Source organism: Microtus oregoni, unplaced genomic scaffold (genome assembly GCF_018167655.1).
Source record: "Microtus oregoni isolate MIOR12 unplaced genomic scaffold, Mior012 000067F_001, whole genome shotgun sequence".
NCBI classification, from domain to species: domain Eukaryota; kingdom Metazoa; phylum Chordata; class Mammalia; order Rodentia; family Cricetidae; genus Microtus; species Microtus oregoni.
The window spans coordinates 702,409-840,953 of record NW_024543954.1 but is presented as its reverse complement, the minus strand read 5'-3'; the positions used below and the strand labels follow the sequence as shown (position 1 = coordinate 840,953).

Below are 138,545 nucleotides of genomic sequence, written 5' to 3'. Positions count from 1 at the left end.
GCTGGGATTACAGGTTTGCAGGATCATTCTGGATTTCTATGCTTACTTTGCACTGAACATGCTGTATCATGCCCTACACCACCAATTCATGATGCCTAAAATATGGATACTATGATTCAAAACTACTGAATGTCATAAACTGCATTGTTTTTACTGTACATACAAGTTTTCTGCTCTTATAGACACACAATAATTTAATTACAAAAAAGACTGAATATTTTCCTACCATTATTATTCAGCATGTAAGTATAAAATTATTTTATCTATGGATTATATTTTGTTAGAATATTTCATATTGTTTGGTTTTTCAACAGTGTCTCATTATGTAGTCATGACTGGTTGGAAACTCAAATGTAAACCAGGCTGGCCTCAAGCTCATACATATTTCCCTGCCTCTGCCTCCAGAGTGCTGGGATTAGACTGTTAGGATTAAAGGCATGTGCCATAATGCCTGGAAAAATATTTGATATTTTTTATTTTTATTTATTTTTTTGAGACAGGTTCTCTCTATTATGTAGCTCTGTCTGTCCTGGAACTCACTATGTAGACCACCAGAATGCCTTCAAACTCACAGAACTGCCTGCCTCTGCCTCCTAAATTCTGGGATTAAAGGTGTACACTACCATGCCTGGCTATGTTTGATTGTTTTTAATTGCTGCTTGAGTTGCTGAATTGAGTTTCAAAACATGGTCAATGAATTTTTCCTTGACATTAAGATGGAATTTCCAACAATTTCTGAAATGGCTCTGAACATACTTTTGCCTTTTAGTACTAAGTATTTATGAGAGGAAGAATTCTCAGCATTGACAATTATAAAAATATCAGCTGGTTGTGCTGGCGCACACCTTTAATCCCAGCACTTGGGAGGCAGATGGATTTCTGTGAGTTCAAGGCCAGCCTGGTCTACAGAGTGAGTTCCAAGGCAGCCAGACATGTTACACAGAGAAACCCTGTCTTGAAACACCAAAAATAAAAAAAGATAAAAATGTCAACTCTGAAAAACGTTGCAACATCAGATGTGGACAAGATTTCGTTTTACATTTTTTGAAGATTTATTTTAAACTATGTGTATGAATATTTTGTCTGCATGCATGTATGTACACCATATCTGTGCCTAGAGTTATGGATGGTTGTGAACCAATATGTAGTCGCTAGGAACTGAACCTAGGGGTCCTCTGCAAGAGCAACAAGTGCTCTTAACCACTAAGCCAACTCTCCATCCACATCCTCTCCCTGTATTGAGATAGGGTCTCAATATGTTCTCAATATGTTCTTTTTTTGAGATAGCATCTCAATATGTTTGCGTATACCCAAATAATTGTTTTAGAATAAATTTATTATTTATTATCAGTAAATGTTTGTGTGCCACACACACACAATTTTATATAAAAATGTCTTCCATCAGAAGGGTTCATGGATGGAAAATTCTGTTGTTGTTTTGGTTTATTCCAGGCAGGGTTTCTCTGTGCAATCCTGGCCATCCTGAAACTCACTCTAGACAAGTCTGGCCTTGAACTCAGAGACCTGACTGTCTCTACCTCTTGAGTGCTATGATTTAAAGTGTGTGCCACTAACATTCTGCCATGAGCAGAAAAGGTTTAAGAAGCCTTGGTTTAAAGTGTTTGGAGCCTTTAAGCTAGCACTGTTAATTGAACAAAGTTATTTCTGAAGCAGGCTCCACTTGCAGCCTGCAACAATATAATCATTGGGCCCATATCCTGAAAGATAGACAGAGGTGGGCTAAGGCACTGCATCTGGAACCTTTGCTGGCATTTCCAAAGGGTTCTTCACATGTGGGTTTGGTTACGATTCAGCAGCAAACTCCCACTCGAGATGTGCCCAGCCAGGACAGAACATACGGTCTAGGTACCCAGGAACTAACGCATCTCAGAGATCACAGCATTGGTCACATGCCAAACCATGGTGATCAGGCCTTGGGGCACTAAGTGGGTGCCTCTGGGCACGCTGGCCAAACAGGCCATTTAGCACGGACAAGGTGTCTTTTCTCCTTTGTCATCTCCTTTGATCTGTTTACTTATCCATTTGATTTGTGCAGGATAGGCCTGCATTTTTGTCTACCAGTGAATAAGAAATATTTAGACAATAGTTGAGGAGAGATTATGAAGTAAATTAGTAGGCAACATTAACTTTCTTCAAAAATCCCCTTTATAGCTCATGAGTTGTGACACACATACCTGTAATCCTAGCAGTCAGAAAACTGAAGCAATCTGTTTTTGTTTGTTTGCTTGCTTTATTGTTTTTTGAGACAGGGTTTCTCTGTGTAACAGCCCTGGTTGTCCTGGAACTTGTTCTATAGAACAGGCTGACCTCAAGCTCAGAGATCCACCTGCCTCTGGCTCCCAAGTGCTGGGATCAAAGGTGTGCACCACCACTGCTCAGCAGGACTGTGAATCTGAAGCCCACCTGTGCTACACAGTGAGACCTTGTCACAAAGTTCCCATTACAGGGCTGGTGAGATTGCTAACTGCAGCAACCTGAGTTCACTCCCTAGGTCCCACATGATCACATAGCAAGAGAGAATTGACTCCTACAAATTGTCCTCTGACCTCCATGCATGACATGACAAACACATAAAAATGTGTGATTTTTAAAGACAGTCTCCAATATAGACTAGATATGTTTTAGGTGAAATAGACAGAAAGAGAAAAATGATATGCAGACCAAAGGCAGACTCCTCAACACCTTCTGAATCCCAGTTGTACCCAAGTGAGTACCCTGATTCATACCAGACAGTCTGACTACTTAGCTAGTAGGTTCAAAACTATCATCTGGAGAGGATTATAACCTTCTTAATGGGTAAGAACAAAATCACTGTAATTTCCAAGGTGCCTTCTTCCAAAAGGTTAAGTATCTTAACAAGAAATATTTGAATAATCATCTATGTGATTGGTTATGCATGGTCTTTAATAACAAAGAGAGTCACAACTGATGACATTTCCACATTAACCTGGAGGAAGAGGAGTCAAACTCTCGTTGATCTGGAATATTCTTAGTAATTCATGAATAAAACTTAAAACGAACAACAACAGCAACAAAATTTCTGACACTTGCATACTCTAGGTCTCTCCAATGGTGACAGACTCATGACCCTTAGGTGGCCTAAGCCTTTAAGGACATTAAACCAAACCTGAGGGTAGATAATGACATGGGGACTTAGTATTAATTATGAAAGCTCGCTTTTAGCTTAGGCTTGTTTCACTAGTTCTTATAACTTAAATTAACCCATTTATACGAATCTACATTCTGCTGTATGCTGTTATCTCATCTCCATACTGCCCATTCTGCTTCCTCTGTGTCTAGCTGGCAACTCTGCTGCCTTCTTCCCAGAGGTCTCTCTCTGCCCAGAAGTCCTGCGTATACCTCTGTTGTGAATAATCCTTCTATACACTGTATGAATATGTGCAGCTATGATTGGTTTAATAAACAAGCTGACTGGCCAATAGCTGAACAGGATAAAGCTAGGTGGGAAAGTCACTGAGTAAACAGGACATGTAGAAAAAGAGATAACAAACCATGAATAATGTGGCAAAGCATAAATAGAAATATGGGTTAATTTAAGTTTAAGAGTTAGCTAGTAACAAGCTTGAGCTATCAACCAATCATAATTCATATTCAGCCTCTGAATCAGTTATTTGGGACCGGGCAGTTGGAACAGAAAGCTTCTGATTACATACCTCCTGCCTAGCTATTGTCTGTTCAGATTTTGTGTGTGTGTGTGTGTGTGTGTGTGTGTGTGGTTTTTCGAGACAGGGTTTCTCTGTAGCTTTGGAGCCTGTCCTGGAACTAGCTCTTGTAGACCAGGCTGACCTCAAACTCACTGAGATCCACCTGCCTCTGCCTCCCGAGTGCTGGGATTAAAGGTGTGCACCACCACTGGACTCCACTCAGCTTTTTATTACACCAATCACAGAAACACATCTTCACACAGTGTACAACACAACATTTTGTAAGGTATGGTGGCACATGCCTTTAATACCAGCATATAGAGAGCCCCTGTTTCCAAAAATGCATTTTAACATTTTCATGTACACCTATGCTGTCTCAGAAAAAAAGTATTTCCAATGGGTGACTTCCAGTCTGGCCTGAAACTTGTGGTGATCCTCCTGCCTCTACTTCCCAAGTGCTGAGATAGCAGGCATGGGTCACCAAGCCTAATTTATTTTGTTTTGTTTTTTTAAGATTGAGCCCCATGGAGCCCAGGCTGGCCCTGAATTCATGCTCTTCCTACATCCATCCCCAAAATGGTTGTATTACAGGTGTGTCATGCTTAACCTCTGGACATACTGGATGGCTGCCAACAGGCTATACCTTTAACCGACACCCAGAAGATACTTCAGACAAATAGTCTCTCTAACCTAGAATGCATTGGAGTTTCTGGAGTCATTTCTCCTACTGTTTTATTTCTGAAATATTTCAAACTACAGAAGAGTTAGTAGACCAGTCTGACGAACCCACTTACTTTGTTCTAGGATCTTTGCATCATGTCTTTAAGTAAACTGCAGAGAGGACAGTCATTAATTAACCTTTAAGTTTTGACACCTGGAACCAATCTGAGGCCCAGCCAGCTTCTTATGGAGTCCTCATATAAGGCACAATCAGAGCAACCAACCCTGATGGAGAATTGTATTTCAGAGTCCATTTGCATGGCAATACTCATCCGTTAGGCATGGTCTACTCACACTTTAGCACATTTTCTTCTTTAGACGTGGTCATGGGCAAGTGTTTGCATTTGTCAGAAACAAAAATGCAAAGTGGAACTAGAGAACATCATAGACCTTAGACCAGAAGTGGCCTGTGAGGCGCAGAAACAGATGCCATTATAAAAGCTGATGGCCCCACAGTTTAAGGACTACAAAGAGCCAGGCATGACAGCAGGCCCAGAGCTAAGTAGGTGGCTATGGAGATACTACTGAACTGCCTATGGGGGCAAAGGACCTCTCCAACAGCTGCTACCACATGAGCACCCAATGCCATCTCAAACCTCTATGGACAAAGAACAAGGTTGTAACTTGACAAGGACTGACATTCAAAACAGAGCAACAACCAGGGCATCCAACCTCTGTATAGGGAAAAGAACAACACCATTAGCCATGTGAAAATGGGCAAAGTGAGGGGCAAGCATGACAGTGAGGTACATTTGGGTCCAGACCCACAGCCTCTGAACAGGGCCATAGATCAGGACCATGCTGGCAAAGACATCCTTCAGGTAATGAGCTCTCTGCAGCTCTATGGGGTATCTAGTGGTGCTGGCATTTCTTTGTGGCCAGTACACTCCCAGGAGCAGGTAAGCTATGTTAATGATTGAGCTGAAGGGCATGGGCTAGGAAGGTCGACAAGCTGGCCACTAGTGCTTCACCATAGTGTTCATAGCCCACTTTTATAAAGACACTGTTGAAAAATGCCAGTGTAAGTATTAGCTACACAGAGGCAGCTGGCCATAACCATGTATAAAAGGGCTTCCTTCCACTTTGGTTCCATCTTTGACAAGAGCAGAGAAAAGATTGGCAGTGTTCCATTTATTCAGAATTCAGAAAAAGACCCTTGAAAAGTACACATCAGCCTTCCTGGCTGCGCATTCAAGAAGTCTCTGTGATTTCTGTAGATGCAAGACTTCTCCTGATTGGCTGGCATGAGAAGGCCTAGTGTGCCCTTTTCTTCTGTGGTTACAAAAAGAATGTGGTTTTAAAAAATGTTAAAAAAAAAAAAAAAAAAAACAGAAAACCTCCAGCTCTCCAGCTTCCCAATTCTTAGCCTCAAGTTTCACCAACAATTTTCACCAAAAAAAAAGTAAATAAAAGTGAAACAGTATCCACAGTGTCTTCACCTTCTAGTTCATAGCCTCTAAAAGGCTCTGGAAGTTTTTATTTCCTGAGGACTTTGGATTTCTCTCTCTTGGTGCCTAAGCTGTTATTTTTCTTCTATATACTATAAAAATCCTGCTTATTGTCCTAGATGCTTTAAATGCATGGAGCAACATTTCCCAGATCTTTATTACAAATTAGAACAACCTTCCCCTTTGGTGGGATTTCACATGTAGGATTTTCCAGGCTAACTTGTCTCAAGGCCTTTTAAAACCAAATACCATCAGGTAAAGTCTGAGTTTGGGAATCTAGACCAAATTAAAGGAAGACAATGAGGATTTCCCTACCCAAAGGGTGGAGCCCCAAATAACCTTCTACTTCCTGTAGTCACACAGTCACAAAACCAGAGGCAAGTGTGTGTGTGTGTGTGTGTGTGTGTGTGTGTGTGTGTGTGTTTTAAATATCTACATTGGTTTTTTTTTCTCAGAGACAGTATCTCACTATGTACCTCTGGCTGTCCTGGAACAGACTGACCTTCAATTCATAGTGATCCACCTGCCTCTACCTCCATAGTGCTGTGATTAAAGACATGCTTTTTTCCCTTTGGTTTTTCAAGACAGGGTTTCTCTGTGTAACAACTCTGGCTGTACTAGGACTCCCTTTGTAGACCAGGCTAGGCCGGCCTCGAACTCACAGAGATATGTCTACCTCTGCCCTCCAAATGCTGGAATTAAAGGCATGTGCCGCCACCACCCAGGACAATGTGTTGTGAAATATTATTTTAAGGTGATTTACATTTATTTATACTGTGGAACCATTTGTTTAATGATGCAAAGATATGCTGCATTCTTTTATATTGCTTGTGTTTAACTCTGTGAAGCTGTAATTTTGCCTATCTAAAACAAATGATTGGCCTAATGAAGAGCTGAATGGCCAATAACTTGGCAGAAGAGAATAATAGGTAGGACTGACAGGCAGAGAGAATAAATAGAAGGAGAAAAAGAGGGATCAGGAAGCAAGAAAGATCAAGAAACAAGAAAAGGAGGAAAGGAGGATACTAGGGACCAGCCAACCAGTCACACAGCCAGACATGAAATAAAAAGTAAAGAAAAGATATACAGAAATAGAGAAAGGTTATAAAAAAAAGCCCAGAGGCAAAAGGTAGCTGGGATAATTTAAGAAAAGCTGGCTAGAAACAAGCCAAGCTAAGGCTGGACCTTCATAAGAAATAATAAGTCTCTGTGTGATTATTTGGGAGCTGGGTGGCGGGCCCTCAAAAGCGTAAGATAAAAAAACCACCACCAACAATGGGGCCTTTTAATAGACCCTAAAACAGAGAACCCTCACACTGTCAATGTATTTCCCCTGAGAAAATACAGCAAGTGAACTGGAGCAGAGGAGGAGAAACTGGGTGGTAATTAGAAACTCTAGTTTATAGACAAGCAAAGATGTTAGAGCAATTGAATGTCACAGTTTCTGAGCCAGAGCCCTTTCCAGATGATAGACTCCAAACCAGGAAGAGCACTGACAAAAGTGGGTAAAGGACCAGTTAGGCCTAGGCAGCCGCCAAGGCAGGAGATCAGAGCCTCTAGCAATGACACCAGAGCAGCCTGTCCCTCCTGCCTGAAAGTAGTAGAACAGGATTCATAAAGAAATGAAGCACTCTATTTCAGTATACCTTTCTTTACTTCTTACCCTGTGGCTTGCTGTGTAGCTGGGTGGCTGGTCCCTGGAGTCCTTCGCTCCTTTTCCTTTTGCTTCCCAATCTTCTCTTCCCAGATTTTTCTTCCTATTTATTCTTTCTACCTTCCAGCCCCACCTATCCTTTCTCCTGCCTAGCTATTGGCGGTTCAGATCTTTATTAGACCAATCAGGTGTTTTAGGCAGGCAAAGTAACACAGCTTCACAGTTAAACAAATGCAACATAAGAGAATGCAACTCATTTTTGCATCATTAAACAAATGTTTCACAGCATAAACAGATGTAACACATCTTAAAATAGTATTCCACAACTAGTGCTTTTACTTCCTAATCATAAATCATCTCATGAGTCATTTTTTTTACACAAGATCTCACTGTGTATCCCTGATTGGCTTGAAACTAGCTATGTAGATCAGACTTTCCTCAAGGTCACAGAAGTCCACCTGCCTTTGCTTCAGAGATCTGAAATTAAAGAGGTGCACTCTCATACCCTGCTAGGTCCTTGTTTGTAAATAGATGTTTCCTATATCCATCGTCCAGTCACAAAAAAAAAAAAAAAACTGATTCAGAGGCTGAACATGAATTACAAATATTTGACCGATAGCTCAGGTTTGTTACTAACTTACACTTAAATTAACCCATATTTATATTTATGCTTTGCCGCGTGGCTCATGGCTTGTTACCTCATTTTTTATACATTTATGCAGCTGGCTGGCATCTCTCTCCTGACTCTGTGCTCCTTCTTCCCATCATTCTCAGTTTGACTTTTTTCCTAACTTCCTGCCCAGTTACCAGCCTATCAGCTTTTTATTAACCAATGAAAGTAATACATTTTCATAGTGTAGAAAAAGATTGTTCCACAGTACTTGTTTTTTGTCTTTAATCATTTATGATTCTTCAACACTTTTAATACATGTATACAGTATATCTACATCAATCAAATCCATAGGTCCTTCCTTTGTTTTTTGGGGGGGGAGGGGGGGAGGGTGTCTCACATTATAGCCCAGGCTTACTTAATAAACTTACTCCTGCCTCTACCTGTCAAGTGTTGGGGTTAGTTGCATGTTCCAGCACTCCCAGTGAGAAATGTATTAGTTAGCATTGAAGGGAGACTAGGCTCAGCTCAATGCTCTGAAAATGACACACAGCCAGTCATAGTCAAGAGGAGGTAGAGATGAGGGAAAGGAGAACACAGAGACCTTAAGCTCTCTGTACTCTAATACCAAGCTATGCACCTACCAGCTGTGACTTTTCCTCAGCAGTGTGACCTTGGACCAGAACCAATTTACATACCCATAAAATGTGGAAATTGGCAGCGCTCTCTCTCTCTCTCTCTCTCTCTCTCTCTCTCTCTCTCTCTCTCTCTCTATCTCTCTCTTTTATTGGCTGGAGAGACAGTCATAGGTGCTGGTAACCGAACCCATATATTTTTGGTTGTGAGCCTTGCCTTTAATGGCTGAGCCATCTCTCCAGCCCTGGCAGTTCTTTCTTGAAGCCTGCATCCATGTTTCTGGTGCATAATAGTCTCTTTTGCCCTTGAAACAGGGTTTCTCTCTATAGTCCAGGCTGTTACTATAACTCAATTTATAATCCAAACTGGTCTTAAACAGGTGATAATCTGCCTGCCTCATCTTCTGGCCTCCTGAGATTACAGGTATGAACTACCTCACCCAGGTTTTGTATTTTTAAAAAAATACACATTTATTTTAAAATATTTATTTTCTTTGAGACAGAATGTCACTGCATAGCCCAGGTTGCTGGCTTCAAACTCACAGCAGTCCTCCTCTCTCAGCTACCTGGGTGCTGGAATTAACATATGCTATACTCAGTTTATTACTGTCCTTTTCCTAACAGTCACAAGTGTTACCTCCTCTACTCTGGCTCTCAACTCTGCAACTCAGGACTATCTCTTATCTATTTAACAAACTCTCAACTTGAAGTAAAGAGATGGCTCAGCAGTTAAGAGCATTGGCTACTCTTCTGGAGGATCAGATTTTGAGTCTCAGCACCCAGAAGGCAGCTTACAACCAGCCCAGTTCCAGGGGATTTGATGCCCTATTCTGGCCAGACACTACATTTGCACCATTCACAGGCATACATGCAGGTTAAACAGCCATACACATAAATTAAAAATAAATAATATTAGCCAGGTGGTGGTGGTGCACACTTTCAATCCCAGCACTCAGGAAGCAGAGACAGATGGATCTCTGTGAGTTCAAGGCCAACATGGTCTATAGAGCAAGTTCTGGGACAGGTGCCAAAGCTATAGAGAAATCCTGTCTCAAAAAACAATAAACAAATAAATAAATATTTAAAAACAAACAAAACTCTAAACTTAAAAAAATATTGTAGAATATTACTTTAACCTTTAAAGATGTGTTACACTTGTTAATGTTGTGGGATATTACTTTAACTATGTAAAGCTATGTTGCATTTGTTTAACTATGTAGAGATGTGTTTATGTTGTGTAATGTTGTTCTTAATTCCCGTTTGTCCTATGGGGTAAAGACGATTACGCAGGGAAAAGACACAGACACGCGGCGGTACCACGTGGTACACTTTTTAATGGGAGGGGAAAACACACTAGGAAAAGTGAAAGGAAGGGACAAAGGGAAGGGTTAAAGAAGGGGAGGGAAGGGGCGAACTCGTGGCTTGTCCTTGCTTTTAACAGAGGATGCAAAGGCTTCTGGGAAATGTGTCCCGCGCTTGCCGTCCAGAGGGATGTTGGGAGTTGTAGTGTTGCAAGGGAACAACATTTCACCCTTTTGGTTTGATTAAAAAAAAAATTGGGGGACCTTAAAGGGTAGGGAATGGGGGCGTAGTCCAGTCTCTCATGGCTGCTTCCTGCTGACTTTGGGCGTTGAGGGGTCCAGGGAATGTCCGATTATCTTGGCAATGTCCCACTGGCGTTTGCGGTCGCTGGTGCAGTTGGTCACTGATGTCCATGTCCAGGGTTGCTGGCTGGTGTAGTCGGTCGCTGATGTTTGAAGTCCTGGCTGTCGTCTGAGGCGGCTGATTGAAGAAATCTGTGTGGCTTTTCCTGAGTAGCTGGGTCATCATTAAGATGCTGGAAGGCAAAAGTTGTATTAGTAAAAGAAAAAATTAAAAGAGGGGGGGGATTTTTGGAGAGCTGGGGTGAAGAGGGGGGGGGAGAGGGTCTTAGGATGTCCGGGGTTAAGAAATGATAAAAAAATTAAGTGATACTTATTCCTTTGTGTTTGATCCGTTGGGCTGGCATCCCGGAGCTTAAGGAAACTGTCTTAAAAGAAATAGATTCTAACCATACATCTCTTAACATTTTAGGGGGCCGCTGCTGCAGTCAGCAGCTGACCTGTTACGTAAGAGCTTTGTAGAGGAGAATCTGCTTACCACTTGTCTTCGTATTTGTTGGGGGTACCTGTAACGACAGCTAGACGGTTATTTATGAATTTAAAGAAGGGAGGTTGTGTTAACACAGCGACGGATCGGGACCATTGTTGTCCTTAGACTGTAGTAGGGGGGCTGAATCCGGCGTCCTTTGGAACTTAAGAGTGCAGGGTCCAGTTTGAGTCACCGTGTATGAAGGATTATCTTGAGCTCATCCCCTATTTTAACTGGCGGCGGACATGTATTAGCACATGGTCGAGGTAGTGAGTGATCTGTGAAGTCCCATAGTAGTGAGCGTAAGTGGAACAGGAGGGGAGTGAGCAGGTGGTCAGGAAGGGGGGAAGTCTCCGATGAGAAGCCGGGGGTTGATGGCCTAGAACTCCCAGGGCATAGCCCTCTTTTTCTGCTACGTAAAGAGAAAAGGGGCGGGTTAAATCCGGAAGATGGAGAGCTGGGGCCTGGGTAAGGGCCTGTTGGAGTCTCCGGAAAGGTTTGGTGATGGGGTGAAGCAGGGGCTCATGCATAGAGCCGAGGGCTGCTTCGTATAGGGGGCGGGCGAGGAGAGAGAATGAGGGAATCCAGGATCGCAGGAAACCGGCCACTCCCAGGAATGACAGAACCTCTTCTTTGGTGGAGGGAACTGCAAGAGATTGAATTAGTCTCTTTCTGTCTAAGGTGATAGCCTTTTGTGTTGGGGTTATAGTTAACCCCAAATACGTTACCTGAGTGGTGGACAATTGAGCCTTCGAAGGCGAGACTCTGTAGCCCTTTTTGGATAAAAAGTTTAATAAGGTGGCGGTGTCAGTCCTGCTAGTCTCCAAAGAGGGGCTACATAGTAGGATGTCATCGACATAGAGTACCAGTTTTGATTTAAGGAGGGACAGTGAGAGCAGATCAGAGGCCAGAGCCTGGCCAAAGAGGTGTGGGCTGTCCCGATATCCCTGAGGGAGGACGGTCCAGGTTAGTTGTGTGGAGAAATTAGTATCAGGATCTGTCCAGGTGAAGGCAAAGATGTTCTGAGACTGAGGGCTGAGAGGAATAGAGAAAAAGGCATCCTTTAGGTCTAAGACTGAGAAGTGGGAGGTCCCTGAAGGAATGTTAGACAGAAGTGTGAGAGGATTGGGTACCACTGGGTGTAAGGGAACGACAGCAGAATTAATGAGCCGGAGGTCCTGAACCAAACGATAAGTTCCATTAGATTTTTTCACAGCCAGTATAGGAGTGTTAAAGGGGGATGAGGTGGGGCGGAGCAGCCCCTTCCTCAAGAGATCAGAGATTATAGATTTTAGTCCTTTGAGGCTTTGGGAAGGAAGCGGGTACTGGGCTTGGGTGATATACCCAGTAGGGTTCTTTAACTGAATAACGACGGGGGGGTGGTGTTTAGCGACAGCTGGGTTTTGGATGTCCCACACGAGAGGGTCCACCTGGGAAGCTGGGAGGGGAAAAGACATGTTAGTATCAGAGGGTCGCGGAGCCAGGAGAAGCAGCAGCTGTGTCACCGACGGATCTGAAACGAAACGGGTGGGGGGCGCAAAAGAAATGGAAGCTCCCAGCTTGGTCAGAAGATCCCTTCCCAAGAGTGGGACTGGACAGGTTGGTAGAACTAGAAATGAATGAGTGAGAAAGATACCTTTAAATATGCAATTGAGAGGTGGAGTTTGGAGAGGTAGATAAGGCTGTCCCCCTACCCCGACAATAGGGGAACGTGAGGGGGAGGTTGGCCCCCAAAATTCCCTTAGAACCGAATATGTTGCTCCGGTGTCCAAGAGAAAGGAGATGAGGCGTCCCGACACTGTAAGAAGTACCCGCGGCTCCTGGTTGCAGATGGGCATAGCAGTCGGGTTGTCAGTGGAGGAGCCCGGGAACCTTCAGTCTTCCAGAGCCAGACCCAATAGGTCAACCTGGGGGTCCTCTGGGGCGGCTGCCCCAGCGTCACCGAACGCACGAGGGCAGTCTGTGGACCAATGACCCTCCCTGTGACACCTTGGGCAGGGGCCCCTCGGGTTGCGATGGGGATTGGGGCACGCCTTTGACCAGTGACCTGTCTTACCACACTTGAAGCATGGGCCGGGGGGCGGGGAAGCCGCGCGCGGAGGGCGGGCGGTGGAGTCCATCACCTCGGCTGGCCTGGCGGGTGCGGTGATCACGTGGCAATGATTTCTGGCCTTGTCATTCCTTGAGTGGTAGATCTTGAAGGCCATCTCCAGGATCTGTGCCTGTGGAGTTAAGGGACCCTTCTCCAAACGTCTGAGTTTCGCCTTGATGTCTGAGTAGGACTGGTTGACAAAGTGGGACATCAGGAGCTGTCTGCCCTCGTTGGATTCTGGGTCCATGTTTGTGAACTGTAGCATAGCTTTGGTGAGACGGTCAAGAAATGCGGAAGGATTCTCGTTTGTATCCTGAAATATTTCTGCAAGTTTAGAATAATTGACTGGTTTGAGAGCCGCCTTTCTTAATCCCACCAGAAGGCAGGTTAAGAATCGGTCTCTGGACAGAATGCCCCCGGGGGAGTTGTAATCCCAGTGGGGTTCCTGTTCGGGCACTGCCTCTGCACCAGGTGGGTGAGAAGGCTGAGTCTGGTGTACTTCGTCAGCATGCAGTCTCGCCTGCTCCCAGACCCGTCGGCGTTCCTCAGGAAGCAAGTTGTTAAAGAGAATCATATAAATATCATGATAAGTTAGGCTGTAAGATTGGGTTAAATATTGAAACTCTTTTGTGAAATTAGTGGGGTTAGCCGTATATGACCCTAGTAGCTTAGAAATATGTGAAAGTTCCGATAAGGCGAAGGGGACGTGTACCCGAAGTGGGCCCTCGACCCCAGCTACCTCTCGTAAGGGCAGAACGGTAGCTGGTTTGGGTTGATCAGGGGAGGGGTGAAATTAGGCGCAAGGTGGCGGGTGGGGTTAGCGCCTGAGGGGGTCTTGGAAGACCGAGGCAGAGGGGTGGGGCGGGGAGGTGAGACGGAAGAATCCGGAAGAATCCGAAGTCGATTCGGCCCGCCTATTGCGCCTCCTGTGCTGGGAAGAAATTGTTAATTGTCTTCGCAGTCGAGTCCTGCTGCGAGAGAAGTTAGGTGAAGCTGGATCGGAAAGGCTGGGATATATGAGACGGGGGGAATGAGATTTTTTGGGGGATTCAGAGGAACAGGAAGGCGACCCAGAAGGATGTTTACGCGGAACTCCTGGAGACCTAGGAATGGAGCGTTTAGAGGCGTGGGGAGAAGGTGTAGGCGACTCCTTTTTGTACCTAAAAGAAACTTTTGAAGGAGGGGGGATAGAGGAGGTGGCCCCCGATTGGGCAGGGCGGGAAGGAGTGGTGTCACGAGGTCGGGGAGGCGGGGGATCGTCATCGGGGTCCATGGTCGGAGCGGAGGGTTCCTGGAGGGAGGGTAGAGCCAATAACATGTGAGCCGGTGAACAGTGTGACGAGGTAGATGGGTCAGTTTTTAGAGCCATATAAAAGAAGGCCATCACGTACATTAATTCCTTCCATTTAGCTGACCGGTGACAAAAATTTGCCAGCTCCCGCAGAGTGTCAGGGTCAAATGATCCCTGAGAAGGCCAGCGAATAGAGCCCTGTAAATTGTATTTAGGCCAAGTCTTGGAACAAAGCCGTATTAACTTGGAGAGTTTTATGGAGGGAATGAGGGCGTGGGGTTGGAGAGCTTCCAGAAGCTGTCCGAGCGGGGAAGATGGGGGGACCGGTTTAGAATTTTTTGAGCCCATGGCCGAAGTGCAGCCCAGCCGCAAAAGGTACCAACAGAGTACCGCGAACACGGCAAGCCAAAAACGCAGGCGTCCGTGCGAATTTGGGGCGTGTTAACACTTAACTGCCCCGAGCCCAGCAACCGTACAGGAGAGAAAGTCCCGGCTGGGAGGAGGCGATTAAGCTCTTTAGGGCACAGGGCCCGGAGGTGCCACAAAAAGTGGCCCGAAAGTGGACAGGAAAAAGTTAGAAAAAAAGGAAGAAAGAAGGAGAAAAAAAGCCCGGAGCACCGAACTCCGGGTGCGCGGACTGAGCGTTTCGGCCAAGGGCAAAAAAAAAACGGGGGAGGCGGGTTAGCAACCTAGCCCTAGACCGAGGTGTGCAAAGAAAGCCGGCCGGACAGTCTTTGAACGCCCCAGGGGGAAGGAAGCCAACTCAGGGTAACTCACGGATCAGGATGAAGCTGTTGAAATGGCCGTGGAAACAGGTGGTGGTGAGCGAAGGCTGTCGGTTCTTTGGACCTTGTCGGTGAAGCCCAGAGGCAAAGCCTCGGGCACCGGACGGAGAGGTCTCCGAGTCGATGCGGCGGCACCAAAATGTTGTTCTTAATTCCCGTTTGTCCTATGGGGTAAAGACGATTACGCAGGGAAAAGACACAGACACGCGGCGGTACCACGTGGTACACTTTTTAATGGGAGGGGAAAACACACTAGGAAAAGTGAAAGGAAGGGACAAAGGGAAGGGTTAAAGAAGGAGAGGGAAGGGGCGAACTCGTGGCTTGTCCTTGCTTTTAACAGAGGATGCAAAGGCTTCTGGGAAATGTGTCCCGCGCTTGCCGTCCAGAGGGATGTTGGGAGTTGTAGTGTTGCAAGGGAACAACATGTAATATTAACTATATAAAAATGTGTTGCATTTATTTAATTATGTAAAGATGTTTTACCTTGCCCGCCTAAGGTACCTGATTAGTCTAATAAAAAAATGGAATGTCCAATAGCTAGGTAGGCAAGGGATAGGCAAGGCTGGCGAACAGAGAGAGTAAGAGGAGGAATATAGGGGACAAGGAGGAAGATGCCACGGGTCAGCCAGTCAGGCATCTGCCAGACAGACAGACATTGAAGAAACAGGAAAGTAGAACATACAGAATGAAAGAAAGGTAAAAAAACCCTAAGACAAAATATAGGTGAAGAGAAATAGGAAAATTTAAAAAGCTAGCTAGAAACAAGCTAAGCTAAGACCGAGTATTCATAACTAATAATAAGCCTCTGTGTCATGATTTGGGGGCTGGTGGACTGAGAAATCCTGTTATGAAAAAATATGTGGCCTCATGTCTGATATCTGTAATTCCAGCTGATAGGGAAGCTGAAGCAGGAGGATTGAAAATTTAAGGGAAGACTGCTTGAATGAACCCCTGACTCAAAAAGTTAAAAATGGCTGAAGATATAGCTTAGTGGTTGGATGCTTGCAACGTATATTTTGTTTGTTTCTAAGACAAAATCTTCTACTGTTGTCCAGTCTGTCTTACTTATTATTCCCATCCTCTTGCCTCAACTGCCTAAGTCCTGGAATTACAGGCATGAGCAAGTATTGTTTAGTTTAAGGGCAAAAGTCCAACTTCTTTCCTGATGTTTAGTGTAGGACAATTGGCTTCTACTCCCTTCCCTTACCCTCTTACCAGACCCATTTCCTCTTTGTCTTCTTAGATATGCCCTGGAGTTTCCTGGATTCTGGGCTGCTCGGCTTAATATGAGGCTTGCTTGCCTTGAGTATCTTTTGCTAAGAAGGACCACCATATCTAGAATATGTGGGTTCCACTGCTCTCTCAAACGCATTACCCCTACCAGGGAACTGAAGATTTTATCTTTAATTTGTCTCCACATTTGGAGGCCACCTCTGCTCTGGGATTCTCATCGTCAAGTCTGGGTTAACATGAAAACAGGAGTATTACATTGTTTTATAGTGTGAGATGGTAATATGCATTCCTTATTGGTAACAAATTGCAAGATCTACTTACTGGCAGGCTCAATACAGTAACATCACAGTTAAAATTATTCAGACTACAGGTAGAGCTTGTAATTTAATTTTTAGATCTGTACAAAGCTGCTGCTACAGGACCTGTAATGATCTGTACACGTCCTTCGATGACAAAGTCACAGGTGTGTCTGAACATGGGTTCTGCTTCCTATATTTGTAATCATGGGAAATGCCAAATTTCCACCAGAAGTTTATTAAAATAAGGATAAAATAAGTAGAGGCTAACGTGGAGAAACAATCAGCTCTTGGTCTAGGCTCTGGGACATCATCTTAGGAACCCTATGCTAAAACCTGACTTTGACAGTGATGACACTGCAATGCCTAACCGGTCTCCTGGAAGACTTGAAACATAGAAATGAAGAGCGTAATGCTCCCCTTTCAAGGTTGTTTTGTGTATTTACAATATTGGCGCGAAAGGGCCAGCGCTCACCATCCGGGTATTTTGCTTCTCTCGCTTTGCTAGGGAAAATTCAAACCTCGAAAAAGGGCGGACCCGTAAAGCTGCCATACGCCTGCGCAAGGGCGGGGCGGATGACGCGAGGTGATGCGAGTGGCGCAGGCTGCTCCCGCGCTGGCTTGACTCCCGTGCTGTCAGCCTTGTTGGGCCGCTGGAGAGGGTGGCCTGGCGCGCCTCGAATCGGAGCGCGCACCCGGACCCGTTCGGGCGGAGCGGGCGGTGGCAGCGAAGCCCAGGGCTGGTGCGGACGGGCCTGGGAGCGGGCGGAAGCTCCGCCCCCGCGCGTTCATGACGTCACCTTTGTCGCTCCGCCTCCAGCTCGCCCCTGTGGCGGGGTTTTGGCTGGCTGTTGAGTGTTCAGGGCGGGAAAGGAGCTGCTTCCCAGCCAGACATGCAATGGCGTCTCCTCTCTGCTACCGTTAAACACTATGTACCCTATCTCCACAGCTAGTTAAAGGCTATTTCTCGGGGTTGTGTCCCTTCAGCGACCCGGGAGACTGTTCGGGGGGGGGGGGTCAAGCCAGCCTAGGGGGAGTTACATCTTCATCCGGGCATTCCCAGATGCTGTGGCCATCTTTGTTTTGTGCTGAAAGTCGTTATTGACGCCTGCAGAGGACCCAGTGTGGGGAAGTGGCAAGATGGCGGCTCCCAGGGAGGAGGCGTGGGTGGAGCGCTGGGGTGGGGGGGCACGCAGGGCGGGGCACTACTGCACCTGACCCGAGCTCAGCTCGTGCTCTAGCCTACTGCGCAGCAGCGCCTGCTCACCCGCAACCAGCACACTGCACTTTTAAGAAGCTTGAATATTTTATGAGCCTTGGGTCCTTTAAGACGCCTAAGCACAGAGGCGAGGACGTGTGAGTGCAAGGGAGCGATGACGTCTCCTGACTCCGCCCCCTCGCCCGACCGCCGCCATGTTTAGTTGTTACTTCTTCACACAAGATGGCGGCTCCCAGGGAGGAGGCATGAGCGCCCTGCCGTTACCGCTGCTTCTGCCGTACAGTTGTCACTTCGGGGCCTAACTCGTGCTCTTTCGAGCGGCTCCTGTGGGAAGGAGTCATAAGAAGGGAAGCAAGGATTGGACGCTACCTTGTGTTTGGTTTGCTGTGAAAGAACTGTCTAGGAAGAAGAGAATAGGGGGAAGGGGAAGCTAGTCTCAAGATGGCGGCTCCCAGGGCGGCAGGCATAGCCTGAACAGCAGAGGCGGACTCAAGGGAGAGGTGCGAAACCTCAGGAGCCGTACGGCGACGCGGGGTCCCCGAGACTTCGAGCCGCTTCTTCCAGCTTCTGACGCTCCTTTTTTAGGAACGTTGGGGTTGTTCTGAGATTGGCAGCTCTACTAAGTGCTGGGCGGGGAAGCAAGACGGTCTCAAGATGGCGGCTTCCACAATTGTGGTCTGACTACTGGCGGGGTTGAGACAACCGCGGCATTTGTGGCTCTTTTCCACCCGCCCCGGAAGCCAGCCAGTGCTGGGGCCTGGGGGGTGTGGGAACCGGGCCGGGGCTCCGCCATTTCCGGCGGGGGAGGGCTACGACTGAGGAAGGGAGGAGAGAGAGGCGTCTCAAGATGGCGGCTCCCAGAGCATCCTGCCCGAGCTTCTAAGTGGGAGCGCCCGGGCAAATAGTTAGAGCGGCGGCGCTCAGTGGCCTCCCGCTTTTCGGGAGTAGATGCTCTACCGTTTCGAGAAGCTTTAAAGGAGGCGAGCCGAGTGAGAAGGGGGGGAAGAGCCAAAGGGAAGGAGGATAGTTAAGATGGCGGCCTCCATGGAGTCGTCTACCGCCGTGTAAGGAGCCGCTTCTCCGTGAGAGCTGCCTTAGAGGAAAGGGGGTGTGTGAAGAATTAAGGGTCTCCCTCCCGATCAGTGACTTCTTCCCACTGCATCCTTAACCTGAACTATGGCTTCGGCTGTGTCCCCTGCCAACTTGCCGGCGGTGCTTCTGCAGCCCCGCTGGAAGCGAGTGGTGGGTTGGTCGGGTCCAGTGCCCCGACCCCGCCACGGCCACCGTGCCGTGGCCATCAAGGAGCTCATAGTGGTGTTTGGCGGCGGCAATGAAGGGATAGTGGACGAACTGCACGTGTACAACACTGGTGAGTGTAAGCCCGCTGGGTTCCCAAAGCCCTCCACCGCTCACTCTTCCTCACTCTTCACAGTCTTCTCCCGTCCTTCCATCTCGCTCTCACACTGCCCTGCTGTGCTTCCCTCCTCTCTTTGCTCTGCTTGCCATCTCCGCTTCTCCCTGCTTATTCAACCCCCGTTCTACACCCCCGGACTCTCCTGTGTTTAAAGGTTGCGTTTGGTACTTAGAGAAACCCTCTAGTCTGACTGGTGAGGGGGAGGGGATGTCGCCGCCGATGGTGACTTCAGACGTACACCGTTACCCGGCTGGCTGGGGCTGGCGCGGCAGCGGATGTGTTCTTTTGGCGCAGGCGGAATCCTCCCCCCCCCTCCTGCGCTCGTCCTCATCTCCAGCGTCCTTGCTCGTTCGTGAGAAAATAGGATTTCTGTTATCACAGATCCATTCTGTACACCCAGAAAAATAGGGGAGCACTCTTAAGGAGCAGGCTTTTAACAGCCTAATGCGACCCTCGTGTCAAGTGCCGATGGCACGATGGCTATGCTGCCCACACACACAGTTGGGGGTGTTTACTTGTACAAGTTGGGGGTTGTTTTTTTTTTTTCAAATTGTTTCTTAATGTGATGCCTTAACAGCTGAGATTCTCCCCCACCCTCCCCGCCATAGCAGACCGGAGAGCTGTGAGATTGAAGGGGTTAACCAGTCCCTTCTAATGCCTTCCTCCCCAAACCCTTGCTAATTGGGAGGAGCCTCTCTGTCTACAGGTATGATCTGTAGGCTGCTCTCTGTCCCCCTCCCTTTTGGGAGCCACATGTTCCTTGCTTGGTTCCCTTGCTCTGCCTCTAGGGTAGTAACCTTTCTCGCATCCTTCCCCTGTGATATCACTTTCTGCACATCTAGTACAGGGGATTGACCTGAGTTGCGGTTGACTGCCCAAAGGCCTCCAAGACCTTTGCCTTGCCCTAAGGGAGAGTGCTGGGGCTTGCAAAGACTGGAAATACGTGCGATTGTGTCCAGGTGAGAACCTGGAATACTAGTGTAGCCAGACAATGTCGGCCTCCTTGCTTGTGGTAGACTGGAAACTTCCCTCTATTGCAGGAGGTGTAGCCTGCAGTGTTCCCTCGCTTGTCAGCTCCTTAGCCTCTTACATATGCTTTCATCCTTTCTGGGCCCCTGCTGTCCCTGGCACCTTCTCTTGATAAGAAGGCAGGACCAAGTGTGCAGCGAGGCCATCCTATTCTCTCACACACACACAACACACACGTCTCCTTGGTCTAGTAAGGTAGGAAGCAGACAGGAGATTATGGTCTGGGGTAGTTCATGGAGTGAGGGTTGGAGCCAGAACCTTCTGGCAGCTCCCCAGCACTTCTCCCTTCAGAGTTGATGGGTGGGTTGTTCATGACCCTCCAAACTCCTTGTCTCTCTGCACCGGTTGCCTCTGAGGAGCAGGGCTTTTCTCGGGGCCCCGCAGAAAGGGGGGGTGGGTTGGTGATGCTTGTGCCAGCCCAGACAGCTGTGGCAAGAATTAGCCCAGAAAGGTAAGGGCAGGGGTGCAACTTGTGGAGTGGTAGAGATGTTTATAGAGGTGCCCTCCATGGGGACAGCAACACTTTCTCCCTTCCCTGGAACACCTTTCTTCTACTAAAGCCTGGATGGAGCAGACTTTCTGGCAGGGAAATACAATTTTAGAAAGTAGGGCAGGGGCCTAATTACAGTCAGCTCCAAAGTCCATTGCAGGCCTCTGTCTTGGTTTTCTGGAATCTTTACATACTCATTAGTTTATTGAAACCAATTGACTACTTTGGTATTAATTTATTACTAATTTATTTCGCAAAGAGGTTGTGTGTTAGGAGGTAACCAGCCTTCTAAAAGTCGGCTCACAGCAAAAGCCTGGAATCTTCCAAAAGTAATAGTTTTCAAATTGTCCTGATCATTTTTGGGTGACTTGAGAAAGCAACTAGCCAACCCTGCTACTCTGTTCTTCACCTTAAAAGATGTACCCCTTGTTTTGATGAGCTTGGGATGTGTCTTGTATTTGACAGGCTTCAAGTTCTAACAGTCTGCCCTGGCCACCCATCCTTCTCAACAGCTGCCTCTTCTGCTTAGCGGGGTTTTGTTTCCAAAGAGGCCTGAATTCATAATCTGTTCATCCCTTTGCTTTTGTGGAATTGGTCTTTACCCCTTTATAGAGTGGGCTGGTCTAGAAACATTCCACTTTGAGAAGAGAAAAATGATCCGTGGTGTATGTGCACTTGACTGTCTTGGTCAACTCTTCAGTTTGTAGGGGATGGAGTATAATTCACCCAGGGATTACCCAGTGGAATAACTGGATTTGTGTGTGCTAGAGACTGCTTGCTAGAGAGTGCATGCATACATGGCTTTGCCCCTTTAGTGGCAATCACCACGGGCTTAGAGACCCTATACTGTCTTTTGGTAGATCTTATAGTTGCAATTGTCCATGGAGGAATTTTATTTCCATGAGGCAATTCAGATTACTCAAGAGGCCTTAAGATCAAGGATCCAGAGTCTGGGGTAGACTGTGTTGTGTTGAAGCTGGATGTGTGTGGTTATTCCCTCTCCCAGTCTGGGTTTTTTTTTTTTTTTTCCTTTGGTTTTTCGAGACAGGGTTTCTCTGTGGTTTTGGAGCCTGTCCTGGAACTCGCTCTTGTAGACCAGGCTGGTCTCGAACTCACAGAGATCCGCCTGCCTCTGCCTCCCAAGTGCTGGGATTAAAGGCGTGCGCCACCAACGCCCGGCCCAGTCTGGGTTTTTGTTTGTTTGTTTTTTGCCTCAGTGGATGTTGGATGTCATCAACTCCCCACCCCTCCCCCGGGGCTGGGGTGTGGAACAGAGCCTTAAGCAAGTGCTGTGCCACTGAGCCACATCTACAGTCCTACCATAGACTCTTGAGGTTTGGGGGGGGATCTAAATCTAAAGGGACTTCGTACATGTAAGGAAACTGGAGCCCAAGAGGGGGAAATGACAAGTCCAGGGGCACTGCACTAGCTAGTGGTAGAAGTGAACCTTTATGAGGACTGCTGTACTACTTGTTTCTTTGTGTGTATGTATGTTGTTCAGGACAGGGTTTCTCTGTGTAACTAACTGCTCTAGTTGTACTAGAACTTGATCTGTAGACCAGACTGTCTTTGTACTCACAGAGATCCAGCTGCCTCTGCCTCCTGAGTGCTGGAATTGAAGGCTTGTGTCACCACTTGAAACCACCATTTTAGAAACATCCTTTTTCCTTTTCCCTGTACCTAAATTTCACTAAGTTAGATGGGAATCATTTTTGTTCCCCCATCTATTTCAGGCCCTCCTTACTTTTTAGCTGGCTCACTTCCTTATTGGCCTGTTAGTTTTGTTGATTAGGAAATAGCCTGTTTACTTTTCAAAGCTCTGGCTTAAATGTTTTTTACCCAGAGAAACCTTTAGTTATGTCCTTCATCATTCTTCCTCTGCTCCCAAGGGTTGGGCATGGTCCCAAGCTCTTCCTGGGTTTCTTCCCATCACTGGAGGGATGCACAGCCTACCTACTGGATGGGAAATAGGAGGCTGGGGCTCCTCTGTGCCTTCCAGCATGGGGCCTGCCATTGAAGTGATTGTTTTGGTGTAACCAGGTAAACTGAAAGGAAGTTATTTCCTTGAACACCAATGTGTTCTCTGCTGTATGGGTATCAGTCTAGGTGGTGATAGGGAAGCAGAAGTTATAAATGGAGTAGGGCTGAAGAAAGGGAAGGTAAAAGTATCTTAGTCAGGAGTATGCAAACAGGTGGCCTCCTTTCCTCAAATTTCCCTCTTTGGTGAGGGTTAGGCTTGAGGGCCAGGGGCATGCCAGGGCATATCAAGAATGAGGGACCCAGGGATTAAGTTACATGATACCCCACTGTGTGTTTGAGGGTAAAAGGAGAGCAGCTGTTGTATTTGTAAGATGGAGAGAAGAATTCACATACTTGAACACTAAAACCGGGATTCATAGAAGAGATGAGAGGTGGTGTTAATCTTCATACCAGGAACTTTACTCCCTGACAAACTACTGATGGAGGTTAGGAATGGCTTCTGCCTTGCCAGAAGAAATATTATAGAACCAGATTAGTACCTCTTAGGTCTCATAGGAGAAACTGGTGATCTCGGAGGCCAGGGACATCTTAGCTAACATCTGCCTGACCAATCTGGGTCAGTGAATCAGCATGATGGGAAAAGCTGTAGGCCAATCCCATTTGCCATTTATCTTTCACCCAATCCTTGCCTCATGACTCACTACCTGTATGCCTTTAATACAAGGGTTCTTAGCTAAGTGAGGGGCTACCCATACATGAGACAGATGCTGAATCAAGTTCATGTCCCTGTTGGGTTTTACACTGACTTCAATTGAGTTTCCTTTCCTGGGCTCTGGAGTCTTTTGTTTGTGTTTTTGTTTTGAGACAAGGTCTTTTATAGCACAGGCTAACCCAGAACTGATCCTCCTGTTTCCATCTTTGAAGTACTGGGATTACAGGCATGCTCTGGACTCTTATTGACTGAGAGCTGGATTGGGGCTTCCTCAGAGGTTCCTGTTGGCTTTACCTTTGTAACTTGAAGGAAAAACTCCTTCCACAGATTAAGACCACCTCCCCCAACTTGTATAAGGTTGATTTGCCTCAGTACTGAAAACCCCTACATTTCTTGGTTCATGTTTGCACTGGGAATGAGAAAAGAGGTCAAGAACCAGCACTTGGGTGTGTGGGCACATGAATGCATGTACACAAGCGGTTCATTGCTCCAGCAGGAAAATGCCTGAGAGGATGGGGACTAAGCAGCCTATTTCAGTGACTCAGCTAAACTTTTGAGGAGTCTAATAGCTGTGCTGTGTGCACCTAGGAAGATTCTCCTCCCTAAGACAAGGTGCAGTTGTTGCTTATAGAGCCTTTGGAGTTGTGAACATGGGAATTTATAAATGGGGGGAGCGAGGGAGCGTTTCCCAAATGCATCTGAATGGGGGGCACAAAACAAGCATTTCTCCTCTTTTTCTCAGTACGTTGGTCTCCAAATCAAACATCCATTTCTTAATTTCCAGAAGTATACCCACCTCCCTGTGTGGACAGTATGGCCGAGAAGCAGATAAAAAACCTAGACTAGTCCACAAATGTCTGTGTCACCTCCTCCAAAACATAACCTGACCTCCCATTAGCTCCCAGGAGAGGGTCTGGTCTTGACTTTGAAACTCTTCCCCACTGCAGCTTCAACCTCCCTACCCTGGAGTCAGGACTTGAAATCCTTCCTACAGCCCTCTCAGATCTTACCTGACTGACTTGTGTAGGGATAAGTCCCGCCCCTTATGGGGCGTGTTCGCCTCGGGCTAATGTCTGCCTATAAATTTGGCGAGCAAGCTCCGAGCTCTCTCTCGCTTCTGCTTTCCTGGTCTCCGCGGGAACGGTGGTTCTGTAAGTCTATTTCTACATTAAAGCTATATATATATATATATATATATATATATATATATATATATTTACACTCTGTCTGCATTCGTTTACGCCGCTACATTTTGGCGTCCAACGTCGGGCTATTTTGCCCCCGACTCAAGCGGGTAGCCCGCTAGCTAACACAGCACCCTCCCGGGTGCTGTTTTTCAGTTCGTGACTCCGGCCCCAGTGCCGAGTCCGAGACACACTCGGCGACACAGGCCCATTCTGCCTGCCTTGGCTAAGTTTTGCAGCGGAACCCCACTGCCTGAATTAGCAGAAGCTCAAGTACTTGCGGTTTTGCAACAAAAGCTGCCACAGTGTCAGATTTGGTCTGTTACAAAGTGACTTGGCCGGTTGTGGTGGCCCACGCCGGTAGGATTTGCTGAAGGAGGCAGAGGCAGGAGGATCACAAGTTTGAGGCCGGCCAGGCAGTGGTAGAGCACGCCTTTAATCCCAGCACTTGGGAAGCAGAGGCAGGCAGATCTCTGTGAGTTTGAGGCCTGCCAGGCCTTGGTAGTGCACGCCTTCAATCCCAGCACTTGGGAGGCAGAGACAGGCGGATCTCTGTGAGTTCAAGGCCAGCCTGGTCTACGAGAGCTAGTTCTAGGACAGGCTCCAAAAACACAGAGACCACCACTGGCAGGAACCGATCATTGCAGGTAAAAAAATTTTCTTTTATAAATAAAATGTCTGAACACATTACTGTTCAAGAATTTAATGATTTTTTTAATTGTACCATGTGGGAGATTTTACAAGAGGTGTCTATCACCCCACATATATGGATCCTTCTGGGATTCGTAGTTTTCATTGGCACCAAATGGTTTGATAATAGAAATATGATAAAGTCTTTATGAGACGAATCCAGGATTCTTAAGGTAGAGATTGAACGCTTAAAAACAATTGAGAATGACAACAATCTTCTCAAGAATCAGTTTGAAGTTCTCCAGGCTGATAACAATCTTCTCAAGAATCAGGTTGAAGTTCTTCAGGCTAATGTTAAGGAGAAATTCATTAGTATGGAAGAGGGAACAGCTGATCTGGACCATAAGATTCAGTCCCTTTCTGTTGGAAATGAAACATTAACTGAGAGAATCAAAACTGCTGAATGTGACAATCGGATTTTGTCTAAAGCTTATGACAGATTGACGGAAAGATTGTCAATACAAGAAGGCACGGTTTATGCCATAAAAATTATGTCCAAAGATGAGATGTTATCTCTAACGGACAAACTTCATACATTAGAATCCTCAATGAAGGCTTTGGAACATAATTCTGGACAGGAGATTCAGACATTGCAGAAGGCAATGGTGAATAGAATTGAAAAGATTGAGGAATTTCTAAATTCTGATGAAGAAGAGCAAAGGGTAGAAAGGCAAATTTTAACTACATCTGTGGGTAAGTCTCTCCGGGACAATTTCCACAAAGCTCTACCTACAGCTCTACCTGCCTTTCCAGTAATAACAACAGAGAAGGTGATTGGTTCCAAAAACCCTAGGGTCATCAAGGAGGATACATGGGAGCCTGTCCGTATGAATGATCTCAAGGAAATAAAACAGGCTGTCATGACTTTTGGGATGCAAGCCTCTTTTGTTAAAGAGATGCTAAAATCTTGGGCCACGACAAGCAGAGCAACCCCCTCGGACTGGCTCCAGCTGAGCTCTGTGGTACTCGAGAGTGGACCGCAATTGAAATGGAAATGCTTATTCAGGCAAGAGGCTAGACTCTTAGAACAGCAGGAAAAAGCGAAGGGAATTGACATTTCCCTAGATCAAATTCTAGGTGAAGGGCCCTTTTCCGATCCTCAGGAACAAGCTAATTTGGATGAAAACACACTCTCCATGTGTACTACAGCAGCCTTAAGGGCTTGGGACAGGGTACAAGACCCAGGACAGAGAATGGAATCATTTGTCAGAGTTAAACAGGGTCAGAGAGAACCCTTTAGTGACTTTTTACAAAGACTAACTAAAGATGTACAAATAGGGATATCTGACCCAGAAGCAAGACGTATAATGATTGAGTCTTTGGCTTATGAAAATGCAAATGTGGAATGCAAAAGGATTTTGGGTCCTTTAAAGCTCAGATCAGCGCCGTTGGAAGAATGGGTCTTGCATACACTCAATGTTGATACATTTGATTATGGAACTGAAGCATGGGTAGAAGAAGCAATTTCCAATGGTAAAAGGAGACACCAGAATACCAAATGTTTTAATTGTGGAAAAATGGGTCATATGAAAAGGAATTGTAGACAACGGATTTTCAGAAATAATAATAATAATAATAATAATGCGTCTTTCAGAAATAATAATAATAATGCATCTTCTAGAAATAACAGAAATAGGAGGACTCAGCCTTCAGGTTTATGTAGAAGATGTGGAAAGGGCAGACATTGGACGAATGAATGCAGGTCTACAAGAGATAGACAAGGCAACCTGATACAGTCGGGAAACGTGAGAGGGGGGGCCTCACAGGCCCCCATGGCAAACATGGTTCAGTCATATCCAGTTTCTGCAGAGAACGTGCCTCATCAGGTCAATTAGGAAGCCCCATGCCTACTGTTACAAGCAATAATGATCAGAAAGATAAGTTACGTGTGTTTTGGCAAACTTCTATAAATGATCAAAGACCTAAACTGAGAGTGTGTGTAAATGGCATTTTTATTACTGGCCTGCTGGACACAGGTGCTGATGTAAGTATCATTACCCCAGAATCTTGGCATCCGTGTTGGCCTCTTCAAAATGTAAATGTTCAGCTCCTGGGAATTGGAACCCTATCTCGAGTAAGGCAGAGCACGAGATGGGTTGAATGTATAGGGCCAGAGGGACAAATAGGAAAATTAAAGCCATATGTAGCCAATATCGCAATGAATTTATGGGGTCGTGACCTATTACAACAATGGAATACCGAAATTAACATTCCTGCTAAATCTAGAGCCTATATTTCTGAGAATAATATTAAAAGATATTACAAACTGAGAAAACCGGCCATTCGGGCTGTAAAAGAACAAGCAATTGATGTCCCTTCAGAGATACCAACAGCCTTGCCTCTAAAATGGTTGACTGAGAAACCAATATGGACAAAGCAATGGCCTTTAGCTGAGGAAAAGTTACAGGCTTTAGAACAGCTGGTACAAGAACAATTAGATGCTGGACATATAGAAGAATCTACCAGCCCTTGGAATTCTCCTGTATTTGTGGTTAAGAAAAAAATCAGGTAAATGGAGAATGGTGACAGATCTCAGGGCCATCAACAAGGTTATTCAACCTATGGGCCCTCTGCAATCTGGAATTCCTTTGCCCTCTTTATTACCAAAAGGATGGCCTCTCATAGTTATTGATTTAAAGGATTGTTTTTTCACTATACCTTTGCAAAAAGAAGATAGAGAAAAATTTGCCTTCACAGTGCCTACTTAAAACAATTCTCAACCTTCGAGGAGGTACCACTGGACCGTTCTCCCCCAGGGTATGTTAAATAGCCCCTCCCTGTGCCAATATTTTGTGAACCAACCATTGCAAATAATACGCAAGAAATTTCCCAAATCTATAGTATACCATTACATGGACGACATCTTGTTATCCGATTCAAACATGGATACCTTGAACAGACTGTTTGAAGAAATAAAGATACTTTTACCTAAATGGGGATTGCAAATAGCTCCTGAAAAGATTCAGAAGGGAGATTCTGTTAATTATTTAGGTTATAAAATAGGTTTGCAAAAAATTAAGACACAAAAAGCACAAATTAGGAGAGATCGCCTACGGACTCTTAATGACTTTCAAAGACTGTTAGGAGACATTTCCAGTCTACGACCAGCTATTGGAATAACACCTGATCTAATAATTCATTTGAACAAAACCTTGGATGGTGATAAGGATTTAAACAGTCCCAGAGAATTAACAGCTGAAGCAGAAAAGGAACTGACAATGATTGAGGAAAAATTACAACAGGCACATGTGGACAGGGTGAATCCAGAGCTCGATTGTATTCTCGTCATACTACCATCAAAAATTTCTCCTACAGGAATTTTAATGCAGAGAGATGATATTATTTTGGAATGGATCTTTTTACCACATAAACCAAGTAAGAAACTGAAAACTTATGTGGAAAAAGTCTCTGAGTTAATTATAAAAGGCAAGCTGAGACTTCGTCAACTAGCAGGCATAGACCCAGCAGAAATTATAGTGCCTTTCACTGCTGATGAACTAAAGAAATTATGGGAAGATAATGAACCATGGCAAAGAGCTTGTGCTAATTTTTTGGGAGACATTAATAACAACTATCCAAAAAGCAAGCGGCTTAACTTCATAAAGAGAACTTCTTGGATTCTTCCTCGAATCGTCCGTGATGCTCCAATAACTGGAGCCCGTACATTCTATACTGATGCCAATAAATCAGGGAAGGCAGGTTACAAATCAGAAGACTTGGATAAGGTGGAACAAAGTCCATATACTTCTGTCCAGAAGGCGGAATTATATGCCATTCTTATGGTGCTAAGGGATTTTAAAGAACCTATTAATATAGTTACAGATTCACAATACGCAGAAAGAGTTATTTTACATATTGAAACTGCTGAATTTATACCTGATGATACTGAACTAACCTCATTGTTCCTCCAGGTTCAAGATTTGATCAGGAACAGGCTTTGCCCTATGTACATAACACACATCCGATCCCATACGGGTCTGCCAGGTCCTCTAGCACAAGGTAATGCAGAAATTGATCAATTATTGATTGGTAGTGTGCTACAAGCCTCTGAATTTCATAAAAAACATCATGTTAATAGCAAAGGTTTGAAGAAAGAGTTTTCAATTACATGGCAACAAGCTAAGGAGATTGTAAAGAAATGCCCTACTTGCTCTTTCTATAACCAAACGCCACTGCCTGCAGGGGCTAATCCAAAGGGCACCCAAAGGAATGAAATCTGGCAGATGGATGTGTTCCACTTTGCAGAATTTGGCAAATTAAAATATGTACACCACACCATAGACACATATTCAGGTTTTCAATGGGCTACTGCCCTGAGCTCAGAAAAGGCTGATTCAGTAATCACACATTTATTGGAAGTTATGGCCATCATGGGTATACCTGCGCAAATAAAGACAGATAATGGTCCAGCATATGTATCTAAGAAAATGAAACGCTTTTTTGATTATTATAATATAAAACACATTACAGGTATACCAAATAATCCTACAGGTCAGGCAGTTATAGAAAGATCAAATCGTACTATAAAGGATATGCTGAACAAACAGAAAGGGACTGAAAATACCCCCAGAAATAGATTACATAATGCTTTATTAACCTTGAATTTTCTTAACGCTAATGAGAAAGGAACGACAGCAGCAGAAAGACATTGGATAATGGAAAAGTCTGCTGAACTAAATCAACCGATTTATTTCAAAGATGTGCTGACCTCTCAGTGGAAGCCAGGAGATGTGCTACGTCGGGGAAGGGGTTTTGCTCTTGTTTCCACAGGAGAAGAAAAATTGTGGATACCATCAAAATTAATAAAGTTTCGATTTGAAGAGGAGAAACCTCTTGGAAAGGAGAAATGACAACTCATCCACAACGATGATATTCATACAGGTGGTAAGAAAAACATATAAAATGGGGGCAGGGTTCTGTTCTTATCTCCACAGGAAAACACTCATCTTTGAGAAATTCAAGGGACCCTGGATGTTTGGATACTGACAGATGGAAAAATACCTGCCCAATAGGAAATATCAAGACAACTGAATGGGTTGTGTAAGTAATATTAAACCATATTTCTAAATTTATAAAGCTGGTTTTGAAGTTGGACTCTGGCTCAGTCCCTCTCCAATTCCAAGCCTGTTAGTAAGAGAAAAACCCAGAGTTTCTGGAGTTTCTGTCTCATGTCAAGAGCCATGATATGGGACAGAAAGAAATATGAGTTTAGAAAACATCTTTGCTTTTCTTCATATCTATCATACTTTTCATTGAATATATCTATCATGTCTTTCATTGAATATATATATATATATGTCTATATATGTCTATATGATTAATGTTTAAGTTTTTCATAATGAACAATGAGTTTTTCCTGAAGTGACATTTGAAGTTTCCAGGAAGAAGATGGGGCCCCATAACAACAACTCCACCTGGTTGATATGACGTCATGATACTGATAGCGCTACTACATGACCTGCTTTGGGTCCCAGCTGCACAAGACAGTTCCAACTTGGTTAGCTGAAATGGTGCACATCTTATACAACATTTTGGCCAGACCTGCACGAAAATACTCAGAGACTATTTGCAATTTTAAAAGACATTATCTTGAAATTTAACCATCATTTTACTTTCACAGGATCCCCCAGAAAGAACGTCGCCCCTATGACAGCTGGAAGTAATTCTAGAGAACGACGTCCCCTCTCCCAGTAAAGTTTGCCCTTGGGTTTAGGGACATCATTTAGGGGTGGATTATAATTAGTATATGATTGAGGGTTGGGGAGGAATTTTATAAGCTCAGGGATCATTTTGAAAAAAAAAAAGAGGGATGATGGGATAATAGACAAATATATTGGTATAGATTGACTATTGTACGCATGCATGTTTCTACCTCTGTTTAAAACATTTTTATGTATTCACATATATTGTATTTATATATATTGTATATATTTACCATATTGCAGTGTACATTTCTACCTCTGATTAAGATACTTATATAATATTTGTGTATTGGTATATATTTACCTACTGCAATGTATATTTGTACATTGTTTATATTTGGAGGTCATTGTCCTCATTTGTTTCACAGTCGTTTATTGTCTTAGTCTTTAAGTTAGATAGATATTGAGAATTATATAGACTAATTGTCATCTAAGTTTGTCATTTATAATTAGACTAATCAGGTTCTTTAGATATATAGAGATTATACTCAGTATAGATAGATAATCTTCAACCTCTTCAAAGAGCTGTAGAAAATGGCCTTTAATCTAACTCAGAGTTTCGTGATAGTGAGACACAATTGCTCCTGGCAACACCGCTCTATTCCCGAGAGAATGTTGAGCACCAAAAACACTCCATCTGGAGCCTTTCTATTTGGCAGAACTGGCCTTTGGGCAAAGAAATGCCCATACCTCAACCACTGACAGAGATACAGAGCGTGCATCAATGGATAAAACAGGACTGTCATATCCTGCCAAGACAGGGTAAGATAGTTTTGAAAAGTTCCTTGCCTTTAATAATGGTATGTCAGTTATGTTAGGCCTTAGCCAAAATTGGTTGACTCAACGTTGCAAACGAGACTTTGGGTGATTGCCCAGGTAGTCAGTTGTCTCTGTCAATTGTTGCACATTTTGGATATATCTCGTTTGTTGAGTAGTGTTTATTCCCTTCTCAGATCTTTGACTGAGTTGAAGATTATATAATTGTAGTTACTCTTTACATTATTTGGACTTCTTGAGATAGAATGTTTAGCAAAGCTTTTGTTCTCAATATTGTTTGTTGTATTTATTATTTGTTGTTATTGTATGTAGTTGTATTTGGTTTAGTTCTGTCTTATTTAGACAAAAAGGGGAGATGTAGGGATAAGTCCCGCCCCTTATGGGGCGTGTTCGCCTCGGGCTAATGTCTGCCTATAAATTTGGCGAGCAAGCTCCGAGCTCTCGCTTCTGCTTTCCTGGTCTCCGCGGGAACGGTGGTTCTGTAAGTCTATTTCTACATTAAAGCTATATATATATATATATTTACACTCTGTCTGCATTCGTTTACGCCGCTACAGACTTGTACATGTGGCAGGTCTGCCTCTGGGCCCCCGTCTGGGAGACTTTGGAGAGAAAGTGGCTTATCCTTTGAATATATGACATGGCAGAAGAACATGCTTGCCTGTAACAATTCTAGAATCCTTGCCGCTACAGATGTGAAGGACATGGGAGCCTAGGTGAAAGAGCAAACTGCCAGACACGCTAGGGAAGGGCTTTGTCCCAGTGAAGGTTTGGCCACCATCTTGTATCATCCTAAGGGAATCAGGAGGTGCCTGAGTTGTGATATGTCCTTTCTTGGCGACTTCCCCACCTCACCCCCAGCTAGAAGTGTGAGGGGCTCCTGAAAGTTTCTATCACAAAAGCTCTGCTGCAGTTGCCACCTCAGGCTTGAGAATATTCTGGTCTTAGGTGGGTGTGATGGGGGTGGCTACTGCCATAAAGCCTATGGACTATCACTTAGGACACAAACCAGTAGAGAAGTCAAAAGCAGAGTTTATGTTTTATGTATATAAGTGCTCTCTACTTGCATGTATGCCTGCATGACAGAAGAGGGCATCAGATCCCATTATAGGTGGTTGTTGGGAATTGAACTCAGTACCTCTGGAAGAACAGCCAGTGCTCTTTTTTTTCTTCTTTTAAGATTTATTTATTTATTTATTATGTATACAGCATCCTGTATGCCAGAAGAGGGCACCAGATGGTTGCTGGGAATCGAACCGATGATCTCTGGAAGAATAGTTAGTGCTCTTAACCTCTGAGCCATCTCTCCAGCCCCCGAAGGCTCTAGCTGTCTTAACTGGTACAGGGAGAGAATCATGGGCTCTGAAGAGGAGGAACATAAGCCCTAGAGGGCATTTGGGGTATAGAAGTTTGTGATGATCATGTGAACAGCAGGGGAGACTACTAGATTCCCAGAGACTGGTGAATTATTTTGCTTGGTGTCTTACTGCCTTCTGAGATGACCTTGATGAGGAGCATGCAGTTGTGCAGTATTTTGAAAAGCTAGGGCTCTGCAGATGGCTTGACTAGAATGACTAAAGATTTGGGGTGATAGTGCTCTTTAAGGGACAGTATGCCAAATTAGCCTCTCCTCTTTTGGCTACATTTGAAGACAAGGAGTTGGAGAGTACAAGATTTAAGGAATAAGAAGAAGAGGGCACAGGGGCTCAGGTTCTAGAAGCTTTTGGATATTTTGACTTCTGTTTCCTTTTTTCTTCAGCAACCAACCAGTGGTTCATCCCAGCTGTGAGAGGGGATATCCCTCCAGGATGTGCAGCCTATGGCTTTGTGTGTGATGGTACTCGCCTACTGGTGTTTGGTGGAATGGTGGAGTATGGAAAATACAGCAATGACCTCTATGAACTCCAGGTAATAACATAGAGCCCCTTTGGACCTGGGTTCCTGCACTGCCCCAGCCCTCACGGGACTCTCCATAGTGTTCCTTATAATGGTGTGAGGGTTACAACAGGAGAGGCAGTGGAAGGGATCAGTTAAGAGTCTACCAAGACTGTTTTCACCTTGAACAGTGTCAGAGGAGAGGAGAGGACCAATTCCTTAGGACTTGCGTGTTCCATCAATATGCTTCCTCATTCCTGACCGTATTCTTATGCCACAAATTGCTCTAGGCCCCCTACCAGTGGCCTTTTCATCTCTTTGCTCATTCTGTTAAGTTTTGATTTTTCAGGCTAGTCGCTGGGAATGGAAGAGACTGAAAGCAAAGACGCCCAAAAATGGGCCTCCTCCATGTCCTCGGCTTGGACACAGCTTCTCCCTTGTGGGCAACAAATGCTATCTATTTGGGGGTCTAGCCAATGATAGTGAGGACCCCAAGAACAACATTCCGAGGTGAGATTTTGTCCTTTTTCTGAGAACATCACTAGGGTGTCTACTTACCCCAGGTACAGAGCCATGTTTCTCTCCTTGGCTGGGTTGTCAATGGGAGAATACATTCACTGCCCTTCCAAGAAGTTCCCAGCTTTGAAATCTGAACCCCTGGTGGTCTTGTAGGAGAAAGCTAGGCAAGAAGTAGAAGCCTGCTTTATCTTGACCTGGTCCCTATACCTCAGACCGAAATTAGATCTGGGTGCTTCCTTTGCAGCTTCTGCTGCTTACACATTTCCTGATGGGTATTTTTTAAGTTCTGTGGCAAAAGGCCTTACTATCTGGAGGTAGTTCCAAGCTTGACATCCCCTTGCTCTAGAGAGGCTCAGGTATAATATCTGGCATTGTATGCATCCTGAAGGGACCTGCCACTGAATGTGAACTGAGGCTGCCATCATAGTTTCACACATATACCCGTTCCTTGCTCCAACTGTACTCGCCTAGTAAACTCCTGGCAGTCAGTCCTCTCTTTCAAGGGCAAGGGTTCTATGGTCTTTGCTCTTTTTTTCTTCTTTGGTTTTTCAAAACAATTTCTCTGTGTAACAGCTTTGGGTGTCCTGATACTCACTTTGTAGACCAGTCTGGCCTCAAACTCAGCAAAGATCCACCTGCCTCTACTTCCCAAGCGCTGGGATTAAAGGCGTTCACCACCATGCCTGTTCCTGGCCTTTCCTCTTTTATGTTCTAACAAATCTACTGCTCACTGAGATACCCAGTAAAGCCTATGGTGCCTGTGCTCAAGATGTGCTCAAGGCTTGCTATAAAAATGATCTTCCTCAGGTACCTGAATGACTTATATATACTAGAACTACGACCAGGCTCTGGAGTGGTAGCTTGGGACATCCCCATCACTTACGGAGTCCTGCCTCCACCTCGGGAGTCACATACTGCCGTGGTCTACACTGAAAAAGATAACAAGAAATCAAAGCTGGTGATCTATGGAGGGATGAGTGGCTGCAGGCTAGGGGACCTTTGGACTCTGGATATCGGTAAGAAGCTGCTACTGTTTCAGTTGCTTCAGAACAAAGCCAGTTTTCTGGGTAGCTGGCTTTGAGTGACTGATGAGGTGAGGCTCATGGGGAACTAGTGTCCTCCTTCCCCCTTAACCTTGTCAGTGGATAGGAAACAGTAAGCCTCAGTTGATATGGAGAATAGGGAGAGAGTACAATCTTTTTAGAATAGAATTTTCTCAATTTGGGTAGAGTTCTTACTAACTCCTCAGTGAACAGTCTGTATGTGTGGATTGGTGTATTCTGATGTGAGTAGCACAGTAAAATTGGTTATTCATAGACCAATTATATCTTTTACTTTGGCTGTAAAGTGGGTACTGGGTTGGGTGTGGGTAGATCTTGGTTATATTGCCCTTTGGATCAGAACATTTGAACATAAGCAAAACTTGAGTAGCAATGTTTCCTAAAGTGTAGATTGTCTAGTGCTAAGGTGGCACAGGAGTTAATGTGTTCTACAGGGAGTAGAAGTGTAAAGGAGAAGCAGGGATGAACTTGACACCCTTATGTCATCCCTGAGAACAGTACTGCCTTATAGCAGGTGCCCAATACATTTGGGAAGAAACCTTGCCTGGATCATACAACCAGCTTTGGAAATGCTGAAACCTAGCTGTTAGGGCAATAAATTGGAGGGCCCCTGAGGGATTTTTGTTGACAGGAATGCAGTTCTTAAGTTGGTTTAGTGCCCCTTTGGTCCAAGTCCTGGAATTAAATGGTATTTGATCCAACATAGGTAATCTCCTCTCCTTCTCTGCAGAGACACTGACATGGAATAAACCCAGCCTTAGTGGGGTGGCACCCCTTCCTCGAAGCCTTCACTCTGCAACCACCATAGGAAACAAGTGAGTGTTTGCTGTTCTCCTCCCTGGCCTGAGCTGCCCCTGATATCTGAAGGGTTCTCAAGTCAGTTTTGTCAACTGTCCCTCAATCCAAGGAGACTTCTTTTTGTCAGGGCTGTCATTTCAGCTGTCCCATACCCACCTTAATATAACATAGAGAAGGCAAATTTAGAATGGAAAGGACTGCATGTAACTCAACCTGAGACCCTTCCTTGTCCAGTAAGACTGTTGTAGCTCCTCACACAAACAGCATTCATTCTTTGTGAAAGCCAAGGTCTGGAGTTCATGGAGATTCAGGTACACCTTAGATGAGTCAAACAATGTTCTACCATACAAATGACAGTTCTTTGTAGTATTAGTTGAACCATCCAGTAGAAAGTGTCTTATTAAACAGCTTCATGACTCTTGAGGGACTCTTAGGGCCTTCTACAGAACTGAGCATATTCAAAACTTTCTGGTTAGAAGAGGTACCCCCTAGCTTGGTACTTCCTCTTCAGTCCTCTCTTGCTTTTCCTTCACCCTCCCAGAATGTATGTATTTGGTGGCTGGGTGCCTCTTGTCATGGACGATGTCAAAGTGGCCACACACGAGAAGGAGTGGAAGTGTACCAACACGCTGGCTTGTCTCAACCTGGGTATGGCTTCCTCAGGCTTAGAGTGGCCAAGGGTGGGGTGGGGTGGGGGTGGCCCTGGGAGATTTTATGGTGTACAGGAGCAAACCTGGGCTCATGGATCTTTCTAGAATTCACCAGAAGTATTCAGTAAGTAGAGAACTCCTCAGGCAGCGCTCTTTTTAGTTTGAATAGGTTCTTTATATGTGCCTGACATCCACAAGTGCAAAAGCACATATGGTGAAGAGGAGATGCTTCTTGTAACCCTTTGCAGGGATTCTCAATAGCTCTAGGACCTTAGCCTGCCATACACAGGGCCAAATGGCCCTTTCCCTTTCTATATCTTGGAGATCGTTTCATACCCCTGCACAATGAGTATCTCATTCTTTACTATGGTGTATGGCTTTAATCCGAGCACTTAAGAGGCAGAGGCAAGTGGATCTCTTAAGTTCAAGACCAGTGAGGTCTTCATAGTGAAGCCCCCATCTCACAAACAAAAAAAAAAAAATTTGCGTTGCTCTTATTTTGACTGAAGATGTATACATTTTTTTAATATTTACTTATTTATTATGTATACAATATTTTATCTGTGTGTATGCCTGCCAGCCAGAAGAGGACACCAGACCCCATTACAGATGGTTGTGAGCCACCACGTGGTTACTGGGAATTGAACTCAGGACCTTTGGAAGAGCAGGCAATGCTCTTAACCTCTGAGCCATCTCTCCAGCCCAGATGTACACATTTTAATAAGATTTTTTATTTGTTTTTTTCATATATTGTATTTCTCTTTCCATATCTCTTTAGGATTGTATTTTATATGCAAGGAGTTAGACCTTTGGTCATATCTTCCAAATATTTGCCCAATTTATGGCTTAGTTTTCTTTTTTCTTTCTTTCCCCTGAAGATAGGGTTTCTCTATGTAGCCCTGGCTGTTCTGAGACTCCCTCTATAGACCAGACTGGTCTTGCCCACAGAGATCCACCTGCCTCTGCCTCCCAAGTTAATTTTCCACCATAATTTTTATGGTGTTTTTGCTTACTTTTAATTTGATACTCCAGTAACTTTTCTATCACCAACAATGAAAGAATAGAGAACAACTTGGGAGTTAGCAGAGCAGGTGTTTTTTTTTTTTTGTTTGTTTGTTTTGTTGTTGTTTTTGTCTTGTGTAACCTCCAGCACTTGTACACCTAGATACCATGGCCTGGGAAACTATCCTGATGGATACACTGGAAGACAACATTCCTCGAGCTCGAGCTGGTCACTGTGCTGTTGCCATCAATACTCGCTTATACATTTGGAGTGGCCGTGATGGCTACCGCAAGGCCTGGAACAACCAGGTCTGTTGCAAGGACCTGTGGTATTTGGAGACAGGTAAGTGTTGGGCCACTGCCATTCCCATTGCAGAAGCCTTTCCAATCCCTGTCTTAACAGTTGTGTTGTTGTATTACAGAAAAGCCACCACCCCCAGCCCGAGTACAACTAGTACGAGCCAACACCAACTCACTGGAGGTTAGCTGGGGTGCAGTAGCAACAGCCGACAGTTACCTTCTGCAGCTCCAGAAATACGACATTCCTGCCACGGCTGCTACGGCCACCTCCCCCACTCCCAATCCAGTTCCATCTGTGCCTGCCAACCCTCCCAAGAGCCCTGCACCAGCTGCAGCTGCACCTGCTGTACAGCCACTGACCCAAGTCGGCATCACACTTGTGCCCCAGGCTGCCACTGCACCCCCAAGCACTACCACCATCCAAGTCTTGCCAACAGTACCAGGCAGCTCCATTTCTGTGCCCACTGCAGCCAGGACTCAAGGTAAGCCACAAATGCTAAAGGCATTTGGATTAGGGCATAGTCACTGGAGACATTCATTGCTTGAGTAGTGGCTGCTGCTTTGTTCATTGGTGGATTTTAGCTTGAGCCTTGTTGGGGACTAGGGGATAAGAGTGCTCTGTCTTGCTGGCAGGGACTGTGTTGAGGACATAGAAGAGCCACACATAAAGAATAGGCAGGTCAAGGAGTAGCTCAAGCCTACCTTAAACTTGGCAGGGTGGCAGGATAATGTGTGGAAGAGGACCTCCTGATGATCAACCTTCTTTTCTTTTATCAGGTGTCCCTACTGTTCTCAAAGTGACTGGTCCTCAGGCTACAACAGGAACCCCACTGGTTACCATGAGACCTGCCAGCCAGACTGGAAAAGCCCCTGTCACTGTGACCTCCCTGCCTGCTAGTGTGCGAATGGTTGTGCCCACACAGAGTGCCCAGGGGACGGTGAGGATCTGTTACTGAGTGGGGTTTTCTGGTAACCCAGGAGCATAAACAGTTCTCATGTGATCTTTTTAAATATATATATATTTAACTCCTCTGGAACTGGGGATGTAACTTAGTTGATAAGACTATTTGCCTAGCATACATGAAGCCCACCAACTTCCACATTGTACATCAGATGCCTTTGTTGTTTGTGAGGTACTGCTGCATTGGAAATGCATCAAAGGGGCCTAATGTTCCATGTATTCCTTGGAGCATTTCAGTGTGAACTTCCTGATTTGGAAAGGCCAAGGAGAAAATCTGGTTAGCTGGGTTTGAGCCAGGCCTATAAGAATGAGCTGTATCCAACTCAAGGGTTGTGTTTGTTTTGTTTTGGGTTTTGACAGAGTAATTCTGTAGCCCAAGCTATCTTCTACTTTGGAGAGGTTGTCATGCCTCGGCCTCCTGAGTGTTAAAGAGTTTTAAGTGTGGGCCAGGCAGTGGTGGCACACACCCTTTAATTCCCGCCCACAGGAGGCAGAGGCAGGCGGATCTCTGAGTTCAAGGCCAGCCTGGTCTACAGAGATAGTTCCTTCCAGGAAAGCCTCCAAAGCTACAGCGAAACTCTGTCTCAAAATAACAAAAAAAAAAAGAGTTGAAAGTGTGAACCATCACACCCAGCAGGGGCATTGATGGTATTGATGGGTGTTGTATATGAAACCCATTACTGCCTGTGTACTAAGCATGCATTCTTTTGCTGAGATGCATCTCCAGTTCTGGCTTTGGTCTTTTCCTTTCTTTATCTCTGCAGTACTGAGAACAGAACCCAGGTACAGGAGTATTTCAGAGACTGACTATACTCTCAGCTTTTACTTTTGATTCAGGGTCTCACTAAGCTGTGATCTTTCTGCTTCAGCCTCCTGAGTCGCTAGGACTAAAAGTGTATGCCCCAGGGCTACCTTGACTATGTTGTTTGATTAAAAAAATCTCTGAGCTGGGTGGTGGTGGCGCACCCCTTTGATCCCAGCCCTTGGGAGGCAGAGACGGGTGGATTGAGTTGGGTGGATTGAGTTCGAGGTCAGCGTGTTCCATAGAACAAGTACCAGGACAAGCTCCAAAGCTACAGAGAAACTATCTCATAAAACATAAATAAAATAAAAATCTTCTCTGGAGTTATAGGGTATAGCTCAGTTGGTGGAGTGCTTGCCTAACATGCATTAAGATCTAGATTCAGTTCCAAACACTGCATAAGCCAAGTATGTGGTATTACATATCAGTAATCCCAACATTTGAGAGGTCAGAAATTGAAGGTCATCTTCATGAGTTTGAGGCCAGCCTAAGCTGCATGAGATACTTTCTGGAAAAAAAAGAAAAAGAAAGAAAAATTAGGCACTTAGCAAGCACCTACCTGCTTGTTACTTTCACTAAGAGAGGATCCAGCATTAGGAAAAACTAAGGGATGCTACTGAGCTCCCTGTCAAGCTCTGAAAGGGCCATGGAGTTGGGAGGCAGGAGGCAGATAGAACCCTTGCAGCTCACATGCTTTGTGCCTACCACAGGTGATTGGCAGCAACCCACAGATGAGTGGGATGGCTGCATTGGCTGCTGCTGCCGCTGCCACACAGAAAATCCCTCCTTCCTCAGCACCCACAGTGCTGAGTGTCCCAGCAGGCACCACCATTGTCAAGACAGTGGCTGTGACACCTGGCACAACCACTCTTCCAGCCACTGTGAAGGTGGCCTCCTCCCCTGTCATGGTGAGCATTTATCTTCTGGGCCTGGTTCTGAGCCTGTAACCCTGGGGCTTGGTGACATCTGGTCACTATGATCAAACAAGCAGTGGCAATTTGTTCCAGGCTTTGGACCAACCCTTCAGGCCATTGGTTTATAATTGGTACTAGCATGGGCTATGGAACATGCAGTTACTTTAATCGTGTGCAGCCTTAGGTTAGACCTGTGGGGAGTTCAGACTACTTTTTTGTTGCTCAGCCAACCAAGCTATGTGGACAGATCATCAGAGCTATAACCATTATATTACCACTATTCTCTTTTTTTCCCTTTTTCTTTCTTTTTTTTCATTTTTCTTTTTGCTTTTTTGTTTTGTTTTACCACTATTCTCATCACTCATCTCTGCTTCTCCAGGTGAGCAATCCAGCCACTCGTATGCTAAAGACTGCAGCTGCCCAAGTGGGGACATCTGTGTCCTCTGCTGCCAACACATCTACCCGCCCTATCATCACGGTACACAAATCAGGCACTGTGACGGTGGCCCAGCAAGCCCAGGTGGTGACCACAGTGGTAGGCGGAGTCACCAAGACCATCACCCTAGTGAAGAGCCCCATCTCTGTCCCAGGAGGCAGTGCTCTGGTGAGTGACAGGCACCATCTGGCTGCATGTGACAGCTGCCAGGCTATGGTGAATGCCACTGGTGACTCGCTGTCTTGGGCTAACTCCAGTATAGTCCTAGACCAGGCCATGCCCTTGTTTGGTTCCGGATCACTGCCTGCTCCATTCTTTCCTTTTTAGATTTCCAATCTGGGAAAAGTGATGTCAGTGGTCCAGACCAAACCAGTTCAGACTTCAGCAGTCACAGGTCAAGCCTCTACAGGCCCTGTGACTCAGATCATCCAGGTGAGCTCTCACTATCCCCCCCCCCCCCCCCCAGAAGTCATCCCTAAACGCTAGGACTACAGGGATGAATGAGCACTGGGAGATAAGGACAGAAGGTTCCATGAGCACAAGTGGCACAGAGACTTGCTGATATCATAGCACCCACAGTATTCCGAATATTCTCTGAGTTAGAATACCTTTCTGGCAGTAGTTCCTGTTCATTTGCAGCTTTTTCCTTTCAGACCAAAGGGCCTCTGCCAGCAGGGACTATCCTGAAGCTGGTGACATCAGCAGATGGCAAGCCCACAACCATCATTACCACCACGCAGGCTAGTGGAGCAGGGACCAAGCCTACCATCCTGGGCATCAGTAGTGTCTCTCCCAGCACCACCAAACCTGGCACGACTACTATCATCAAGACCATTCCCATGTCAGCCATTATCACCCAGGCAGGCGCCACAGGTAAACATACAACTTTCACTGGCCCTTGCTGGTGAGTGTAAATCAGGAAGATGGGAAGCTTCCACAGAGCTTATTTTCTCTGGATTATCCCCCAATGCAGGTGTTACCAGCAGTCCTGGCATTAAGTCCCCTATCACAATTATCACCACCAAGGTAATGACTTCTGGAACAGGAGCACCTGCGAAAATCATAACTGCTGTCCCCAAGATTGCTACTGGTCATGGACAGCAAGGAGTGACCCAGGTGAGGCACACGTGACCCCTATTCACCTCAGTCTAGTGCAGACCACATGTGTCTTCATAACAGGCCTGAGAAGGGCAGCATAGTCCAGCCAAGCCTGAAAGTTACATTGGTGGTACTTTGCTCTGGTGTTCCAGGTGGTGCTAAAGGGGGCCCCTGGACAGCCAGGCACCATCCTCCGCACTGTGCCCATGGGCGGCGTTCGCCTGGTCACCCCTGTCACCGTCTCCGCTGTCAAGCCAGCTGTCACAACATTGGTTGTGAAGGGCACCACAGGTGTGTAGCCCACAGGCCAGGTCCTTGGCAGTAACTGGGCTTTCCCCCAAGTCTTCCTATGTATATAACCTCTAGTCTGGCTGGGGGAGGATGACAGGTGCTTTCTCCAGAGACATGCTGCTAGATAGAAAGTAGTAGCAATAAGCCTCATTCTACCTCTGCCTTTTCCTCCTGTTAGGTGTCACAACCCTAGGCACAGTGACAGGCACTGTCTCTACCAGCCTTGCAGGAGCTGGGGCCCATAGCACCAGTGCCTCTCTGGCCACACCTATTACCACCCTGGGCACCATTGCCACTCTTTCAAGCCAGGTCATCAACCCTACTGCCATCACAGTATCAGCTGCACAGACCACATTGACAGCTGCTGGTGGCCTTACCACACCCACAATCACAATGCAGGTAAGTAAGTTCCAAGAATGTACCACCATATAACGGCATTCCCACATGAAAGTAGGGGGCATTTTGACCATTCTCCCCTTTCCAGATGCTGTTCTGTAGCTCTGTGCAGCTCTGGCAGTTTTTACACACATGGTGTGATCTCTGTCTCAGTCTTTCCCAATGACATTTTATTTGTGCTAGGTTCGGTTTGCAGACAATAGGATCTTATAATGTATTATATATGCATATTCTATTTGTCCTTTTGACATGTTTTTTCTCTCAAACTGGATAAGAAGTGGTAAGGGATCTATTGTTAGACTTTGTACCAGCAAACTGGTCAATCCCCTCTCCTGCCCCAGCTCTGCCTCATAGCCCCTCCATCTTGGTCTCTCAGTAAGTCGTTCTGAGATCATGGGGCAAGTGAGTCTTAGATTTGCCTGGGCTAGTTAGTAGAGTTGGTGGTCCCAGCCAGCATTGACAATAGGATAGAAGGAGAGGCAAATGAGAAATCACATTGTTCAGGCACTAACACCTCTGTTCTACTATGTCCCCCAGCCTGTCTCCCAGCCTACCCAGGTGACTCTGATCACAGCACCCAGTGGGGTTGAGACCCAGCCTGTACATGACCTTCCTGTGTCCATTTTGGCCTCACCTACTACAGAGCAACCCACGGCAACAGTCACCATCGCTGACTCGGGCCAGGGTGATGTACAGCCTGGCACTGTAACACTGGTGTGCTCCAACCCACCCTGTGAAACCCATGAAACAGGCACCACCAACACAGCCACTACCACTGTTGTGGCTAACCTTGGGGGACATCCCCAGCCCACCCAGGTACAATTTGTTTGTGACAGACAGGAGGCAGCTGCTTCTCTTGTGACCTCAGCTGTGGGACAACAGAATGGTAATGTGGTCCGTGTCTGTTCAAACCCCCCCTGTGAGACCCATGAAACAGGTACCACCAACACTGCCACAACAGCCACCTCCAACATGGCTGGGCAGCATGGCTGCTCAAACCCCCCCTGCGAGACTCATGAGACAGGCACCACCAGCACTGCCACTACAGCAATGTCCAGCATGGGTACTGGGCAGCAGCGAGACACTCGTCATGCCTCTAGCACCCCTACTGTAGTGCGGATCACTGTGGCTCCTGGGGCGTTGGAGAGAGCCCAGGGTACTGTGAAGCCTCAGTGCCAAACACAGCAGACCAATATGACCAGCACCACCATGACTGTGCAGGCCACCGGAGCTCCGTGCCCAGCTAGCCCACTGCTTAGGCCAAGTGTGGCACTGGAGGCTGGGAGCCACAGCCCTGCCTTTGTGCAGCTAGCCCTTCCAAATGTTAGAATTGGGCTGAGTGGCCCCAGCAGCAAGGACATGCCCACAGGGCACCAGCTAGAAACATATCAGACTTATACAACCAATACCCCAACCACAGCCCTCTCTATCATGGGTACTGGGGAGCTTGGTGCAGCTCAGGTGGCCCCCACATCTATATACGAGAGCCTCCAGGCAAACTCTCCCAGCAGCACCATGACTATGACAGCCCTAGAGGCATTGCTGTGCCCTTCAGCTACCGTGACCCAAGTCTGCTCCAACCCACCGTGTGAAACCCATGAGACGGGTACCACCAACACTGCCACTACCTCCAATGCGGGCAGTGCCCAGCGGGTATGCTCCAACCCACCTTGTGAGACTCATGAGACGGGAACCACACATACAGCCACCACTGCCACATCCAATGGAGGTGCAGGCCAGCCTGAAGGTGGACAACAGCCTGCCAGTGGCCATCCCTGTGAAACACACCAGACGACTTCCACTGGCACCACTATGTCAGTCAGTGTGGGTGCCCTGCTTCCTGATGCCACTTCCTCTCGTGGAACCCTGGAATCTGGCTTAGAGGTGGTAGCAGTGCCCACCGTCACCTCTCCGGCTGGTGCCACATTGCTGGCTTCTTTCCCAACACAGAGGGTATGCTCCAACCCTCCTTGCGAGACCCATGAGACAGGCACCACACACACAGCCACCACTGTCACCTCTAACATGAGCTCAAACCAAGGTGAGTAAAAGTATTGCTATAGTATGGTACTGATATTCTGGCTGTATTAGCTATAGTGGAGGGGGCAGGTTCTAGGAAACGTGGTGGTAAAAGTAAATAGAGGTCAACTGGTGTCACACACACACCCTCCCCCCCCCCCCCCCCATTGAAACCCACAGATCCTCCACCAGCTGCCAGTGATCAGGGAGAGGTGGTGAACACCCAAGGTGACAGTGCAAACATCACCAGCGCCAGTGGCATCACAACAACTGTGTCCTCCACACTGCCACGAGCAGTGACCACTGTGACACAGTCTACACCGGTCCCAGGTCCCTCTGTGCCGGTAAGCTTCCCAGGGCATCTCTTCCCTGTCCTTTTGCCCACTATGCCTTTTATTTGTGCTATTCCAGAATGGACACCAGGTGTCGCCCTTGTATCAGACATGGTATTGCTCCTTGGTTCTTCCAGACCATAAAAGGGCAGTCTTGGTGCCTGGGTACTTTATCTCTGCTGCTGGTTTCCATCTTGGGCTGTTTTCCATCATTTGTCTTTACAGTGAAGCCTCTCTTGGCATAAGTTGAAACGATACCCTTCATGCTGCTCCTTGACTCACCTTTCCCATCTCCATTTAGCATGTAGCCTGTTGTGGATGATACAGGAAAAAACAAAGGCCATCTTGTTTTTCATTCCCACTGCCTAGTACTAGCCTCCGTCTCCTCCCCTCTTCCTCTGACGGGGGCTTCTCTCCCTTTCTAGAACATCTCATCACTGACTGAGACTACCCCAGGGGCTCTGACTTCCGAAGTCCCCATTCCAGCCACGATAACAGTGACCATAGCCAACACAGAAACTTCTGACATGCCCTTCTCTGCTGTTGACATCCTGCAGCCCCCAGAGGAACTCCAGGTCTCACCAGGGCCTCGCCAGCAGCTGCCACCACGGCAACTCCTGCAGTCTGCCTCCACCCCCCTGATGGGGGAGTCCGCCGAGGTCCTGTCAGCCTCCCAGACCCCTGAGCTCCAGGCCGCCGTGGATCTGAGCAGCACTGGGGACCCATCTTCAGGCCAGGAGCCTGCCAGCTCTGCTGTCGTGGCCACTGTGGTGGTCCAGCCACCCCCACCCACACAGTCTGAAGTAGACCAGTTATCACTTCCCCAAGAGCTGATGGCTGAGGCCCAGGCGGGCACCACCACCCTTATGGTAACAGGGCTCACCCCAGAGGAGCTGGCTGTGACTGCTGCTGCAGAAGCAGCTGCCCAAGCTGCAGCCACTGAAGAAGCTCAAGCCTTGGCCATCCAGGCCGTGCTCCAGGCTGCACAGCAGGCTGTCATGGGTAAGTATCTGCTGAGAGCTTTGAGAGGTAGTTCCCTTGGGATGAGTGACCACCTAACAGGGAGGGCTAAGGTGCCATGTGGGGACAGCTTGAGATGAGAAGACCTGCTTCTTGTGAGAGTACATAGTGTACTTCGAGGAAGGCCTATGTAGGATAGGTAGTCCTAGAAAGGAGACCCAGGGCCCAGAGGTGAGGGTGTAGTAGGATGTGAGCGGGTTGAAAGCTGTGGAAAACAAAATCTCAGGAGCACTATCACTGTCCATTGGGCCAGGCACACTTTTTGCCAGTATTCTTTTTGAATAGTAGTTTTTTTGGTCCTGGAGCAGGCACTGGGGAGCCCATGGATACATCTGAAGCAGCAGCAGCAGTGACACAAGCAGAGCTGGGCCACCTTTCAGCTGAGGCACAAGAGGGTCAGGCCACCACCATACCCATTGTGCTGACACAGCAGGAGCTTGCAGCCCTGGTGCAGCAGCAGCAGCAGCTCCAGGAGGCTCAAGCCCAGCAGCAGCAACACCTCCCTACTGAGGCTCTGGCTCCAGCTGACAGTCTCAATGACCCATCCATCGAGAGCAACTGCCTCAATGAGCTAGCTAGTGCTGTCCCTAGCACTGTGGCCTTGCTACCCTCAACAGCCACTGACAGTAAGCTGGGCTGCTTTTTGGCAGGGGTAAATTGTTGATAGAGTTGGACTGGTGGGAGGTGGACATTGTGGTCAGGGTGGCATGGGGGTTCCAAGAGGTTCTGGCTCAACACAGAACCTTCTCCCCACTGATACTTTGTTTCTTCCCAGGCCTTGCTCCATCCAACACATTTGTGGCTCCACAGCCTGTTGTTGTAGCCAGCCCAGCGAAGATGCAGGCTGCGGCTACCCTAACTGAAGTAGCCAATGGCATCGAGTCCCTGGGTGTGGTGAGTTCGATGCAATGGGCCCCAGGGGATAAGAGCAGCACTGCCTTTGGGCCCCATGTACTTGATGTCACTCATTTCTGTTCTCTAGAAACCAGACTTGCCACCTCCACCCAGCAAAGCCCCTGTGAAAAAGGAGAACCAGTGGTTTGATGTGGGGGTCATTAAGGGTACCAGTGTAATGGTAACACACTATTTCCTGCCACCAGATGATGCTGTTCAGTCAGATGTAAGTATACCCAGTAGTTGGCACTCTTGGGTGGTAGGTGGATCCTGCTTTGCCTGTGAGGCAACTATCAATAGAAACAAACTTAGCTTTACAACTTTGCAAGAGTGTTCACAGGAGAATTCCACCTTCATACCACTTGAACAATTAAGAAATGGTAGGGCAGCCAGATGGAGACCTTCTCCCCAGAGAGTAAGAAAGCAAAAGACTCTTTCCTCACAGCACCAAGTTAACCTCACCATATCCCTAGGCCTTGCTATAAAAGGGCAACCATCCCTGAACAGAAGTCTTGGTCCAATGGTCCCCTGTGATGTTGGCCATTCTGAACAAGTACTTCAGCCCTGAACTGCCCCCTAGTTTCTCTAGCATTCTTTTTGACTTCAGGCCTTGTGCCATTTTCTTCTCTCCTGGTTTTCCACCTCTTGCTCTAGGATGACTCAGGCACAGTCCCAGACTATAACCAGCTGAAGAAGCAGGAGCTACAGCCAGGCACTGCCTATAAATTTCGTGTTGCCGGAATCAATGCTTGTGGCCGGGGGCCCTTTAGTGAGATCTCAGCCTTTAAGACCTGTCTGCCTGGTTTCCCAGGGGCTCCTTGTGCCATTAAAATCAGCAAGGTGAGTCTTTCTAGGGCTGCCTTTCTGTTCCTTATTGGTCTACTGTCTCTGCCCTAAGGAGGTACAAATAAACAGAGCCGGGGGTGGCTGGACCAGAAGTATACCAGATAAGGGCAAGGTAGCCACAGAGATTATGTGCTAGGCTCTTCTGATAAATCTTTTTGCCTAATCCTGAAAATCCCAAGGAGGTCTGAGTCTTGTTACTCTGATTCTCAAATGCAGAAACTGGGGTACTAAGAAGCTAAGTTATGGATTAGGGAATGGGTTGGGGGTGTTAGTGTTAAAGAGGCTCTTTAAAACCCTTTAAAATTTGATGTGGAATATATTGGTTGTTTTGGTTAATTTTGTATTACATTTTTGTGGGTGGGGGTGTGTATATGTGGGCATAGGTGTGCCACAGTGCTCATGTGAAGGTCAGAGGAGGTCATGTGGGTCACGGAGATCGAACTCAGTCATCAGGCTTGGCAGCAGGTGCCTTTACCATACCGCTGAACCATCTCACTGGCCCCTGGAATATCTGTTGTGTTGGGGGAGGTTGTTTATGGGGGTTACTAACAGTTCTAGAAACTTCTAGCCCTCTTGCTTTGGGCATAGACAGGGTGGGCTGAAGCCACAGTGGCTGAAGAAGACAAGGCTTGACTTTATGTCCTGGGTTCTAGAGCCCAGATGGTGCTCACCTCACCTGGGAACCACCGTCTGTGACCTCCGGCAAGATCATCGAGTACTCTGTGTACCTGGCCATCCAGAGCTCACAGGCTGGTGGTGAGCCCAAGAGCTCCACCCCAGCCCAGCTAGCCTTCATGCGAGTGTACTGTGGGCCTAGCCCTTCCTGCCTTGTGCAGTCCTCCAGCCTCTCCAATGCCCACATTGACTACACCACCAAGCCTGCCATCATCTTCCGCATTGCTGCCCGCAATGAAAAGGGCTACGGCCCCGCTACACAAGTGAGGTGGTTGCAAGGTAAGTATTTATAAACCTCTTGGCAATTTCTAGGGGAGGCATAGGAGACCAGAGATAACTAGCTAGACTAAGGAGGCTTCACATTGGGATATAAGGGTGTATAGGTACTACAAAGGAGCCTCTCATGCTCTGGGGGTACACAGAAGATACCCTTGGGTGTCGAAAGATGAGAGGACTAGAAGAAAGCAAAAGCTGTTAGGCCCTTTAAATGGGTAGCCTAGGCTGAGGCCAGCTTCTAGGAGGCATCTGTCTCAAGAGGGGCATTGAAGACAGGAGCTGAGCCAGAAGGATTTCTGGCTCCTGTCCTACAAAGATCAGGGACCTGAAGGATGACATGGGCAATCGGGACCATGACAAGTAGGGTACACCCAAGTATTCCCTGCCTTTTGGTGGGCTGCTTACCATCTATCCCATTCCTTTCAGAAACCAGTAAAGACAGCTCGGGCACGAAGCCGGCCAGCAAGCGACCCATGTCGTCTCCAGAAATGTAAGTAGCCAGTCTCTTTCTAGACTCTTCTGTAGGAGGTACTTAGAGTGGAAATAGGCTTCAGCTGCTTGGGACTATATTCACATAGGGTCCTGAATCAGTGTTTTTGCAATGTTCTTGGGACTCTCTATAACTGTTCTTCCTCTTTTTTACATAAAGGAAATCTGCTCCAAAGAAGTCTAAGGCTGATGGTCAGTGAGGAAGCTGGTCAGCATCTGAATCCTCCAGACCCCTCTGCTTCAGGAACGCCCTATAGGGCTCACCCTCCCACCCTGCCCACCCAGCCTTTGCACTTCACCCTCACCAACCACTGGCTACCATTCAGTCTCCCCACTTCCCTCTGTTTTTACAATAAAGAAAGCACATTTTACCATTGCTGTTGGGAGGAAAGCAGAAGACAGATCGGAAAGAGTGGCAAGTAAGCAAATGAGTGCAAGTTGTGCTCCTTCCTTTTCCTGGTGACCTCCATGAGTTGTGACTGGACAATTCAGAGACTTTGGGAAGAGAGATTAAAACTGAAAACAAAGGAGATAGCACCCACACTTAAGCCTGCACTTGGTTAGCCAATCACCCTTGGCCTGAGAGACAGCCAAGGGCTAGAGGGGGAAGTGGTGTCCCCCAAGTTCCCTCAGAGGCTTTTCCCAGCAGGTGCCCCATTCTGGGTATCTGTCTGGTTCTAGTTTGTTTTGTTACTACCCTTTTATTTTCAGCCACCTCCCAGCCCTTCTTCAGGCTTAGTCAGATCTGTTTCATCCAGCAAACCTATCAGAAGCTTAACACATCTCAGAGGCCTTTGTGCTACCACTTAACACCTCTCCCTTCCTCTTTACAAAACAGATGAGGGAAAAGGAGCCTTGGGTGGTCTGAGCAGTGGCTGTGAAATCCTCCCATTGGGCACAGAGTGGACCCCAGTGACCCTGGCTTTGGCCCACCTTGTTTGAGCCTGGGGGCCCTATCACCAACTGCTGTGTTTGTTGTACTTTTTAAGTTGAAATTAATGAAATTAACATTTTTATTGTAATTTTAGCCTTAGCGTGTGGGGGTTTATCCCTTTTTGTTAGCTCTGTACAGAATGTGTATCGTATTTTTTTTTCTCCGCCCCCCCCACCCCCCCCCACCCCCGGGCTAATCATTGGCAGGGATCTTTCTAGGGAAAAGCTGAGAGAGCAGCTAGGGCAGGAGAGAAGCAGTGTCCTGGGTAGGACCTGGTAGACATTGCCTCCTCAACTAATTTCCTGTTGCTAGCCCCTGCCTGCTTTTGGAACAGTGTGAGACATTAACCTTTATTTCCTGTGAGTTAGCACTTAATATGTAGAGGCTTGAGCTTGAAGGTGGGGTTCGCCTTCATCAGCATCATTTGCAAAGATTGGCCCTGAACAACACAGCAGGAGCAGGGGATAGGTGGGTCCTTGCCATCTTGAAGGCAGCCCAGGAAGGGGGTGAGGTATGCCATATATCCCATGGAGGCTGGGGGTAGGTACATAACACAAACTCAGTAATTAATTTCGTAGCATTGTCCCCAAGCTCTGGATTTTTCTCTCCAGGACCCCAGCTTTAGGCGGTGAGTAATGCTTGCAAGCAAGTTACTGAAGGATTTAAAAATGGACAGCCAATGTGTTCGGCCACTCAGGCCCATACCTGGGGCCTCTAGTGTATTGTATCATATTTCTCTGTGGAAAACGTCATGTTTAGTCAAGTTGGAGCCCACTCGCCTGGTCCGTTTGTTCTCCCTATCCCTTTTCCCAAGCACCCTTTGATTTCTCTTCTGAGAACAGTACTACCCGTTCATCTATTGTAGAGTAACCCGTGACTCAATATTACCATAGTGCGATGTTGTTTTGTGCTATTTTGAACAATTAAAAGACTTTTTTTGAAATAACCATCTGTGTCAAGAGTGTCTTGCGACCTTTGGAAAAGGGAAGCTGGGACCTACCCAAGGTTCACTTGAACAGGGAATCTTTTATTACCAGGAACCATAGGTGAGTGACTCTTGATTGCCCTTCTAAGAAGGCTCCAGAGCAAGGTATGCCACTGGGGCCTCTAGAGCCATGCTACCTTAGAGGCCCAAGGCTGAGGGGCCTCTTGAGTGCTTGCTGCTGATTCTGCATTTGCAAGCCAGGTCACCTATTCTCCCACTAGGGCAGACCAAGATCAAGGCCTGGCTGGCCATTTGGCAGACATGTGAGTAAACTACAGCCTCTATAGTTCCAACATAAGCTCAGGAGACTCCAGGATGGCAGCTGTAGCAGAACAGGTATGTCTGACAAAGGATGGATGCTCAATGTAGGACCAAATCCTCTTTGTGCACAGGCCAAGTATCCAAAGAGGTCAAGGCAGAATTATTGACCCTGGCAGTCCAGCAGCCAGTTAGGTGGTACAGCTATGACATGATTGAATAGTGCTATCTGGGCAGAAAGCTAAGAAAGCCTGGAGATAAGGTGGTCCTGGCCTATAGCTAGAGCTCAGTGTTGACAGCTCTAGGTGCCAGCAGGCTGAGAGTAGTAAGCATACCACCTTCATGCATCTCCACATCCCTGGTGCTTGAGCTAGAGAAAGAAGGGGTGTGGGGACATGTTTGATCAGCACCTCACTTCTTTCTGACATCCCTGCTGCTACTCCCTTTTAGGCTTATTTTTTTTTAAGACGGTCTCACTGCATTCCTGGCACTCACTATGTAGACTAGGCAGGCCTCAAACTCAGAAATCTGCCTCTGCTTCCCAAGTGCTAGATTATAGACTCTGTCATACCCAACTTTTTTTTTAAATTATTTTTAATTATGTGTGGGTAGGTGGGTGGATAAGTATGTGTAGGTTCCCTCAGCTACCAAAGACATGGTCCTCTGGAGCCAGGGTTACAAGCAGCTGTGAGCTGATCAACTTGAGTGTTGGGAATTGAACTTGGGTCCTATGTAAGAGCAATATACATTCTTAACCACTAGGCTATCTTGCCAGGACTACATAGTGAAACCCTGTCTTAGAAAACAAAAACAAATACTTAGCTTGAAGCTGGGTGTGATGCAACACACCTTTAATCCCAGTTCTTGAGAGGTAGAGACAAAAGGGTCAGGAGTTCAAGACCATCCTTGGCAAATAGAATTCAAGGCTAGGCTGGAATAAGTGAGACTTGCAAGCAAACTGAGCTTGAAGGCAGAAAGAGGCATCACAGTCTTGCCTCACCCTGCTTCTATGAGATCCAGGGCCAAACCACCTTTAGCATTATACTAAGGCTTGGCCTTGATTGATCTTGAGGAGGATGGTGTGTGTAAGGGAGGCAGAGGAGAGGATGGACTTGGATAAAAATAGTTTAAATAAGCCTGGCGGTGGTGGCACACGCCTTTAATCCCAGCACTCGGGAGGCAGAGGCAGGTGGATCTCTGTGAGTTCGAGGCCAGCCTGGTCTACAAGAGCTAGTTCCAGGACAGGAACCAAAAGCTACGGAGAAACCCTGTCTCGAAAAATCAAAAAAAAAAAGTTTAAATAATGGCACACAAGCTTCCTAGCTACACAGATCCAGGGTCCCCTGGGTATAAGCTGAGAGTAGATAATGCACACAGCAGCTGCAGTAGACACTTAACAGATGGGAACAAGGCTTACTCCAAGCACTACAAAGGTGAAGTGTTTCAGGCTAAAGCCACTCCAACCTGCAGAACTAGCCAGCAGTCATAGTCTTTATGAAATCAAAGGTCTGCACACAACTGGGGTGTGGGTGGCACAGGAACATAATCATATCCAGGGATTGGATTCTTTTTTACTAACCAACTCCTAGAGCAACATTGATGAGGCAGCAGGTCTAGTTACTTTACACTCTTGGATTGCTGTCCATCCTTAAGGGCATGTTCTAGAAACTGGAGTGATGACTTAGCAGTTAAGTACACTGACGTTTCCAGAGGGCCCAGGATCAGTTCCCAGCGCCTACATGAAAACTCACAACCAACTGTAACTCTAGCCCCAGAGGATCCCTCTTCTGGCTTCTGAGGATATTAAGAGCATGTGGTGCACAGACACACATAGAGGCAATAATAATAAGATTCAGAACATGTTCAAGCTCCCCAACTACCTCAGGCTTTCTGACTGAAACTCTTCCTTCACAGAATTCTGCTGATCAATGAGGTTGCCCAATGGGTAACAAGAATGGGTGGAGGGGCTGGAGGGATGGCTCATTTGTAATGAGGTCTGGTGCCCTCTTCTGGCATAGAGGTGTACATGCAGGAGGACTATTGTATACATAATAAATAAATCTAAAAAAAAAATGCGTGGAACAGATCAAACAGCCTGTCTCAGAGCCAACATATAGTAGTAGAAGGTCCGGAGATCTGGAAGGTTCCCACTCTGCTCTGCATGATTACCCACTGTTTTCTCAGAAGCATCTTTTGGGATGAAGAATCCAGGAACTGACCAATCAGGGCCAATGATTGTAAACTACTGGATACTGACAGCTGAAGCAGCTAAAGGACCAAATTGGCAGATATGACTTGCCCACTATATGGGGGTCATAGGGTCTCAGGATTCAGGCATTTCCAGGAGAACCCCAACCCCACACATCTGTTGGGATCACCAGCCTCAGTTGCCAGGCCCAAGTCGTTCCCCTCCCTACTCTCTCCCAATGGGACAAGACTCCTCATCCAGTTCCCACCAGGGTGTTCTAGATCAAGGGTGCTCAGCCCGAGCCTAGATGGGCAGGGGGTGGGGAAACCCCGCCCACTGTCCCGCCCCTACCTCTGGGCCCTTTGAACCGAGAGGAGGATCAGGTGGGTGGGGCACTGCTCGGTCAGCTGAGTGATTGTCACGGGATTGCAACCAACTCCCGTTTCCTAGAGGAAAGCGAATACACGGACCGAGCGTTAGGAGTCAGAGGTATCCTTGGCGGGAGAGGTGCTGTTCTGGAAGGTCCCAGGCAACGGTGGGGTCAGAAGCCCATCGCAGAGGCTCAAGGACCTAAGAGGGGTGGGGTGCGAGCAAACAGCTCTGGGGCCCACTTAAGCTGTTTCAGGAAGTCGCTGTGAAGAACTCTGTCTCCATGCCCTGACCTGAATCACTTCACAGGACATGGAGAAGGAACGGGAGGCACTGCAGGTCTGGAAGGAACGAGTGGGACAGGAGCTCGACACTGTGGTCGCTTTCTGGCTACAGCACTCCCATGACGAGGAACACGGGTTAGCTACCCCTCACTGATTGTCCCAGGGCTTTTGCCCCTCTGAAACCCCTAATTCGTTCTGAAGTTTCACAGATCTACTGGCTTCATGAGAGTAGTGAAGCCATGAAGAAGGGTGCAAGTCTCCTTCCCTCTTTTTCTAACAATACATGTCTCATAGGGGCTTCTTCACATGTCTTGGCCGCAATGGGCAGGTCTATGATCACCTCAAATATGTCTGGCTACAGGGGAGGCAGGTCAGTTTTTACACTTAAAACTGTCACACAACAATTGGAGATACCCAGGGATACTTAGGATTTCCCTTACCCCAGCTGCCTCTCTTTAAACTGTATTCCCTCACAGGTATGGATGTATTGTCGCTTGTACCGCCTTTTTGAGCGCTTCCACCGTGCTGAGCTTCTGGATGCAGCAAAAGCAGGTACTCTCTCTTACCTCAGGAGCTTCAGTGGGTCATTTATTCAGTGGATCTAAAAGGGTCTAGAAAAGGGAAGGGACTGGGCATGTTTCAAGAGGCAGTATATTCTCAGCCCTCACCTAGCATACATTCTCCCCAACCCCAGGTGGTGAGTTTTTGCTGCATTATGCCCGGGTGGCACCGCCTGGCAAGAAATGTGCCTTTGTGTTGACTCGGGATGGCCGTCCAGTGAAGGTGCAGCGGACCATTTTCAGCGAGTGTTTTTACACCATGGCCATGAATGAGCTTTGGAAAGTAACAGGGGAAACACGTTATCAGGTATGTGGGAGGGATGGCTACAGGCTGTGGGTGTGAGTGCACTCTCACAGGCCTGGGAGTCTGCCACAACTCCCATTCATTCCTGTCCTACCATTTTGTGACCACCTTCTCTCCTCAGCTCTCTCTCAATTCCTATACCACCATAGGGACCCTGGGCAAACGGATCTGTCCGTGCCCTGTATCCAAGTAGAAGAGGTCCTCTCCGTCCTTCCTTCCTGGGCTCTACTGCCTGAAAGTGACCTGAATCCCAGAGTCCCCCAAGCAGTGTTGGGTGGATCTGCTTGGCCTCTGGTGCTTGGCTGTGGGCTGGCCCTGGAGAGCTGTAGAAGGAGCAGGTGTAACCTTGGAGAACAAGCTGAGTACTGGGTCCTTCCTAGGGGACACAGATGGGATTGTAGCTTCTATCTGTTCTCCCCTCAGAATGAAGCTGTGGAGATGATGGACCAGATCGTCCACTGGGTGCGGGTGGACCCCACTGGGCTAGGCCGGCCTCAGCTCTCGGGGACCCCAGCCACAGAGCCCATGGCAGTGCCTATGATGCTGCTCAGCCTGGTGGAGCAGCTTGGGGAGGAAGATGAGGCACTGACCAGCAAGTACGCAGAACTAGGGGACTGGTGTGCCCACAGGATTCTGCAGCACGTCCAGGTAGGCACAGAGAGAGTGGCAGAGTGAACCTCATCCTCCCATTATACAAGGGCCCCTCCACCTGAAATATGTTCTTCAGCTTTCTAGACAGGTGGATTGGATCTAAGGAAGAACATTCTTTTGAAATACAGTCCAGGGCCCTCAGGAAGGTAGAGCCTGGCTTGCTAGGACAGGGATGGGTGGGTCCTAAAGTAGAAAGAAGAGGCCAGAACCCCAGGCGTATCCTGAGACCTTGATCTACTCTATGCCCTCCTCAGCCTCTGGGCTCCCAAATCTATCTTGCCTCCTCATTCAGTGTTTTACTCTCTCCCGCCTGAGATCCTGACCTAAAGGAAGGATCAAAACCTACAGACCCCTGAGAGACAATCAGCCATTCCAAAAATGTTCTTCTGTTCTTCCAGAACTCCAGAGGTTGAAACAGGGGAATCTAGAGTTCAAGGTCAGCCTTGCAGGTGTAGAGTTTGAGACCAGCCTGGGCCCTCCCAAGACTGTTTCAAAACACACAACTGTCAGGTGATGGTGGCACTCGCCTTTAATCCCAGCACTTAGAAGGCAGAGGCAGGTGGATCTCTGTGAGTTCGAGGCCAGCCTGGTCTACAGAGTGAGTTCCAGGACAGCTAGGGCTGTCACACAGAGAAACCCTGTCTTGAAAAACCAAAACCAAAAGACCCTTTGGTCCTACTGAATAAGTAGATGGCTGGTACCAAGGGTAAAGAAAAAAAGGGATTTTCTTTTTTCTTTCTTTCTTTTTCTTTTTTTTTTTTTTTGAGACAGGGTTTCTCTGTGTAACAGTCCTGGCTGTCCTGGAACTCACTATATAGACCAGGCTAGCCTTGAACTCACAGAGATCTGCCTGTCTCCCCAGAGTTGGGATTAAAGGTATGGGCCACCATGTCCTGTGGAGGGATTTTTGAAGTTAGATCTTTCTGGTTGGATGACAGGGAACTGTAAACATCTCTCTTTTGCCCCTTTCCTGACAGAGGGATGGAAAAGCTGTGTTAGAGAATATATCAGAGGATGGTAAAGAACTCCCTGGTTGCCTTGGAAGACATCAGAACCCAGGTGAAGATGTGTGCTGGGCCCATCCGGAAAAAGAACTCAGCTTTCAGTTTGGCCTCATATGGGAGGGAGCTGCCCTCCTCCCTCCACCAAGGACCAGACAGGAAGGAGATAGTCTGCACAGGACTGGGCATTGGCTGCAGGAGCTTAAGTATCTATTGGGGGAGGCATATATATATTTTTTTAATTTTTTTTTTTGTTGCAGGGAATAGAGTCCAGGAAAAAGGGTTGTGACAGAGTTCAAACATCTTTTTTTTTAATATTTATTTATTTATTTATTATGTATACAATATTCTGTCTGTGTGTATGCCTGAAGGCCAGAAGAGGGCACCAGACCTCATTACAGATGGTTGTGAGCCACCATGTGGTTGCTGGGAATTGAACTCAGGACCTTTGGAAGAGCAGGCAATGCTCTTAACCTCTGAGCCATCTCTCCAGCCCCGAGTTCAAACATCTTTAATACTTGAGGAAGGGAGGTTCCAGGAACTCAAGCCCTCAGATGCTTTGGAGGGAAATTCTGATTCCTGCCTTATTTATTTATTTTTTTTTTTTGAGACAGGGTTTCTCTGTAGTTTTTGGTGCATGTCCTGGAACTAGCTCTTGTAGACCAGGCTGGCCTCACAGAGATCTACCTGCCTCTGCCTCCTGAGTGCTGGGATTAAAGGTGTTGCCTTACTTTCTTTAAACCCTTACTAGGCCATGCAATAGAAGCTGGCTGGTTCCTGCTCCAGTATGCCCACAGAAAAGGTGATGCCAAACTTCAAATGCACATCATTGACAAGTTTCTCTTGTTGCCTTTCCACTCTGGATGGGACCCTGAGCACGGAGGACTCTTCTACTTCCAGGATGTTGATGGGCTCTGCCCCACCCAGGTGAGAATGCCCAGAGCAACTTGCTTGAAACCTGGCACATAGTAAGGGAACTCAGAGCATGGTAGCACGCGCCTTTAATCCTAGCACTTGGAGGCAAGAGGCAAAAGGATCTCTGTGAGCTTGAGGCCAACCTTGTCTACAGAGTGAGTTCCAGGACACCCAAGACAACACAGAGAGACCCTGTCTCAAAAAAAAAAAAAAACTAACTAACAACAAAAATTTGAACCTAGAGTCCAGTTAAGAAGAATATGTGCAAATGCTGGTGCCAAGACACATATCTCCTTTGTCTGGTGCCAGTGGCTGCAAGGGCTCTTAGGTGGCTCACACTTTCTCACTTGGTAGCAGACAGGAGTGAAATTGCTCTTCTCATTAGTTGTGTCCTGATCCTGCTGGAGGCCTACAGAGGGTACTATACCAGCCATGGGTAGCAGCAGTGTCGAAGAGGCTTAAAGATGATGTGGCAAGACAGCATTCTGATTTAAGAGCTAAAGGGAGTCTGCCCCAGTACTTTTCTTTTTAAAGAGCTGCTTAGAAAGCTATCCTTCTTCTTAAGGACTATTCAAACTCTATCCCCCATGTCTTATGATTTAAAACCAAGCCCTGAGCCAGTCAGCCTGAGCCAGAACATCGGATGGAAGTGTCCTTAAGGGGACCTCAACTGCCTATCTCTGCTCTGTTCTCAGCTAGAATGGGACATGAAGCTTTGGTGGCCACACAGTGAAGCCATGATTGCCTTCCTCATGGCTTTCAGTGACACTGGGGACCCTGCCTTGCTTCAAATCTTCAACCAGGTTGCTGAGTACACCTTCAGCCATGTAAGTGCTGTCTCCTCGTTTCTTAGAAGCCCAGTTCAGATATGAAGGGTCTAACAGGCAGCAGAAGGGAAAAACAGGGACCGTGTAAGGGGGTCCAGTAGGTTTTCCCTCAGCCCCTCCTAGGGTCCACTCATGAGGTACTGCTCTCAGCTGTTCTGAGACTTCCAAGAGTGCCTTTTGTTTGGTAAACCAAGAAACCCTGCCTCAAGGAATTCACCTTTCTGGGTGATCAGACTCTAATCAAGTAAACAAACAAATGTAGAGAAGAATAAGCTGTAAAAAACAAAGTAGACAGCAAATGATACAGAACTTTCTCATAGAGGGGTCAGAGAAAACCTTGTGAGCAAGGATCTGTAACACCCGATTTTGTGTTACACCCTCGGTACAGTTCACGCGCCACTGTACCAAACGCAAGTCGAGCAAGGGCCTGGAGATTGAAAGAACACACAGAGAGACCAGGGTCATTCAAAAGGAGACCAGCCGAATGCCCGTTTATTCAGACTTGGGGAAATCCTTGTGTTTCTAACTGCTGCACAGGGATCTCCGCCCAGGCAGGTGGGAAATTACCACATTAACAATGGAGTAAATGCCCTGCAGCTAACCACCAGGCCGGGCAGGGAGAGCACAGAAACACACAGAAAGCTTAGTTAGCTGATCATAAACTGTCCCTGCAAATGCACCCCAGGAATAAGGGAGACCAGGGCCCTACAAGGATCCAAAGCAATGGAGGGCAGGAACATCCTTGATCTGCCAGGTCCAGCAGCCTGAGCCTTGACAGGGAATCCAACAGCTAGGATGTCAGGCTGCTGGATCACCAGTTGAACACTACCTCCCCACATGTGTACATGTGCATGTATGAGAGAGAGAGTATAGGTAGGTTGGAGGACAACATCAGGTGGTCCTCAGGCACTACATACCTTTTTGTTGAGACAGGGTCACTCACTAGCTATGTTGGCTAGCAGGCGAACCCTTGGGATCATCCTATGTCTGTCTCTCCAGTGGTGGGAGAGAACCGCCTGCCTCTGTCTCCTGAGTGCTGAGATTAAAGGTGTTCACCACTGCCAAGCTAGTTTGCAAGGCACTTTACTGACGATGAGTTTCTGAGGCTGTCATTCAGAGAGAGAAATTTGGCCTGTTACAAACGCCTCATTGTCAATAAAAAAAATGTAGGTGACTTGGGTAAGGTGGTTCATATCTGTAATCCCAGGCCTTGGGTGGCTGGAACTAGAAGATCACAGCAAAGAAGAGCTCAGTCTGGTCTACATAGTAAGTTTAAGACCAACCAGCTACATTTGGAAATCTTGCCTCAAACAAACAAATAACAATAGCTGAAGATGACCTTGTACTTCTGTCCCTCCTGCCTCCACCTTGACTCCTGAATGCTGAAATGACAGATGGGTGTACTACATCTGGCTGGTTTGTACTAACTGTAACTGAAATCCAGCATGGTTTTATTGTGATTAGAGGCAACACTATCCAAACCATGCTTCTATTACAGTGTGTCTAAACAGGCAGCTAAAGCTCTCTCAGATGCTCAGCGCTAATTCCAAACACGAGCCATTAGGTTGTATCTCTGCCTGAATACTGAATATATATGTTAAGGGAGTGAAATAGAAGTCATCGATCTTTTCTTTTTTTCTTTTTTGGTTTTTCAAGATAGGGTTTCTCTGTATAACATTGCTGGCTGTCCTGGAACTCACAGAGATCCACCTGCTTCTGCCTCCCAAGTGCTGGGATCAAAGGTGTGCACCACCACTGCCCAGCTAAAGCCACCAATCTTAACCATAAAATGAAGTAAGAATGAACTTGAACAAGGTAAAGATAACATTAAACAATTCCAAGAGCCCATTGTGGTGTGCATCCTTGTAATCTTAGCAGTTGGGAGGCCAAGGCAGGAGGTCTGTGAAGTCAAAGCCTTCCTGGGCTACTGTCTCAAACGAGAACAAAAAAAAAAAATGAATTGCAAACGTTATAATCAACATGGAGAGCTGGGTGGTGGTGGCTCATGCCTTTAATCCCAGCATTTGGGAAGCAGAGGCAGGTGGATCTCTGTGAGTTTGAGGAACTGCCAAGGCTACACAGATACTGTCTCAAAAAAACTAGAAATGAAAGGGCATGGACCAGTTATGGTGCTGCATGCCTTTAGTTCCAGCAATGGGGGGCAGAGGCAAGAAGACTTCAGTTGGATTCCAGGCCAACCTGAGCCACATAGAAAGTTCCAGGGCAGTCAGAAATACAAGGTGAGACTCCTTCTCAAAAATAAATACATAACAAGGACAAGACTAGTCAAAAGCTATAAAGATTAGATACAGGGCTGCTTATACCTCCATTGAATACACTACCACCACGCTTTCTGAGACAGACTGTACTGCCTTGAACTTGAAGCATTTTTGCCTCAGCCTCCTGTGTCCTGGAATTATAGACATGAACCATTACACAGCTTAAAATCCACAACTCATATGTCACAATTTAAAGGAGAATTTTGATAGTAAACTTGAATGCCTTCTAAGAAGGGGTTCTACTTAACTATTTTATCAGTGAGAACTAAATGGGAAGGGCTTAGGATAAGGACCTGGGCTACATTTTGGGGAACTGAAAAGCCTCAGTGAGACAGGTATAATAAGTCTCTCCAGCCAGCTCAGCTACTATCCCCCATATCTGAAGCATCAGAAGTGAGAAATATGTTCAGAACCCATGGTGAAGGTAGGCAGATGACCAGGTTGGTCTGAAACTTAAACAGCAATGTGTCAGCCTCCTGACGGTTGGGAGTAAAGGCATCACACAGGGTTAGAGGGAAGTCTGAGAGCCTGCTATAAAAACCCCAGTATGCGATGGACAGGAGTTTTGTGTCTCTGCTTGATAATCTAAAGGTTTTCTTAGGCCAAAGGCCTGTGAAGTAGAGGACATGAACTCCAGGGAAGTCACTTGTCGCAAACTTTGCTGGCAGGATTCTTTGTTTCTTTCTCTCCCTTTCTCTTTTAACTTAGATGAGGCAAAAATGTGCCTGTTTTTAAATATTCAAAGTGTTGGATAACACTTGGACTCCAATCAAACATACAACGCCTGTTCTCCCAGCGTTTTAGCACACCGCCTGCAGCCCCTTATCCCACTGGGTTACACAAGCTGGGAAGTCCTACTGCCCACCATCCTCAGCTTTCTTCTGAGATCATGCTGTCTGAACTCTGCTGGTGACAGTGCAAAGGGGCAACAAGGGCCCCTTCCTCAGCCAGTGATATTCGGGTGGGCCCTGCCAGACACTAGCTGTCATTGTCTCCTTCCTTATCCTAGTTTCATGATCCTGACTTTGGAGAATGGTTTGGCTATCTGAACCGAGAGGGAAAGGTGGCCCTCAACATCAAGGGAGGTCCTTTTAAAGGTGAGAGGAGAGAGGGGCGAGGCTGCAAGGGTTTGTGACACCTAGCTGCCTGGGCTCTCCCAACCCTGGCATCCATTATCCTCACAGGCTGCTTCCACGTGCCGCGGTGTCTGGCCATGTGTGAGCAGATTCTGGAAGCCCTGATCCACCGCCTCGGGCCCACCCCCGTCGTGTCCTCACCCGCTGACCCCATCTACGGAGGCTCGAAATAAATCTGACCCTGCTCCACCAGCTTGTGTGCGCGCCTCTGTGGGCCCCGCGGGAGGGTACAGCTACTTCCCATGCTGCCCGCTGCCGTGGACTCAAAGGCGCCACCTCGACCGCGCCCATTGGCTCTGGGCGCTCACTGACTGCAGTTTGGAAGCAGATCCCGTAGCCGCGCATTTCCGCTGCAGGCGGCTCATAGCGGCCCACCCCTTCCGCCACCGCCCCCCTGGGAGCCTGGCCCCGGCCCCTGTCGTCCGTGCGGTGCTTCTGAGTGGCCGCTGAGCGCGCGCGTTCACGACCCACAAGGACCCGCGAGCTCCGCCGCCGTGATGAACATCCGCAATGCTAGGGTGAGGTGATGGGGAGCCAGCCTGTCCCCACCGTATGGGTACCTTCCCGGGTGACCGCGTGCGCATGCTACCTAGGGACCTGGGAGCTGTGGCCCTACACGTCTGCGGCCGCTGGACCTTCAGGCTGCCGCAACCTGCTTTAGACATCTCGCGATTATAGTCTCCCTAGTTTGCCTGATGTCAAGGCTCCATAGAGTGGGCTCCGCGACCTCCAGGCGCTGCTGCTTAGTCCTGAAACTGGCATCTTTTGCAGGGCGCATAGAAACCAGGCTTGTGCAGTCAGTCACAACCCTGACCTTCCCGGGGGAAAGGGGAGGCCCAGAGATTAACAGAGAACAGGAGTCTCGCGTGTATGAGGCCCTCTTAGTCACTGCAGTCTTGGACTAACCGTGTCCTGCTGTTATACAGCCCGAGGACCTGATGAACATGCAGCACTGCAACCTCCTCTGCCTGCCCGAGAACTACCAGATGAAGTACTATTTCTATCATGGCCTCTCTTGGCCCCAGGTGGGCAGCTTTTGTGTTTTGTAAGGGGCAACAGTAGTGAAACATAGATCCCAGGAGGCTAAAAGCAGTGGCAGTATCTCTTGGCACAGGGAGGCCCTGGCTGATGGGGAAGCCTGGCAAATGAAAAGGTGTATGTAGGAACTGTAAGCTAGACACAGGTTGGAGATGGGATTCCCACCTGTGCCTGTGCTCTTCCAAAAGAGGGCACACGTGTGGAGTATGGAAACTGGGCTCCTTGCATTGCAGCTTCCCACTATCGTACACACAGCAGGAGTTTGGTAGTGAGCTCTAGCCTGTTGCCTGCTCTGCCTGACTTCCTTTTCCTCTCTGTCTCCAGCTCTCTTACATTGCTGAGGATGAGAATGGGAAGATTGTGGGGTACGTGTTGGCCAAAATGTGAGTCACCAAGGAGGAAGAAAAGAGTCTAATGCTACGACTGGCTGTTGAGGGGCTGGGGAAAAGCTTTGGAGAAGGGAATGGGAGGTCAACCCCAACCATGTCTGGTGAATAAGGGGTTCCCACTCTTTTGCCCAGATTAGTCTCAAACTTTTAGCAGTCTTCATGCTGAGCCTCCTGAATGCTGAGATTAATTATGCCCAGCTTGCTGTAAATTTTATTATTTTAATTAACAGGTTGCTTGTAGGGTAGCTTTAAGTTGACAGAAAAATTGAGCAGAAGGTACAGAGTATTTCCATGCACCCTTCCTCCACATTTGTTCTCTCACTACCATGTATGGGACACTTAGTAGAAGTGAGAAAGCAGCCCACATTTTGTTTCGATTCATGTTTTCATTGTTGTGCTTCTGTGTTGCATGCCCTCTGAGTTGGACAATTGAAGAGTGTCTGTCCATCTTCCCACAACCTCCAACAGTGGGGTCGCCTTTTCAGAGTGTTGCATTCAGCACTACTCTCTTTTTAAAGATTTTTTAATTTAGTTATTTTTATTTTATGTACTTTGGTGTTTTGCCTGCAGGTATGTCTGTATGAGGGCACTGAATCCCCTGGAATAGAAGTTAGACAGTTGTGAGGTGCCGTGTGGTTGCTGGAGAATTGAACCTGGGTCTTCTAGAAGAGCAGTCAGTGCTCTTAACCACTGAACCATTTCTCCAGCCCCAGCACTACTCTTCTTGTGGCTTGGCAGCTGACATTTTGGGGGGTCAATCTCAGGGCAATGCTCTGTTAACACTGTACATATCTGGAGGGTGTAGCATGGGGCTTTATTCTGATTGAGAAGTTCCTAGTTCTCCTCTACCTGGATCTGGGGTGCTGTAGAATCCTCCACAAATTGCACGCTTGCTGTGCACAGGTGTCCCAGATAGACTCCACCTGTACCAGGCTCCTTTCTAACTTTCTCCTCTAGGGAAGAGGACCCAGATGACGTGCCCCACGGACATATCACCTCACTGGTGAGTAGAGCTGTGAGGGCTTGGCAGAGGTGGGCTGGAGGTAGTTGAACGCAGCCTCCAAGGTCCCTCTCTACCCATCCTTCTCTCAGGCTGTGAAGCGTTCCCACCGGCGCCTTGGCCTGGCTCAGAAGCTGATGGACCAGGCCTCTCGAGCCATGATAGAGAACTTCAATGCCAAATATGTCTCCCTGCATGTCAGAAAGAGGTGAAAGCCAAGTTGGGGAAAAGGGCAACACTAGGGAGTGGGGAGGAAGAGGTAGCCAATTGGTAGGGATACTGGGGCTTACTGCCTTCAGAAGAAGATGGGAGGTAGCATTAGTGGGGAAGGAGGACCAGGAAGAAAGGCAGGACCTGGCCAATATGCCTGGCCAAGTTTGTGAAGTTCAGTGGTGCCTTATTCCCCTGCAGTAACCGGGCTGCCCTACATCTCTATTCCAACACCCTCAACTTTCAGTAAGTAGATCAAGATTTTTTTTTTTAAGTGGGATGATCTATCCATTTGGTTGAGGTGGACTGAGAAACGGGTGGAGGGACTTCAGACATTGCTAGGAGGCCTTCTATATATTCAGTGGCTGGCTGTTCACTGACAAGCGAACATGGAGAAGGCTCCTGCTTTCTGTGTGTGTGGGAGAGAAGGGGCCCAACGCATCTTGCTGGGTAGAGGAAGGATGGCTTGGTACTATTGAGGCTGGTGAAGGGCAATGGGGTAAAGAACACACAAGGCTTCTTAGTGTTGGTCTAGGAGTAAAGAGAGATAGGCTAGGGCATGAGCAAAGGCAGAGAAGTGACTGGTACTAGGAAGCATCAGGTGAGAACAGATGAAAGGGGATGGCAGAGAAAAAGGGCCATGAGCAAAAGCAATGAGGGACCGATAGCTCTGGATGTTGTGATGACTGATGTCAGCTCATGTTCATAAGATGAGTATTGAAGAGAGTGGCTGGGATAAACTGATTGAAGGATCCACTGAGTCACACACTAGGCTTTGAGTGGGTAAAGCGAAGATGAGACCATTGGGATCAGGGCAGTGGCCTTCAGGCTTTTCTGGGTTCAGTACCCAGATTCATGGAGGGCTCTTTGACCAAGTTAAGGATGCTTCTGGTGAGAACTACTTAACACTCTTAAGTTAGCAATTCCCAGCTAGGTGTGGTAGTACATGCCTCTTAATCTCTACACTCAGAAGGTGGGGGACTGTGGGTTAGGAGCCTAGCACAGGGTGTTCCAGGTCAGTCTCAGCTACACAGCAAGACCCTGTCTCAAAATAGGGGTGCTAAGGAGTTAGCTTAGTTATGAGAACCTGAATTTGATCCCTGGCACCCATGTATAAAAGCCACATACAGTGTTATCCTAGTGCTGAGGAGGTTAAGACAAGAGAATCAGAGGTTAAGACAAGATAATTCCTGGGTACACTAACCAACCAGCCTAGCTGAATGGGAACAGTCCAGATTCAGTGAAGAGATCCTATATTAAAAAAAAAAATAAGGTGGGAAGCAATTAAGGAAGATACCCAACATATACCTCTAGCCTCCACATGAACACATGAGCATGTGTACACACACCAATTCTCTTGACTTCATGTCTTAGGCCATCAAATGGCTTCCCTTCCACTGTCAGGGCTACTCAAGTGTGCACACACATCTCCCTTCAGCAGTAAGTCTGTGATGACCACCTACATGCAGGTACAGTGTCTCTCTTTCCTAGCAGAGGAACCAGCTGTATGTTCAGTAAATGACAGGAAGCAAGCAGATCAGAGAGAGGAAGGAGGAGGCAGAATTGAGGACTTCAACTCAGACACAAGTCATTGCAAGTGAAGCTAGGGACAAAGTAGTGGCAAGTCCAGGGATGGGAAGTATCCTAAATGCTACTTGTGATGCTTGGCTTCAGTGGGGAGAGCAAAGAAAGCCATCAGGCTGTTGGAAAAGAATCCATTCAAATGAAAAACTAAAAAAATAAAGAATCCATTCAGGCTGGCCTTTTGCTTTACACACACACCCCCTCCCTCCCCCCCCCCCAGATACACCCACCCTAGTAGCCTAAGAACCAGAGAATTTGCCCCCAGGTGTGTGTCTCCATCCTACCCTCAGAATCAGTGAAGTGGAGCCCAAATACTATGCAGATGGAGAAGATGCATATGCAATGAAGCGGGACCTTACGCAGATGGCTGATGAGGTAAGAGTTCAGCCAAATCAGGCCAGCAGTTCCAGCAGTAGAGGGATTTAGTACTTGGGAAAGACCTGTGAGTCAGGGGGGCATTGGTGGCTCTAGGCAAGGCCAAGGTTGAGTGTCAGCCCTTGTAGCTATGGAGCTAGGAGTCAGAGTCCCTCTTTCCCTCACTTCGGAAACTGACAAGTAGGGGCATGGCCTTGGTTCACTGTAGAGGAGGCCATGGGATGCTCTTCAGGGAAGAAGCCCAGAGGTTGATGGAAGAGGAGACAGTAGGAAGAGATTTTTGTCTGCAAAGGGATTGGGACTACTAGGGTAAGGAGCAGTCATGGCTAGCCTGCTCAGTTCTAAGACCAAACTGGGCTGGGGAGAAAGGGTCCCTGACCAAGCCTCCTGGGTATAGAGCAATTAATGGGGGCAATACTGTGCTTGGGAGCTCCCCAGAAGTCCATTTGAGGGCAGCAGAACCCTTGTCATTTTACAAATAAGCAAACAGGCTTAGGAGCAGAGAGCTAGGATTGAACTGCATCTCTACCCAGTCCTATTTCCTGTGTGGCCCTACCACTTCTCACTGTGTCCCTTCCCCCAGCCAGCCCCAAGGCCTGGCTCCTCTTGTCTCCTGTCTGGAGACTTAGGCCCTGTCTCTTTCCACCCGCTTCCCTCTGGGCTTCCGGCGACAGCTGAGGCGGCATCTGGAGCTGAAGGAAAAGGGCAGGCACATGGTGCTGGCGGCCATGGAGAACAAGGCGGAGAGCAAAGGCAGCGTGCTTCTGAGCTCGGGAGAGGCCTGTCGTGAGGAGAAGGGCCTGACTGCGGAGGATAGTGGTGGGGACAGCAAGGACCTCAGCGAGGTCAGCGAGACCACAGAGAGCACAGATGTCAAAGACAGCTCAGAGGCCTCTGACTCTGCCTCCTAGAGCCTGCCCCACCTGGTGCAAGCCTCCTCCCATGTGCTTTTACAATAAATGTCACCCTTGGGGAATTTGTGAATGTGCATACTAGGGCTGTGCTTCTTTCCAGCTCTTTGATGGCAAGGATATCATCTTAACAACCCAGACAGAGCCTACTGAACTTACAAGTCAAACAGATTGGGAGAATGTGGCCACCTTCAGCAATTGAGTTGGGTCGACAGATACACTGGCTTAGGTGCCCTATTCTCCTGTGGCCAGCAGGCCTCACTGCCTTCCTAATTTTCTAGGGTTAGAGTAAATGATTTCTTGGGGTTTTCTAGTGAGCCTCGTGTTTCAGAGGCAACTTTCCCACCTTGATACTCTTTGCTTCGTCCTCTTATGTCCCGCTCTCAGCCCTTTCCCCAGTCATACTTGCTCTCACCTGCAGCAGCTCCGGTTCATACCTCGTAAATCCCAAACGCCAACTGCTTGTCTTTCACTTACCTGGAGATGTCCTAGCTGGATCCTGGCCTATTTAGCTACCCAGTTGCTTGGGCTTTTCCTTCTTCATTATCCCTGATTCTTTCCTCTATACCATCCCAACAGTCATTAAGCCCTGTCAGTTCAGTCACATTAATACATTTTTTTTTTAGAGAGGCTGGGTCTTTGTTGCCACCACACCCAGTTTATACAGTGCTGGAGACCTAACTCCGGACCTCTTGGATGTTAGGCAAGCACTCTAGCAACCGAACCACATTCCTAGCCCTGTTGGCCTCAAAGGCCTGGTCCTCTAAGGTGTTCTTTGCATACTGACATTCAACATGATCAGGTTTATTTCCTTTATTTTGTTTATTCAAAATAATTTTTTTGGGGGGGGGGTGAGTTTAAACAGGGTTTCTCTGTGTAACCCTTGCTGTTCTGCAACCTGTTCTGTAGACCAGTTCTCAAACTCCTGCCTCTGCCTCCTGAGTGCTGGGATTAAAGGTGTGTGCCACCACAGCCCAGCATTTATTCATCTTTTTTTGAGATAGGGTCTCCTTAGCCAATACTGGCTTGGAACTCTTTATGTAGTCCAACTTGCCTCAAACTTGTGGTAATCCTCCTGCCTCGGGCTCCAAAGTACTGGGATTACAAGTGTGAGCCATCCCCGTCAGCTGTCCCCCGTTATTTGGTTTTGTTGCTATGCTGAGACAGTTCTGTGCACTGTTACCCCAATGTCTTATAACATTTCTGTGACTTCTGGTAATTGCAAAGAAAAAATTAAATACAGCGATTTATTATAGTTTTGTATTGAATATACAAATTTTTATATTTTTATAAACCCTCATGTCTTTTTCTTTTACCCCCCCCCCTTTTGTTTTGTTACAGAGTTTCTCTGTAACAGTTCTGATAGACCTGGAACTCCCTTTGTAGCCTAGGCTGGCCTCAAACTCAAAGATCTGCTACCTCTGCCTGCCGAGTGCTGGGATGAAAGACCGTGTACCCTCACTGCCCTGCTCTTCCCCTCTTTTCTTTCACGGGATCTCAAGTATTTTAGGGTGGCTGTGAACGAATTTACTGTGTAACCAAGTTTGGCCTAAATCCTAATCCTTTCGTTTTAGTGTTTTAAGTGCTGAGATTCCAGGTGTGAGCCACCATTCCCGACATTTTTGTTTTTTTAAGCTAAAAAAGCAAAAAGTGAGTTCACCTGATTCTCAAACGCTTTGTCATAACATTCTCTCCTAAACGTGCTTTCTGGCTTCTACACCTGACATCTGAGCTGTCACTATACTAACAATTTCCCCGCTCCCGCAAGTGACACAGCGGTCCATCGATAGGTTGAATGATTTGTCCTGGACCTTAGTTCTTTGGTTGTGGAAATTATCCTTTAGAAACCGAGAAAGCGGCTGGAAAATTACGCCAGCGCATGCTGCTCCCCCGCCCCTTCGCTACGTCAAGCGAAACTGCGTTCTGATTGGCCAGAAATACGTACTTCCCTTTGTACGAGTCGAGTCAACGGCTCGTCCCGCCTAGCGTGCTGACGTCATTATCTTCCGGTTCACAAACCGGTGACGTTGTTAGTTTCCAGACTCTGGTTCTTCAGCGCCAGAATAAACGCCACCTGGCAGAACGGGCGGAGGTACGCACTGCCTCGCCTGCGCCCCATAGTTGGCAAGAGGGAGATCGCGGAGCTTTTTCCGAAGGCGCTTGCGGAGGCCCACCCTCTTGGGTGTCACTGGTGGCCAGCTGAAGCTCTTCTATTCGCTCCGCCCCTAGTCGGTTAGGTTTCCTGGGTGGAGGTAGAATCTGGAGTGGGGGTGGGGGGGTTGAAACCGCAGGCCCACTAGGCTTTGGTGGCCTAGCACTTCCCCTGCTTCAGCAGCATCTGTCTCTTGAAAGTGCCGGTTTAAGTGCCTTGTGAACTGAGGCTGGAAGGTAGATTGTAGGGTGACTGGGGTTGGCTCCAGGGACGCTTCTCCAGGATGTACCCTCACTGCCTAATATTTTTTTCTCTCCGGAGCCCCCGCTGTCCTTAGGGTTCGTCTCATCTCCCTCTGTCCCCAGTAGCCAACCAGTCTGATCACATCAGTCATGTGATCAGGACTAAGTGTACCTTCTTCCACGTCTTTAAAAAGGTCTTGCGGAACTGGAGAGATGGCTCAGTGGTTAAGAGCACTTGTTGCTCTTCCAGATAACCCAGGTTCGATTACCAGCACCCACATGGCAGCTCACAATTGTCTGTAACTCCAATTCCAGGGGATCAGACATCCTCACGTACACAGATATATATGCAGGCAAAATTTCAGTGCACGTAAGATAAAAATCCTGAAAAAATAAAATAAAAAGGTCTAGCAGCACTCCGGAGACAGAGGCAGGCAGCTCTGTAGCTCTGTTTTTTTTTTTTTGGGGGGGGGGGTTGTTGGGTTTCTTTGTGGTTTTGTTGTTTTTTGAGACAGGGTTCTCTCTTCCTCCATCCCTCGCACACTCCTCGCTCTCATTTTTTTGTTTTTAGTTTTGTTTTTCTGAGGCAGGGTTTCTCTATGTAGCCCTGGCTGTCCTGGAACTAACTCTGGACCTGAGCGCTGGGATTAAAGGCGTGTGCCAGGTGGTTCTGGCAGCTCTGGTTGTTTTAATTTTAATTTTTCTATTGATTCTGATAAGTGCATAAAGTCAAATATATTAACCATTATGATGTCATTTTGAATATAAACAGTTGGATGCCTGACTGTCCTGCATAGTGAGACCCTGTCATAAGTAATCCTGTAAATCTAGCTCCTTTTAAAAATTTAGTTCTCTGGGCGGTGGGGCAGATGCCTTTAATCCCAGTACTCAGGAAACAGAGGCAGGCCACCCTGGTCTACAGAGCGGTTCTAGGACAGACTCAAAAGCTACACAGAGAAACCCTGTCTTGAAAACAAAACAAAAATATCTAGTTCTCCTTTTGTGTCTACATGTGTGTGTGCGGGTTCCCTCAGAGTACAGAAGTGGGCATTAGATCCTCTAGAAGTGAAGTATTACGTAGTTGTGAGCTGCCTTTGGATTCTAAGAACTCTGCCCTCTGGAAGAGCTCTTAACCACTTGGAACCATCGCCATTGCCTGTCTTGTTGGGTTTTGTTTTTGTTTTGACAGAGTCTCCATATGTAGTCTTGATCTCTGCCTCTAGATGAGCATCACCTTGCCCAGCTTATCTGATTTTTAAGACAGGGTCTCACTCTGTAGCTTAGGCTGGCCTGGAAGTCACCGTGCAACCCTGGTTTACCTCTGAGCCAAAACTCTCACCTTCCCCAGCAGGCTTTTGGATTCTTAAAGCAGGAGCTAGCCAGGTGAGGTGGTGGTGCATGCCTTTAGTCTCAGCACTGGGAGTCAGAAGCAAGCAGATCTCATGAATTCAAGGCCAACCTGGTCTACATAGCAAGTTCCAGTCTGACTAGAGCAACTGAATGAGACCTTGTCTAAAAAAGCTCAAGAAGGGAGCTGAGGAGAAGATTCAGTGGTTAAGAGCATGTTACAGAGGATGCGAGTTCAGTTCTCAGCACTCACATGGAGGTTCACAATCATCTGTAATTCCAGTATTTAGGATCTGAAACCTTCTTCTGGTCTCTATGGATACCAAGCACACACACACAAATTGCACGTACATGCACACATAAAAGCAAAACACATGAAATTAAATTAATATAAATCTAATAATATTTTTTTAAAGTCAGAAAGGAACAGGCCAGGCGTGCTGGCACATGCCTTTAATCCTAGCATTCAGGTGGCAGACTCAGGCTAATTCCTGTGAGTTCAAAGCCAGCCTGTTCTACATACTGAGTTCTAGGACAGCCAGGGCTATATAGTAAGACCCTGTCTCAGAAAAAGTCAAGGGGGTGGGGAACAGGAGCAAACAATACAAAAAGCAACTTTACTCATGGCTTCAGATGCCAAACAAGTATCCTCAGAACCAGGGCAATCACTCAAGTTTTCTGTTTTGCTTTTCACTCATTTTTATGCAAAGGGACTGAATGGAGGCACCATTCAGATTCCTGGAGTTAGGACTTCAGAACATTTGAAGGCCAGTTCAGTAGCTATTTCTTATGTGCCTGATTCCTGAATTCTGCCCTGGCTGGGCCCTGGGTGGATGAAGGACTTCTGAAGATTAGTTAAGGCTCAGATAGAATGAAAACCAGGCAAGGTGGGTTGCTTTAACAAATAAGGTCATGGGTGCCTGGTTTCCCTTAGTAGGGGGCACTGTTGGAGTAAATCAACATCTAACTAGCCTCCACACCTTTTCTTCAAGGGTCTTTTAGCACCTAGCAGCATCTTAGAAAAGGGCTTGGGTACTGGGAGTGAGTAGAGACCAAGAATCAAGGGAGTAAGTATTCTTTCTGGCCAAGAGAATTGATTACACACAACTGAAGGACCAGAATAGTCTCCCTATCGTACCAGAGCTCCGGGTCAGTGTCACGCGTGCTCACATGCACTTTGCCATCCATGCGTGCACACACAGGTCCAGACTCCTTTTGGATTTTAGTACCTTGCCTGTCTTTCATCTGTATACCCCAGGGCTTTCTCTCCAGCTAGAGACAGGTGGGCCGATGGCTTGTCACCTGTCTCCTGCCTTCTCAACAGCCTGGTGTGATTGTGCACACCTGGAATCCTCGCACTTGGGGCAGAGGTAGAAAGATTGCCTCAAGTTTGAGGCCAGCCTGAATTGCATAAAGAGTACCAGGCCAGGCAGGGCTACAGAGTAAGGCCCTATCTCAACAAAACAAAACATCACAAACTGATGAGTAGGTCTTGCTCTGTGACTTAGAGTTGGTCGGGGGGTGGAGCAAAGCCCCATTATTCCTGAATAAAGGAGGCAAAAGGAGTTGCTCTCAGGCTGTCTCATAGCCCCCACCCATATAGGTTCCTATAGGCGCAACACAGAAGGGAAAAAAGACAAAAGTCTCTTCCGGCAGCAGGAAGTGGTAACTACCTATGGGGAAATGAGGCTAGTTCTTTCCTTTGGGGCTGAGTAGAAAGGGAACTGTAGCTGAACCCTGCTCCCTCCCCCTCAGGGGGCCCAGAGGGAACACAGGCCTGCAGTCCTCTGGGGAACTTCCCATCAGCTGTCAGGACTCCCTTAGGCCTCACTCAGAGCTGTGACTCCAGGAAGGAGGGTGGCATCTGATGTCCCGGGAGGCAGGCTGCCTAGGGGCAGTCTTGGGCTTGGAGCAGCTATGGCGCCATTGTCCACTGGTATTGAGGGCCAGTGGCCTTAGGGATGTGGTCTGACACTGGAAACCACATAAAGCTTTCTGTAGATGGTGAGGAACAGCAGCAGGTGGTCCCAGGCGTGTTGGGGCTCTCTTGCATTGGCTGCTTTATGCTGAGTCTTAGGGCTCAAGGTGATCTAGGTAGATGAGCAGAGGGAGGAAGAAGGCAGCCTGTCTCAAGAGCTGTACACGTGGGAAGGGGCGCCTTGTCCTTCTGAGGCCCACCAGAGCGGCAGGCAGCTCTTGGGCTAGGTCGCCCCGCCCCTCCGGGGGACCTGCTGGGGGCGGGGCGGGGCGGGGCGGGGCGGGGCGTAGCTGATGGAGGGTGCTGGTTTTGGCGCCCCTGGTCCCTGTGCTTGGCGGTCTTGCCTTGCTGCAGCGTGGGAGCATCGGGACTTGAAGGTGCGATCAGCCCTCGGCCATGGCGGCGCACGGGAAGCTGCGGCGGGAGCGGGGGCTGCAGGCTGAGTATGAGGCACAAGTCAAAGGTGAGAGGGCACTTTGGGCCTGGTATACTGTGGAGACCCCGAGTGTCTGCTGCTGATGATCTTCAGACATCCCCGGAACGGGGTGGAGGAGGGAGCCCAGGCCCTGCTTCTTGGAGCCTCTTTGGCCTCAACTGCCTGCCCATGCCCTCCCTCTGTCCTCTCTACTCAACTTGGGTCGCCTGCTGCTCACTCAGGCAGCAATGACTGGTAGCCTGAGGGAAGGGCAGACTGAGAGGGTGGCTTTATAGCTGGAGTGTTTTGGGCCACCTTGACTTTGCTGGTGGCCTGACACCTCGTTCAACATCACTAGAATCCGTGAAGCTTTAACGCCTTTGCCTTCCTTTAACTCTGAAGTAGCTTGCAGGTTAGGGTTTTTGACCCTGGGTCAGGCTGGAAGACTGCGGATTAGAGAAGTCCAGCCGGACTGACTTTACAACCTTAGGATATTAGATCTCTGGATTCTGCAATTGATGCAAATCACATGCAAATGAGCTTTGTAAGTTCTTAGCTGACAGCTTCATTTCTTCAGGGTGTGGTAGGTAACTCGCACAGGAAAAGAGGCAGCATATAACCTCCTGCCCCCACCCCCAGTTTCTTGTTGTTTCCAGATATCCTGACTCCCATTACCACTCTCAATGGCTCTATATTTTATCTATTGTGGATACAAGCTCAGAGAAGCAGTGTCACATACAACAGCTCCCAAAATGAGGAATGAAATAACACTTGGAGTTTCCCAACCTGTAGATGAAATTCCAGTGCACTTATTTGGTGCAAGCAAATTATACCAAAGTATGTCTTAGTGATGTATTACTGCTATAGTGGTGAGCATAGCTACCTTTGAAAGTTTGACACAGTCCTCTTCTTGGTGTCCAGAGCCAGCTTGAGGTAACAGCAGAGAGTGAGCCAGCAGGTGGAGACAAGGATCTCCTCCTACTTCCTCAAAATGTTGAGAAGCAGCTGGGCGGTAGTGGCGCATGCCTTTAATCCTAGCACTCTGGGAGACAGGAGGCAATTCTCTGAGTTCCAGACTAGCCTGGTCTACAGAGCAAGTTCCAGGACAGCCAGGGCTTGCAGAGAAACCCTGTCTTAAAAAAAAAATAAAAATAAAAAATAAAAAAAAAAAACAACCAAAGCCAGGCGATGGTGGCGCACGCCTTTAATCCCAGCACTCGGGAGGCAGAGGCAGGCGGATCTCTGTGAGTTCAAGACCAGCCTGGTCTACAGAGCTAGTTCCAGGACAGGCTCCAAAGCCACAGAGAAACCCTGTCTCGAAAAACAAACAAACAAAAAAAAAAACAAAAAAAAACCCAAATAAACAAAAGAACAACAACAAAAATTGTGACGCCCAAGGACCTTAAAAAGTCTTCAATCACTTCAATCAGCAAACACAGATCAGTTAGTTCCAACTAAGAAACTGGAGTTCAGTACCACTGTCTTTAAGATGGCCCTTGTTCATTCAACATGTCCGGTTTTTTGTGGCTTTTTTTTTTCTCATGCCCCTCCCTCAAAAAAAGAAAAAAGGTCTTCCAACAATGCTAGAACAGAGGCACTGTGTTCACACTTTAAATTCTGACAGGTCAGCAAAGTCGCGGCTTAGAGGCCATCTATTCTGCTCTACTGGTCAGCAGAAGTGAGAGTGAATGCCTGGCTCACAGGAAGTGCTGGAGGGGCCTGGGTCCCAGCTTTGCAATTCAAATATGCAGGATTTCTCACTTTTTTTTGTCAGCTGTTCTTTGTTTGGGTGGGTGGGATTGGAGCTTGGGTATGTAGCCCAGGCTAGTCTTGAACTCATTATTTTACTCAAGCTGGCCTGTAACTTGCAGCATCCTTTTCCACAACGCTCCAGGGCTGGGATGACAGTTTGTGCTACCAGATTTTTTTTTTTAACACACCTGTTTTGCTCTAGACTCTGGAAATACCTTATTGTATAGAAGAGAAGCAGTCCTTCTTGGTGGTTCACAGGCCTGAGGAGAGAAAAATTGCACACAGCTGATTTCATGTATGATGATAGGCACTGCAAAGGACAGCCAAGGTGCCAAGAGTACACTGGGGTTAGACAAGGACCAGAGCTAATTTGGTAGGAGATCAGGGTTCTTTGAGCTGAAATCAACCTGGAGACTTCAGGCAGCAGTTTCCTGCCCAGTGTGGACCTCAGATGCAATTGACTTGCAATCTATAGCTCCTTGACACTGGCTGGTGTGCATGTTCAGAACAGGAAGTGCTGTTGCTACTGGTAGAGAACCCACACAATATTGTGGTGCACTTGGCACTGTGTAGCTAGAATAGGTCCCTCCTTGGATAACACATCCCTTTTGGAGAGCAGGGCAGCCTACAAGGAAGGGTATGCTGGATATTCTTGAGACCCTGCTTGTTATGAACTTAAATTGCCATTCTTCAAACCCTTTTAGTCTTATTTAGTGGAGACTCCCCTGATTGAAGTCAGCAGCATTACCAGTCATTCTAATGAGTAGCTGGCACATACCACTTCAGCCACATGAGGCTGGTGACAGTGATACTTGGTATTGTGGGCTTTGCTTTGACTTCAATGTTGGGAGTTTACACACACACACACACACACACACACACACACACACACACACACACCAGCTTCCTTCTGCCTAACTTGTGCCCTTAGTGGAAATTTAGCAATTACAGTGACCAGGTTAAGGGTATGCCCCAAAGCCCACCCCTAAGAGAGTCCAGTGGTTGGGATAGAAGGCTGATAAGTAGGTCATGCAAGCAGGTGGATCTGGAGCCCCTGGACTCAGGGAAAGAAGTCAGTCCCACCACAGAGTGGAGTCTGAGTACAGGCAGGAGACATACCGAGAAAGGAACTCAGAAGGGGAGATGGGGACTTCTGGGCAGGAGATACCTAAGGAGGCCTTTCATCTCATAGCCCCAGGAAAGTCACTGTCAAGACAGTTCACCCATTCTGATCTCTTCATATTGACTTTCTTTTGAACAGCTACCCCAAGGCTTGCCTTTCAGACTGGCTTCCTGGTTCCAAAACCCACCATCTTTTTCTTAGACAAATATAGTAACTGCCCCTTGGGCTCTCTCTACACAGTAGCCATAGGGACCCTGAAAACGAAATGAGTCCACAGGGCTCTACCCCCTGGCTTATCTCTCCCTGGGCATCTTGTTGGAATCCTGGACCACAAGCTTTTGGTCATCTGTTTCCATCCCTTCCTCCCAGATTCCTCCCCCTTGCTTTTTGTTTGTTTGTTTTTCAAGACAGGGTGTCTCTGTGTAACAACTCTGGCTATCCTCAAACTTGTTCTGTAGACCAGACTGGCCTCGAACACACAGAGATTCACCTGTCTCTGCCTCCTGTGTGCTGGGATTAAAGGCATATGTCACCATTGCCTGGCTTCCTGTAGCTTTTTGTATACTTTTTTAAAGGCAGTGTCTCCTATAACCCAGGCAAGCCTCAAATTCACAGTGTAGCCAAAGATGATCTTGCATTTTGGATATTCCTGTTTCTACTTCTTAAATATTAGGATTACCACCATACTTGGCCTGTGTGTGCATTTTATAAGCTCCCATCATTGTTCCTTGTCATTCTACCATGGCTCTGTCCCCCCGCTATGGTCCCAGCTCCAGAGTAGCAGGCACTGTGTCTTGAGTATGCCTGGAATGAAATAGATGTGAAGTCACCATTCTACTGAATGAAGAAGTCAATTAGTGTTCTGCTCTGAAGATATGGCTGAAGACCTATCTGTGGACATGCTGCTTCCTGGAAGCCAAGAAAGTGTGTTTTTGTGTTTGATGTAATGGTGTGTGGGTAGAGGTGCTCATCTTGGTCTTTGGTGTGGGGGCGTGGGGCATAGTGTTGCTATCAGCTTGCAGGACAGGCAGTTTTTGCTTGAGATATGAGTGAGGGAAGAAGTATTGCTAAATCAAGCCAGAGATAAGATGTCAAAAGGCCAGTGGTGGTGTGGGGCCCTCAGCTATGAGTCCCTGTAGAACAGAGGAAAAAACCCTGGGGTGGGTAACTTCCAGTAGAAAACAACAAACAGAAGCCAGGCAGTGATGGCACACGCCTTTAGTCCTAGCACTCAGGAGACAGAGACAGGTGAATCTCTGGGAGTTCCAGGCCAGCCTGGTCTATACAGAACAAACTACAGGACAGGCTCCAAACCTACAGAGAAACACTGTCTTGAAAAACAAACAAAAAAGAAAAAAGGAAAAGAAAAGAAAACAACAGACAAAAAACTTAGGCCAGTCCCTTCACTCCTCAACCTTGACTGGAACATTAGGCCATGGCCTTTCTTACTATGGGACTGGTTTCACCTGGCCTGAAGGCCCTGAAGGCCTGGCCGAGTGCCACAGCAGTCCTGCCACTGAGCAGCTTCTTGTGTCTGTTCAGAAGCCACAGCACAGAGTTTTCTGCCTCAGGGCCCTTCCCAAGTGCACAGGGGCTGCCGAGCCTGGGTACCTTGCTTCTGGGCACACTTTTCTGTCCTTAGTTCCATTTTGTTCAGTCGGGTGCCAAGGAGCCTTTGGTGTGGACAGAATGACTGTCTGTCTTTGCCTCTCCTACCGCTTGCTGGTCTGGTTGGTTCACGCCATGCATGTTGACCAGGCCTGAATCGAGGTCCCCTTGCAGGGATGCGCTGGCAGTTGAGTGAGCAGCTCCATTGCCTGGAGCTTCAGGGAGAGCTGCGGCGAGATTTGCTGCAGGAGCTAGCTGAGTTTATGCGGCGCCGGGCAGAGGTGGAGCTGGAGTACTCTCGGGGCCTGGACAAGTTGGCTGAACGCTTTGCCAGCCGCAGTGGTCGCCTGGGGGGCAGCGGCCGGGAGCAGCAAAGCTTCCGGTAGGTACCGCGCGGGCAGCAGTGCCTTTCTGGGCCTGAGACCTAAGCTCCCTGGTCTGAGTATTCCTCTGCTACAACAGGAAGGAGCCGACTCTCCTATCACCCTTGCACTGCTGGGCTGTGTTGCTGGAGCACACGCGGCAACAGAGTCGTGAAAGTGCCGCCCTCGGCGAGGTGCTGGCTGGGCCCCTGGCTCAGCGCCTGAGTCATATTGCTGAGGATGTGGGACGCATAGTCAAAAAGGTAGAGTCACACAAGTTGTGGAAGGCCTCAGGATCTAACAAAGCTCATGGGGATCTAACTGCTTGAGAGGCATGGGAGGCCAGGTGGAAGTTGCAGCCCAAGGTCGGCTTGTCCCAATCTCAGGTGGGATGGGTTGTCCAGGATGGTGGGGGGCACTAAGTAGGGTAATGCTATAGACACACATATCCCTTCATCTCTAGAGTAAGGACCTGGTGCAGCAGCTACAGGATAAGCTCCTGGAGGTGGTCTCAGAACTCCAAACAGTAAGCAGGACCCACTGTGTGCTGATCAGGGGGAAGCAGGAATAGTCCCAAGCCATTGCATCTCCTAGTCAGGTTCAAGAGAATGGATGCTCAGGGATGACCTGAGTTGGGGGGCGGGGCGCAGGCATGGGCTGCTCTATGTTCTGGGGACAGAGTGGTTACATGATAACATACTTAGGTGAAATGGCCCAACCCTCAGATCTGAATCCCAGGGGGGCTGAGGGGTACTGTTCCTGATCATGGCCTTCATCAGGGCTGCCTTACCTGGGCTTCCCTGCAGACCAAGAAGACATATCATGCATACCACTTGGAGAGCATGAATGCTGAGACCAAACTCCGGGAAGCTGAGCGTCAGGAGGAGAAGCGGTCAGGCCGGAGTGCCCTGCCCGCCACCATGGCTGCTTCTGCCAGCACCACGACTAGTGTCACCACCACTGAGACAGTGCCCCTCAGAAAGAGCTCTCTCAAGAAAGGAGGGCGACTAGTGGAGAAGGTGGGCCTGGAAAGCTGTGGGCCCCTCTCTCCAGCTCTGGTCCCTGGCCTTTGTCCCTACAAGTTCTTGACTGTCCCCAGGGCAAAAAAAGTGTGGGGGAAGAACTTTCTAGTCCTCCAACAAGATTCTTCCTTCCTGGTCAGACCTGATGGCTCTGGGATGTGGAAAGACAATCGTAGTGTCAGGACAGACTGATTCTATCACGTTAGTTCTAAGCATGTTGTCCCATAGCCCTGCCACAGCAGAGAGCTGGAGTACTCTAAGCCTGGAGGACTTTTTCCTAGCTAGCTTCTAAGATTTTAGGAGCAGAAGAACTCAGGATGAGTGAAGGACTGTGTGCCATTCCAAGAAAAGCATTCAAGGAGACCCCATGGAGAGGATGGAGAGGCTCCAAACTAAGTGGAACTGAGGGCAATGGCTTTTGTTTTGTGCCACCCCCATGTGGAGCCTACGTGACTTTCTCATACATTTTCATAGCTCATACCTCTGTCACGGGGTCGGAATACAAATGCCTTTTACTTGGCCATCTGTTTCCAGGTGACCCACTTCCACTTCTCTGGAGAATGACAGTGGGGCATGTTAGGGACTCAAACCAAGACAAGGGTAGGGGTGGGGAGATCAGCCCTTGCCAAAAGATCAGAAGTAGCCACAGAAAAGGTAGGGAGTCAAGACAGGTTCTGGGAGTTGAGTGGGAAACCCTGTGCACAGTAGAGCTGAGCACTGAGGGAGCACCAAGGATTCGTGTATGACATTGTTTTTTTTTGTTGTTGTTGTTTGGGTTTTTTGTTTGTTTGTTTTGTTTATCGAGACAGAGTTTCTCTGTATCTTTGGAGCCTGTCCTGGAACTAGCTCTTGTAGACCAGGCTGGCCTCGAACTCACAGAGATCCGCCTGCCTCTGCCTCCCAAGTGCTGGGATTAAAGGCATGCACCACCACTGCCCCGTGGTATATGGCAGTGTTAAGAAGTTCATGATGTATTAAGCATAAGGAACCTGTGGCACATTGGTCATGCTTTTCGGCAGAGGGAATGGGAACAAATGGTCTCCAAATGGGTGGCCCTGATGTGCTTTGGTGTCTTGAGCAGCGTCAGGCCAAGTTCTTGGAGCATAAACTTAAGTGCACGAAGGCCCGAAACGAGTACCTGCTCAGCCTGGCCAGTGTCAATGCTGCTGTCAGCAACTACTACTCACACGATATTTTGGACCTCATGGATGTAAGTCCTGTGTGGGCAGGCAAATGGGGTCATGGTATTGGAGCTTAAATGCTTGGACCATTGGCTCTGGCTCCAGACCACAACAGTATCTGCTTGCTTCTCCCCAGTGCTGTGATACAGGTTTCCACTTGGCCCTGGGGCAGGCCATCCGGAGCTACACAGCTGCTGAGAACCGCACCCAAGCCTGCCAGATGCAGGGATTGGGCAGCCTGGAAGAGGCTCTGGAGGCTCTGGATCCTCCAGGGGACAAGGCCAAGGTGCTTGAGGTTTATACCATGGCCTTCTGTTCCCCTGAACATTTTGACTACCAGCCCCATGAAGGTGATGAGGTGAGGGTCAGTTTATTCCACCCCTGCTCCTGCTACCCTTACAGCCCAAGCTGATTGCAAAGGGCTTTACATTCTCTGGACTTCATGCTAATGTGGGTCAGTCACATAATTTACACTTTCATAAAACAAAACAAACAAGAAATTCTAGGATGCTGAAATTCAGCCCTTCAGTCCGTGGCCTCTGGCCCATTAGAACAGTTTGCTGTGGCAGTTCACTGAGGGGCTGCCCTCAAACACAGGGCAGCCCCAGCATCCAGATCTTCACCATGGCTGTCCATACACTATACAATGAACACTCTTTGTAGCCATGCGTGCCTTTTATCCTAGCACTGGGGAAACTAAGGCAGAAGGATTACCCTAAGTTTAAGGCTAGCCTAGGCTGCATAATGAAGCCCACAGCTTGGGCTTCAGTGTAAAAATCTGTCTACAAATAGACAAACTGATGACGACAACAACAACAAATTTCATAATAGATACTAGTGAGGAAATATAGAGTGTAGCATCCTCCGTTCTTTCCTCTTTTCCTTCCTCCCTTCCTCCCCTGTTTTCCTTCCTTCCTCCCTTCCTTCCTTCCTTCCTTCCTTCCTTACTCCATTCCTCCCTCCCTTCCTCCTTTCCTTCCTTCCTCTCCTTCCTTCCATTTCTTCCCTCCCTTTCTTCCTTCTTTCTGTCCCTTCCTTTCCTCCTTCCTTTCCTTCCTTCCCTTCCTCCCTTCCTTCCTCCTTTCCTCTCCTTCCTTCCTCCCTTCCTCCTTCCCTCCCTTCCTCTCCTTCCTTCTTTCCCTCCCTCCCTTCCTCCTTTCCTCTCCTTCCTTCCTTCCTCCTCTCCTTCCTTCCTCTCCTTCCTTCTTTCCCTTCCTCCCTCCCTTTCTTCCTTCTTTCCTTCCTTCCCTTCCTTCCTCTCTCTCTCTTCTTTGGTTTTTCAAGACAGGGTTTCTCTATATAACAGCACTAGCTATTCTGGAACTCGCTTTGTAGATAAGCCTAACCTCAAACACAGAGATTCACCTGCCTCTGCACAGGTGGTTGTGAGCCACCTAACATGGGTGCTGGAAACTGAACTCAGGACCTTGGGGTGAACAGCAAGTTTTTTAATGATAAAAGGTAAAACATTATTTCTGCAATTTCCAGGTGCAAAGTTCAGTGATGTGAAGCATCACTGCTATGTGACTGTTACCCTGTCTATTTCTAGACTGTTTATTTTCTTAAACAGAATTTGTCCCTATTAAATATTTAGGTCTCCATTGCTCTCCTTCCAGCTTCTAGAACTCACTGTCCTGCTGTCTCTGTGAACTTGGTTACAACACTGACACATAAAGGTCTCTCATGGCAGTCAGCTTCTACAACATTTGTCTTGTAGGGCCCGGCTCATTCTGTTCCTCAAGGTTCATCTATCCTGCAGCATGTGTCCTTTTTTCATATGACTTAAACATTATGTATTCTTTTGTATTGGTATTTGAAACTTACTGAAGATACAAGTCATCTCCTTGGCAGAGACTGCAGCTCCACTGGTAAAGTGTCTATCTAGCATGTTTGAAGCCTTTGGTTCTCTCCCCAGCACCCCATTAACCTGGCATGGTAGCCATCCTGTCATCCTAGCACTCAGGAGTTGGAGGCAAGCAACAGAGATGTACCCTGTTTCTTCAGGCCTCTTCTTACTCCTCATTTGAGATCTGTGCCCTAGGCTAGTCCTCCTCAGTCCCTGGTACTACCTTCTTCAGGTGGCTGAGATCCAGGTTGAGATGGAACTTCGGGATGAAATTTTGCCCAGAGCCCAAAACATCCAGAGTCTCCTGGACCGAAAGACCCTCGAAACAGAAGAGGCATGAATGGATGCGCCTGGGGTGGGGACAGGCCTTAGAGCTTTCTCTCGGCTTCAGCTGCCCACACAGTTCCTTCCTAGCAGTAGCTTCCCTTTTCTCTTACTGCAGATTTAGGCTTCTTTCTTCCCATGCTGTCCTCTCTCACTGCGTTGGCACTCTCCCTTCAGGTGAATAAGACACTGAAGGCAACACTTCAGGCTCTGCTAGAGGTGGTGGCATCAGAGGATGGGGACATGCTGGACCCTCTGCAGGCCAGCCCTTCCACTGAGTCCCTCAAGTCTACAAGCTCAGACCCAGGCACCCGACAGACAGGCCGCAGACGGAGTCAGCAGCAGGAGACAGAAACCTTCTACTTTACGGTGGGGCTGGACAGGCAGGACAAGGCCATAAAGGGCAGCAGAGGGAAAGGGGGCTGAGTTGGGTTCAAAGTAGGGACTCTTCTTTGGGTTTTCCAGAAGCTGCAGGACTATCTGAGTGGCCGGAGCAAGCTTGCCAAGCTGCAGGCCAAGCATGAAAAGCTGCAGGAGGCCATACAACGAGGTGCGTCCTGCTCCAGACACACCCTTTCTAGGGCCCAAAGCTGCCCTGTCCTCCCTCTAACCTGGCCCATGTTCTTTCCTGACCAAAGATTGTTTGGCATACAGGAACTAACCCAGCATAGGTGTACTGACTTCTCTCCTACCCCTTGGTCCTTTGACTATCCTGAGCTTTCAGTCCAAGCCTCTTCTCTCTGGGGTTAATTGAAGATCTTCAGCCTGAGAGACAGACCAATATTTTCTCCTTTCCAGGTAATAAGGAAGAGCAAAAAACATCCTGGTGAGTCCTTGATGAGGCCTATTTAGAGGTCCCCATCTCCCCTATTCTTACTCCCCAGCTCTAGTTCTACTGCCAGCACCCTGTGGCCTTGCTGGGTTAGGGATGGGAAGACTTCTCCATGGCGTGTTCCCCTAAGAGGCAGCTCCCATTCTTCTCAGGACCCGGTGCACAGAAAGAAAATTCCACAAGAGCCACCATCCCCGTCCTACCTCCCAGTATAACCAGAAACTCTTTGGAGTCGACCTGGAGAAGTTTATCCAGGTATTTGCTTTGCCCCACACTCCAGCCACTGAAGGCTATCCCTGTTGCTTCTGGTCTTTTGCCAGCCTTGGTGGCCCAAGCAACTGCCTAATCCCAGAGCTCTCTAGTCCCAACCTTCCTGGGTGTAGCTCAAGCGCCTCTACCTATGCACACCACTTGCCAGTGCTGCTGAGGGCTCCCTGGGCTTCCTAGTGACCTGTAACAATTAAAGGAAACTATATTTTTGTTATTATTGTTTACTTTTGGTTTTTGAGACAGAGTCACTTTTTTATTTTTATTTTTTGGTTTTTGAGGTAGGGTTTCTTTGTAGCTTTGGAGTCTATCCTGGAACTAGCTCTTGTAGACCAGGCTGGTCTCAAACTCATAGGGATCTGTCTGTCTCTGCTATCTCTGCCTCCTGAGTGCTGGGATTAAAGGCGTGTGCCACCACCACCCAGCATTAAAGGAAACTCTTTTTTTTAAAATAATTTATTATGATTTATTTAACTTTATGTGCGTTGGTGTAAAGTTGTCAGATCCCCTGGAACAGGAGTTACAGACAGTTCTGAGCGGCCATATGGTGCTGGGAATTAAACATGGGTCCTCTGAAAGAGCAGCCAGTGCTCTTAACCTCTGAGCCATCTCTCTAGCCCTCTAAAGGAACTCTTTTTTTTTTTTTTTTTTTTTTTTTTAGGATTTTCCAGACAAGGTTTCTCTGTAGTTTTGGAGCCTGTCCTGGAACTAGCTCTTATCGACCAGGCTGGTTTAAAGGAACTCTTAAGGAACTCAGAAAACCTGGGGCTCTAGGAGCTGGAGAGATAGCTTAGTGGGTAAGAGCACTGACTGGCCTTCCAGAGCATTCCAGGTTCAATTGTCCAGCACTCACATGGCAGCTCAGAACTGTCTGTAATTCCACTTCCAGGGGACCTGACACCTTCACACAGATATAAATGTGGGCAGACACCAATGCACATAAAGTTTTTAAAAATTAAATACATACTTAAAAGAGAAAAAAAGAAAACCTGGGACTGTAACATTTTTAGGGAAAAGGTGTTGAGGATTCTATCCTGTGGTTAGGATCAGCACAAGATGCTTATAGGTCATACTTCTGACCTGTATGACCTTGACAATTCTAAACAGAAAAAAATGCAGGAGAGATCTGAAAGAGCCAGGTGTGGTGGTGCAGCCCATAATCCTAGCACTTAATGGGCAGAGGCAGGAGGATCAGGAGATCAAGGCCAGCCTTAACTATATAGCAAGCATTAGGCCAACCTGGGATTAATGAGGTATTGACTCAAAGGGAAGGGAGGAAAAATAACAGCATCATTTACAACCATCCCATTATGTACCTAGAGCATCCATAAGAATCAGACCATTTAAATGAGCAGATATAAGTTCTGGAGTGTTCTTTGACTGCAGGTCACCATCTAAATTTTGATTGCCTTATTATATTTGCAACTATTTGCAAATAAAAGGTAAAGTGCCACTTATATGGCACCAGCGAATCAATTTCTTCACAGAGATTCCAATAAACTCCACTATAACACTATTAAGAGAAAAGTGATAGACTGGCTAGGGAACTTGCTGTGTGCTAGTAAAATAAATGTGTTCTCTGTTACCAGAGCTCAGGTCAACCTGTGCCCCTTGTGGTGGAGAGCTGTATCCGGTTCATTAATCTCAATGGTAAGTATAGGCTATCTTCTGTCACCCTGGCACTGGGAATTTGTGGGAGAGGGGATTCTGCCTGTCAGCTCCTTATCCTTCACAGGCCTGCAGCATGAAGGCATCTTCCGGGTATCGGGTGCCCAGGCTCGTATCTCTGAGATCCGAGATGCTTTTGAAAGAGGTGAGGACCAATAGATAAGGGTGGCAGTGGCTTCAATAGGCACAAGTAACCTCATTTTACCATGTTACCCTCCACAGGGGAGGACCCTCTGGTGGAAGGTTGTACAGCTCATGACCTAGACTCAGTGGCTGGGGTGCTGAAGCTGTACTTTCGGAGCCTGGAGCCCCCACTCTTCCCTTTGGACATGTTTAATGAGCTGCTGGCTTCAGCAGGTAAGGCCTGAGGCCAGATGGGTAGGAGGGCACCCACTAATGCTAATGGATACAAGTTTACTTGGTCTGCTCTCTTGGGCTGCCTTGGCCACAGAACTGGAGGCTGTGGGAGAGCGCATACAGCCTGTGAGCCATCTGCTGTCCAGACTGCCCAGACCCGTACTAGTGGTTCTGCGATATCTCTTCACCTTCCTCAACCAGTGAGTACTTCTGGGGAGCCAGTTGGCTCTTGGGGTTGGAGGGGGTCACTAGTGCTATAGCTCCCTGCCTGTGACCTGCATATTTCCCCAGCCTGGCCCAGTACAGCGATGAGAACATGATGGACTCCTACAACCTGGCTGTATGCTTCGGGCCCACACTGTTGCCTGTGCCTGCTGGGCAGGACCCTGTAGCCTTGCAGGGCCGGGTGAACCAGTTGGTACAGACTCTTATCCTGCAGCCAGCGCAAGTTTTCCCATCCCTGGCCATGCTGCCAGGCCCCATCTATGAGAAGTGCATGGCACCACCTTCTGCCAGCTGCCTGGGGTATGCTTTGGAGGCTTATTGGGGGAGAGGGAATCTAGTGGAGGGAAACCTGCCTTACTCTGCTTGAAACATCAGGGATGGCCAGTTGGATAGCCTTGCTGGGGAGCCGGAACTGGAGTTGGAAGCTGGGACCACAGCTCAGGAGGATGGTGAGGAGGGATCGAGCAGGGAGGCTCTGCCCCATCCTTTACTCTACCCTCAGCCTGACCATTTCTTCCTGACAGAAGCAGAAGGAGTTGTGGAGGCTGTGGCCTGCTTTGCCTATACTGGCCGCACGGCCCAGGAGCTGACCTTCCAGCGGGGCGATGTACTGCGGCTGTATGCTCGGGCATCAAGTGACTGGTGGCGAGGGGAGCATGCTGGCGTGCAGGGACTTATTCCCCATAAGTACATCACATTACTTGAGGGGTGAGTGAGCTGACATCCTGGGGAGAGTCTCATTGTAGTCTCATTGTATCTGCCTGGAATCTCCTGTCATATTCATGGTTGCTTTTTAGCCTATACTCAACGTAGAGTCTCCAGGCCTTCTTCTTTCTGGAAGTAGTCGCTGACATTCTGCTATGCTCAAACAGGACTTGTTCTAACCAAGGTTGCTGCCTTCCACAACCCTAAAACAAAATCTATAGGCCTGGGTTTCACCCAAACACAACTATTCCCAACTCCTTTGACTGGGGCAGGGGATATTGGCCTCCAAGCTCCAGCCAGGAGAGAGTACAAAGAAAGCCAGTCTTTTCCCTTCCCAGGGATGAAAAGCAGACAGCTAGTTTGCAGACCACGACGGAATCTGTGAGCCAACCAGAGGGCTTCCTGACTTTGGAGTTTACCAATCGGTGAGCCAGGAGAAGACAGGCTTTTGGAAAGACCCCTCAGCCGTGTGTGCTGTTAAAAGCAGCAGGCACCGTGGATCAGAGGCTACCTGCACTGTTAAGCTTGAGGGCATGGGCTCCGGTTTTGGCCACATGGGATTGGGGACGTTGTTGCATAAAGGACTCTAAGTGTGTCCAGAACAGAGTCAGCCCTATTTGTGACTGGGAGGAATTCTAGAGGAATAAGATGGGCACTGCCAGCTTATGTTAAGGATTTCCCAGGGCCATTGCCAATCTTCCTATCTGTGCCTTGTAGGCTGGAATTAGGCATCCCACGTGAGGCTGTGGGTGCCTCTGGGCACAGAGGACACTATTTGGTCCCCACCTCCCCTGAGCGACCTGTGGAAATAGATAAGGTAAGAGCCAGGACTGGCTATGGAACCAGCAGGGGGCGCCTCTTCTACATGGTCTCTGCCCTTCCCAAGGTGAGGCTCATTGTTCTTATCCTTAGTCCCAGTCCAGGGGCACCTGGCGCTAGCAAGTCCAGTCACAATTTAGGGAGGGGCATGGGGGACAAGGGAGAAGAGACAGGGTGGGAGGGACAGGGGTAGAGACACAGAGGCAGAGATAAGAGGGCAGAAGATCATCAGCCCTGCTGTGGTACTCGTGAGCTAGGGAGAAGCCAGACTGTCTAGACTGATGTGGGCTAGGGGCTCCAGGATAGACTTCAAGCCTGGCACCTAGAGCTAGGTTTTGGTCCTTAGCAAGCCAGGGAGAGTAAAAGAACAGATGATAGGGAAGTAGAAGGGACAGCTGACTGAGGTTCTGATGAGTGGTACAACTTGGGGAGTCACCTTTATAAGGTGAGTCCTTTTAGCCCCTGTGAACTGAGCAGGGAATCCCTGAAGATAGATGCTAAGTCTTAGGAAGAGTGTCCCCACTCCTAGGCCTAGGGAGCCTAGTGAAGGCTGGTAAATACACAGACACTAAAGCCTGGCAGCTGGGAGACCCAGGGGAAGCCACTGACCCGGGAGTCCCCAGCATGTTGACAGCCCCAGAGCCCATGGATGGACGCTCTCTTGTCAGCCAGAGAACAAGTAGGAGTGAGGAGAAGGAGAATCCAGGACTCAGAGGGGCCCCTTCTCCAGAACCAGACCACGAAGTTACTGTCCCACAAGCAACACTGAAAGTGACTGGAGGAAGAAAGCTGGAATGAAGTGGGGGAGGTGGCCTGGAGGCTCAAGCAGTCTCTTCTATGGCCCCTGGAGAGAGAGCCTGGCGGCAGTGTAGTAATCAAGGCCTCAGTTTGGGCAATGGAGGAAACTCACTGGGCCCTCCATTTTTCCTTTCTGCTAGGCTGTGGCGCAGAACATGGACTCTGTGTTTAAGGAACTCTTGGGAAAGGCTACTGTCCGCCAAGGACATGGGCTAGCATCTTCAGCCTCCCCCAGTCTAGGAACCCGAAACCTGAAGCCCTTGGCCTGCAGCAGCTTCGGCAAAAACAAAGTCTTCTCCCGGGGACCTGGGGCTCCAGTCTCTCCCTCAGCCTCCCCTCCCCAGGGTCCAGTCTCAACTCGCAAACCGCTCTGAGGCAGTTTACCTCAGCAGTCACCAATCCACCATTTCTGTCTAGGCCTCTTTGAGAAGTAGCAAAGGAAGGAGGCTAGAAACAAGCCCCTCTGTACCTTTGCTGGGAAACCCTGGGCTATGGCTGTGGAGAATGGAAGTTGCAGCAATTCATAAAGATCCTTACACTGGCTGCTGTTGTAATAACCTACACTCTGTTTGAGGGTGCTAAAAGTCCGGTGCAGTGCAGCTCCCAGAGCCTGCACTGCTAGAGGCCAGATACCAAGACAGAAGGTTGAACAGCTTCAACAGCTTCTCCTGGGAAAGAGGGTCCTCTGACATGGAGCTAGCTGCCTCTTGTCATTTGGGGACCTGCTCCCAAAAGTGCAATCTTGGTTGCTCATATCACATGCTCTTGACCATATGTATATTTATAGGTATGGAGGGGTCTTTGTCTTTATCCACCATTTACCTGGTCTGAAAAACCTTTTCCACGTGGAAAATTAACTGCAACTTTTATTAAGGAGATAGACAGAAGGGAGGAATAACGGGAAGTTCTACTAGCCCCATCCTGGTCCTTCCTTCAGCTCCCTGGGATTCTTCTTCACCCACAGGGTACTTGCCAGGATAAGAAGCACAAGCACCTCTGTCCCCTGTTCCCCTTCAGACCTTGAGGCCTCTGTTCCAGTTGCTTCCCATATCTGGCACATAGGAGTCAACTTGAGGGTTTCCTTACAGTCCTGGAACATTCCTTCTTGCGTACCTGAGGACAATGAGACCTAGGGAGGATCAAGGATGTCCAAGGTACCCCTCTCTTGGTACTCCCAGGGCCAAACCGAGACAGTCAGCTACAGGGAGCCTTTGGATGGAAAAAGCCCAGTGATTGCTCAGGAGGGTGTATCCTTGGTCAGAGAAGAGCTGGCCGTGGCACAGGACTCATCTTGAGGCCCCAGGCTGGGTGTGGTGTGCCTCTGAGCACAGCAAAGCAGGCTCCGCAGCTCTGAGGAGATGCTGCTACTGAAGGAAGCATAGATCCAGGGGTTGGTACAGCTGTTAAGGCTGGCCAGCAGCATGAGCAGCACAAAGGGAGGTCCTATGAAGGAGAGAAGAGTCCAGATTGGAGCTTAGGGTGTCCCTTGCTCATGCTAGCAAGCCATGGGGGCACCACATGTGAACCCACCAGTAGGGCATAAAGGTAAAGCAGGTGGAATACCTGAATGTTTATAGCCAGGCCCTTACCTCCCTCACCCCCAGCCTTAGCCACACCCACACCCACTTTCCAGAGGAGCCTCTGGGTCCCACGCTGCCCACAGCTGCACAAGGAAGAAGGGTGCCCAGCACAGCACGTAGACGATCACAATCACCAAAGTCATCCTCACAGTCTTGGCCATGGCTGCTGACACATGGGCTCCCTCGGTGGGACTGCCTGTCCGGTGCCCTCTGCGGCGCCTCCCTGCCCTCTCAGATGGCCCTGGTGCCAGACTGGCATGAATCTCTCTGAAGATAAGAACCTGGCAGGCAGCAATACCCAGGGCAGGTGCTACAAACACCATCAAGGCAATCCAGGTGACGTAGGCACGAAGGCCCCAGGGCTCTGCAAATCTGGCCCAGCAATCAAACACTCCACTGCCATTTCCCACATCTCGTTGAGCAAAAATGAAGAGCTGAGGCAGGCTGAGAAGGAGTGAGAAGGCCCAGGCCACCAGCACTGGCCGGTTCCAGCGAGCCCCACCTCCATGGCGGTATGCCAGCATAGGGCGGCAGATGGCGCGGTGGCGGTCTAGCGTCATGGCCAGGATCATATAGGAGGAGGCATACATGCCCACCATCTGCAGGTACTTGACAGCCCGACACAGGGCATCAGGGCCATGGAAGCGGTCAGTGACATCCCAAGCCAGCTGGGGCAGCACTTGAAACAAAGCCACAGCCAGGTCAGCTAGGCACAAATGACTGATGAAGACGTGCATGGGTGCCCAGCGTCCACGCCGGCCCCGTCGTATTAGGGCTCCCAGCACCAAGCCATTGCTCAAAGCCACAGCCACAAAGATGGTAGAAAGCAGGGCCAGTTCAGCCCGGACTAGCAATGGGTTTCGGTCATCCAGTAGCTCCTCCTGGCTGCTGTTGCTGGGAGAGCTAAGGGGCGAAAAAGGCCCAGGCATAGCTAGGCAGGGGGGAGGGACAAGTTAGTGGGGTGCCCTGTAGGCTCCCTAGAATGAGAAAATTCCAGCGCCAGGGATGGTGGCCTGTGCAGCTGACACCTAAACCCCTTGTTGGTCTTACTGCCCATTTCCTGGCTCCCAGCAGAAGGGACTTCAACCCGCTCACAAGAAAGGGAAAGAGGTTTTAGAAAAAAGGCCTTCTTGACTTCATCAAACCCACCTAGCCCACCTGGCTCATCCAAGCAAGGGGTAGTAGGAACCCAGTGACTGGAACCTTACCGGATATGGTGGACACAAGGAGCATGGTGGGGGTGGCTGCAGGTGACCTGCACACCTGTCACGGGGGCCAACTCGGCCTTCACTCCAGGGGCCAGCCCCGCTGTCCAGGGTCACTGCACAGGATAGAGGTGCCAGGAGGCAGGCACCTCTCTTAAGGTGCGTTCACAGGTTGGAGGTCCAGCCTCTATTTAGGCCTGGACAAGGAATATAAAGAACAATCAGACAGAACAACATATGAAACTCAGATTCCATCCAGGCAGCACGCAAGAGCCAGACTGGTGATTAGGCATCAGAGGTAAACACTAAGATCCCCCTGCCCAACTTGGATAGACCACCATTGGAGGGCTAAGGACTGGACAAGAGAGACCAACTATGCCCTCAGAGCCCTTTTACAGCCCCTTACCTGCTCCAGCTCCTGGGCTTCTGGGCAGCTGGGCAGCAGCGTGAAGGTGGCTCAGCACTCAGATCCCATCTCCATTGTCGGCCCCGCCCCAACCCAGCCTCAGGGAATGACCTGCACAGGAGACTTCCCCCTCCTCCCCTAGCCTCCCGCCTCCCCTAGTCTGGCTGGCCTCCTTTCTCCTTCTACCAGGAAGTAAGTTCCTGTTCTCCAATTTCCCTTTCTGCCCCAGGCTTCCTCGGTCAGTCCCAGGACCACCCTTCACAAGTGCAGGCCCCATCTTAGTTCAGCAGCAGCAGCCTCCATCCTGCCTGCCCCTATTCCACAGGTCCATCTTTCTAGAACATCTGGTACAGCAGTGCTGTGGGAAACTATTTAGTGCAGGACCTCATCTCCTAAGTGGGAAACTGAGGCTGAAACTGACCCAGAATCACTACTTTTTCATGGCAAATCCTGACCTTCTTTAGCCAAGCCAAGCTCCTTCTTTTATCTTCATCTCCCTGTGCCAAAAGCCTGGGGATGGGAGAACCTCTCAGGACCATTCAAGACCCTCCTCCTCAATTAGGGCTGTCTGCCCAGAGATGAAGGACAGGAAGGGAAGGGGTGGAGCTGAGGCTAAACCAGGGCTAATGTACCCATGTGTGATCCAGCTTCCTCTCCAGGAGCCTGTAGGAACCAGGAGCACCTGCACCCTCTTCTTCATGCCCCACCTGTAAGCACCCATTCCAGGAGGAAGAAGGCTTTTCAGACTGATCTCCAGTATAGTTACCTGTTTCTCTCTCTCTCTTCATACACACACCCTCAAATACATGCTTCACCCAACGTGAAGACTCATGCTTTTGTGCACAAACAGCAGGCTCAGGATCCAAGGCCCCGTGTGAAAGAACCTGAGCAGAGAGCTTAGGGACCCAGATGTTTAGGACTTCCTCTCTCCCACACACCCAACTCCTGCCATCTGTAACTCACCAGCTCCTCCTCTTTTCTATGACTCCCTGTCTGTTCAAGTTAGCTCTGTAGACCAGGCTGGCCTCAAACTTACAGAGATCTACCTGCCTCTGCCTTCTGAGTGCTGGGATTAAAGGTGTGTGCCACCGCTGCCAGGCTTTTTTTTTTTTGGTTTTTCGGGACAGGGTTTCTCTGTAGTTTTGGAGCCTGTCCTGGAACTAGCTCTTGTAGACCAGGCTGGTCTCAAACTCACAGAGATCCACCTGCCTCTGCCTCCCAAGTGCTGGGATTAAAGGCGTGCGCCACCACCGCCCAGCTCTGCCCGGTTTATTGTAGCTTTAATTTTTTAAAAAATTTTACTACATTTATTTATGTGAGGTTGGGGAGTATACCCCCCCCTCTCTCTCTCTCTCTCTCTGTGTGTGTGTGTGTGTGTGTGTGTGTGTGTGTGTGTGTGTGTGTGTGTGTGTGTGTGTAAATCAGAGGAAACTTCTGGGAGTCATTTTTCTCCTTCCACCACGTGGATCCTGGGAATCAAACTCAGGTTACCAGGTTTGGTGATAGGCACCTTTACCCACTAAACCATCTTGCCAGCCCATCATTGTTACTCTTTAATTCAGCTTTATAATAGAGAGATATCCACGTCCTTTGTGCTTTATTGGTGTTTGTTGATGTTGCTGAATTTCCCATCTGCACTAAAGAAGAGTGGTTTATCCCGCATGGGGATATAGTGCTCCCTAAATATCAGTTACATTAATTTGCTTGATAATACTGTTCAAATCTATATTCTGACTGATTTTTTTTATTTGATCAATTCCTGAAAAACATATGTTGTAGTATCAAACTGTGTTGGAAGATTTATTTCTAGAGCCCTTTAAAGGGACAAATTTTTACTTTATGTATTGAAAGATTTGGCTTTTAGGTCTTGTTATTTGTCCCCTATAGTGTCCCTCCTACTTCTGGTAACACTCTTTATGCTGAATTCTACTCTATCTGGTATTTGTAAAGCCATAACAGCTTTCCTGTGCTCTGTGCTTTCTTGGTTTATTTTTTTTCTATACTTTGACTTTCAACGTGTATTTATGCTTAAAGGTGCTTCTTGGAAATACCATATAGCTACTTTGTTTAAGGTTGACAGTCTCTGCCTTTTAACTGGTGTGTGATTGTGGCTTTCCAAGGTAGCCCCAACAATAACTCCATCCCACATGTTCTCCTGGAGCCTTGCCACCTCCCATCAAGACATGAAATTTAGCCCTCCCCCTACAATCTGAGTAGATTTGCATATTGCTTGTGATTAAGATAATCTGCCAAAAAGTGCTGCTTGCTTTCTGAGGCTGGGTCAGAAAAATCAAGGCATGTGGTTTCTATCTTATTAGCTGGTATATTCACCCATCACAACCATGTTAGCTGCCCAACTTCCCTACCACCCCATGAGAAGACCTGAGCAGCCATCGCAGAGAGTATAAAGGAGACAGGCCCAGGCAGGCAGCTTTAGCTAGCTCCATTTGTAGCCCTTGTTGGACAACAAGCTTGTAAAAAACCTCCAAGCCAGAATGACTTGGTGAACCCCTCCCAAATTCTTTTTAAGAATATTGATTCTAGCCGGGCGGTGGTGGTGCACGCCTTTAATCCCAGCACTTGGGAGGCAGAGGCAGGCGGATCTCTGTGAGTTCGAGACCAGCCTGGTCTACAAGAGCTAGTTCCAGGACAGGCTCCAAAACCACAGAGAAACCCTGTCTCGAAAAACCAAAAAAAAAAAAAAAAAAAAAAAAAAAAAGAATATTGATTCTACTGGGCAATGGTGGCTTATGTCTTTAATCCCAGCACTCAAAAGGCAGAGACAGGCATATCTCTGTGAGTTCGAGGCCAGCCTGGTCTATAAGAGCTAGTTCCAGGACAATTAAACTCTAGTTCATCATACTAGACATGAATGGACTCATTGCTTTGGTTTGTCATTGGCATCCTATCTGGGGTGAATAAAATGTTTGTTTTTGTCCCCCAGCAAAGTCAAACATTCTGATCTCTATTTGCTCCATTTTTATTTATCTTTTTATCCTTTCTGACATTTGGGAGGACAATTTGAGCCTTTAAAGAGTATATTTTCGGGGCCTGGTAGTGTTGGTACATGCCTTTTAATCCCAGAACTCTGGAGGCAGAGGCAGGTGGATCTCTGTGAGTTCAAGGTCAGCCTGGTCTATAGAGCAAGTTCCAGGACAGGCTCCAAAGCTACCCAGAGAAACCGTGTTTCGAAAAATGAAAAAAAGGTATCTTCTGTTGATTGACTTTCACTTACTATTTATTCGTTTATTTATCTTATAGTGCTGAAGATTGAACCCAGGTCTTTGTACACAATAGGCAAATGCTCTATCTCTGAACAACATCCCCAGCCCCTATTGACATTTTAGTTATCAATTGAATTTGTGTATGCTATGCAAATGTCCTATCACTAAGCCATAGCATCCTCCATCCCAGAAAAAAAAATTCTTTTTTTTTTAAACAGTCTCATGTAGCACTGATGTAGTGGTTTAAATGAGATTGGCCCCATAGGCTCATATATTTGAATGCTTGGTCCCTAGTGTGTAGAATTGTTTGGGAAAGATTAGGAGGTTTGGCCTTGTTGGGGGAGCAGTACCACTGTGGATGGGTTTTGAGATTTCAAAAGTCCATGCCATTTTCTAGTTAGCCTTTTTCTCTGCCTCTCTTTCTCTGTCTTGTGCCCGTGGATCAGATGTAAGTTCTCAGTTACCGCTTTAGGGCTATGCCTACCTGTCTACCTACTGCCATCCTCCCTGCCATGATGGTCATGAGCCTGCCCTCTGAAACTGTAAGCCCCCATTAAACACTTTCTTCTATAAGCTGCTGTGGTCATGGTGTCTTGTGACAGCAATTGAGAAGAAACAGGGATATCATACTAGACTCAGATTTGCTAAGTAGCAGAGGCTAGCCTTAAACACCTTATCCTCTTGCCTTCATGTCTTAGTTACTTTTCTATTGCTGTGATAAAACGCTATGACAATGGAAATTTCTAAAAGAAAGAGAGTATAATTGGGTTTATGGCTCCAGAGGGATAGAATTTATGATGGCCGAGCAAGGTCACATAGGTATGTAGTTAGAGCAACAGCTAACAGCTCACATCTTGATCTGTAAGCAGGAGGCAGAGAGCATACTGGGAATCCCATAAGTCTTTTGAAACCTCAAAGCCTGTCACTAGAGACACATCTCCTTCAACAAGGCCACATTTCCTAATCCTTCCCAGACAGTCTCCAACTGGCAACCAAACATTCAAATATATCATCCTATGGAGGCTGTTCTCATTCAAATCACCATACTTCAAGTGCTAGGATTACAAACATGTGCCACCACACTAGGACATATTTGTCCAGGTTTTTATTTTCTTTTGTTCTTTTTGTTTATTTGCTTGTTTTTGAGACAGGGTTTCTCTGGCTGTCCTAGAAATCACTCTGTAGATAAGGTTGGCCTCGAACTCACAGAGATCTGCCAGCCTCTGCCTCCTGAGTGCTGAGATTAAAGGCATGTGCCACCACTGCCCAGCTTCGTGTTTTGTTTTGTTTTATTTTAAGACAAAGTCTCACGGTGGCCTTGAATTTTTTAATGTAGACCAGGCTGACCTTAAACTCTTAGTCATCCTTCTGTTTTAGCTACCCAAATGCTGGGATTATAGGCCTACCTATAGTACCAGACACAATTTAAAAACTATATGCTGGCTAATTTTATGTCAGTTTGGCACATGCCCAAGTTATCTGAGAGGAAGGAGCCTCAATTGTGAAAATGCCTCTGTAAGCCGACCTGTAGGGCATTTTCTTAATTAGTGATTCATGGGAGCGTTGAGGGAACAAGGTCCTCATGCTCACAGACAGCAGTAAGGAAACCAAAACTGTTAAACTAGCAGGCTTTTCTCTTTAATAAAAGGGATTTACACTTCTTTTCTGTGATTAGATGTAGTTAATAATCTAGCGATCTTTTGCAATCTATAGAGCCAGGCCTCATTCAAATCCCCGAGACATTATATTTATCCCAGACTTGTGAGCATTGTTTTTCAGTCAATAGAACCTGTTCTTTTTTTAAGATTTATTTATTATGTAAATAAGGGTTTTACCTCCATGTATGCCTGCAGGCCAGAAGAGGACACTAGATCTCATTACAGATGGTTGTGACCACCATGTAGTTGCTGGGAATTGAACTCTGGACCTTTGGAAGAGGCTCTTAACCTCTGAGCCATCTCTCCAGCCCAACAGAACCTATTCTTAAGAAAGAGGTTCCAACTGGGCAGTGGTGGCACACGCCTTTAATCCCAGCATTGGGGAGGCAGAGGCAGGTGAATCTCTGTGAGTTTGAGGCCAGCTTGGTCTACAGAGTGAGTTCCAGGACCTAAAAAAAGAAAGAAGGAAAGAGATCCCATATACTTTGCAAAAGAGTCTACTATTATGCTTATTCCAGACCCTTTCTCTCTCTTTTTAAAATTAATTTATTCTTATTTTATATATTGATGTTTTGCCATGGATGTTGGATCCCCTGAAACTGGAGTTATAGACAGTTGTTAGCTGCCATGTGGTTACGGGGAATTGAACCCAAGTCCTCTGGAAGAGCAGTCAATACTCTTAACTACTAGGCCATCTCTAGGCCCTTCCTCTCTCTCTATCTTTTTTATTTTTATTTTTTGGGTTTTTTTATTGATATTTATTGAGCTCTACATATTTCTCTGCTCCCCTCCCTGTCTCTCCCCTCCCCCAAGGTCCCCATGCTCCCTATTTACTCAGGAGATCTTGTCTTTTTTTTACTTCCCATGTAGATTAGATCTGTGTAAGTCTCTCTTATAGTCCTCATTGTTGTCTAAGTTCTCTGGGGTTGTGGTTTGTAGGCTGGTTTTCTTTGCCTTATGTTTAAAAACCACCTATGAGTGAGTACATGTGATAATTGGCTTTCTGTGTCTGGGTTACCTCACTCAAAATAATGTTTTCTAGCTCCATCCATTTCCCCGCAAAATTCAAGATGTCGTTATTTTTTCTGCTGTGTAGTACTCCATTGTGTAAATGTACCAATTTTCCTCATCCATTCTTCGGTCGAGGGGCATTTAGGTTGTTTCCAGGTTCTGTCTATGACAAACAATGCTGTGTGAACATAGTTGAGCACATGTCCTTGTGGCACGATTGTGCATCCTTTGGATATATACCCAAAAGTGATATTACTGGGTCTTGAGGAAGGTTGTTTCCTAATTGTCTGAGAAATCGCCACACTGACATCCAAAGACGTTGTACCAGCTTGAATTTCCACCAGCAATGCAGAAGTGTTCCCTTTACCCCACAACCTCTCCAGCATAAGTTGTCATCCGTGTTTTTGATCTTGGCCATTCTTTCAGGTATAAGATGGAATCTCAGAGTTGTTTTGATTTGCATTTCTCTGATGACTAAGGATGTTGAACATCTCCTTAAGTGTCTTTCAGCCATTTTAGATTCTTCTGTTGAGAGTTCTCTGTTTAGGTCTTTACTTCATTTTTTTTATTGGATTATGTGTTCTTTTGGTGTCCAATTTCTTGAATATTTTGTATATTTTGGAGATCAGACTTCTGTCTGATGCGGGGTTGGTGAAGATCTTTTCCCATTCTGTAGGCTGTTTTGTCTTGTTGGCCGTGTCCTTTGCTTTACAGAAGCTTTTCAGTTTCTGGAGGTCCCATTTATTAATTGTTTCTCTCAGTGTCAGTACTGCTTAAGTTATATTTAGGAAGTGGTTCCCTGTGCCAATGCGTTCAAGTGTACTTCCCACTTTCTCTTCTATAAGGTTCAGTGTGGCTGGCTTTATGTTGAGGTCTTTGATCCATTTGGACTTGAGTTTTGTGCATGGTGATAGATATGGGTCTATTTTCATTTTTCTACATGTTGATATCCAGTTATGCCAGCACCACTTGTTATATATGCTTTCTTTTTTCCATTTGATATTTTTTGCTTCCTTATCAAAAGACCCTTCCTCTCTCTCTCCCTTTTTTTAAATATAAGGCACAGTGTTTACTAAAGGCATGAAGTGGGGGGTCTGAGGACAGGGGTACTCTCCACCCTGAACCCAGACTCCTCTTCTGGCCACCCCACCCTCATACCACCAGGGGAAGAGCTGTTAGCGCCAAAGGAGGGTGGGTGCCCCACCTGTGGGGGAAGTATCAGGCTGGGGAACAGGCTGAGTGCCATCTAGTCCCAGGAAGGCAGGCCTAAGCACCCCCAGGCCAGCTGCTACCTCAGAGGTACTTCTTTTTTTTTCATTGATTTTTTTTCAAACTTTTATTTTATTTTTTCCTTTTATAAATAATACCATTCAAAATTTCCACCTCCTCCCCTCCTCTCATTTCCCTCCCACTCCCCCACACACCCTCCCCCCTCCAGTCCTAAGAGAGGGCAGGGTACCCGGCCCTGTGGGAAGTCCAAGGCCCTCCCCCCTCCATCCAGGTCTAGGAAGGTGAGCATCCAAACAGACTAGGATCCCAAAAAGTCAGTACATGCAGTAGAATCAAATCCCAGTGCCTTTATCAATGGCTTCTCAGTCAGCCCCCATTGTCAGCCACATTCAGAGAGTCCGGTCTGATCAAATGCTTGTTCAGTCCCAGTCCAGCTGGCCTTGGTGAGCTCCCATTAGATCAGTCACACTGTCTCAGTGGGTGGGGACACCCCTCGCGGTCCTGACTTTCTTGCTCATGTTCTCCCTCCTTCTGCTCTTCATCTGGACCTTGGGAGCTCAGTCCAGTGCTCCAGTGTGGGTCTCTGTCTCTATCTCCATCCATCGCCGGACGAAGGTTCTATGGTGATATTCAAGATATTCATCAGTGTGGCTATGGGACAAGGCCAGTGAACCCAAAGAAAAACATATATAGATCCTCCTGGAAATTGGAAGCAGACAAGATTGCTGGGAAAAAGTTGGGAGCACGGAGGTGGGGTGGGGGGTACAGGAAAGGAGGAGAGAGAAGGGAGAAAGGGAGGATTGGGGAGAGCTTGGGGGAGTGGGATGGTTGAGGTGGAGGAAGGGTGGATATGGGAGCAGGGAAGAAGATATCTTAATTAAGGGAGCCATTTTAGGGCTCTAGAGGGGATCCCAGGTGTCCAAGGGGATGTCCCCAGTTAGGTCGTTGGGCAACAGAGGACAGGGTGCCTGAACTGGCCTTGTCCCATAGCCACAGAGGTACTTCTTATACCTTCTCCAAAATGTCCTTCTTGGAGGGGCCCAGGCTCCGAGAGAGGGGCTCCCCTACCAGGGTTTCTTCTTATTCCTCATATTGTTTCACCTCACCCTTGTTCTTCTACCTCACGATTCATAGTACTGCCCCCAGAGGAGGGAGCTCTGAGCCGAGCGGCAGGGCTTAGCCCATCTGCAGCCAGGCAGGCACTAAGTCCAAACAGGGGCCGACCAAAGGGAAGGAGAGGCAGGGTAGGCGGCTACTTCACACCAACTGCAGCCTGAGGGATAGGAGGGTTCTGCCCTGTCCTCCCAGCCCCCAGGCAGCCCCTGCTCCTTGGCACAGGGGCAGCCAACATCACAGGACATCGCCCTCCTCCATACTGAAGCTGCTCCAGCGGCTGCCTGCCTTGGAGGCCTCAGGGGACATGGTAGAAAAGAGGGGGTCGGAGGCCAGGGGTAGCAGGGAGTCATCTAGGAGCATTAAGTCCAGATCCTTCTTGGACAGGTTGGGGAACGGGGAGCCATGCTCTGTCCCCAGGGGATCATGGTAGCCTGTGGGCCCCTCATCACCCCCACCCCCAAAGCTCAAACTGTGACTGAAGTCCAGGTGATGAAAAGGGTACTGTGGCTGGGTGGCTGGGGGCAGTGGGGCCTGCGGAGGGAGAGCAGGCATCGGCTCAGGGTCAGAGACCTCAGGCCCCAGCATGAGAGCCTCCCGTGGGCCATCTTCACTGGGTAGTTTCTGCTTCACCACCTGTTGGGCCAGCTCAGCCATGTTCACGCCGGATGGCGTTGTAGTGGGGAGGCCGTGGACCCGCGCCTGCATCTCCAGCTCCTGGATGCGAAGCCAGAGCTGCTTGTTGGTCATCTCTAGGCGCCAAGAGTGGTTCTCCAGTTCTCGGGATTTCTGCAGATCTTTTTGCATCCTCTGGATGTAATCCATAGAGGCCTTGAGAATGATGCCCTTATTCCAGCTCACGTCCAGGTCATTGGCCTTGGGGATCAGCATTCCCAGCTTGTTGATGCGGTCATTGATGTTGAACCTGTGTCTCCTCTCAACTACAGATTAAGATTTCAGAGGGCATGGTTAGAAAGGTGGAACCCACCTAAGAGAAGCCCCCAACCTAGGATGGTAGGCACCCCATAGAAAATCTTAGTTTAGAATAAAAGGGACTCAAGCCTCAGTGTGGTGCTTTAATCCCAGCACTTGGGAGGCAGAGGCAGGTGGATCTCTGTGAGTTTGAGGCCAGCCTGGTCTACAAAATGAGTTCCAGGACAGCCAGGGTTACATAGAGAAACTCTGTGTCAAAAAAACAAAAAAGAAAAAATAAAAGAAAAAGGAAGGAGGGATAGAAGGAGGGAGAGAGAGAGAGAAAAGAAAGAAAGAAAGAAAGAAAGAAAGAAAGAAAGAAAGAAAGAAAGAAAGAAAGAAAGAAAGAAAGAAAGAGAAAGAGAGGAGCTGGAGAGATGGCTCAGTGGTTAAGAGCACTGACTCCTCTTCCAGAGGACCCAGGGTTCAATTCCCAGCACCCACATGGCAACTCACAACTGTCTGAAGATCCAGTTGCAGGGGATCACCTTCACACCAATGCACATAAAATAAAGTTAAATAAACCATTAAAAAAAGACACCAACAAGACCTTTAAAAAAAGAAGGAAAGAAAGGAAAGAAGGAAGGAAGAGAGAGAGAAAGAAAGGGACCTGCAGGTTGGGATTGGCAGCTGAGGAGGGTCTGACCCTTCCTCTCTTAACCCCTTATCCTGAGCATTGCTTCTCAGTCAATAGAACCCATTTTTATGGAAAAGGTCACCAGTACTTTACAAAAGACATGTACTTTGCAATGCAGTTTCAATGTAGTCCTGCCTTAAGCTTTATTGTGATAATTGTCACTAGGAAACTTTTTTCCAAAGTTGTACTATACTTAAATATGTAAAAAATTAACTGCTCAGGGTCAGACTCTCTGTGTAACAGTCCTGGCTATCCTGGAACTCAGTCTGTAGACTCAGTCTGTAGACCGCTTGTCTCTGCCCCTCAAATGCTGGGATTAAAGGCATGCACCACCAGACCCAGCTAGATTCTGGAAGTTTGAACCAACCTGAACTAAGTCATATTGAACAGGATTTCCTTCTTGCCTCATGCAGATAATTCCTCTGCCTGCCATAGCATTTATTGGGACCTCCACAATGGGGAAAGGCACATCCCATTTGGTTGGGTCACCCCTAGGCTGGTGGTCCTGGGTCCATTAACAAAGCAGGCTGAGCAAGCTATGATGTGAGCAACTCAGGAAGTAGCACTTCTGCTTCCAGGCTCTCTCAGATTTGAGTTCCTGCCTTGGCTTCCCTCAGTGAACTATAACTCTGAATAAATAAACCAAATAAACCCTTTCTTTTCCAAAATGCTTTTGGTCGTGGTGTTTCATCACTGCAATAGTAACCCTAAGTAAGACAGAAATCAGTTTGTGGTGTGTTTTGTTTCCTTTTCATTTGCTTATTTTTGAGGATCTTGCTGTATAACTCTGGCTAGCCTGGTACTCAATATATAATCCTGGCATGCAATGTATAAAATATAGATGCCCTCAAATTTACAATTATGTACCTGCCTGAACCCCCAAGCATCTAGGATTAGAGATGTGAGCTCTCATGCTTGGCTTAGAAAAGAGTATGTATCTAACTGTATTTTCTCTTTCATGTGGCCAGGATAGAGGCTTTCCTCAGAAATCTGATGATCTTTGGCTATTTTCTCATGTTGGTCATGGAAGCACAGGCTTATAAACCTAGCTCCTCAAGAGGCTAAGCATAGCCTGGCAACTTAGTGAGAGAGCACCTGTCTCAAAATAAAATATTAAGAAAGGCATAGTAGTGAATGCCTTTAATCCGAGCACTCTGGAGGCAGGGGCAAGAGGATCTCTGGGAGTTTGGAACCAGTCTGGATAACCAGGGCTACACAGGGAAACTCTGTCTCAGAAACAAACAAAACAAACAAGCAAATAACTAAACACATACTAAAAATAGGGTGAGTGGGGGTAGTGCAGCAAGGGTCTGATGACCTGAGTTTGATCCCCAGAACCTAGGTAAAGGTAGAAGAAGAGAGCTGAGTCCACAAAGTTGTCCTCTGACCTCCATAAACATGCTATGGCATGTGTGCTGCCTTGATCGTGCACATATAATAATAAGTAAAAATGTCTTAGAAGATGGCTAAGGATAGAGTTCAGTGGTAAAACATGTACCTAGAATGTGCTAGGCCTTGGGTTTACTACTGAGTACCAAATGAAAGAAAAAGAAAACCAAAAGGAATTCCTAAAGAACTTACTGGGAAGAAGGGGCCTGCAGAGCCTGAGCTGCACTGCAGCAGGGCTGTTCCTTTGGAATTCTGGCACTCAGCTTCCCATCATTGTAACAAATACTTGATAGTGAATTTGGAAGAATGAAAGGGTTATCTAGGTCCACTGTTTCAGAGCTTTTGACCCTTCATTGATTGACCCATTGCTTTGTGACCTATGGTGGGAGTGCTGTAGGAAGTCTTATAGCCAGCAGGTAACCACTGGAAGAACAACACAGGAGCATGTAGTAGGACGAAACCACTGACCATACAGTTGGTTGCAAAACTGAGGAAGGGTCTGGAACTTCTCTTTCCCTCTTAGAAAGTAATTCTTAAAATTTAAATTGTATTTTGGTGGAGTGAGACTGCTTGGTTATTCCCGGCTGCTCAGCCCAGGAATAATAACACAAAAACTGTATTAATTAAATCACTGCTTGGCCCATTAGCTCTAGCTTCTTATTGGCTAACTCTTACATCTTAATTTAACCCATTTCTATTAATCTGTGTATCTCCACGTGGCTATGGTTTACTGTCTATAAGTTCTGGCGTCCCTGACGGGGCTACATGGCTTCTCTTTGACTCCATCCTCCTTCTATCTTGCTATAGGCCAAGCCAGTTTCTTTACTCATTAATGGTAATCACAGTATACAAAGGGGACTCCCACATCAGTATTTATTATTTGTTCATTCATTTACTTATAGTCACGTGTATGAGTGTTTTACCTGCATGTATATCTGTGTGCTATGTGTATGCAAAGCCCATGAAGACCAGAAGAAGGTTTCAGGTCCCTAGGACTGGAGTTACAGATGGTTGTGAGCCACCATGTGGGCACTTGAAATCAAACCCCAGTCCTCTGGAAGAACAGTTAGTGATCTTAACTCTGAGCCATCTCTCCAGCCCCTCTCTCCCTTTTGAGGGTGTGCTTTCAATGTATGGAACACTTCCCAGTGGGTCCAACCACTTCCCAGAATCCCATGTTGGAAACTAAGCTTCTAAGCTTTTAACACAGAGACCTTTGGGGACCAGTCTATAACAAGTTTCATCAGTGTTGTTTTCAGATCCCGTGCCTTGGGGTTAGTCCCAAGGAAGATCTTTAGGCTAATGCCTGAGGCGGGCTGGCTGCTTGCACTTAAGGAACTAAATGGACCAAAACTCAATAGAGCATCTGTTTAGCCCTTAGATTGTGCTTGAAGGATTGATCCAGACTCAGGAGTGGAAGGGAGCTGCAAAGAATGGAAAGGAACAGCATGAGGCTAAGGACAGAGGATAAACATTTGAGATGAACAGGTTAAAGCAATTGAGGCAGAAAGAGGAGGACGCTGATATGAAGTTAACATAGTTTGGGAATGCTGAGCATGGTGGGGCAAATCTGTAATTCCTAAACTTGTGAGGCTGAGTCAGAAGGATGATGAGTTCAAGGCTAGCCTGGGCTACATGAGACTCGTCCTCAAAACAAAACAACAGCAAGCAAGAGATAAAAGAAAACAAAGGAAAGACTGTGCCAGCCAGACAGACACAGTGAGGGGGAGCTGGGCACAGACAGGAGGCAGAGGCAGGCAAATCCTGTGAATTTGAGGCCAACCTGGTATACATAATGAGTTCCAAGCTAGCCAGGGCTATGTAGTGAGACCTTGTATCAAAAAAAAAAAAAAAAAAAGCCAAAGAAAAGAGCTAGAGAGATTGCTCAGGGCTTAAAAGCATTAGTTGCTCTTGCAGAGGACCTAGGTTCAATTCCCAGCACCCACAACCATCCTTAACTCCAGTTCTAGGGTATCTGATGTCCTTTTGTGACTTCTTCAGGAACAGCACACACATGGAGCAGAGATATACTTGCAGGCAAAACACTCAGACAAGTACATCAAAGGCATGCACCACCACTGCTCAACTTGACGTATTCTTATGAATGCCCAGCCTTAGCTTGGTTTGTTTCCAGTCAGATTTTCTAACTTAAATTATTCCATTTTTCTTTAACTACATTTTGCCTCTAGGCTTTTTACCTTTTTTTATTCTATTTATTTTTCTCTTTTCTTTTCTCTTTCTTCCTTCCTCTCTCTTTCTTTCTTTCTTCCTTCCTTCCTTTCTTTCCTTTCTCCATGGCTGACTGGGGTGGCTGGCCCCTGGTGTCTTCTCTCCTTCTCCTTTTCTCAGTCCTCCCTCCCTTCCCTAGGTTTCTCCTATTTATTCTCTCTGCCTGGCAGCCCCACCTATTTCTCTCTCCTGCCTAGCTATTGACCATTCAGCTTTTTATTAGATCAATCAGGTGTTTTAGGCAGGAAAAGTAACACAGCCTCAGAGTTAAACAAATGCAACATAAAAGAATGCAACACATCTTTGCATCATTAAACAAATGCTACACAACAATCCCTGTCCCTGGAGGGACAGGATTATGTTCAGGATTATGGCTTCAGGCTTCACTTGAAATTCCAAGGAAAGGCTGGATTTGTTTAGTGTGGGCCAGGGTCTAGAGAAGAGCTTTGTGCAGAAGTTTGCAATAGTCAAAGCAGTAGTATTTGAGATCAAGGGCAGGGAAACCTAGCACAGTATAAAGGCAGGACAGATATTATGTGAAAGGCAATACCCAGGGACAGCTCTGAAGAGAGAGATGTCAGGGCCTTTCATCTCTGAGGTACAAAGGGAGATTCTAGGCTAGCAGAGGGGTTGACCAGCACTTCATGATCCTCCTAGATTTCTGACTATTAGAAATTAGAAACCTAGAAAGGGGCTGGCAAGATGGCTCAGTGGTTAAGAGCACTGCCTGCTTGTCTAAAGGCCCTGAGTTCAATTCCCAGAAACCACATGATGGCTCACAACCATCTGTAATGAGATCTGCTGCCTTCCTCACACATCTATACAAAATAAGTCTCTAAAGACCCATACTATGTATGTACACATTCATGAATGCATACGTGTACACATTAATGCATGCATCTGCACACACACACACACACACACCTCTTTCTTTCTTTGGTTTCTTTTGTCTTTTGAAAGAGTCTCATGTATCCAGTTGGTCTTGAATCTAATATGTAGCCAAGGTTCATTCTACAAATTCTAATCCTCTTGCCTTCACAGCCTGAGTGCTAGGGTTCTAGGCATGCCGCCCACGCTACCAGGTTCATAAAGTACCGGGACTTTAACCTGGGGCCTTGTGTGGAATAGGCAAGTCCTCTTCTAAGGAGAGCACATCACCACTTCTTACATCACACTTCCTTTGTTTTTCCAGACAGGTTCTCCTCATGCAGCCTAGGCTGGCCTCAAATTTGCGATTTACCTATCCCAGCCACCAGAACGCTGGTATTGCTGGCACATGCTGCCACACTTGAGGTGCCACCCTGTGAGAGGAGTATCAGGGGATTTGTAGACCTACATTATAACCCGCAGAGCTGACATATTTAACTTTACACTTTGTTAAGAATGCATGTTACAGACTGGAGAGATGGCTCAGCAGTTAAGGGCACTGGCTGCGCTTCCAGAGGACCCAGGTTCAACCCCCAGTACCCACATGGCAGCTCACAACTGTCTGTACTCCAAGACCCTGACACCCTCATACAGACATACATGCAGACAAAATAAAATTTTTAAAAAATCAAAAAACAATGCATGTTTGTAACAAGTTTTTCTCTGTTCCTCCAGCCAGCTCCCAAATAATGACACAAAGAGTTATTGTTATTAATTTAAAATCTCAGTCTTAGCTTAAGCTTTGTAGCATTTATAAATTAAATTAACCCACTATATTTTTTATTAATCTATGTTCTACCACATGGCTTTTACTTCTCTCCCATTCTGTTTGTCTAACTTCTTCTGTGTCTCCTGGCATCTCTCACACCTAGATTTATCTCCTACTTCCTGTCTCTATCTGCCTGGAAGTCCCACCCATATCTCCTGTCTAGTTGTTGGCTGTTCAGCTCTTTATTAAACCAATCACAGTAATATATCTTCACACAGTGTACAAATAGCCCATAATGTATGTTACAAGCTGGGTGTTGGTGGCGACACCTCTAATGTTAGCTAGCAGTTGGGAAGCAGAGGCAGACAGATATCTGTGAGTTCAAGGTCAGCACATAACTAAAAATAATAAAATAGCTGGGTGTTGGTGGTGCACACTGTTTTGGAATATTCCTTTACACTGTGTGAAGATTTGTCACTGTGATTGATTTAATAAAAATCTAAATGGCCAATAGCTAGGCAGGAGGTAATAGCAGGAACTTCTGGACAGAGAGAGCTCTGGAAAGAAGAAAGGCAGAGTTACAAACCAGATGCAGAGGGTCCAACATGCAAGAGGAGAGGCAGAAACCATAAGTCACATGACAGCACAGAGATGCTTAGAAATGGGTTAATTTAAGTTATCAGACCTAATGGGAGAAGCCTAAGCTATAGCCTGTGCTTTCATAATTAATAATCAGTTTCAATGTTATTTTTGTGAGCTGGCAGCCCAAAGAAAAATCTGTTTATAGCACACCTATAATTTCAGCACTTGAGAGGCAGAGGCAGACAGATCTCTATGACTTTGAGGTCAGCCTGGTCTATGAAGTGAGTTCCAGGACAGCCAAGACTATACAGAGAAGCTCTGTCTCAAAAAAATCCAAAATAATAATAATAAATAAGATAATAATAATAATAAATTTTAAGAAAAATCCAATTTGCTTGGTGTGGTGGCACTCACCTTTAATCCCAGCACTCAGGAGGCAGAGGCAACCAGATCCCTGTGAGTTCAAGGCCGACCTGGTCTACAAGGCAAGCTCCAAGACAGCCAAAGATGTTACACAGAGAAACTGTATCTTGAAAAATCATAAACAAACAAACAAATAATAAGAGTGCATGGCAGTAACTTCAATAACTACTAAAAAATTCATACAGTGCTTAAAAGCAAGGAGATAAGAAATTTAATCCAGGGGCTGGAGAGATGGCTCAGAGGTTAAGAGCATTGCCTGTTCTTCCAAAGGTCCTGAGTTCAATTCCCAGCAACCACATGGTGGCTCACAACCATCTATAATTGGGTCTGGTGCCCTCTTCTGGCCTGCAGGTATACACACAGACAGAATATTGTGTACATAATAAATAAATATTAAAAAAAAAGAAAGAAATTTAATCCAAGATGACCAAGAGGGTGTACTTGGGTCTGTTCTCTGTCTTCATTCTTGCCTCTTTACTTATTTATTTAAAGATTTTATTTAAAATTTAATTACCTCTGTGTGTGTACACGTGTGTGTGCACGCATGTGTGTGTGTGATATCAGTGCAGATGTCAGCAGAGATCAGAAGAAATTATCTGATTTCCTTGAGCTGATGTTCCACACAGTTGTGAGCCGCCTGATATGGATGCTGGAAACTGAACTCAGGTTCTCATGTAGGCCAGGCTGGCACCAATTGTTTTATATACCTTGAATTCCTGAGTGTTGGATTAAAGGTTAAATTAAAACAAAAAACTCAGAAAACAAACAAATAAAAATCACTCCCCCCCCTTCAAAAAAAAGCCAGTTGCGGTGGCACATGGCTTTAAACCCAGCACTCGGGAGGCAGAGGTAGACAGGTATCTGTGAGTTTGAGGACAACTAAGACTGTTACACAGAGGAACCCTGTCTCAAAAAACAAAACAAAACAGAATCAAAACACAAAAGAAAAATCAAATAGTCAAAAACCTTCCTGAAAGTATATACCTCAAAAGAGTCAACTTTTTTGTAAGTTGTATTTCAACTGATTTTTGAGGGGATTTTTCCTTTCTGTTTTATGGAAGAACTGAGAAAAAAACTGAGGGCCTCATGCATGTTAAGCAATCACTCTCCCACTGAGTCACAGCCCTATCCCTAAAGTTGATTTTTATTTCATTTTACTTTTGTTTTTTTTTTTAATATTTATTTATTTATTATGTATACAATATTGTCTGTGTATATGCCTGCAGGCCAGAAGAGGACACCAGACCCCACCACAGATGGTTGTGAGCCACCATGTGTTTGCTGGGAACTGAACTCAGGACCTTTGGAAGAACAGGCAATGCTCTTAACCACTGAGCCATCTCTCCAGCCCTTTACTTTTGTTTTTTGAAGCAGGTTCTTGCAATACATCCCAGGCTGTCCTCAAACTCACTAAATAGCCCAATTTGGTGTCAAACATAAGGCCCTCCTGTTTCACCTCCCTGATTAATTTTTTTTAGACAGGCTCTCACTATATAGACTTGACTCATTAGGAACTTGCTTTGTAAACCATGCTGTCCTGCCTGCCTCTGCCTCCCAAGTGCTGATTTTTAAATGACAAAGATTTTTTTGGGAGATGAAATAAAACCTGTGTCTAACTTTGTATACAGCATTGGGTGTGGTGAACCACCACCTGTAGTCCCAGCAGGCAGAGGCAGGGGGATGTAGGTTTAAAATGAACCCAGGCTATAGAGTGAGTTCCAGGACAACATCAACCCTAAATTAGGTCGAGCTCAGGCTTGGATGCAAACTGGGAGTAGGGCAGTAGAGGAAGCAGCTGAAGAGGAGAGGCCAATTTTGTGGCCTATCGCCCTTACATCAGTGCAGTTAGGAAGCTGTTCTCAGCTCAGTGCCTCATGGAAAATACCCTTCTCTGCCCAACCCAAAAGGCCTCTGGCTTCATGACCCAGGCAGGTGCAGCAGTCTCTTCTGCTGTTTCCTGAAGTCTTGAACTAGTGGTGCTTCTTGAGTACTTTTTGAGCTTCATTCTGAATCCTTCTGCACCAAGTGGTAGAAGCGTCGGCACCCTCTGAGCTCTCTGCTCAGGCCTCCGTCTTCACTCAAATGCCTCTTCCTTAAGACTCCATCGAACTCGGCATCCAGACCTTCACAGAGGGCTGGTGGGGCGCCCCCAAGTTTTTTTTTCTTTCATGAGAAAAGAAGGTGGCGGGGAGGTGGTCCTATGGGGGAGGGAGACCAGGCCAAGTGCCCAAAGTGATTTCATGGGAACAGGGCACTGCACCACTAGGGGAGTGTTAGCAGGCTGAGCAGAGGGCCTATGGAATGCTTCACTGAGTAACAGGCATGCCCATAAAAATACCGTAGCTACCAGGGCTGCAATCTGCCATCTGGGCCCTAGGCCTTCCTTGCCCCCAGGCTTCAGCTAGCTGGACTTAGTTTGGAATTCCAGCCCCCTCCACTTTGCCTCGCTTGGGAGGTCACAGCCATGAGCCTGGGAGGGGGCGCCACTGGGAAGAGCTCCATCTTTCCAGAAGCTTTTTTCCTCAAAGAACTATAAGTGGAAGTAGAGAGGGCAGGAAAGGTCACGAAGAGGCCAATCCTGAGGACAAAGAAATTAGGCACTAAGCATGCTGGAAGTGGGAGTAGGGGGTTGCAGGTCTAAGAACGCCCTCTCTGCGACCTTTTTCTTCTGGGCTACGCTGGGGCCCGACGTTTGGTAGGTAGGGACTGTGGCTGTGCGGGAACATGCCCCGCCACATCTCCTTCACAGGCTGGAGACTCAGGTTCACGCGCACATCCTTGAAAGATCCTGGCCTCGAGTCCTGGCTGAGCAGGGGTTTGAAGAACTGCCCGAGGTTATGGGTTTCTGCACTGCACTAAGGGCGTGGAGACGTTCAAACGCCTGACCAGGGCGCGGCACGCACCTAATTGTGTACGAGTTCCCATCACTGGCCAGCATCCTCCATGGCTAAGTGGAGGCGGGGCAATCTGGTTCACAGCCTGGATCCTCTCCCCATTGCCCAGCCCAGGGATCCCAAGAATATTCCTGCCAACGATTCCCAGTCCAAGGCTCCAGGGCGGCGGGGATCCCCGATGGTGAGGTTGGGGTCACTTTGGTCTCTGGGGTTCAGGATTACGGAGCTCCTGGATAAAGATCCTGAGGGGGTCCCAATCACGCCCAGGGCTCTGCGGCTGGGTTCCAATGAAACAAGGAGCGAGGGTGTGGCGAGGCGGGGCCTGCTGGCCTGCTGCGGGGGAGGTGATCTCACTCCCCCTCCTTTCTCCCCCCCCCCCACGCGCTCCTCTTCCCCTCCCCTCCCTTCCACGCACGCCGCCCCGCCCGCCGCTGCCTCCGCAGCAGCAGCAGCAGCAGCAGCATCCGCGTCGGCAGCGGAATCACGGAGGCGCTGGGTGTCGAGTCCAAGGCCGGCGTGCGTAGGGGCTAGGCTGGCAACCCGAGCGGCGCAGGTAAGGCGGGCTGGTTTGTCCCCTTGGCCGAAGCAGCGACCATTCTACGTTCCAGATATAACCCTGCCTCTGGCAGAGGTACAAGCGGGTTTTGTACTGGCCTCGGTAGAGGACAGGGAGGCTGGAGCCCCACCCATACTAGGCACCGGGCTCTGGGCACTGCAGTCTGGAGTGGGATAGGGCAAAGTGGCTAGGTGCCAGAGCCCGACAGGTGAGGAGTAACTGGGCGGCACCTCAAAAGCAGGCTTAGGGAGGGGCACAAGGGTGGTCAGACAGGTTCTGTATGGGCAGGTGGGGCTGAAGTTGGCATATCCCTATGGGTGTGTGCGTGTGTGAGGAAAGCAATGTGAACCCAGCAAAATGTCCCTCTAACCTAGTCGACCGTCGTGGGGTGTGGCTCTGGGCGTGGCTGCTCCTCATACCCCCCCCCCCCCCATTTAAGGTCCTGTGTGCTGGAATAACCCAGTGTCTAGCAGGGTATGAGAGACACTGAGCAAAGCTCCTGGCAGTGGGGGAAAGAGAGGGAAGAGGAGGGCTGGGCGCTGCCTGCTCCTCTGCCCCAAGGTGGGGAGGGGGCTTTGTTCTTCACCTCCTCCTTTCCAAATTCCTGTTGGGAACCCCCTCAAATGATATGCAAAGCCAGTCTCCTCTCAGGTGCAGCAGGGAACCTCTTCCCTTAGGTTCTTTGGCCAATACAGGCTAGGAGAGGAGAGATGTGCCTCTGGGTACATATGGGTGTTGACCATGGGTCCATCAGGTAGGAATAGGGAAAAAGGGCCTCATTGGCTCAGGACCAGGGACTTCTAGAAGCAAGGTACCTGGGACCCTTTTCTGTAGAGACTGCAGCAATTTTGGCCATTGCTATATCTTACAGTCTCTGTTTAATTATCGGAGGGGAGAGCTTTCCATACCCTATTTATTCCCTTCTGCCTGGTTCAGAGTTTCATTGATTTACAAGTATTGTAAAGAACAGCAGGTATAACCCACTGTCCCTGACCTACTGTGTAGAACCTCTACCCATCACTGCCTGTCTCAAGGAGGCAGGACCACTATCTGTCTTGGGGCCTGACTCAAGATGACTTGATCCAGTAGTAGGGTTTGCTGGCAGCCCAATGTTATCTCTGCTGACTCACATGGCCCTTATGGTGAATAAGATCCAACAGGCTTTCTTCCCTAACTTACAGTCTTTTAGTAGGGTGGCTAGGGTGGGGCCTGCCCAGGGCCTCTCACCTCTAATGGGCTCCTTGCTGCCAGGTGGTGGGATTTGCAAAACCTAGCCTCTCATCTGGCTCAACATCTATGTAGCACTGTATACATGCTTACTGTCAGGCACCAAGCCTTCAGTCACTCTCAAGTGTCTGTGGCCACATGGTGAGTTGGTACTAGGGCTGCAACTGGGAACTCCCCACTTTTCTGCTTCCTTGTCCTATTCCAATACCCCCCGTTCTCTATTTGTTTGTGTATACAATCCCCAAACCAATACATCTTGTTACAGTACATTTTAAATACAAAGGAAAACGTATTGAAATACATTTGAAATAGACACAGGAGAACAAAAGAAATTAGGAATTGCTGGTGATCTGATTACTAGGGAGAGGGAAACACGTTCAGTATTCAACACAGCACAGCCTTCCTGGATTGCTACCACGTACTCCCAAGAGGCTCCCCCCCCCCCCAGTGCCCAGCCCCTAGTTTTCTGCAGAACACCATGGCACAAGGTAGCCAGGCATGGGGTTTATTCACAGAATGACTGCCTAGGAACTTAGCGACAAAGGGCAGGTAGCCATTTGCTAGACAGGTTCACACTGCTGAGTGTCTGCTTGGACTAGACTGCACATGAAAGTAACCAGTCACCAATACCATCCTTGTCCCTATGAAATATAAATTTACTTTTTTTCTTTTTGTTCCACGATAATTTGAAGGGGAAATGGAAGACAATGTGAAGTAAGGCCAGCAGACAAGGGAGCCCTGCTATGCTCTCCATTTGGCCTCCCCCAAGTCTGTACTCTTTCTGTTGCTGAGGAATAGGCACTTTCCATGGGAAGCACTTGGCCGTGATAGGCTAGGAAGGGTGAAGGGGACAGATAGGTGTGCTATATTGGCTGTTACCCAGATCAATTACTTGAGACAATCAGGCCCTTACCTATTTTGAGCTTCAGCCCCCATCGCTTCCATTCTTTCCAATTTTTATTTGCATTTTGGGGTTTTTTGTTTGGTTTGGTTTGTTTTTTTGAGAGAGGGTTTCTCTGTGTAGCCCTGGCTGTCCTGGAACTCTCTGTAGCCCAGGCTGGCTTCGAACTCAGAGATCCGCCTGCCTCTGCCTCTCAACTTTCTTTCTTTCTTTTTTTTTTTTTTTGAGACAAGGTTTCACTCTGTAACTCTTACTGATCTAGTACTCAATATGTAGCTAAGGCTGATCTCAAGCTCACAGTAATGCTCCTGCCTCAGCCTTCTTGTGCCGTGACACCAAACTTTATCTTCAGCAGTGGTGGGTCACTGATATATTCAAGGTCTCTTTCAAAGCAAATAGTCCCTAGTACCACCCAAAATTGCAACAACTAGGTGCTCCTCAGGTCTGAGAGGGTGACATGACCTTTCAGAATGACCTAGCCCAATGATCACTGCCAGTAGCTCCAAGACCACATGTGTTCAGGTTATAGAGTAGAACTGAGGCCCCATTCAGAGATCTGCCAGGCCTCCCTTTGTGGACAAGGTGTGAGGGAGTACCCTGTAGTTCAGGCACTGGGAATGGGACTGAATTCCAGGACTAGTGTCCCAACTGGAAGCATCTTTGCCCTGTCACCTGCTCCCATAATGGGGAAGGCAGGGCTTGGGTCCCTGTATGGGGCCAACTAGAATGGACCCTCAGTGGCCCCACCCATTAGACCCTATAACCTTTCCCTTGCCATTTGTTCTAATCTGGTCATCTCTTCTGCTCTCCCAAGCTCCTTGCTGTCACCCTGTCATCCTCTCATTAGATTCTTTCTCATTTGCCAATGGGGGGGGGGGAGATGCAGCCCTATCCTTCCCTCCTCTCCTCTGTTTTCCTCCCTGCCTTTGCCTGCCCACTTCCCTTTCCAGTTGGTTCTCCTTGCTCTATCCGATTGCCATTTTGTTGATCTGGTATTTCTTTGCTTCACTCCCTACTTCCCCTAAAGTGTTGTTCTCTCTCAGGAGCTCCTGATGACTGTGAGCTTGGCACTGAGTTGCCAGACCCAGTAATAGGGGTGACCCTTAGTGTACCTTAATTGTCTTCGTGCCCATAAATTGGGCTAGACACCCCCATATGACCTTGTCTGACCTGGAGGGTAGAGAGAAGCATCTGATTACCATCCTGCCTTCTTCCCTAGTATCAACAGGGTCTTTGTGGCTTCCTAAAGGCTGTGGTTGAAGGGAGAGGGAGGAGTCAGAGGAGGGCGGGGAGTTCTTTCGCCAAGGGAAGGATCTGCTCTGCTGGCCTTTCTGGAAGCTTTTCTTTGTCCACTATCCCCCACCCAAGACCCCAGAAGCTTGCCTCAGCTTTTCCAGATTGAAAAGCTGTAAGGCCATTTGGTGTGCATTCAGCAGTTTGTGCTAGTCCCTGGCTCCTAAACCCAGCAGGGGCAGGGATTGGGTGGGGCAGGAAGGTAACAGAATATGCACTTGTGCATAAGGAACTTTGGAGCCTGTCAGTCTCAGTTTTGGTCTGAAAATGAGGCTTGAAGGATGAGGGCTGTCTCTTTAGGAGTGCCTTCATTCCTCAGAAATCCAGTCTAAAGCATACAGTGCCAGGCAAAAACGGGATGGGGGAAAGGTAGCCCTAGTCTGGAGGTTTGCATGGAGGAGTTCGGTTGCTGGGAAGCTTTGGGCCTGTGTGTACATGTTCTAGTCTTTTTATTTGCGTGTGTGAGGCTCATGTATCTGGCCACATGTGTGTATTTGTGTAACTTCCATTAGTCTTGTTTGCCTGCATGGGACTCCTATTTGGCTGTCTGTGAACATTTGTATATTTCTATGCATGTTCTTGAGAGACAGTGTGCACACATACACATTCTCTTGTGTCCCTAACAAGATCTACATTGGGAGAGTGGGATGGGGTGGTGGCTGGCAGATGCAGCACTGGTTCTTGTTGGGGGCAAAGCCTTTGATCCGGCCAGGCTTTGGTCTCAGTAGAAGGGGCTATTCCCTTGGGCCCCTCCCCAGATGGCTTCGTTCATGCCTGAGGAATGCTCAGGCCACAGGGAGGACAGAAGCACCATTGTCCACTCCTAGGCTTCCTGTGCCTCTTCTTCCCTTTAACCCTTTGGGAATAGAAGCCCCAAGGGTCTGCTGGGGCCTGGCAGTGTCTGAGACATTTCCAGGAGTCATTCTGGAACCAGAGACAAGTAGCTGCTGCTCCATTCACCACATTTTACTCAGATGGATTGCCTACTTGTTTGGTGGCCCCTCAACCAAGCAGTGGATCCATATAGTCTCTGACCTGGCCCCTGAAGCCCCTCAGTGAGTCTCATCCTATCTGACCCATGAAACCCAGGGCCAGGAGAACCCTGATACCCCCTGCTACTTCATAGCTCTGCCTCCAGCACTTCGGAAGGCTGGATTTTGGTCTCTATCACCCATACAGAAACAGAGCCATTGCTGTTCCTGAGCTCTAGCTGGAGAGAGGGACCTTTTGTGAGCCTTTGGTTGCAAGGCAGGTAACAGCAAGCTGAGATTCCAGCTATTAGAAAGAGGACAAGGAAATCCATGGGACTTCAGGCTAAGAGGAAGCCAAGTGGAGGGGCAGATAGATTGTTTGGGGGTTAGGCCTGCTCCCTGAAGGCATGCTGTTGCTTACATGGCACTTCCTCATCTCCTACATTTGCCTAGCAAATAGGCTCTTCCCTGTGAGACAGAATGGCTTGGAGGCTATACTTGACCAGGCCTCTCTCTGGTTCTTGAGGATTCAGACAGGAACAAATTAGGATGATAGAGGAGCTTTTGACAGCTTCAGGAGCCTCTACACTGTTTCAAACTCCACCCTTTCTGAGTACCTATGGCAACTCTGCACACAGTTCATCTTTGGGTCTCAGTTTTGTCGCATGTCAAATGGAGCTAATGAAATGAATCTGTGGGAAAGTGCTTAGAAGAGTCCCTGGTAGGTGGTAAGTGTTATGAGTTTACTTAAGAAAATGGAGCTGACCGCCGGGCGGTGGTGGCGCACGCCTTTAATCCCAGCACTTGGGAGGCAGAGGCAGGCGGATCTCTGTGAGTTCGAGACCAGCCTGGCCTACAAGAGCTAGTTCCAGGACAGGCTCCAAAACCACAGAGAAACCCTGTCTCGAAAAAACTAAAAAAAAAAAAAAAATGGAGCTGATATACATCATGGTTGAGGGAGTGTAGGGTGGGACCAGCCAATGATGAGGATCATCTCTCCCTTCCTCACAAAGGGTTAACCTCCATCTGCTCCCTTCCCATCATTTAAGGAGAATGGTCCTTAACAGGTGAGCCTTAGTTGCCTTGGAGACGGGCGCCTCAGGTAGGATGAGGGGGCTGGGATAAGAAAGACTGGCTGGATGGGGTATACTCTTTCCAGTCCCCCTTAGGGAAGATGTAGGACGGAGTCTAAGACTTTTGGGCTTCCAGGTACCCATGCAGGCTCCCTCAAGTCTTTATGTACTCTGATTATCTAAATAACCCAGAAGGTTACAAGAAGACTTCCCCCACTTTTGCTGTCAGACTCCATCACCATAGAAACCCACAGCCAAAGCCTACGGGGTGGGGGTGCTTAAAGTGGCATAGTGCATAGGGTTTAGGTGACACCTATACCTTCATGTCCATATTGATGAGTTACCAAAACTCTCCTACTTCTCCCAGGCCTGAGGGACAGACTTGCCACCCATTCTGACTCTGACATAGTACCGAGAACACTGAGTCCCCAGGTTGGCTCCCATTCTGGCCTGATCCCATTCCTCTAGAAACAGAGTAAGAGGCTTAGATGTTATTTGCTCCACCTTTGAAAGACCCTTTTGTTTCTTCTCCTTTGGGAAAGACTGGCAATGGCAGTCCAAGAGTGGTTAGGCGTGTGCTTAAAGTGCATTTGCATAGCATCCTTGGAGAGTGTGTGTGTGTGTGTGGCTGAGTGTGTGTATGGGTGTATGCTCAGGATTCAGTCAGGTTATATGACCTCACAGGCCTCCCCCTGTCAACTGGCTTGGCCAACCATGCAGTGGTGTAGACAAGTGGGCTCCCCACAGGACTCAGGGCACAGAGCAGCTAAGGTAAGGGCAGAGGTGAGGCTTCTCGGGAGCTGTTTCTGAGCCCTGCCTTGTGCGCCTGTGATCTTGATCTTCACCTCCTGGACTTGTCCCTCCCAATGATTGCTGCACCCTTTCTCCTCCTTGCTCATATGAGATTTGCTTCAAGGTAGTTAGAATGATGGGTGCATACTCACCTTTGTCTTACACTCCACAACACGGTGAGAGGTGTACATGGTGATAGATATACATGATTGGTACACACACACACACACACACACACACTGTTGTGCCTATGATTTTTGTGTGCACCTTCCCCAGCCAGGCAGCTGCCTATTCTGCACTGGCATGTGCTCAGCGGCAATCTTAGAAGGATCCACTGAGCTCTTGGGGGTTTCTCTCCCTCATAGCCCTTCTCCACCTGTTCTCTGGCACATGTGCATTAGCCAACAGGGAATCATTTATCTTGTCTTATGACTGTCCTGCCCCAGTGCCACAAGTGGGCAGGGGCTTTCCACTGTCACTGTGGTGCTTTGCTGTCTCTCTGGCCTCAGTACTCAGTATCTCTACTCTCTCAGGCCTGCTCCTACACTCAGCTTGACCTCCAAGCACAGAAGCCCCCCGCTCCACTGACCCAGACTCATTGTCCCTCCTTCCCTGCCCCTTGCCTGGCACCATCTTCCCTCAGAGACTGGGACCACTGCAGAAGGAGGCAGCTGTGGCCTGCACACAGGTGTACACACCTATCCCTCTTGTCTCTCTGCCGTTTCTCAGCAGTTATTTTTGCACCTGTCTGTCACCCTTTGTATTCCTTTTACCTCTTTTTTTTTCCCCTGTCCCCAGGTCTCTGTTTCCATATTTCTCCAGCTTGTTTATCTCTTGGCTATCTAGTCTTCTAACAGCTGTCTTTGTCATCTGTTACCATCCCCCTAACCCTGCTTCTCAGACTCTCCTGCTCCCTCCTGCCTCTTTCTCACTTTGTCTGTCACCCTTGGCAGGCTGGGCCTTGGCTCCATCTGTGGAACACTTACCATCCCCTTTGCCCTCCATCGTGTTGATGGGGGTGTCAGGGCCTGCTGAGCTAACAACCTTAGCTCTCTCTATAATTGCCTGAGGAATGATGAGAGATCAGAGACACAGCAGCAATAGGAAGGGAGACAGGAGAGCCCCTTCCCATCTGTCAAAGGCTTCTTAGTGTTCTGGCTCCTTTCTGCCTGTCTCTGAGTACCCAGCGTAGTGGCAAGAGAGATGACAAATGCTAGAAGACATAAAAATAAATTGAATGTGTGGGTATTAGGATGAATCTAGGATGGGGGACATGCAAGGGCAACTCCATATTCCCAGCCCCTGCTCCTCACTTTGCATGTATACCAAACCCCATTTTGGGATTGAAGATTTGGAAGAAAAATGAGGAAGTAGCTTGATAGAAATCACCAGTTTAATACACAGAGCATCAAAGCATCCTCCTAGATAGGACAGTCCTTCTTTGAGCTTCCCTTGCTCCAGTCCTCAAGCCCCTCCACCTCAGACCAAGGCTTATAGTTCTCAAGGCTGTTGTTTGATCCCTTGCTCTCTGATCTGAGTCTCCTACTGCTTTCTACAAGCCTTAAAGTCAAGAATAAGGCTGCCTGGGGCTGCCTGGCCCTGCTAGCACTGGCTTTGTTGGGGGAGGTGTTGGTAAAACAAAACCACTGTTCTCTTCCATTCTGGGCCCCAGCTCAGCTCAGCTCTTGCAGGTTTGGACTATTTTCCACTTCCCAGTGTTTAAGTCGTTCTCTTGGCCTCCAGACCAGCCCTATTGACCCACCCTGGTGCTCTGCCACCTTCACCAGCTTTGAAGGGCAAAGCTACAAGCTGACTGCTGCTCTCAGATCACTCCCTTGTGTGAAATCGATTTGTGACTCCTAGCTATCCTAATGGAGTTCAGATGCCTTAACATGGCATTCCAGGACTCTTGGCCTATCTTTTGGGTATTCTAATTTTTCTTCTATATTTATTGATTTATGTGTGTTTATGCCATGATACTTACTTGAAAATCAGAGAACAATTTATGGGAATCAATTCTCTCCTTCCATTCTCTGTGTTGCAGGAGTCAAACTCATATCATCAGGCTTTATCTGACAAGCGTATTTACTCACAGAACCATCTTGTAAGTCCTCCTTACTGGCTTTTTACATTTGAGTGTTCTAATGAGGCGCTCTACTTTGATAAGATTCCGGTTAGATGGATTTGTTGAGAGCATCCAGATTGGAGTTCAGGGCCTCTAGCTCAGTCACCCAGCACTGCATGCTCATTTGTTCAACACCCTTGCCTCTATTATGTCAGTCCAAGTGGCCTGTTTTCTTAGTCATCTGTTTCCTCTCCTGATCCTTTTCTTGGAACTCCAGTCTCTGGGCCCCACTGTGTCCATGGAAACACACTTGGAATAACTTTCTCTTGAAGTGGATGCATCTAGCAGTTGAACTCTGAAGATTAAAAAAAAAAAAAACAAAAGAACCAGGTGCTGAGACTACCAGACATGAGAGATCTTAGAAACACTGTTTTGGAAATATCCCAAAGCTTTTTATGGCCCTGCCTTGACCCTGGCCTAGAACATGTAGCAGTAGGGAGGCCATAATTCCCACTATTGACCTCTGGGGGCTGAAGAGAAACAAGGGAGTGCTTTCTTCTCTTTCTCCAGGCTTCATCCCTCATCCTCGCTTCCTTTTCTTGAGTCTGTTCTATGAAATACAGCTATCTTGGGCCCATTTCCACTTTTCCTATCCTGTTCCCCAAGCTTCCAGCTTGTAGGCACAAACAGCTCTCAGCGGTCAGCTCTTCTTTTGTTTTGTATGAAATGGCATAAATAGGATAATGTATACACATCATTCTTCGCAATATTTTTCACCATGAGGACTTGACTTTATTATTACTTTGTCTGTTTGGTTTGTTGGCTGATTGTTTGGTTTTTCAAGACAGAGTTTCTCCGTGTAAGAACCCTGGCTGTCCTGGAACTTGCTTTGTAGACTAGGCTGGCCTTGAACTCCACCTGCCTTTGTCTCTTGAGGGCTGGGATTAAAGGCATGTGCCACCACTGCCCAGTTCATTCAGCTCTTGGAAAGATAACAATAAAATTACAAGCAAAGTTCTTTATACACGTGTGTGAGCTAGGTAGGAGTCATAGGGATTCATTGTCTACAAGTACTTTCAGACACACGAAAAGCTAGTAGCTACACATGGATTCCTTCAGACACAAACAAACAACATATGCTTGTGAATGCACACACATAACCACATAAATACTCCCCACATGCAGATCTGCATCCACACACATGTCCTTGGACACCTGCTCACAGGTGTATCAAGACACACATGGCTATTGGTACCCACAGAGGGGTTAATTGGGACAACAAATTGATACTAGAGAGGCAGCTGGCAGGAAAGCACAGACCAAGAGAAAGGAACGAAAGGGAATCTGGAATCCTAACCAAGGTGGTCTCTTACAGGTTTCACCTTCCAGGGTAGAATTGCTGTGTAAAGAGGGGAAAGGAGGAAAAATGGGGGAAGGTTTCCATCTGGGGGCGGGACTGAGGGAGGGGCCAAGATCTGGGCTTTGCCCAGATGTTAGTCATTAATGGCTGCTCCATCATTCTTCCTCTCTCCTCCCCCACCTTCCCTCCTCCCTTCTCTCAGTGCCCCCCACTGTCAGCAGCTACCTACTGTAAGTCAACCACTAACCCCCTTCCCTTCGGCGGGAGGGTGAGTGGACTCCAACCAGTTGTGCTGCACCGAGCTGCCCCGGTACTAGGAAGATGGTCGTGGCGCTGTGGTACGTGTGGCCTCTCCTCTTCTGCAGCCCCTGCCTGCTCATAGAGATTCCTGACGAATGTGAGTAGCTGGAGGAAGTTTCGGCACCTCCTCCCACTGCTGTGCTGAGCCCTTCTTTATCTTTTGCCTCTTCACTTTCTCCCCATTTTTAGCCCTCACTCCTTTAGCATAGGGTGGACAAGAGGTACTCAGAACATTGTTTACCTTTAGAAGGACCAGGAGGAAAGCGTGGGGCATGTCAGCACCGTGGACAGGGACATGCATGCTTCCAGCACCACGGACAGCAGACAGCTCTCCTTTTTTTCTTTCTTTTTTTAAGAATGCACATCCCTTCCTAGCCTACTCTCTTCTGCTTCCATTCCCTCCAAACACACCCCAGGGGATGAGGCAGCGAGGAGAATGGGCAGTACTAAGATCTCAGTTCTTTCTCACCTTGGGCCCTGGGTATCCTTATCTCTTAACTGAGACAAGAAAAGACACCTTTAAAACACCAGGGCCTGACTCAACTGCCATCTGAATTCTTTTTGGTGTGTAATTATTTGGTGGAAGCAATGGAAAGGGCTGGAACGGGTGTCTATGATGCTTGGGGGATATCACAGGTAAGTGTATGGCTATTGTGGGGTCTAGCTGTAGAATGAGACTAAGCTTTTGGGTTGGCTTGTGTATTTGTGTGTGTATAATGTATGTATTTTGACTGACCAGATGACTGTTGCTGGAGATTATTTTAATTTCCTATTTGAGTAAGTTTGTGAGTCACTTTAACTTATTTAGAGGTCAAGTTTGTGGAAATGTTGAGGTATTTGCCTGTAATGTTTCATTGTAGTGGGCTGGATATATGGGTGTATGTTCTCAGATGAGTAGTAGTTTTACTACAATGGAATTTCCTCCTAAGTTTCAGCAAGAGTTGTTTTCACAGTGCTCTAAGTGGTTGTCATCCTGTAGGAAAGAACCATATATGATGTACCATATATGATGGCATTCATGCATATTGAGTTGCCAGACTTTAATCCCTGCCCACTTTGTCATCTTTGTCTCTGAGTCTGGACATAAAGAGAGACAAGCTCTGGAGCAGGGGTGGGGAAGAATGTGCCAAGAATGGGATAGGAGCCAAGCAAGGTGAACTTTGGAGGAGGTAAAGAGACACTGGCGGCACAGAGATTGAGGCTACTCCCTTACACATCCACTTATCCACCAGAGTTGCTTAGGGACTTATAAGTATGGTTGGAAATATGAGCCAGACACTTGATCCCATTAGATTCAGAGATGTAAATGGAATGGGACACAGCAATAGAAACACACACAAGTGAAGATTTACACTTAAAGGAACAGTCGTCTGCACAGACATAAAGGGGCAGTCGTCTGCACAGACATGGGGGACTATATACACAACCCAGCACTGAGATGTAAGCACAGCCAGACAAGTATGCATGTGTGCTCTAAGAAGGCCTTAATACATACATCAGCAGACACGGGACATGCACATTCCAGACATCCACGCCTGTGCCAGACCCCAACTTTTGCACATTCACTGACATATAGTGGTCCTTCTTCCCTCTCTGCCTTTCACTTGTCTTTCAAGGTCTGCCTCCTAATCTGAAGTGCCAAGGCCTTATGCTGAGTATCAACCTACCCTGCTGCCAGATGGACTGGTTCATCTTGCCTGGATGTGTCTCTGTGTGGTGGGGGCAGGGATAATTTAGAAAAAGTGGCAGTGAGGACAAACAGCTAGGCCAAGAGATCACAGCAGCTCGATAAGGCTGCCCTGAGCAATGAGCAGCCCTTGGTACTGACCCTGATACGACACAGCAGGCAGCCGTGTTGCCTCCCTATTGAGACCTACCACCCATCTTTCCTTCCCCAGACTCTCCAGCCCACTTTGTCTCTCTTCTTGTTTCTTTCACTTAGTTGATTCCCCTCATCCTGTCACTGCTGTCAGTCTTTTGCTCTCAAATTGGCTCCTCCCCAGCTCATAGACCTCTGTGGTGTTCCTAGGGAGACCTTTTTTTCTCTTCTGGGAGCCTTATGCTGAAATTGGAGTCTTTTGTGCTTTCAGAGCCAGCCCACTGTACCTATTCCCCTTCTCCCCTCCCTCAATTCCCCTTCTGCTCAGTAGAGTCCTGGGCTTGGGGCAGCTCCTTTGCCCTAGGGAGCTCGGTGGCCTCCTGGGAGGAAGGACGGAGAGAAAGAGCACTGGCACAGGTCCTGCGGGTTATGGAGACTCAGATGCTGGCAGGGCCTTTGGGGAGGGCTTGAGGAGGAGGGGCGCCAGGCTCTGAAGGCTGGGCTTTCCTAATTGAAAACACTGAACTGCACTAATTGGATTAGGAGGGAAGTGGGCTGGAGCAGGGAGGGTGCCAGCTGCCAGGCTGTCTGCCTCCAAACCTTCCAAGGCATCTTGGAAGGTTAGTTTTGTGGGCCTTACCCAACCTTGCCAGGGACTATAATAGCAGTCTTTTGTTTTTGTTTGTTTGTTTGTTTGGTTGGTGTTTCGAGACAGGGATTCTCTGTGTAGCTCTGGCTGTCCTGGAACTAGTTCTTGTAGACCAGGCTGGCCTCTAACTCACAGAGATCCACTGGTCTCTGCCTCCTAAGGGCTGAGGTTAAAAGCGTGTGCCACCACTGCCTGAGCACTCTTTACTAAAGGCAAAAGTTCTGTATTTCTGGACCTACAGATCCTGGGACTCCATCTGGTGGAATCTTTTTTCTTGGACATTGTGCCATCTAGAGATCCTGTCCAGTGACCCCTGAGCTTTACCTGCCATTGCTCAGCCCAGCCTGTACCCTCTTATTACCACCACCATAACCCTTCTGCTTCTCTTCTCCATGGGAGTCTGCTCCAGCTTGCTTCTCCTGCCATTGGACCCTATTGTGACTGTTCTCAGCATTTCTCTCCCTTCTCTCCCTTGCTGTCTGGATTCTCAGATAAAGGACACCATGGTAAGTTGAGGAGTGGGAGTATGTATTTGAAGGTCACAGAGAGAGGAGGAGGGGCCTTGGGTTGAGCCAGCACACCTCTGTCCTGCATATTGGAGGTCACTTTGCTTTCTTTTAGTGCTGTAAGTGGGTGTGGTTGGGGGCTTTTTCTGGCTCAGATCCCTTGTCCCTTAACTCAGTCCAGAAGCTCCTCTTGGCTTCTTCTCTCACCTGAGTTTAGCATCTTTGCTCTCTCTCTGCTTCTGCTGGAATGTCTGCCACTCTCACACTGCTTCTGTCTATTGCTGTCTCTCTGGTGCCATGTCTTCCCACTAGGAATTGTTCTTCTGTGTCAGTTTTTTGTTTGTTTGTTTGGTGTGTGTGTGTGTGTGTGTGTGTGTGTGTGTGTGTGTGTGTGTGTGTGTGTGAGAGAGAGAGAGAGAGAGAGAGAGAGAGAGAGAGAGAGAGTTGGGAGGGTTAAAGACAGGATTTCTCTGTGTAGCCCAGCTGTCCTGGAATTGGCTGGCCTCAGACTCAGAGATCTTCCTGAGTGCTGGGATTAATTATGTGCACCACTACAGCTGGACTGGAATTGTTTTTTCTTTTTTCTCTCTTTTCTTTTCTTTTCTTTTTTTTCTTTTCTTTTCTTTTCTTGACTTTTTGTTCTTTCTGTCTCTCTAATCCAAGTACTAACTAGTCATACTTAGCTTCTGAGAGCAGATGCTATCTTTTCTCCATTCCTCATATGCACATTTCTGATTCCTTGTGTCTCTCAGCTTCTCCTTATATGCATATCCTCACTGGCCATGGATTTTTTTTAAGGACCCTGGTATCTTCAGGATGAGACAGGAGTTGAGGCCATGGTACCAACTAGGCATAAATTACCCAATTTTCTTATTTTGTTTCCAGTGATGGAGCCACCTGTCATCACGGAACAGTCTCCACGGCGCCTGGTTGTCTTCCCAACAGATGACATAAGCCTCAAATGTGAGGCCAGAGGCAGACCTCAAGTGGAGTGAGTAACCCTCATCTTCTGAGCCTCTGACTGCTGACCTCAACCTCTAGCCCACAAGCTTCCCTGACTTGAGTCTAGAAGCCTCAGATCTGGGCTGTAACCTTAACCTTGAGTCCCTGCCCACTCTGGCCCCACCCCCTGGGGCTTCATAACCTCCAGCCCTATCCTGTTGCAGCATGTTTTGGGTGCCAGGACTTCTCATCCATGCTCTGCCCACAGGTTCCGCTGGACGAAAGATGGCATCCATTTCAAACCCAAGGAAGAAGTGGGTGTGGTGGTGCATGAAGCACCTTATTCTGGATCCTTCACCATCGAAGGCAACAACAGCTTTGCCCAGAGGTTTCAGGGCATCTATCGCTGCTATGCCAGCAATAAGCTAGGAACTGCCACGTCCCACGAGATCCAGCTTGTGGCTGAGGGTGCGAGGCACTGCAGGGCCAGGGAGGGCTTGGGGTACCTAAGAGGAAGGCTCTTAGATTCCAGAGGCTGGGTGGGGGCCTGGCTGACAACCGTTGTCCTCTCAGCTGGTTGTGTGGTGATTGAAGTACCTGGGTTCCATGGTAGCCCTCATCCCACCCCAGCTGTCCCATTGCCCCTTCCTCTTTTCTCTACTCCCCTGAACTTGGGATCACCTTATTGCCCCTTCCTTCTCTCAGTCTTTCTCAGTGCCCACCTTGTGACTGATGCTGGTGGCCTGGGATCTGTGGCCTGGTTGAACGGGTGGGTGACTGCCTAAGGGTCTAGTCTGCCCTTCACCTATTTCTGTCTGAGTCACTCCTTGGCTTGGGCTTTGTGGCTGTTGTTTCTGCCTGAGTTCCTCTTCTACTTCTTAGCTCATCTCTGTCAATCTTTGCCATTCATCTTCCCTTGGTTTTCCTTCTTTGTTCTCTGCTGCCTTCCACTCCTCTTCCACAGCATCTCTAACTTGGCTTCTCCATCCTCTCGTTCCTGGTTCCTGCTCTAGGGCTCTGTCTTTATCTGTGTTGCCCTTTCCCTGGGGTTTTTCCTCTACATTCCATCCTCCATGAGCTTTCTGCCTCCTGAGCACTTTCCTCTCCCTTCCCTGCCCCTTAAGTTACCTTGGGAACCGTTACCATGGTTTCCTGTGTCAAGATGATGGAAGGGTCTGTGACTCCCGCATCCCTTCACAGCTCCCCTCCCCCACTGCTGCACCTCGGCCTCCCCCTGCCATTCTTGTCCTTTCCTGGGGTGGGTGGGAGAGTGGGGAATGGTGGTGGATTAACCATTCTTGGCCACTTGACCTTCTGTTCAGCATCTCTCTGCCGTGGAACCTCCATCTCCACTATGAGCCTCAGAGGCATCCAGAATTTTTGCCTCCCTTTATGTGAATTTCCACTTGGCCCTTTCACACCCTTGCAAATCACTAAGACAGTTCTCCCTCCTCCTTCTTCCTGTCTTCAGCTGTTTTAACAAGGATGAGAGTGTCAGCCTCTGTCCTTTCCAGGTGCCCCCAAGTGGCCGAAGGAGACTGTAAAGCCTGTGGAAGTGGAGGAAGGGGAGTCAGTAGTTCTGCCTTGCAACCCTCCACCCAGTGCAGCCCCACTCAGGATCTACTGGATGAACAGCAGTGGGTGTCAGAAGGAGCTGCTGCCTGGGCCGTGGGGGCTGAGGGCTGGGGTCTTCTCCTACAGATTCTCACTTCTATCTCCTTATCCCTTCTGCAGAGATTTTACACATCAAACAAGATGAGCGGGTGTCCATGGGCCAGAACGGAGACCTGTATTTTGCCAATGTGCTGACCTCAGACAATCACTCGGACTATATCTGCAATGCCCACTTCCCTGGGACCCGGACCATCATTCAGAAGGAACCTATTGACCTCCGGGTCAAGCCCAGTGAGTCCCAGAAACTTTGATAACCCTATCTCACATTTTTCTTGACTTCCAGCCTTGCCCCCCCCCAAAAGAGACACACAACCCCATACATCCTCAAAAGCAGTATGACTCTCAACTTTATGCACTGAGGCCCCCTTCCCATGTGGTGAAGGTAGAAGATGGACATGCTTTTTTATGCTTTTTTTATTTTTTTGAGACAGAGTCTTACTCTGTAGCTCTGGCTGGCCTGGAACTTGCTATATAAATCAGAATGGCCTTGAACTCATGGAAATCTGCCTGCTTATGCTTCCCAGGTGCTGGGATTGTAGTCATGTGTTACCAAACGCTGCTAAAACACAGTTTATAAACAAAAAATAGTTTCGCTCTATAACCCAATGATTCTTGAACTAATGATTCTTCTGCCTCAAATTCATGAATGGATGTTGATATTACAGGTAGGGCCACCATACCCATTGGGCATCCTTTTTTTTTTCTGGAACCCAGGGCCTCTTGAATGTTAGGCACACTTTTTATCCTGCAGCCATTCTTTTTAACATAGGAGCAAGCAAGGGCCTAGGGGCCTACTGGGATGTCTGAGTCCTCCAAGTCTGCTGATTCACTCCCTTTCTCCTGTTAGCCAACAGCATGATTGACCGGAAGCCACGCCTGCTGTTCCCTACAAACTCCAGCAGCCACCTGGTAGCCTTGCAGGGGCAGTCATTGATCCTGGAATGCATTGCTGAGGGATTGTAAGTGTGGGTTTCTAGGGTGGAGGGCTGGGACTGGGTAACCCCAGGAAGCTTAGGCTTCAGGACTGAGTGACTTTGTTATCTCTCCCTTCTCTTCTCCCTTGGCATTGTGACCCTGGGCAGCCCTACACCCACCATCAAGTGGCTGCACCCCAGTGACCCTATGCCGACACACCGTGTTATCTACCAAAACCACAATAAGACCCTACAGCTACTCAATGTGGGTGAAGAGGATGATGGAGAATATACCTGCCTTGCTGAAAACTCACTGGGCAGTGCACGGCATGCCTACTACGTCACTGTGGAAGGTATGAGCCTGGTACACCATTTCCCAGCCATCACAGGCTCCTCAAAATGGCTTTCAGATGGCCTGCAGTGTCCACTGTCATGGGAGAGGACAGGGCCTGTACTAAGGGCCAGTGCAGGCTTTAGGCTTAGGTGGCTCTCTCCTTCTGCTCAGCTGCCCCATACTGGCTGCAGAAGCCCCAGAGCCATTTGTATGGACCAGGAGAGACTGCTCGCCTAGACTGCCAAGTCCAGGGCAGGCCCCAGCCAGAGATAACCTGGAGTATCAATGGAATGTCTATGGAGAGTAAGCAGGGCCTCAGTAGTGGTTGGGTGTGTGGGGAATACAGGAAACCATCAAGGAGGGTGACGAGGGGTCTCAGCACAGCTCAATGTTCTGACCTGGGCCTTTGGGCCCTGCCTGTTGCACACAGAGGTGAACAAGGACCAGAAGTACCGGATTGAGCAGGGGTCTCTGATCCTGAGTAACGTGCAACCAAGTGACACGATGGTGACCCAGTGTGAGGCCCGCAACCAGCATGGGATCCTGCTAGCCAATGCCTACATCTATGTTGTCCGTGAGTGCCGTGTCAGCAGGCTGTGTGGCCTATCTTTTGCCTGCCTTCCCTCCCCCGTCCCTTCTCTCCCACCCACCTGCCTATCTTTGCCTCATAGCTCCCATTCTGTCCCTTCAGTCCACCAAAACTACTCAGCTATAGCTTCTTGGAGCTGCCTTGCTCCTTGCTAAGACTTTCGCCCCGTTTCTCCTTCATCCTCACAATAGTTGGGCGTGGGAGTCATAGTAAGGACAGGATCTTGTCATCATGTCTGAGCAGAGGTGTACCCTGGACAAGATGTAATCCAAGATAGTCTGATGCCTTCTGTCACAGAGACCCAGAAAGATTGTGGGCTGGGCAGGGAAGACTTTGGATAAGACACTGGTTGCTCTTTGAGACCAAATAATTGGGAGAATCCTGGTGACTAGAGTCCATGCAAGGCTAAGGAGACCATATAACCAAGGCTAAGAGGGACAGCCTGGAATGGGGAAGCCAGTGAGCATGACTCCCAGGGGTCTGTGTGCTATCTGGGGAGTCACTGACTTCTCCCATACTTGGGACCTCTAGACCTATCCTGTTTCCTGAGACTGTTCTTCTCCTAGAACTGCCAGCCAGGATCCTAACAAAAGACAATCAGACATACATGGCAGTTGAGGGCAGCACTGCTTACTTGCTGTGCAAGGCCTTTGGAGCCCCCGTTCCCAGTGTCCAGTGGTGAGTGCTCATCCTGTGGAGGCTTCTAAGCTATATCCTCATCTAAGGATTCTAGGAGGGCAGGTTAGTTCAATATAGACCCTCTGCTTGCTCTAGGGTGGATGAGGAAGGAACCACGGTGCTTCAGGATGAACGGTTTTTCCCTTATGCCAATGGGACCCTGAGTATCAGAGACCTCCAGGCCAATGACACTGGACGCTATTTCTGCCAGGCTGCGAATGACCAGAACAATGTGACCATTTTGGCTAACCTGCAGGTTAAAGGTTAGATAATGCCCAGACATGACTGTTAGACCTCCTAAGAGGTAAGGTTAAAGTCTGTGGAGAACATGAAAGTGACTTCCTCTCATTTTTGCTCCTCTCAGAAGCAACCCAGATCATACAGGGGCCCAGGAGTGCAATTGAGAAGAAAGGTGCAACGGTGACGTTCATGTGCCAGGCCTCCTTTGACCCCTCTTTGCAGGCCAGCATCACTTGGCGTGGAGATGGCCGAGACCTCCAGGAACGTGGGGACAGTGACAAGTGAGGGTCCCCAGCCCCAAACTGGGCTAGGTAGAAGCAAGCAGAATGAAAAAAATTGAGAGACAGACATTGTAGCCTTGTCCAGGCAGGAGGCACTACTGCTCAGAGAGAGAACATAGTGGGGCATGGTGGGACAAGGAAAGGGGGCAGGAATGACAGGAAAATTGAATCTGCCACTAGCTGAGGGCCTGTGTGCCCTCTCCACAGGTATTTCATAGAAGATGGGAAGCTGATCATCCAGAGCCTGGACTACAGTGACCAGGGCAACTACAGCTGTGTAGCCAGCACTGAATTGGATGAGGTCGAGAGCAGGGCACAGCTCTTAGTGGTGGGTAAGTTCTAATATAGTGTTAGGTACAAAGGGTACCTCCTTTTGGTCTACCATGTCCAGGCACCTGTTGCTGGACATTCTGAGTTGTGGGTGGGGGCTTATGGATAAGGCCAGAGAATCCACTCTCAGTGAGAATCCACTCTCTGTGGCCCGCAGGGAGCCCTGGGCCAGTGCCCCACTTGGAACTGTCTGACCGTCACCTGCTGAAGCAGAGCCAGGTGCACTTATCTTGGAGCCCTGCTGAAGACCACAACTCTCCCATCGAGAGTAAGAGACCTGAGTGTCGTATCCCCCTGCACTGTCCCGTACAGTTGTTCCTCTTCCTGGGACCCTCCTCTCTTCCAGAACCATAGCCACAAGATGGCCTGCCTCACCTGTTTTTCCAGGGAGCTTGTGTTCCTTTATAGTACCCTCCTCCTTCTCGCCCTCCTCACTAAGCTACGTTATATGCTCATTACTCCACTGTGGATTGTTTCTTGGCAGAGTATGACATTGAGTTTGAGGACAAGGAAATGGCTCCCGAGAAATGGTACAGTCTGGGCAAGGTGCCAGGAAATCAGACCTCTACCACCCTCAAACTGTCCCCCTATGTCCACTACACCTTTCGGGTCACTGCCATCAACAAATATGGCCCCGGGGAGCCCAGCCCTGTCTCTGAGACTGTGGTCACACCTGAAGCAGGTAAGCCAAGGCAGTACCCTCTTCTAGATCACCTGGAAGAGGTGCTAGTCATTGGGATCCAGGTTCTGTGGAGAGGGTCTGGAGAGGTGCTGTGCCCATGCCCTCTGCTTCCAGGGATTCAGGGGGCAACAGGGAAGTTTGTGCTGCACTCTTGGGGCTGCTGTTTTATTGCTTCAGGGGCCAGTGTGGGCCATTTGTTCCTCGTTCTTGCTGCAGCACTGATAGGCTGACACTTTACTTTCCAGCCCCAGAGAAGAACCCTGTGGATGTGAAAGGGGAAGGGAATGAGACCAACAATATGGTCATCACATGGAAGGTGAGGGTCCCTACCCTGATTTACACTATGGACATGAAGCCAGGACCCAGCTCTTTGCTGTCCCTTGACTGTGCTAAAGAGGAAGCCAATGTCTGGGGAATATCTGGCCTGGAGGACAAGGCACAGAAGATGGGAGCCCTTGGCCAATGGGCTTCTTTTCTGCTGGCCTCCTCCAGCCCCTCCGGTGGATGGATTGGAATGCTCCCCAGATTCAGTACCGTGTGCAGTGGCGCCCACAGGGCAAGCAGGAGACCTGGAAGGAACAGACCGTGAGCGACCCGTTCCTGGTGGTGTCTAACACTTCCACCTTTGTGCCTTATGAGATCAAAGTCCAGGCAGTGAACAACCAGGGCAAGGGCCCTGAGCCCCAGGTCACCATTGGCTACTCGGGGGAAGACTGTGAGTACTAGAGTGGGCCTGGCCCATGCCAAGGGGTGCAGAGGCTGGTGTCCAGAATCCTCATGCATGTCAGCCTGTGCATATGTGTATTTCACCCCCCACTTGCCATTGTCAGCTCCCACCTCTCAGTGCTTCAGTGTGCAATTCCCACAGTCAAGGGCATGCATTCCCATAGATATTGCAATGTTATGAAATTCTGCACAGCTCAAATTGCTGCATGTCTGCCATTAGCAGAAATAGCAGCCACTATTCCAGTTGAGTGAACCAGCACTATCTTTGACAGTACTTCCTCTCTCTGACTCAGGGAATATTTGGTATAAGCTGAGCATCCCTCATCAGAAAATTCCAACTCTGAGATTGGAGCTGAAATATGGCGCCCTAAGTGGGAAATTCCACACTCGACTTTTTCTGTTGGATCAGTGAAAACACAGGCTTGCTAAAAATAGTGTAGGATATATATATGTATATATGGCTGGGATACACTTCATTTGGTGGAGTGCTAGCCTAGCATAATGAAGGCAGGATTGGATCCCCAGGACCATATAAAGCAAGCATGGAGGTGTACCCCTGCAATCCCAGCACACAGGAGGTAGTGTCAGGAGGATTGGAAGTTCAAGACCATCCTTAGCTACATATATACTTTGAGGCCAGCCTGGTCTTATATGTATGTGTATATATACATACATATATGCTAAAGCTAAATGTGGCATTCTAGAATTTTGGAAGCAGAGGCAAGAATTAGATGATACCCTGGGATACATAGTAATTTCCAGGATAGCCCTAACGACAGAGAGAAACACTGTGGATTTACTTAGAACCTATCCTCAAAACATCTCATTATGTATATGCAAATATTTCAAAACATAAAAGAATCCAACTCACTTCAGTCCCAGCATGTTAAGAGTCAGTTCCCAGAGCATGATCCCATGCCTTGTGGGTTTCCTTGAGTCTGGAGCATCACCAAATGGTAATTTTGAGCACCCACTTAGGATTTTTTGTGTGATTTCTCTGTGTAAGTTACTGCTCTCTTCCTGAAGAGCCCTATTCTTCACTGACTAGTACCTTGTGTAGCATGCAGCTCCCTTTCCTTGGAGGCGTCTTGCCTGCTGGTTCAGGTGGGGGCCTGTGTCTTCTCCAAATAAGTGGTTATTTTCAGACCCCCAGGTGAGCCCTGAGCTGGAAGACATCACAATCTTCAACTCAAGCACTGTGCTGGTCAGATGGAGGCCCGTGGACTTGGCCCAGGTTAAGGGCCACCTCAGGGGCTACAATGTAAGGATTCAGGGTATGGGGAAAGCTAAGGAAGGATGGGATAGGACCGAGGGCTGGGAGTCTGTCATCTGGGAGCAGCTCTCCTGAAAGTTCTTGGGTTGGAAGAAAGGGCCTATGAGAAGAGTGGTGAGGATCATGTGTTGAATGATTTCTCCCATTGTGAGATCTGTTGGCCATCTGTACAGGTAACATACTGGTGGAAAGGCAGTCAGAGAAAGCACAGCAAGAGGCATGTCCACAAAAGCCACATGGTGGTACCTGCCAACACCACCAGTGCCATCCTCAGTGGCTTGCGTCCTTACAGCTCCTATCACGTGGAGGTACAGGCCTTTAATGGGCGAGGCTTGGGACCTGCAAGTGAATGGACCTTCAGCACCCCAGAGGGAGGTGAGTCTGACACCTCACCTTGTGCCTACATCCCCTGCCCCTTCTCCTTGGACTCAGGTGAGGACCTGCTACCCTTCTGTGCTTCCACAGTGCCTGGTCACCCTGAGGCATTACACCTGGAGTGCCAGTCGGACACAAGCCTGCTACTGCACTGGCAGCCACCACTCAGCCACAACGGAGTGCTCACCGGCTACCTTCTCTCTTATCACCCCTGTGAGTGCACTGTACCTGCTGTGGAGGCTCAGGTATGCAGAAAGGCCCCCGAGGCACTAAGCCAGCCCCTTGCTTCTCTCCACAGTGGATGGGGAAAGCAAGGAACAGTTGTTCTTCAACCTTTCGGACCCAGAGCTCCGAACTCATAATCTCACCAACCTCAACCCCGATCTGCAGTACCGCTTCCAGCTACAAGCTACCACCCAGAAGGGCCCTGGTGAGGCCATTGTGCGTGAAGGAGGCACCATGGCCCTGTTTGGTGAGCTGGTACAAGGGTTTGGGGATGTTAGCCTTGAGGGCTTCCCTTGCTTAACCCAGGGAGAAGGTTGATTGGGGGGGATAAGCTAAGGAGAGTGGGCCTTTGAAGGGCCATGTGGTCGCCCTCTGCTCCTACATTCTCCAGGCAAGCCAGATTTTGGCAATATCTCAGCCACAGCAGGTGAAAACTACAGTGTGGTCTCCTGGGTCCCTCGGGAGGGCCAGTGCAACTTCAGGTTCCACATCTGGTTCAAAGCTTTGCCTGGTGAGTGCAGAAAGATATTCCTGGGCCAGGGAGCCAAGGCTCTGTCCCCTGACCCCAAGGTGTCCCCAATCTTCCTGCTAAGTCCCCTGCCACTGTGCTTTACAGAAGGGAAAGTGAGCCCTGAGCACCAACCTCAGCCTCAGTATGTAAGCTACAATCAGAGCTCCTACACGCAGTGGGACCTACAGCCTGACACCGAGTATGAGATCCACCTGATGAAGGAAAAGGTGGTCCTGCACCATCTGGCTGTAAAGACTAATGGCACTGGTGAGGCACTGGGGCCACCATCTAATGCCAGGAAGCCTTGGGCACCACTGCCGGGTTTGTTGCATGCAGCCCTTAGCAGCCATGATCCATTGCACAGCTCTCACCTCCCTGAAATCTGAGTGTGCTTTGGACAGTGTACCTCTCCCTATACCGTCTACAGGGGGCTCTCTTCCCTCTCTCCTTCTCCTCTGTTACTGAGGCACCTTCTGGCCCCCTATAGCTTCAAGTGAGTCCTGAGCACCAGACCCTAACTCAGAGGCTGCTGCTCAAGTTTAGGAATAAATGTAGTGTGCCCCTTGGCAGCATAGCTCATCCCATGGTCTGGACTTTGTCTCCTTCCCGCGCTGTGCCTTCAGGCCCCGTGCGAGTTTCTACTACAGGTAGCTTCGCCTCTGAGGGCTGGTTCATCGCCTTTGTCAGCGCTATCATTCTCTTGCTCCTCATCCTGCTCATTCTCTGCTTCATCAAGCGCAGCAAGGGTGGCAAGTACTCAGGTAACTCTGGAAAATGTACAGGTTCGGGTGCAGCTGAGGGTAGAGAAAAACCACCTTGCCCCAAGAGCCCCAGCTTGGGAATGGCAGGATAAGCATAGTCATAGAGGTGGGATTCAGACCGCAGGCCAAGGCTGCCTTCTTCCCAGGCTGCAGCTACAGAGGCCTATGCAGGTGGCAGCTGGACCCTCATGGGTTGGGTGGGTCACTCTGAAGGCTTCTAAGTGCTGTCAGGACAGTGCTGGGGGCTCTCACAGCAAAGGGACTCAGAATCTGGGGGTGAAGTTGACTCCTGCTATGTCTGTAGTGAAAGACAAGGAGGACACTCAGGTGGATTCTGAGGCGCGGCCCATGAAAGACGAGACCTTTGGCGAATACAGGTGAGCAGGGGAAGGAGCAGGGGTTTTGACCAGGCTCTGCCTGACCTCTTCTTACCCAACTCCTCTCTCTTTTCTCTGCTTCGGGGTGACTTCAGGTCCCTGGAGAGGTAAGGTGGAACAGTGGGGATGTACAGTTAGAGCCTAGGGACTGAGAAGGACCCCCATTTTTGCCCTTTTGGGGAGAAGTCAATGCCTAGCTATTCTCATGCTAAAATCCCACTTGCTGGGCCGCCTGTCACGTTCCTGGCTGCCTTTAACCCCAAGAAAAGCCCCAGGAGTAGTAGGCACAGGCCCTGTGGCATCATGCATACAGCCTGATCTCCCAGAAGTGTGTCAAAATGAGTTCAGGATTTCCTGTGGGGTCAGGCAAATAAAAGAGGGCAAGAACCTACTAGGGTTACTGCTGGGGGGTCTCCTGCCAGGACCCTTGCAACATATCTTCTTCTCCCATCCTCTGTCCCTACAGTGACAATGAAGAGAAGGCCTTCGGCAGCAGCCAGCCATCTCTTAATGGAGACATCAAACCCCTAGGCAGTGATGACAGCCTGGCCGATTATGGGGGCAGTGTGGACGTCCAATTCAATGAGGATGGCTCTTTCATCGGCCAGTACAGTGGCAAAAAAGAGAAGGAGGCAGCAGGAGGCAATGACAGCTCAGGGGCTACCTCTCCTATCAACCCTGTAGTAGCCCTAGAATAGTAAGGGTTAGCAAGGTGAGGCAGGCCAAGCTGGGCCCAGGACCAGAGGTGCAGGAGAGCCCAGGGGCCAAGACACCTACCTGCTGACCTTGGGATTGAATCCCCTTCCTCTTTTCATAGCCCATGGAAGACTTGACTGGAGCAGAGGAGAGGAACTGTGGCTTCAAGTCTCCTTTTTAAGCACCCGCTACCCTTTTATTGCCAAAACCCAGCTGCACCCTTTCCTGGGCATACGCTGCTTTGCCCCAGCTTGGGGCAGTTCACTCCCATATCAGGGATCTTCAGGTGCTGCCTTGGCTACCCATTTAGGCAGGGAGGCTACAGTTTGGGGGAGATGACAAAGGAGGGTCCTCTGAAGCATCTCTGAGATGCTGTCCTTCTCACTCTCTAACTGGGGACAGGCATGATGGGGTCTCCTCAGGACTAGATTGGCACCTCTTTTTTCTCCAGCCACTCCCTGGCTAGCCTGACTGGGGACAGAACTCTGTCTCCACCATCTGCTCCCTTTTCTTTGCCATTTTTGCTCCAATCAGGATAGGGAACTGGGCAAGCTGGCCACCTGCACAGAAGAGGCCATCTGGAAAGCCCAGAGTCCCTCCCTCACCTTTGTACACTGGGTTCACACCCTCCTCCCTTAGCTGTTCCACTTTTCAGGACATACATAAACACACACACACACACACACACACACACACACACACACACATGTACGCACGCACGCACATTGCCTTCGGTACCCACCAGACAACATCAAAGTGGCCTCTGTCACTGCCAGAGACAGGCACACCTCTTCCTATTGGCTCCCTGCCACAGTCATACCCCAGGACCCCTTTGCAACCCTGCCTGCCCCCAGTTCTTGTCCTCAGCCCCTTCTCCTGTCCCCCACGTTGGGAATGTAAATACACCATGACTTTGAAAGTTTGCCCTTGCCCTTTGCCCATATGCCACTAGTGTGTAAGCAGATGTCTGAGTCTCTAGGTGGTTTCTCTGTTTTATAGCAGTTAGCTTTGATGGTCCCACACCAGAAAAAAGAAAAGCAGACAAAAAGGGGAAGAAAGCAAAGATTGGTTCTCTCAGCGCTGCTGTGCTTCTGCCCAGCAGCTGTGGCTTCCCTGTATGCTTTTGCTTGGTCTGTTGATGAGCACTCTACAAAAAAGAACAAAAGTATATATATATATGTACATAATATCAGAATTATAACAGGCAAATAAAAACCTGGAAATGAAGAAACCTTTCATCATTTTATTGAGTGAGCGCTTACTCCGCTATACCATGCTGTGGAAGTTCCATCCCTGAGCAGGGGATGTCCTGAGGTCTGTGCTCAACCCTGTCCCACAGCTCCAATCCCGCCTTTCCTATTTCTTCCCAGAGTTTGGGCATTCCAGCCCACTACCAGGCCTTGTTATCTTGACCCTTGGGTGTTATTATCACACTGTGGGCCTTAAGGCCCCCTTTCTACTGATGGCCTCTTGATATCAATTTTTTTAAGATTTATTTATTTATTTAGTATGTATATAGTGTTCTTCTGCATGTATGATTACAGGCCATTATAGATGGTTTGTAAGCCACCATGTGGATGCTGGGAATTAAACTCAGGACCTCTGGAAGTAACAGGCAGTGCTCTTAACTTCTGAGCCATCTCTCCAGCCCCTTGATATCAATTTTAGTTCTTATTGTTACGACCCCATATTCCTAAAGGAGGTAAACACAGGGGCAGAGTGTAGCTGAGGGCCTTGAAGTCTTGGAGCCCTCAGCAACCTCCTGGCCTGTACTTTGGAGCCTTTCTCTTACCCAATAGGACACAGCCAATAAATCCACCATCAAGTGTCTACTTGGCACCTGGGATTCAAGCAAACCAGCAAACCAGTTATACCTGATGTAGTCATCACATCCTAGGAGTATCCAGCCACCTAAACCAATGAAAAGCCAACAATTAATTGGGGGAGGCTTGCTTACAGCTTCAGAGGTTCAGTCCATTATCTTCATAAAGGGGAGGATGGCAGTGTACAGGCAGACGTGGTGCTGGAGCTGAGAGTGCTACATCTTGCAGGTAACAGGAAGTTGACTGACTGTCACGCTGAAGGAAGCTTGAACAAAAGAGACCTCAAAACCTGCCCCCACAGAGACACGCTTCCTCCAACAAGGCCACACCTCTTAATAATGCCACTCCCTTTGGGGGGTTCATTTTCTTTCAAACCTCCACACTAGACGAACAATATTCTGCCACTGCATTACCTCCCTAGCTGTTTTTTTCATTTTTTAAAAAATATTTATTTATTATTTATACAGTATTCTGTCTGATTGTATGCCTGCAGGCTAGAAGAGGGCACCAGACCTCATTACAGATGGTTGTGAGCCACCATGTGGTTGCTGGGAATTGAACTCAGGACCTTTGGAAGAGCAGGCAGTGCTCTTAACCGCTGAGCCATCTCTCCAGCCCCGCCCCCCCCCATCTTTTCATTTTTTTAATTTGATTTAAGTTCTCACTAAATTACCCAGACTGGTCCCAAGGTCAGTTTGTAATCTAGGCCAACCTTGAACTTGTTATTCTTCTACTTTGGCCTTCCAAATAGCTGGGATTGT

General features: G+C 48.0%; 7 protein-coding genes and 1 pseudogene across 23 annotated transcripts; 5 read left to right on the top strand and 3 right to left on the bottom strand.

Moving 5' to 3' along the window:
• Positions 1-4,730: 4,730 nt before the first annotated feature.
• On the bottom strand, positions 4,731-5,499 carry LOC121440284 (annotated as a pseudogene).
• A 12,524-nt stretch (positions 5,500-18,023) lies between these two features.
• On the top strand, positions 18,024-51,311 carry LOC121440268 (host cell factor 1). Of its 5 annotated transcripts, none has more exons than XM_041641028.1 (26): positions 18,024-19,168; positions 33,537-33,685; positions 34,002-34,162; positions 34,979-35,187; positions 35,963-36,047; positions 36,572-36,678; positions 37,846-38,025; positions 38,105-38,464; positions 38,760-38,920; positions 40,456-40,653; positions 41,039-41,263; positions 41,423-41,527; positions 41,749-41,968; positions 42,069-42,211; positions 42,346-42,484; positions 42,663-42,883; positions 43,418-44,921; positions 45,080-45,243; positions 45,789-46,233; positions 46,560-46,877; positions 47,027-47,145; positions 47,234-47,371; positions 47,800-47,985; positions 48,645-48,945; positions 49,369-49,432; positions 49,592-51,311. In XM_041641028.1, exons 1-26 carry the CDS (start codon positions 18,976-18,978, stop codon positions 49,629-49,631), a joined length of 6,135 nt encoding a protein of 2,044 aa, XP_041496962.1. In that variant the 5' UTR covers positions 18,024-18,975; the 3' UTR covers positions 49,632-51,311. The 5 variants fall into 5 exon arrangements, with proteins under 5 accessions (XP_041496962.1, XP_041496961.1, XP_041496960.1 ...); XM_041641027.1 differs by having other exon boundaries at positions 46,557-46,877; XM_041641026.1 differs by having other exon boundaries at positions 45,657-46,233.
• Positions 51,312-54,200: 2,889 nt separating this feature from the next.
• Positions 54,201-62,331, top strand: LOC121440298 (N-acylglucosamine 2-epimerase). Of its 3 annotated transcripts, XM_041641090.1 has the most exons (11): positions 54,201-54,285; positions 54,475-54,584; positions 54,744-54,819; positions 54,926-55,001; positions 55,144-55,316; positions 55,737-55,961; positions 56,942-57,023; positions 57,717-57,892; positions 58,576-58,707; positions 61,996-62,083; positions 62,171-62,331. In XM_041641090.1, exons 2-11 carry the CDS (start codon positions 54,478-54,480, stop codon positions 62,293-62,295), a joined length of 1,260 nt encoding a protein of 419 aa, XP_041497024.1. In that variant the 5' UTR covers positions 54,201-54,285; positions 54,475-54,477; the 3' UTR covers positions 62,296-62,331. The 3 variants fall into 3 exon arrangements, with proteins under 3 accessions (XP_041497024.1, XP_041497025.1, XP_041497027.1); XM_041641091.1 differs by lacking the exon at positions 61,996-62,083 and having other exon boundaries at positions 62,171-62,292; XM_041641093.1 differs by lacking the exons at positions 54,475-54,584; positions 54,744-54,819 and having other exon boundaries at positions 54,240-54,285.
• A 151-nt stretch (positions 62,332-62,482) lies between these two features.
• On the top strand, positions 62,483-67,696 carry LOC121440299 (N-alpha-acetyltransferase 10). 8 transcript variants are annotated; one of them, XM_041641095.1, is made up of 8 exons: positions 62,483-62,640; positions 63,049-63,147; positions 63,485-63,525; positions 64,507-64,552; positions 64,642-64,757; positions 64,961-65,005; positions 66,634-66,718; positions 67,393-67,696. In XM_041641095.1, exons 1-8 carry the CDS (start codon positions 62,620-62,622, stop codon positions 67,627-67,629), a joined length of 690 nt encoding a protein of 229 aa, XP_041497029.1. In that variant the 5' UTR covers positions 62,483-62,619; the 3' UTR covers positions 67,630-67,696. The 8 variants fall into 8 exon arrangements, with proteins under 8 accessions (XP_041497029.1, XP_041497028.1, XP_041497035.1 ...); XM_041641094.1 differs by having other exon boundaries at positions 63,485-63,543; XM_041641101.1 differs by having other exon boundaries at positions 63,485-63,543; positions 67,306-67,487.
• Positions 67,697-73,674: 5,978 nt separating this feature from the next.
• Positions 73,675-89,188, top strand: LOC121440302 (rho GTPase-activating protein 4-like). The gene is made up of 22 exons (XM_041641103.1): positions 73,675-73,811; positions 78,421-78,628; positions 78,709-78,871; positions 79,072-79,134; positions 79,388-79,627; positions 80,712-80,840; positions 80,948-81,169; positions 82,890-82,991; positions 83,159-83,350; positions 83,447-83,531; positions 83,780-83,807; positions 83,966-84,068; positions 85,670-85,730; positions 85,816-85,893; positions 85,971-86,105; positions 86,200-86,305; positions 86,397-86,630; positions 86,706-86,779; positions 86,855-87,038; positions 87,374-87,460; positions 87,753-87,852; positions 88,793-89,188. Exons 1-22 carry the CDS (start codon positions 73,745-73,747, stop codon positions 89,024-89,026), a joined length of 2,895 nt encoding a protein of 964 aa, XP_041497037.1. The 5' UTR covers positions 73,675-73,744; the 3' UTR covers positions 89,027-89,188.
• A 586-nt stretch (positions 89,189-89,774) lies between these two features.
• On the bottom strand, positions 89,775-91,465 carry LOC121440314 (vasopressin V2 receptor). 2 transcript variants are annotated; one of them, XM_041641126.1, is made up of 3 exons: positions 91,441-91,465; positions 90,279-91,163; positions 89,775-90,095 (listed from the first exon to the last, which is right to left on the bottom strand). In XM_041641126.1, exons 1-3 carry the CDS (start codon positions 91,463-91,465, stop codon positions 89,890-89,892), a joined length of 1,116 nt encoding a protein of 371 aa, XP_041497060.1. In that variant the 3' UTR covers positions 89,775-89,889. The 2 variants fall into 2 exon arrangements, with proteins under 2 accessions (XP_041497060.1, XP_041497061.1); XM_041641127.1 differs by having other exon boundaries at positions 89,799-90,095; positions 90,367-91,163.
• An 8,851-nt stretch (positions 91,466-100,316) lies between these two features.
• On the bottom strand, positions 100,317-118,659 carry LOC121440283 (transcription factor EB-like). The gene is made up of 2 exons (XM_041641061.1): positions 118,641-118,659; positions 100,317-101,020 (listed from the first exon to the last, which is right to left on the bottom strand). Exons 1-2 carry the CDS (start codon positions 118,657-118,659, stop codon positions 100,317-100,319), a joined length of 723 nt encoding a protein of 240 aa, XP_041496995.1.
• On the top strand, positions 111,005-137,188 carry LOC121440309 (neural cell adhesion molecule L1). Of its 3 annotated transcripts, none has more exons than XM_041641120.1 (30): positions 111,005-111,022; positions 111,285-111,394; positions 121,282-121,476; positions 124,339-124,353; positions 125,239-125,344; positions 125,564-125,763; positions 126,810-126,932; positions 127,030-127,200; positions 127,817-127,928; positions 128,052-128,236; positions 128,389-128,520; positions 128,648-128,791; positions 129,373-129,484; positions 129,581-129,747; positions 129,849-130,005; positions 130,213-130,337; positions 130,493-130,603; positions 130,820-131,017; positions 131,263-131,333; positions 131,510-131,732; positions 132,889-133,004; positions 133,190-133,391; positions 133,482-133,604; positions 133,690-133,863; positions 134,008-134,127; positions 134,233-134,394; positions 134,751-134,888; positions 135,193-135,265; positions 135,361-135,372; positions 135,732-137,188. In XM_041641120.1, the coding sequence occupies exons 3-30, from the start codon at positions 121,401-121,403 to the stop codon at positions 135,961-135,963; spliced, it is 3,780 nt and encodes a 1,259-aa protein (XP_041497054.1). In that variant the 5' UTR covers positions 111,005-111,022; positions 111,285-111,394; positions 121,282-121,400; the 3' UTR covers positions 135,964-137,188. The 3 variants fall into 3 exon arrangements, with proteins under 3 accessions (XP_041497054.1, XP_041497056.1, XP_041497055.1); XM_041641121.1 differs by lacking the exon at positions 111,005-111,022 and having other exon boundaries at positions 111,252-111,394; positions 135,732-135,977; positions 136,083-137,188; XM_041641122.1 differs by lacking the exons at positions 111,005-111,022; positions 135,361-135,372 and having other exon boundaries at positions 111,251-111,394.
• Positions 137,189-138,545: the final 1,357 nt, after the last annotated feature.

Bases quoted from the DNA above. Each gene is read 5' to 3' on its own strand.
- LOC121440309 (XM_041641120.1), top strand. From the start codon at position 121,401: ATGGTCGTGGCGCTGTGGTACGTGTGGCCTCTCCTCTTCTGCAGCCCC. The intron at 128,521-128,647 runs GTAAGCAGGGCC...TGTTGCACACAG, and splicing joins CAATGGAATGTCTATGGAGA to AGGTGAACAAGGACCAGAAG. The intron at 131,334-131,509 runs GTGAGGGTCCCT...GGCCTCCTCCAG, and splicing joins ATATGGTCATCACATGGAAG to CCCCTCCGGTGGATGGATTG.
- LOC121440298 (XM_041641090.1), top strand. From the start codon at position 54,478: ATGGAGAAGGAACGGGAGGCACTGCAGGTCTGGAAGGAACGAGTGGGA. The intron at 54,820-54,925 runs GTCAGTTTTTAC...ATTCCCTCACAG, and splicing joins TCTGGCTACAGGGGAGGCAG to GTATGGATGTATTGTCGCTT. The intron at 58,708-61,995 runs GTAAGTGCTGTC...TCCTTATCCTAG, and splicing joins CTGAGTACACCTTCAGCCAT to TTTCATGATCCTGACTTTGG.
- LOC121440268 (XM_041641025.1), top strand. From the start codon at position 18,976: ATGGCTTCGGCTGTGTCCCCTGCCAACTTGCCGGCGGTGCTTCTGCAG. The intron at 36,679-37,845 runs GTATGGCTTCCT...TTGTACACCTAG, and splicing joins GCTGGCTTGTCTCAACCTGG to ATACCATGGCCTGGGAAACT. The intron at 47,146-47,233 runs GTGAGTTCGATG...TCTGTTCTCTAG, and splicing joins GCATCGAGTCCCTGGGTGTG to AAACCAGACTTGCCACCTCC.
- LOC121440299 (XM_041641094.1), top strand. From the start codon at position 62,620: ATGAACATCCGCAATGCTAGG. The intron at 62,641-63,048 runs GTGAGGTGATGG...GCTGTTATACAG, and splicing joins TGAACATCCGCAATGCTAGG to CCCGAGGACCTGATGAACAT. The intron at 65,006-66,633 runs GTAAGTAGATCA...TCCTACCCTCAG, and splicing joins TCCAACACCCTCAACTTTCA to AATCAGTGAAGTGGAGCCCA.
- LOC121440302 (XM_041641103.1), top strand. From the start codon at position 73,745: ATGGCGGCGCACGGGAAGCTGCGGCGGGAGCGGGGGCTGCAGGCTGAG. The intron at 79,628-80,711 runs GTGGGCCTGGAA...TGTCTTGAGCAG, and splicing joins GAGGGCGACTAGTGGAGAAG to CGTCAGGCCAAGTTCTTGGA. The intron at 83,351-83,446 runs GTGGGGCTGGAC...TGGGTTTTCCAG, and splicing joins CAGAAACCTTCTACTTTACG to AAGCTGCAGGACTATCTGAG.
- LOC121440314 (XM_041641126.1), bottom strand. From the start codon at position 91,465: ATGCTCCTTGTGTCCACCATATCCG. The intron at 91,164-91,440 runs GTAAGGTTCCAG...CCCCCTGCCTAG, and splicing joins CCTTGTGTCCACCATATCCG to CTATGCCTGGGCCTTTTTCG. The intron at 90,096-90,278 runs GTGGGTGTGGGT...TCTCCTTCATAG, and splicing joins CCCAGAGGCTCCTCTGGAAA to GACCTCCCTTTGTGCTGCTC.